The sequence below is a fragment of the Amblyraja radiata genome, chromosome 13, assembly GCF_010909765.2.
Source record: "Amblyraja radiata isolate CabotCenter1 chromosome 13, sAmbRad1.1.pri, whole genome shotgun sequence".
NCBI lineage: Eukaryota > Metazoa > Chordata > Chondrichthyes > Rajiformes > Rajidae > Amblyraja > Amblyraja radiata.
This window is the reverse complement of record NC_045968.1, coordinates 27,631,719-27,775,897: the sequence shown is the minus strand read 5'-3', so window position 1 is coordinate 27,775,897 and position 144,179 is coordinate 27,631,719. Positions and strand designations below refer to the sequence as shown.

The 144,179-nt window shown below is 43.4% G+C and overlaps 1 protein-coding gene and 1 long non-coding RNA gene across 4 annotated transcripts in view; both read right to left on the bottom strand.

The window, feature by feature from the left end:
- Positions 1–31,465, bottom strand: part of LOC116979760 (glypican-5-like) — a 463,239-nt gene extending 431,774 nt beyond the window's left edge. The window contains exon 1 of one of the 2 annotated variants that reach the window (XM_033031524.1): positions 30,943–31,465. In XM_033031524.1, the coding sequence (XP_032887415.1) occupies positions 30,943–31,099 (157 nt within the window). In that variant the 5' untranslated portion in view covers positions 31,100–31,465. The remainder of the gene's footprint in view (positions 1–30,942) is intronic. The other variant, XM_033031523.1, reaches the window with a different exon arrangement.
- Positions 31,466–80,371: 48,906 nt separating this feature from the next.
- LOC116979759 lies at positions 80,372–143,844 on the bottom strand. 2 transcript variants are annotated; one of them, XR_004413774.1, is made up of 6 exons: positions 143,680–143,844; positions 107,382–107,442; positions 100,456–100,547; positions 89,913–90,036; positions 84,560–84,696; positions 80,372–80,622 (listed from the first exon to the last, which is right to left on the bottom strand). It is a non-coding gene; the product is annotated as an uncharacterized LOC116979759 (long non-coding RNA). The 2 variants fall into 2 exon arrangements; XR_004413773.1 differs by lacking the exon at positions 143,680–143,844 and adding an exon at positions 111,597–112,830.
- Positions 143,845–144,179: the final 335 nt, after the last annotated feature.

Below are 144,179 nucleotides of genomic sequence, written 5' to 3'. Positions count from 1 at the left end.
AAGCACCAGTTTCAAATTTTACTTCGCAAGTTATTCAAACCATGCAATCAGAGCAGCAAATTTTCCTGCATCATAGCTGTTGGTTAACTCTCAGTAAAGAGAGACCAGCTTGTGAAAAGATACTGGGGAATTTTTCAAGGAATGGGTTGTCCTCAATTTGAAGTCTCCAAAAGGATAGAGCAAGCTATATGCAGCTGCAACTTATACAGCAGATTTTACAGTGTGCTTATTTATAGATGACATTTCTAAAGCTATTCAGAGTTTAGGATGAGACGAGGATTATGAACCATGCTCTTGGCAGTGGACAGGTAGGAAGTAGCAATGGTTCCGGAAATAGTGTACACTTGCACCAAAAACATAAAAACATAAATACATCTTAGGGAAACATTTTAAATGAAATCAGCAAGAGATGATAGCACATAAATTTGGACATATCCTTTAGGTGCCCTTATTGTTGGTCAAAGTTCGTCCTGACTTGCTGCGAGTGAAGAAATACATTCTCTTTGTCAGAATATTTGCATTTAACTATATGCCCATTTATTTATTTTTTAAACCAAAAGTTTGTATCAACTACACAATCGTATTTATTGCTTCCACATGGAATAGATCTGTCCAGTCAGAGTCACTCCCTTCAAATGATCCTGGTTTCATTTTAAAGCCGGATATTTCCACTAAGCTGTATTGTTAGTGTTCAATACAAATTAATTCATTGATTAGTGGAATCTGAAAACCATTAAGTTAACTTCCAGCAGACCATTTAATATTTAAACTTAAAACAGCTATTTTATCTTGTGTTTTTGTAACATGACAATCTACGCAAACCCATTTTCGTAAATCAACGTGCGGAGGCAATTTTAAAAGATAAAAGTTGAATTATGAGGGGTTAGAGTGACAAAATTATGTTACCACATGAGGGATGCCCAGACTATTTAGGCAGGGGCATGTTGAAATCCTACTTTGACATCTAGGAAATTTAAATTTGAGTAATTAATTGAATGTCAAATTAAAAAAACTAATATCAGAGATGGTGACCAGAAGCTACCAGAATGTCGTTAAAAACCCATTTGGTTCAGTGATCTTAACCTTCCACTAGGCTGGCACAGATCTATCTTGATTGTCCAGTAATCCACTCATTTTGAGGGCAAATTGGGAAAGTTAACACATGATAGACACTTCTGCGAATCCATGAACCATAAATGACTCGTTTCATATCAATGGAGAAGATACCAAGGAGAAGGATATTGAATTATGTGAGGTAAGGGAAACAAGTAGAGTAGCTATGGAAACTATGAGATTCAAAGAAGAGGAAGTACTGACACTTTTGAGAAATATAAAAGTGGATAGGTCTCCAGGTCCGGACAGGATATTCCCTAGGACATTGAGGGAAGTTAGTGTAGAAATAGCAGGGGCTATGACAGAAATATTTCAAATGTCATTATAAACGGGAATAGTGCCGGAGGATTGGCGTACTGCGCATGTTGTTCCATTGTTTAAAAAGGGGTCTAAGAGTAAACCTAGCAATTATAGACCTGTTAGTTTGATGTCAGTGGTGGGCAAATTAATGGAAAGGATACTTAGAGATAATATATATAAGCATCTGGATAAACAGGGTCTGATTAGGAACAGTCAACATGGATTTGTGCCTGGAAGGTCATGTTTGACCAATCTTCTTGAATTTTTTGAAGAGGTTACTCGGGAAATTGATGAGGGTAAAGCAGTGGATGTTGTATATATGGACTTCAGTAAGGCCTTTGACAAGGTTCCTCACGGAAGGTTGGTTAAGAAGGTTCAATTGTTGGGTATTAATGGTGGAGTAGCAAGATGGATTCAACAGTGGCTGAATGGGAGATGCCAGAGAGTAATGGTGGATGGTTGTTTGTCAGGTTGGAGGCCAGTGACTAGTGGGGTGCCACAGGGATCTGTGTTGGGTCCACTGTTGTTTGTCATGTACATCAATGATCTGGATGATGGTGTGGTAAATTGAATTAGTAAGTATGCAGATTTTTGATTTGATTTGATTTTGATTCAATTTATTGTCATTGCACTTTTCAGTGCAACTAAATGGTTTAGCCTGCAGTCATAACATAGAATAAATAACAAACACTCAACACAGTTTAAGTCCCAAAGTCATTGTCTCTTCCCTCCTTGCTCTCCCTCTGCGCTGAGGCAATCCAAGCCTCCGATGTTGTGACCCCGCCGGGTGATGGTAGGTAAGTCCCGCGGCTGAATCCGTGCTCCGCAAACGGGCCGGTTCAAACTCCGCGGCCCGGGGCGGTCGAAGCTGCCGAAGCTGCCGCCCTCCAGTCCAGCGGACGCAGCTGTAGTTGCGGGAGCTCCGGAAAACAGAACTCGAGCTCCCGATGATGTCGTCCACTGGCCTGCGGCCGAGCCTCCGAGGCTCCAAAGTCGGGTCGGAAGTTGGGTCGCCCCGCAACCACAGCCCCGAAGTTGGCCAGCCTCGCGTTGGTAAGTCCTGGCTGCCTCTGCAGCCTCGAGGTCGGTCCCAGTTGGAGGCCGCCAGCTCCGCGATAGGCCTCAGCGCAGACGGACACGGAGACGGGGGATACAGCAGGAAAGGTCGCATCCCCCCCGAAGGAAGAGTCATAAAACATGTTACACCCACCCCACACACATACACAACTAAATAAACCGAAATAAACTGTAAAAACGGGACAAGAGAAAACAAAAAACAGAAAAGACAAACGGACTGCAAGCGAGCCGCAGCTGCAAGGCAGCGCCGCCACTTCCGGAATGATACTAAGATGATACTAAGATAGGTGGGGTTGTGGATAATGAAGTAGATTTTCAAAGTCTACAGAGAGATTTATGCCAGTTGGAAGAGTGGGCTGAAAGATGGCAGATGGAGTTTAATGCTGATAAGTGTGAGGTGCTACATCTTGGCAGGACAAATCAAAATAGGACGTACATGGTAAATGGTAGGGAATTGAAGAATGCAGGTGAACAGAGGGATCTGGGAATAACTGTGCACAGTTCCCTGAAAGTGGAATCTCATGTAGATAGGGTGGTAAAGAAAGCTTTTGGTGTGCTGGCCTTTATAAATCAGAGCATTGAGTATAGAAGTTGGGATGTAATGTTAAAATTGTACAAGGCATTGGTGAGGCCAATTCTGGAGTATGGTGTACAATTTTGGTCGCCTAATTATAGGAAGGATGTCAACAAAATAGAGAGAGTACAGAGGAGATTTACTAGAATGTTGCCTGGGTTTCAGCAACTAGGTTACAGAGAAAGGTTGAACAAGTTAGGGCTTTATTCTTTGGAGCGCAGAAGGTTAAGGAGGGACTTGATAGAGGTTTTTAAAATGATGAGAGGGATAGACAGAGTTGACGTGGATAAGCTTTTCCCACTGAGAGTGGGGAAGATTCAAACAAGGGGACATGACTTGAGAATTAAGGGACAGAAGTTTAGGGGTAACATGAGGGGGAACTTCTTTACTCAGAGAGTGGTGGCTGTGTGGAATGAGCTTCCAGTGAAGGTGGTGGAGGCAGGTTCATTTTTATCATTTAAAAATAAATTGGATAGTTATATGGACGGGAAAGGAATGGAGGGTTATGGTCTGAATGCAGGTATATGGGACTAGGGGAGAATACGTGTTCGGCACGGACTAGAAGGGTCGAGATGGCCTGTTTCCGTGCTGTAATTGTTATATGGTTATTATATGGTTAATGAAGTCTTCCTTCAATATGCCCCAATCAAAACCCTGTAGAATACAAGATCAAAACTAAGATTGGTAAGATTGATTGTTATTAGGAAAGGATGAGGTAAGATTTTATTGAAGAATAAAATGATACAACCCACACTGGGCAAATTGGATAGACCCATTTCCCACAGCATAGAGGGATTAGCAAGAAGATGAAGAAGACATTTTTACTCAGGGTCTGGAACCTACTGCCTAAAAATAGCAGGAGAGGCAGAAACCTCTATCACATTCAAAAAGTACTCAGATGTGTTCTTTAAGAACTGTGACTGGCAAGGTCATGGATCGAGTGCTAAAAGATATGATGTGGCTGGATAGACCCTCTCAAAACTTTGGCTGAATGTCCTCCTCCTACGTTGCAAGTTTCCTTGCAACAGGTAGCCAGGGTTAACCAAACCAAACTAAATTAAAGAACAAATGTTAATGGCACAATGGTTACCCTTATGTTTATATTATTACCATATATTAAACGATGAGTCAGCAGGCCATGTGACTTGAAGATAGATCACATATGTTAACGAACATTACTACTCACTCCCTGAACATCCAAATGAGCATTTGCGTAGAATTGGCATCTTGTCTGAATATCCATCTGCCAAGATGCAGTTTTAAAATCCATCTGAAACCAACTTAAAAGAAAATGGATTTTGGAAACAAGATTGTTTTTAAAGTGTGTTATTCATATGACACCTAATTTTCTCTTCAGTTGATCCTTGCATGGTTTAACTGGCCCTTTTTCAGATCTTCAGTAAGGCACGAGGACATATTTAATATATGGAAACGGGAGAAATCAGCACAGTGGTGCAGCTGGTAGAGTTGGCCAGTGCCAAAACCAGTGCTGGTATCAATCCTGATCTCCAATGACTACATGGGTTTCCTCCAGGTGCTACAGTCTTCTCCCACAGCCCCAAAACGTCTAATTAGCAGGTTAAATTGCCCACTGTATATCGTCCTAGCTTCCAGATGAGTGGTTGAGTTGATGGGAATGTGGGAAGATGTAAAAAAAACATGGATTAATGTACATGGGTGGTGATGAAACGGGTAGGATGCAGTGGGCCAAAGAGCCAATTTCCATGCTGAATGTCTTCATAAAAGTTGTACAAGAGACGGTTGTACAAAATGTTGGTGAGGCTGCACTTAGAGTTTTGTGTTCAGGTTTGGTCACCCTGTTATAGGAAGGAGGGTATTAAACTGGGAAAAAACTGCAGAAAAGATTTATGAGGCTGTTGCTAGGACTCATTGAGCTGAGTTATAGGGAATGTTGGGGAGATTGGGACTTTATTCCTTGGAGCACATAAATAAATAAATCTCTTAAATAAAAAGGGCGACACAGTGGCACAGCTGATAGAGATGCAGCCTCAAAGGGCCACAAACCCAAATTCAACCCTGACATTGGGCGCTGTGTGAGTGGAGTTCATAAGTTGAACCATGTGGGTTAACTATCGTATCATCCTACATACCAAAGCTGTGCCAATTTGTAGGTTAATTGGTGTCGGTAAATTGCCCCTAGTGTGTAGAGGGGTGGATGAGGTGGTGGAATAACCTCGAACTAGTGTGGACAGATCAATGGTCAGCAAGGAATCATTGGGCAGAAGGGCTTGTTTCCATGCTGCATTGCTAAACAATACTAGAGTGTTTAAACTAATATACAAAATCATGAGGGGCAGTCATGAGTGGCAAACCCAAACCGGGTGAATGGACCCAGATTGTTTCCTCAGTTAGGGAATCAAGGGGACTAACATAGTTGTGGCATTTCCCTCGGCTTGGATGAATTGGGCCTGTTTTTATACAGTTTGACTACATTACTTTATCTACCGCTCAATTAAGTCATACATGGTGTTTATTTTTATTTCATCTTCTTACACTAACCCTCAACCATAAATCTATCCACTCCTATCTTGAATATTTCTATTTTTAGCAGTAGAGAATCCCAAATATTTGTGAACTTGTGAGCAAAGGAGTTGCTCCTTACCTCAGTGCTAATTTGATGACATCTTCTGTGATTCTTACATGTTCTCCTATCATCTATTCTGCTGAGTCCCTACATTTAACTGGGCGGCACAATGGCGCAGGCAATAGATCTGCTGCCTTGCAGCGCCAAAGACCCCAGTTCAATCCTGACTGCAGGCGCAGACGGAGTTTGTATGTTCTCCCCGTGACCCGTGTTGGTTTTCTCTGGGATCTCCAGTTTCCTCCCACACTCAAAAGACATACAGGTTTGTAGGTCAAATAGAATGGTGTAATTGTAAATTGTCCCTAGTGTGTGTAAGAAAGTATTAGTGTGTGGGGATCGCCAGTCGGCGTGGATTAGGTGCTGAAGGGTCTGTTTCCACGCTGTTTCCATGAACTAAACTATATTATAGTTTGATTTAATTGAATTGAATACTTTATTGTCACATGTGACAAGTCACAGTGAAATTCTTTGCTTGCATACCTTGCCAAGAAATATTTCAATGTTGTTCCTAAAGGCAGGGATCTGTGTTGAACCAGCCATTGTTTTCACAAGTCTACCCACACTCTAGGATACAAGTGTGACTAGAAGCTGACAATGTCATTACACAAATTTATTCAGGATTTGCTGCTTGGTTCCTTTGTCAAAACTGGATTTAAAAGCTGTTTCTAAGTGTATTAATTGTCACTGATATCTCACAGATAAGTGATTTGATTCAACTTCTGCCAGTTTTCTTTCATCCACGTGCCTTTGGTTTTCCACAGTCCAATTAAGAGCACCCCACATTCTCCACTACTGATGGATCTACAACTATTGCCTGTAGGACATAACATGACCAATACAAACTAACTTGATGGTTCTGAAAGTTGGAGGTTGCACCATGGCTAACCTTGCAGTTTGCACAATAATAAATGGGTTTTCTGGCAACAAGGACTGCTCTTTAAAATTAATGGTGTGTATAAAGTGTAGAGACATCCAAAAAAACTAAAGTTTCTACGTTTAAATGATAGTTCAATGTTTGATAGTAGTAGGATTCATTCTATAGACCCTATAGCCCCAAAATGCCATTTGCAGAATGAAATTTTATCTAGCTGAAATGAATCAATATAAACACTTTCTATCGTCTCCCCAAGGAGTCTGCCCAACTATTCACTAAAACATTGCTTCTCAGGATTAATTTGTATTTGTTTAAACAACCTCAATACTTCCAACTAAAGTTCCAAACCATCCCTTTTGAACTGCCAGCCCACACAGTTCTAAGAACAGCACCACCACAATTCAGCTAATAGCTTTCAGTGAGGGAAGATAATCTTAAACATAATTCAGGATGTATAATAGCTGTATAGGCTGTATTGGACGGAGCCTTGAATGAGACTGGACAACTGTCACCACATTATACTGCCTATTACAACAGCCAGCAACTAGCAGAAAGAGAGATCAAAATATCCTAACGCTCTTCACATGAATGTCGTCAAACAAATTTGACAGTGTGTGTAGGAAGGAACTGCAGATGCTGGTTTAAACCGAAGATAGACACAAAATGCTGGAGTAACTCAGCGGGCCAGAGAGCATCTCTGGAGAGAAGGAATGGGTGACGTTTCGGGTCGAGACCGGTCTATCCCACTGAGTTACTCCAGCATTTTGTGTCTAAAGTTTGACAGTGAATCTCATACAAGGATGCAAAACAAAAAGCTTGACCAAAGAGGTAGTTGTAAGGATTGTTTTGGAGGACGGGCAACTGAAGAGGTTTATAAACAAGGTTCCAGGGACTCAAGGGCCTGTCCCACGAGCATGCGACTCCATGCAGCAAGCGCGACCTAACGTGGTCGCTTGAGCCGTACGGCCTCGCGGAGCCAATCTCACTTCGATCGCTGGAGCCGTATGGAGTTGTGCGGAGCTGGTCCCGACATCGCGTGGGGCTCCGAAAAACTGACCGTGTTCAAAAATTCCGCGCGCCAACGGCCTGCCGGCCCACAGCCGCCTCGACACCGTGCGCACTGCCTCGACGCCGTACGCACCGCCTCGACGGGCGTGCGCAGCGTCTCAATGCCGTACGCAGCGTCTTGACACCGTACGTCACGCGCGAACTTCCCGCGGACTTCGCTCGAACTTCACGTCACTCAATCGACCTCCGCGCGGCCCCCACTTCCAGTTTGGTCGTGCTCGCCGCATGCAGCCGCATGCTGGTGGGACCGGCCCTGTACGGGGATCACTCGACCACCGCGCGACCTCCGCTTCAGGTTTGGTCGCGCTTGCCGCATGCAGGTCGCATGCTCGTGGGACAGGCCCTTAAGGCTTTGGCAGCTGAAGATACATTTGCCAATTGTGGAGCAATGGAATTTAGGAATGCACAAAGGGATGGGGCAAATTGAATGTAAGGGGATGATAAATGAAGGTAAATTTTAAAACTGAATCTCACTATCAAAAATAATACAAATTTATGAAGGGTGGAACATGGTGAAAGCTTTCAGCAGTGCCATGCTTTGGTGGGGCAGAGTCAGGCAGCATCAAAGAGGTAGCAGTAGTCCTAGAAACATGGAATGAGGTTAGTGATGATCACATTTTGTCGTTGAGGTGTGAGCACACATTCATGTTATTCACTTTAATATATATCTGTACATTATGAATGGCTCGATTGTAATGTGTAGGAATTAACTGCAGATGCTGGTTTAAACCAAAGATAGACACAAAAAGCTGGAGTAACTCATCAGGACAGGCAGCATCTCTGGAGAGAAAAAATGGATGACATTTCGGGTCGACCCGAAACATCACCCATTCCTTCTCTCCAGAGATGCTGACTGTCTGGCTCAATTGGAATCATGTATTGTCTTTCAGCTGACTGGTTAGCACACAACAAATGTTTTTCACTGTACCTCAGTACACGTGACAATAAATAAACTAAAGTACTTTACTGGTCCAAACCTACTCCAACCCTCTTCACCTGGTGACAAACACCATTTACACCAATCGTACATAACTCCCATTTCTTAATCTACCCACAATCTCACTAATTGCCCCCAGATTCTATCATTCATCTACACACTAGGTAAAATTTACAGATGCCAATTAACCTACCAACTTGCTTGTCTTCAGGATACGAGAGAAACATAGAAACATAGAAAATAGGTGCAGGAGTAGGCCATTCGAATCTTCGAACCAGCACTGCCATTTAATGTGATCTTGGTTGATCGTCCAGAATCAGTATCCCATTCCCGCCTTTTCCCCATATACCTTGATTCCATTAGCCCTAAGAGCTAAATCTCTCTTGAAAACATCCAGTGAATTGGCCTCCCCTGCCTTCTGTGGCCGAAAATTCCACGGATTCACAACTGTCTAGGTGAAAAGGTTTTTCCTCATCTCAGTCCTGGATGGCCTACCCCTGATTCCAGACATCTGGAGCACCCAGAGGAAACTAATGCAAGAACATGCAAACGCCACACAGACAGCACTGAGGGTCAGGATTGTACCCATGGATCTGGTATCAGTTCTATTGGTTGCAATGCTGTGCAGCCCATGATCACAATGAGCCTAGCAACAAAGCTGATGCTAAGGTACAACCTGTCAATCCAGGGAGCAACATTTTATGGCACGAACATGTCATAAATGCAGATTAAATGAGGTAGAACCAGCTCCGAACCACAAGCCCAAGCACACTGCCTGGTGTGAAACAAATGCTGAGCATTAACTTATTTTACCATTGTACAAGATGTTGTTGAGGCCGCATTTGGAGTACTGTGAGTTCAGTTTTGGATACCCTGCTTTAGGAAGGATGCCATTAAACTGCACAGAGTGGAAAGAAGATTTACGAGGATGTCACGAGGACTCGAGGACCAGGGCTTTCGGGAAAGGTTTCCAGGCTAGAACTTCACTCCTTAGATCACCCCTCCGGTGATCTGAAATAGGTTTATAAAATCATGAGATGAATAGATAAGAGTAAATGCACAGTCTTTTACCCAGGGGAAACAAGTATCAGAGGACAATGTTTAAGTTGAGAGGGCAAGATTTTATAGAAGCCTATGAGGAAACTTTGTCACAGAGGGTGGTGGGTATATGGAACAAACTATCAGAGGAGGTTGTTGAGGCAGATATTATAACAACATTTAAAAGACACTTGGGCAGGTATGTGGATAGGAAAGGTTTAGAGACATACGGTATGGTCCAAATGCGGACAAATGGGACTAGCTTAGATGGGGATTCTTTATCGGCATGGGCAAGTTCGGCTGAAGAGCCTATTTCCATAATGTATGACTCACATTTATATTCTTATTTTATTTTAAACAAAAGCCTGATTGAAAATGTTTTAAAGTACAAAATGTTGTAAAATTCAATAAGAATAGTTGAAGAGGCGAATTCCTATTAACTGTTCCTATTAAATGCCAGAGAATTTTATAGACCTAATGTGCAACTGCTCAAGGTCAGGCTTCAAAAAATTAACGAGGTGTTCTAAAGGAAACTTTCTAATTCATAATTGGGACTGCCTGCTTACTGCTTATGCAGCCATATACTGTAAGTACAGGGGGTGGTGATTCAGTCCATTTTCCTCCATTTATTGAATAACTAAGACCTGAGCACTGCACAATAGTAGAGCTAGTAGAACTGCAGCCTCAGAGTTTATTCCTGTTCTCCAGTGCTCTCAGTGCAGAGTTTGCATGCTCTCCCTGACACCATGTAGGTTTACTCCAGGTGATCCAGTTTCCTGCCAGATCCCAAAGCTGTACAGATCGGTAGGTTAACGGTAGGTTAATTGGCCACTGTTAATTGTCCTAAAGGGCCTGTCTCACTTGAGTGACCTAATCCGCGAGTTTGCCCTCGACTCATACTCGCAGCATGGTCGACACGAGGTCGTAGTAGGTCTTCGTAACTCTCCTTCATGCTCGAGAGTGGTCTCCGCGTACTCGAGGCCTCAGCTAGGTCGCGGCGTTTTTATCAATATGTTAAAAAAATGCCCACGAGTAAAAAAAGGTCGCCATGGAAAAAAATCGATACTTTTTCTACTCGTAGGTTTAGTCGTAGTAGGTCGTAGTAGGTCGGCATGTTAGTCGTAGGTAGTCGAAGGTAGTCGAAGGTTGTCGTAGATAGTCTTCATCAGTCGAAGGGAGGTCGAAGGAGGTCGAAGGAGGTCGTCTTCACTCTACACTATTCGGTGTCCAATTTTCCCGTAGCTAGTCGTAGCTAGTCGTAGCTTGTCTTCTACATAGTCGAAGGAGGTCTTTAACATGTCATTTTTTCAAACTCTTCTAAACTTGCCAATTAGGTCCCCAAGTGGGACAGCCCCTTTAGTGTAAAAGAGAGTGATAAAATCTAGTTGAACTGAGGGAATGTGGAGAGAAAAGAATGTTCCAGAAGGATTAGTGCAAAAATGGTTAATGGTTGGTGCAGAATCAGTGAGCCAAAGAGCCTATATTCCATACTGTAATGTCCAGGACTCTGCGTTCACAAGGCATAAAATCGCAGTCTAAATACCCAAAAGAAGAAGGGCCTGAAGAAGGGTCTCGACCACGAAACATCACCCATTCCTTCTCTCCATAGATGCTGCCTGGCCTGCTGAGTTACTCTAGCATTTTGTGTCCATCTTTGGTTTAAACCAGCATTGCAGTTCCTTCCTACACAGCAAAAGAAGTAGTGATTTATTTGCCTGGTATAGCACTTAATCTAAAAAAAATTTAGTCTTTAAACTCCCATCAAAAGCTAAAATATAAAGAGAAAATGCTGGAAACTCAGGAGGTCAGGCAGCATCTGTGAAGAGAGAAACAGAGCCCATGATTCATATTTACCGAACAATTGAGATGAAAGATCAACAACCTGAATCATTAACTCTCCTCGCCTCCCCGTAATAGCCAAATTAACAACAGTGAACCCTTTGTGATTCCGTCAAACACAAAGTCTATTATTTTCACCCATGACATTCAAGCCTCTTGTCTGGTGTATAACAAAGCATTGCTGTCAAACGGTTCTTGCACAACACCAGTGCTGTGTCCCTTCTAATCCCAGTGCAGACTTGTTACAATCTTTTTACATTCTAAGCTACATAATTATGAATATTTACATGTAATTACAGCAAGTGCAAAATAGTGTAGATACAAGGAAATGCAAATGCTGATTTTAATTAAAGAGACAAAGCGCTGGAATAACTCAGAGGGTCAAGCAGCATCTCTGGATACAGTAAGGTTTCTTAATGTTTAGTTTAGAGGTACAGTGCGGAAACAGGCCCTTCGGCCCACCGAGTCTGCACCAACCAGCGACCCCCGCACATTAACACTATCCTACACACACCAAGGACAATTTTATACTTATACCAAGCCGATTTGGAATGTGGGAGTAACCCGAAGATCTCGGAGAAAACCCACGCGGTTACGGCGAGAGCGTACAAACCCCGAACAGACAGCACCCATGGTCATGATCAAACCCGGGTCTCTGGTGCCGCAAGCGCTGTAAGGCAGCAACTCCACCGTTGTGACACCGTGCCACACAATGGTTGGGATACTCTGTCCGAAGACGTGGCTTGACCCTATCCATGTTCTCCATAGATACTGCGTGGCCCATTGAGTTACTCCAGCCCTATGCCTTTGAGTGCAAAATAATTGTTGTTTCAAGACATGGAAAAAGAGAGCTTCCCAGGGTGGAGATACCCTAAAGCTCTTTAGAGATGAGTATGTAAATTGTGTAGTTGCTTTTATAATGTGGGGAATGCAGAAAGATATAACCTCCAATATTGTCCTACAAACTAAACCTTTTTTGGCTGGCATGCCACAAATAAACAACCTGCTTTCTTTCCAAATGACAAGGGTCTCAATATAACATCTGGCATGATGACCTACTAAGTTCATCTTAGAGATGCAGCATTGTTACAGACCCTTCAGCCCATCAAATCTATGACAGCCATCAATCACCCATTCACACAAATTCTATGTTATCCCACTTTCACAACTACTCCCTATATACTAGAGGCGATTTACTGCAGCCAATTAACCTACAAAACTGTACATCTTTGGAATGTAGGAGAAAGTGTAGACTCTGCACAGAAAGCACCAGGATTGAACCCGGGTCTCTGGCGCTGAGGCAGCAACTCTAATTTCTGGTGCAGCCCTTCAGGGTATTAGATTCATACAGTCATACAGAACAGAAGCAGGCTCTTCGGCCCGCCGAGTACATGCTGACCATTGACTTTACCCCCATTTTATTCTCATGCTCACCAACTTCCACACCCGTCTCCAACATCGCACCACTCACCTACGCACATGGGGCAATTGACAAGGGCTAATTTATCTACCAAGCTGCCATGTTTTGAGACATGGGAGGAAACCAGATGCTGTTTAGTTTCATTTAGTTTGGTTTAGTTTAGTTTAGAGATACAGCGCACAAACAGGCCCTTTGGCCCACCGAGTCCATGCCAAACAGCAATCCCCGCACCCTAACACCATTGTACACACACTAGGGATGATTTACAATATTACCGAAGCCAATTAACTTACAAACCTGTATGTCTTTGGAGTGTGGAAGGAAACTGGAGCACCTGGAGAAAACCCATGCAGGTCACGGGGAGAACGTACAAACTCTATATAGTTCCATTCTGGTAATCAGAATTTTGCTGTACTGCGGTGAATGGCAATTACTTATGTAAAATAACGGAATTTACTTATGTAATGGAGTACTTGTTGGTTTTGTTATACCTCACACATGCAGTTGGGTGTGTTGGTCCTGCTTTTAATAGCTGTCCGAAAGCACCCAAAGGAAACTAATGAAGTCGCAAGGAGAATGTATAAATTCCACAAAGACAGCACCTGAGGTCAGGATTGAACCAGGGTCTCTGGCATTGTGAGGCAGCAGCTCTACTGGCTGTGCCACTGCGTGCTGCTCAAGTACCTGAACACATTTACTACCAACAGATGTGAGAGTACTGGCATTGAATCAGAGTTGGCACAGAATGGCATCTGTAATAGGATAGAGGGACTTTGGGTTCCTTTTGGAACATGGAACGTTGTAGTATAAGAACAGTCTCTTCAGCCCACTATGTTTGTGCTGAACATGATGTCACGTTAGGTTAATCTCTTCTGCCTGCATGTGATTCATATCTTCCATTTCCTACATATATATGTGCCGGTCCAAAAGTCTCTCAAGTGCTACTATTGTACCTGTTTCCACCACCACCCCTGGCAATGTGTCCCAGGCACCCACCACTGTGAGAACGCTTGCCCCACATATCTCCTTTAACTTTCCCGTTGACCTTAAAGCTATGCCCTCCAGTGTAAGAATAGAATGAAGAAGTGGTGACAGCCATAATGAAAGTTCAAGACGAAAATCAGGGCAAAATTCTCATCATATTGACAGCTATTAGATCTGACTGACAGATCTGACTGCATGTGTAAGGAATAACAAAACCACAAGTACTCCATTACTTCACATAAGTAAACCCACTGGTTGCCAATTTCCGCAGTACAGCAAAATTGTGAAAAGCAGCATCTGATTGTTTGGACATCCTGATGCTCTGGCCCCTAGCTCTCTCGTCAGTTTGGACTGCAAGCCTGAGTGCAAGCAGAGCTGGGTCTAGACAGTGCACTGACTGTGTGACCAGGGTCAGAGTCTGGAACACCAGGGATCAGGAGGTTGGGTGGATATGCAGCCTGAGCCAAGGTCTCACCAACTGCATGACAGACAACAATATTATTTAGGGATATTGGTAGATAGGAAATATTGACCAATACTTTCTTTCTACACAAAGGGCGGTAGGTGTTGAGAACGAACTGCTGGAAGAGAACACCACATTTAAGAAATATTTGGACAGGTACATGGATTGGATAGGTTTAGAGGGAAATGGGCCAAACGCAGACAGGTGGAACTAGTGGAGCATGTTGGACAGTATGAGCTAGTTGGGCTGAAGGTTCTGTTTTCATGCTATCTGACTCTATGATACCATGGAAATGCTCTTAAGACAAGAAAGTATGAGTAGCAGTAAGCCAATTGGCCCCTCAGCCTGCCCTGTGATTCAATATAATCATGGCCGATCAGTTTTTATGTCCTCTTCTGTGCCAGTTTCATATAACCCTCAATCCCCTGATCTTTCAAAAAACATCTACCTCCTCTGTAAATACCTCCAGATAAATAAAAGTGTGCCATGTGTCACAATACTCCGGGATAGTGAATTCCAGAGATTCATCACCTTCTGCAAGAAGTTCCTATGCTAAGGATATTGCAAGTGAGATCAGCTTTATGTTGACAAGTTTGGAAATTGGTTTCCACTGGCCCACCGCTGTGGCATGGGGTGTTCTCTCAGTTCTGTATCACCTTGGATTTAGACTTTAGATATACAGTGTGGAAATAGGCCCTTCGGTCCACTCTGTCCGTGCTAACCTGCAATCACCTCGTACACTAACCTACACACAGTAGGGACAATTTTACAACTTTCTGAGGCCAATTGACCTACAAACTTGTACATTTTTGAAGTGTGGGAGGAAACCGGAGCACCTGGAGAAAACCCACATGGTCACAGGGAGAAGGTACAAAACGGTGTACTGACTACACCCATAGTCAGGGTAACGAACCTGAGTCTCTGACATTGCAAGGCAACATCTCTACCGTTGTGCTACTGTGCCGCCCGAAAGAGGGCACCGGAGGTCAAGTTTGAACCTGGCTTCACTAGCATTGTGAGGCTGCTGCTCTATCTGCTGTGCTTCTGTGCGCTGCTCGAGCTGGCTTTGGGGATTCTATACTCAAAACCCTGGGGTGGGATTTGAAACCAGAACATAATGAATGAAATGCAAGTACACTACAGATGCAATATAATATAGGGGATTAAACAAGAAACAAAGACATGATGAAAGGCAAAACACAAGTTGGTAATGGGCAAACATATCTTATTACACTGTCTGAGATCCAACTAGATTGGAAATAAGTTAGTGAATCTTTATTCTTCATGCTGGCATTGTCTAAATCATCCTTTATGCAGATGGTGACTATCCAATTGCAGGAAAGGATGGAGGTAGGAAACCATCAGAGATGGCATTTGTCCATCATTGCCTCTCGTTAATATATAGTTCTTCCCAAGAAACTGATTATCTTCCCACTACTCTGCACCTGGCCCATTACAGAATTTCAATCAATTGGCAAACAATTACATCTGGAGATGGGTAAATAAAAATGCTGGAGAAACTCAGCGGGTGAGGCAGCATCTATGGAGCGAAGGAAATAGGCAATGTTTCGGGTCGAGACCCTTCTCCAGTCTGAAGGGTCTCGACCCAAAACATTGCCTATTTCCTTCGCTCTATAGATGCTGCCTCGCCCGCTGAGTTTCTCCAGAATTTTTATCTACCTTCGATTATCCAGCATCTGCAGTTCCCTATTAAACACATCTGGAGATGTGTTCCCTCTATTATTATTTTTCTGAAATGTATTAAGCTATCAGAGGAGTCCCAGCAACAGGTCACATTCAAAATGATGGGGGGGTTATCCACTTACTGCTTAGCGGAAGAGACTTTAACGAGGGGACATAGTTTCAAACCAAGGGGCCAGTCATTCAAAATATAAATACGTAGAAACTCCTCACAGAGAGTGATGAATGTGTGGAATTCCCCACACCAGAGAGTGTGGAAGATTATTCATTAGAAGTATTTAAGGTAGAGGTGGATAATTTTTGAAAGATCAGAGGATTAAGGGTTATGGGGATCTGCCATGGAGGAGGAGTTGAGGCTTGGGGCAGATCAGCCATGATCATATTGATTGCTAGAGCAGGCTTGAGAGCCCAGGAGATCTACCCCCGCTCCTATTTTCTTGTGTAACCCTCATCATGACTTCAGTGTTTGACATGGCATAGTGAGGCATAGCAATGTGGGTCGCTTTTCACCAAATTACAAATGTATTGCAACTTAGTAGACACCTTTAGCCTGCAATAAAGCTTATCTGTCTAGCTCAGTTTAACAAATCTATACTGCTGCAATGTCACCTTACAAGCATTCATGTTCTTCTGTAAACAGGCTCACTTTCTATACCGAGTTGGAAAGGATGTCAATTCCTATTCATTGATGAGCTGTTTAACTGTAAGATTGAACACAAACATTTCAGAAATACGGCATTGCACATGTATCTCAGTATTGATGAACAGATCTACAATCTGTTACTGTCAATGCATTTAATACTAATCTTAACAATACCACAGTTATAATGAACAATTATCTCTCTCCACATATGGATAAATATTTTAGTTGATTAGAGCAGTGTGTGAAAAATTTGCTATTAGTTGCTTTTCATGTTATTTCAATCCTCATCTTAAATGCCTTACAACAAAAATGTTATCGAAAATCTTTGTTACCTTTGTCGTCATGCATCAATACCAGCCACTGGCAGATAGATGTAAGATTAGCTGACAGGAAGTATCTAACTCCGATGCAGATTTGCAGAAAGGGAATTAAAATGGGGAGTGCTGATTAACCTCGCCCTAAGAATGGGCCAAGATCAGCACTGATGCAGCGGTACAAGGAAGCAAGCAGCACCTTTTGCAAGACAGCGAAGGATGGGCAATTAAATGCTGGCTCACCATATATCCCTTCAACGCATATCAAACTATTTACAAGCCAAAGGCTGCCTTTGCAAGATAACTGCAAGGGGAAAAAAATAGAGCAGTCCGCCAGAGCTTGCTGGTTAATCTCAGTATAGTTAAGGATGGCCGTGTTCTTCTGATTTGACCCAGTCTCCCATGTTTAAAATAGACTGACTTTTGAATCCAAGTCTTGATATAGTTGATAAAAGAAAACTACTGGGCTTCTATGGCCAAACATGGTCAATGGACAAAATGTTCTGCAAATTGCATGGTGCAGCTCAGTGTGATGTCCCATCTCTTACACAAAGTCACTCAGACCAGAACAGTGGGTAGGAAACCCGACTTTAAATTAACCATGGGAGCTCGGGAAAATGGACAGCACAGTGGTGCAATGGTAATGCCCCCTGCCTCAGAGCACCAGTGATCCGAGTTCAATCCTGACCTCAGGTGCTGTCTGCGTGGAGTTTCCATGTTCTCTTTTAACCACATGTGTTACCTTGGTTTCGTCCCATATCTGGGCTGATAGGTTAATTGGCCACTCTAAATTGTTCCTTGTGAGTGGTATAATCTGGGGGAAAATTGATGAGAATGTGGGGAGAATAATTAAAATGGGATTGACATGCAATCTGTTGTAAATGCGTGGTTGAGGGTCAACAGAGATTGATGCGCTGAAGCCCTGGCTTGTTTCTGTGCTACATTTATCAATGACTCTAAAATAATTGGCCAAATTAACAAACAACCTGAATGAAAGAGCTGCAATAAATCAGAATACAAAGTTAATCTGTGTATTACCTTTGCAAAGCTCTTTAATTTAACAAGACATATCATGGTGCTACTTTTGTCCAAAGACCATAGAGTGGAGCAAGATGGTCCATTCCTGCAAAATCCAATGGACTACCATGTAGTACGGAACGGGGCGGGACGTCCGCCATTTTAGCAAACCCGACCCGACTTCCATGGAATGTGTAATCAGCAAAGATCATAAAGCGGAGTCGGGTCGGGTTGGTTTCTTTATTTGAAAATAGAAATGAAGAAAACTATAAAGGGACTGATTTGGTATGGTAATTGAAAAGTTTCTGAAATACTAACTTGGAATGGAATAAGAGAATGCAACCATTGTCTTTTTTGAGGGGTACGGATGAGAGCTTTGGCTTACAGCTCAGGATGGAATTAATTTTAGCAAATGTTTGCTTGCTGTCAGAGCAATATTTCGATGGCCTGCATTATCTGCAATTCAAACATTAAAAATGGCATGAAGGAGAGGGCAATGCTTAGGAAGGAACTGCAGATGCTGGTTTAAACTGAAGATACACACAGAATGCTGGAGTAACTCAGCGGGACAGGCGACATCTCGGGAGAGAAGGAATGGGTGATGTTTCGGGTCGAAACCCTTCTTCAGATTGAAAGTCCCTTTCCCGTGACTTTCAGTCTGAAGAAGGGTCTCGACCCGAAACGTCACCCAATCCTTCTCGCCAAAGATCCTGCCTGTCCCGTTGAGTTACTCCAGCATTTTGTGTCTATCTTCGGTTTAAACCAGCATCTGCAGTTCCATCCTATACACACATCAGTCTGTCCAGTCGAGGGTACAATTGGCGATCGAAATACAACAGCGAGTGTTCAAGCAAAGATCATAGAGCGGAGCTGATATTTGTGTTCAAGGATGATTAATGCACCTGGCTCCAGTTTATGTACTTCATTCCGCATTGAAACCGATCCCGGAGCGTATTAATCACCAGTAAATACACGCTTCATTCCCCTCTTTTCATTACTTGTATGACAGTTTCTAAAATCGGTGCACACAATGCTTTGGGGAGCGTTTGAATGGGTGAAAAATACAGTGATTCCGAATCTCGCTGCACTTAGCCCAGTAGAGTTATTTTCTTGTTCAAAAGGGAACTGCAGATGCTGGAATATCGAAGGTACACAAAATTGCTGGGGAAACTCAGCGGGTGCAGTCTGAAGAAGGGTTTCGGCCCGAAACGTCGCCTATTTCCTTCGCTCCATAGATGCTGCTGCACCCGCTGAGTTTCCCCAGCAATTTTGTGTACCTTAGAGTTATTTTCTTTACTCGTTTCAATGCGCGTAAAAGCAAATGACAATACAACATGAAGATTCTTGCCACAAACAACCAAAAAAGCTTGTAATGATTAGCATTTTATTAACATTTCGCAATTTCATTTTGGATCGAATAAATAAAAGTGATAGACATTTACACGGAATTCGAAATATTTTTTTTATTATGGGTAACATTTTGGAGTTACATTGGAGATTTGTAGAGAAATGGAACACGTAATGTTGAGGCACCGTTACTGTACTCCGACGCTTAAAATGCCTGCATTTTAATATCTAAATATTTCTTTGCTGTAAAATAAATAGTTACACATGGTCATAGCTGGGACCCTATATTCTGCTAATTGGTATTCATATCTATTTTATAAAAAACGCGTAAATGATAAATTGCAGGAACAACGTGTTTTAAAAAAAGTTTACTTCAGTTGTGATTAGTTAACGATGTAAACCATTTGAAATAGAAACCAATTATATTTTCCCAAAACAAAAATCGAGGAAAAATGTCCTGAGTGCATAAATTCCTAATTCACAATCGAGAAACTGCATCAAGAAACATCGGATTATAATTTGATTTTAGACTCCCAATATGATCCATTAGGAACCGCGACAGTTCTGCGTGCGGCACGCACTTGGGCAAATTAAATGCATCTGTCTTAAGCGATTCAGAACTATGTTCTGCATTGCAACAATTTCATACATATTGAGCTAGAAGCTGAAGCTAGCGTCTGCAGTTTTAGAGCACGGCACAATTGTAGGTAATCAAAAGAAAAATCATTAACTTTATCTAACACCTGGGTGAGAAGGGTCTCGACCCGAAACGTCACCCATTCTTCTCTCCAGAGATGCAGCCTGGCCCGAACTGCTGAGTTACTCCAGCTTTTTGTGTCTATCTTCGGTATAAACCAAAGATCATACAGCGGAGCAAGATAGTCCACTCCAAAGATCATAGATTGGAGCGGAGACGGAAGTCAGTTACGGAAATGGCGCTGAGGATTACCCATGACCTACTACGGCTTTTTCGACGAGTGGACTATCTTGCTCCGCTCTCTGATCTTTGCTTTTGGCGTCATGAACACCATCAAACAAAAGGTGGCATTGAGCCTGAAGGGACATTAGAACAGGTGACCAAAACTGTTGTCAAGGAAGTCCGTTCTAAGGTTAAACCAAAAGAGAGGCTGTGGTGCAGAAAAAACTGCAGAACATGGGCACTAAAGGTGGGCCAAGGGAACTAGGAATCTGCATGACTGGACAGGAACATTCAGAGGATTATAGGGTGGAGCAGATAGCATAGGAGAGGGATAAGGCTTAGTGAGCATCTCAATGGCAATGAGCAAATGACCTCTTAAATAGCCTCTTAAAAAGCAGTAAAAGCTGAAAGCATGGGCTGAAAGCACAAGAAGCCAAAGTACCACTGTGCTAAGTTGCTGATTCAGTCTTAAGACCCCATTTATCTTATTCCTGTTAGCAGCAGGAATTCCTATTACTTGTAAAGGGGGTGTTTGGCAGTCAAACAATTTTGATTCATTTGTGGCAGACTGCCATGGTTTTTCCTGACATGAAGACCAGTAGCTCATAAGGCAAATAAGCAGGTTGTACAATAAAACTTCTCTCTTCCAAACAGAGAGGCTCCAGCACTAAGCTTTTACCCAAACTCCCAGTACCATCAAACCTCATAATCCCTATTATTTGTGGATGCTGGATACAAACCAGCAGAAATGTTTTATTATAAAAATTGGAAGATTAAAAGAATCCAAAAGCCATAGTTTACTCATGGGTGTGGTACATCATTTTTCAACAGCTGATAAGGCACCCAGTGTTGGTGCCAGTCTAGACATTGACATTCTACAACATTTTTTATCATTAAATGACCTGCTGGAGGGTATACTAGAAGCATTTCCATTGATTCTAATTTAGTTTTGGGGACACTGCGAGTTCAGATCACTCCTGGAGTAACAGGGTCCATCGAACAAAGCGATGGCCAGTTTAGAATGGGTGGGTTGGCAACTCACACTATGAAAGAGTACATTTGCATCGCTTTACTGCAATCACAGGTTGGTTCAATGAATGTGGTGCCCATTCGAAAAACTGGCCTTTCATTCTGAAGCTGGCATGTAGCCACCATTACTTTCTTGCCAACCTCTCACTCAGGAGTACAACTGCTGAATTGTCTTAGTGTGTATCTTTATACTCCAATCTCAACCCTTGTCAATTCAGCTCAATTTAGAGGGAACCGAGGGTTGCTGAGACATCAACAAAACGTTGAACGTCCTTTGTCTCAAAGTCTGTTCCCAACATTCACCACTTTCTACTAGGAAGGGAAATTGAAACATAAGGCTTTGAGGCAACTGAGCATTCAATCCACATTACTGTTGCCAATCACAGCAAACCAAAATCAATCTCAGTGCCAGACACCATCACCCTGTATTTATTTCAAATATATTTCTAAAGTAGGTAGGAAATAGGTTGTGATGAGGAAATATAGAAGTTCATTGAGCGGGCACTAATCTGGCAGATGCAGTTAATGAGACGGAAGCTGTTCAGAGAACATTTACTGACTGATACCTTGGCTGGACAGGTTTTGTGAGAAAAGGTTGTTCAGGCTGGGCTTGTATTCACTGGAGTTTATAAGAATGCAAAGAAATATGACTGAAATATGTAAGATCAAGGGAAGTTTGACAGAATAGATATGGAAAGGACATTTCATGGGAGAATCCAGAACAATTAAAAGATGGACAGTGGAAGTAGAGTGTTGCACATTATTAAGGCAGAAGTGGATAAGCATGGCAGTGGAATGTTGCATGGGGTGGGCAGAAATGCAGAACGTAAGTTGCTATCAGATCTGCTTAGTTTTAGTGATGTAGCATGGAAACAGGCCCTTTGGCCCACTGAGTCCACGCCAACCAACAATCACCTGGTACACTAATTCTATCCCACACTCCAGGGACAACTTACAGAAGTCAATTCATCTACAAACCCACACGTGTTTGGAATGTGGGAGGAAACGGGAGAGCAAGGGGAAAAGTCACGCGTCACAGGGAGAAACTGCTAACTTTATACAGACAACACCCATAGTCAGGATCAAATCCGGGTCTCTGGAGCTGTAAGGCAACAGCTCCACAGCTGTGCCACTGTGCCTCTCTAGAGCCATTAGTGATTAACTGAAGGAGCAGGATCAAGGAGCCAAATGGCCAACTCCTGTTCATACTCCATACATAAATGTATATGTCCATGCTCTAATAACAATCAAAGTAAGGAAATGTGACCTAACCCCACTCCTTACTGAGTTCCACATTTAAAAATCAATAAATAACTTTATTGCTAACCTCATACCGAGGACATATAGTTTTTACCCATTCATTCTGAAAATCCCTTCATAATCTTTAAAAGGTTAATTAAACTCAGCATTCAACATTTTAAATCCCTACTCAGCATTGTAATTAATTAAGTGTGAAATCGTTATTTTTAGTTTGTGTGGTACTCTCTGATTTTAACCACTATTTTTACAAAGAGAGGTTTCAAGGCACTGGGGTGTTCTGTGGCACAAGCTACATTGTGCACAAATGCATAATTTTAACTTTATTCCATCATCTTAAACATCTAAATGCTGAAATGTACATATATTCTTGGATTTCGAATGCAAAAATCGAAACCAGAATTCAGGTGCTCACCACAGCTGTTGAGAAATTTAATTTTTTGTTGATCAGGTAAATCTGGACTGAAAAGCTGGCATCAGTCATGGCGAGTTAAGTAATAAAATAGACAATAGACAATAGGTGCAGGAGTAGGCCATTCGGCCCTTCAAGCTAGCACCGCCATTCAATGTGATCATGACTGATCATCCCCAATCAGTACCCTGTTCCTGCCTTCTCCCCATATACCCTGACTCCGCTATTTTTAAGAGCCCTATCTAGCTCTCTATTGAAAGTATCCAGAGAACCGGCCTCCATCGCTCTCCGAGGCAGAGAATTCCACAGACTCACAACTCTCTGCGTGAAAAAGTGTTTCCTTGTCTCCGTTCTAAATGGCTTACCCCTTATTCTTAAACTGTGGCCCCTGGTTCTGGACCCCCCCCCCCAACATTGGGAACATGTTTCCTGCCTCTAGCATGTCCAAACCCTTAATAATCTTATATTTCAATAAGATCTCCTCTCATCCTTCTAAACTCCAGAGTATACAAGCCCAGCCGCTCCATTCTCTCAGCATATGACAGTCCCGCCATCCCGGGAATTAACCTTGTAAACCTACGCTGCACTCCCTCAATAGCAAGAATGTCCTTCCTCAAATTAGGAGACCAAAACTGCACACAATACTCCAGGTGTGGTCTCACTAGGGCCCTGTACAAGTGCAGGAGGACCTCTTTGATCCTATCCTCAACTCCTCTTGTTATGAAGGCCAACATGCCATTCGCTTTCTTCACTGCCTGCTGTACCTTAAAGTTAAACACATATATCATTGAGGGAACAAAATCTGTCAGCCTTATTCAGTCCGGCCTCAAAGTGACACTGCATCCACAGTTATGTGTTTGATTGCTGAAGCTCCTCTGAAATTACCTAATCAGTCAATTCAAGGGCAATTAGGGGTGGGTGATAAATGCTGGTCTTTCTGGTGAAGCAGACATCTCGAAAATAAATTAGGGAGAAGGTCTGCAGTTTTATCTCGCCTGTTCAGAGAGTTTTGTATTCGTACATTTTGATATCTCATTTTTTTTTAATGAAGGTAGCTTCGGTGCCTTTGCTCTGTCAGGTTATTTCTATGCCATTAATACACACTTCGCCAAACTAAGATGCACGAGCCTCATGTCTACTTATTCTCCTTTCTGGTTTTCATCCTCCCGAAGATCTTCATGCAGCTTCTTCTTTTTTTACTCAACTAAACCTGGCCCCGACATTCTCCTGTATTTGTTTCTTGTCCATGCTGTTACATTGATTTCAAGTTCAAGTGTGTTTATTGTCATGTGTCCCTGTATAGGACATTGAAATTCTTGCTTTGCTTCAGCACACAGAACATAGTAGGCATTTACTACAAAACAGATAAGTGTGTCCATATACCATAATATAAATATATACATATATTTACATATATACATGTGAACTTCCTGAACAGTCAGGGGTGGCATGGTGGCGCAGCATTAGAGTTGCTGCCTATTACAGCGCCAGAGACCCAGGTTCAATCCCGACTACGCGTGCTGTCTGAACAGATTTTATACGTTCTCACCGTTACCTGTGTGGGTGCATCTTTGTTCTCGGCAACCACTCCATGCCAGGTCCCTCATTGTTCTCTTGGCCCAACCTCCTCCCACCCACACCGCTGGGTCCTCTTTTGGATGGCTCCATGGCGCTCACCAGGAGTTTCTGATGGCCCTCCTTGCTCTGCGACTGCCCACCTCACTCCTTGAGGTAGATAAGGTGGTGAAGAATGCTTTTCAATGTGTGACCTGTCGAAACGTCTGAAGCATCTGCACATAATAGTTTATGGTGACTGGTTCACCAGGACACCTTATACTACCTTCTCATGGAATGAACTATCGATGCTCGTCTTGATGGTGACTTCCACAAATTCCACACAAACTGAGAAAGTCACAGAAATATTCTGTTGCAGAAGATTCATTTTCTTGCTGTGAACCTTCTGCCTGAAGCCATGATGCCAGCAAATTGAACTACACACAAAGAGTTCTCTACACCTCCAGCCTGCCGTGTCTAACCTTCGAGATCTACAATATTGGCCTGCAGTCCCACTGACAGCTCACACTACAATGAATCCAACTCAATAGGAATAAACATTAATTATAATTTTAAAAAGCCACTTGCAGGTAAATGTGCCTTCTTCAGATTCCTCTGGTCCCTGGTTAAACGCATGTCAACAAGCACTACCTGAATGTATCTTGCCATGACATTTCTCATTGTGTATTTCTATATATTCATACTTGTCTATAGCAAAAGGTGGATGGATTCACAAGCATATTCATAGTCTAATGAATACTCCAACAACAGCCATTGTTTCATCAATATCACGAGTCAGATGTGTTTATTGGTGTTATGTACTGAAACAGAACAATGAAATCCTTACTTGCAGCAGCACAATAGGTATGTGAACACGGTATACCCAATGGATAACATAAGTGCAATAATTTTTTTTTAAACACAATATAATGCAAAACAAAACAAAACCCAAAGTGCCAAGTACAATCAAGACAGACAGTTAGTGGTTTAGGTGGAGTTCGTAATGTTCAATAGCCTGATGGTTGTTGGGAAGATGCTATTCCTGAGCCTGGATGTCACAGTTTTCCGACTGCTTCCCGTGTGGGTCCTTTATGATGCTGGCTGCCTTTTTGAGGCAACCTCAATAGGAAGTTCCAAAAGTTATTTGGTAGCAATGGATGTCATTTCCACCCATCCTAATTCAGTGAACAGAAACAAAATAAATAATATTTCAACTCCAAATTCTGAAGTCAGAATACTGATGCTTATAATATTTTATGGAAAAAGTGTTCTGTAGCAGAAAGGATCAAAGTTGAAAGATTGTGAATTTGAAGAGCAGAGCACAAAATGGAACAGCATAAAACAAAAATGCACATTTATTTGAAATAATTTTAACAGTTCGGAGCTTAAACAGCAATTCCAAGCATCAAGGATGCGATTTCACTGGAGTGAGTGCAGAGGAGATTCACTGGGACGTTGGCTGGCATGAAGGACTTCAATTATGGGGAGAGATTTGATAGGTTGGGTTTGCTTTCTCTGGTGCAAAAGAGGCTAAGAGGTGATCCAATATAGATATATAAAACTAAAAGAGGCACAGATAAGTAGGTTTTCATAATATTTTTCTGATGAGGGCATAGGTTTATGAGAGGAAAGAGTTTTTAAAGGCCATCTGGCAGGAAGGCTTTTCTTTTACACGCTTGATATTTGTAACACCCAGCCAGAGAAGATGGTGCAATCAGATACAAACACCATGTTTATGAGACATTCAGATAGGCACTTGAATAGGCAAGTCATATAAAGATGTGGAGCTATTTCTGGCAGATGGGATTTATGCAGATAGGCAAAAAAATGTTGGTAGGGGTGAGGTGGCCCAAAGAGCCTGTTTCTATGCAGGACAACTATGAAGTGTTGAGAACTTTTTATTTTATCACCAGGATGGTAGCAATCTGAAACACAATTCCCCAAAAATCTATAATTGCAAGGATTGAGTAGATGCCACTTCTGCTTGGATTAAGGTGACCTCTGATTTGGATCTAGGACAGGTAAGTTAGAGTGAGGCACAAAGTGGTCAGGATCCAACAGAAGACTGGAACAGATGATGGACAGCCCATTCTTTTTCCAAGATCCTGGAGTTCATTCTTTTCTTTGAATGCCAACAGGTGTGTATAGATTTTTTCAGCATCTTAATCACAGACTCAAAAAACAAAGCAATCTTTCTGCATTATTCTTCTTAATGAAGAAGAGTCTGCGTATCCTGAGTGCTGACGAGTGATCTCTATGCAGTTTCTAAGGATGTTCAGCTACCCTTCTTCTCATCCCATATACTCTCGATTCCATCCCATCACCACCCACACTAACACATGCCATGAACCTCTTTTATTCCTAAATCACTCTCTCAGCAAACATAAAGTTCCATGGCTGGCAGCAATTTTCAATGCCTCACCTTTCGTCAGGTGGGTGATCTTAATTCATTGAACATTGCTGAGCTCTTCAGCAACCATAGGCATCACATTTCAGTCCAATTCTACATTTACAATTGTACATTAATATCCTTTTACTGAAAGGATGGAAAGATCAATGCACTTCGGTCTACCGCTGGACACCAATCACCAGGTGCAAAACATCTGGAGGAATTCAGCAGGTCATGCAGCATCTAGCCCTTCTACTCCAGTCTTGAAGAAGGGTCCTAACCTGAAATGTTGTCTGTCCACTTCCCTCCACAGATGCTGCCTGACCCACTGAGTTATTCCAGCAGTTTGATTTTGCTCAAAATTCCAACATCTGTAGTGTTTTGTGTCCCCACTGCCGGCTGAAGGCTGATGAACAAACCATAAGCATCCAAGGGAGGGGTGAATGTAATGCGGGAGGAGAAGAGTCTGTCATGGAGGGCTTCGTTCCACTTGCAGTTTGGTGAACTGAAAAGCAAGGAGGTTTTTGCTGATTGTTAATTTGGGACAATACAGGAACCAGCCTACGATTCTCGGCCAGAGGAAATATTTTACAATGTAAGTACACCTGATAAACTGGAAACTTCTCTTCACCAGTACATATTTCCCTTTGGTTAATATTACTGGATGTAAAAATACAAACATCACAAACTAAACCAAACTAATTTCTACAGATTGGGTCATAACAGAAAGGGTCTTCTCAGAATTCCTGAGGATATAAATCTTCCAGTTAACAAGCCTTCAAATACAGTCACCTAATTTATGTATGGTACCAGGTTTTAAAATGTCACATTTTTATTGATTCTATGTTCATCAGTCTGCTTGAGGGACTGGTTTTAGAAAGGATCAACACTGTTATATGTACGGCCATTAAATCAAGACTCGCTATCGTTAGGTGTTAAACTTGTCCATTTTCCTTTCGAATGTGAAAAAACACCATGGCTCGATATTTCAGGCCAGTAATTATTTCCACATCTAATGTTGGTAGAATAGATTATCTACTCTTTATTACTTTACTGTTTGTGCTATCTTGTAGTCACCAATCTGGTTGCTGGGTCTCTTTCAACAATTACTATTTTTCAGGGATTTTAAAGTGATCAGGAAGGATGCTGAAACTGTGTTTACAAAAGTTCCGGATTCAATGTAACTAAAGCTTTGTATTCTGTACACTCACAAATAGTGCAGATATAGTACACAAATAATCTTTTCTCCTCATCTGCTGAAGTCACCAAGTTCTTTCAGTTTTATAGATCCTGCACCTTTCCCCAGCACCTCTTCCTCAGGATATTAAAACATTTCTATTTGCTGATTTCTTACATTCACTCCATTATATGCTCAACAATTCCTTATGTACTTAACTAACAATCCTCAAACTAAGGACATAAAGTGCAGGAGTAACTCATTGGGTCAGGCAGCATCTTTGGAGAACGGATAGATTTTGTTTTCTGTCAGGACCCTTCTTCAAACCACAGTCCGAAGAAGGGTCCCGACCCGAAAGATCACCTATCCATGTTCTCCAGAGATGCGGCCTGTCCCAGTGACTCCAGCACTTTGGGTCCTTATTTGTGAACCAGCACAGCCACCTACAGTTCCTTGTTTCTACAAACCACCAACTAATCTGGCAATGAGACCTTGGAATGTTCCCCCTCATCGTCTACAGATGATATGCCAAAGAATGTCAAATAACAATCTTCAGAGTGAATAAGCATTAAAGAACTGTAGCAGGAACACTTCTATCTTCAGTTCCACTTCAACACTCCATAGAGCAGTGGGTGCCACAGTGGTGCAGCAGGTCGAGCCTCTGCCACAGCTCCAGTGACTCAGGTCCAGTCCTGACCTCTGGTGCTACCTGTGTGCAGTTTGCATGTTATCCCTGTAACCAAACGTGTTACCTCCGGGTACTCTAGTTTCCTCTCACATTGCAAGAATGTGTTGGTTTGGAGAAGTTAGTTTGTTACTGTAAATTGACCCTTGTGGTAGAGTCTGGGAGAACTGATGGGAATGTGGGGAGAACATAATAGGTTGGTGTGCAAATGGGTGCTTGATAGCCAGTGTGGCCACAATGGGCCAAAGGGCCTGTTGCCATGTAGTCCTGTCATGTTTCATAATAAGTCCAGGTTTATACATGCTGAAAAGCTAGGTCTGGAAAGCCAGTAGTAATAAATAGCCCTACTTTTGCTACTTTTGAACAGAATAACCCCATAATCTTCATTCAAATACAGAATTAATCTTGGATAGAGTAAATAAGGGGAGGTTGTTTCCATTGGCAGGATGATTGGTTAGCAAAGGAAACACTTACAGTAATTGTCAAAATAGCAGCAATAATTTGCATTGGCCATAAGTACGGGGTATTGTGAATATCAAGCTAATTCTCTCAAAGTACTGGTATTGGCACAGTTTTCATGTCTAGCTCTAGAAGCCATTGAAACAAACGGGGACAATATAACTCACTCTTGGTGTTTGAAAAAGGTTCATTTTAAATGGTTTGGTGAGAGAAACCTTCTTTAAAGCTTTGAGGAAAAGTCAAGCCCAGACAAGTTTCCTACTGCATGGGTCAGCTTTGTGCAGTGGGCATTATGCTGAACAAAAATGTCACCAGTTACATAATGGGCAGGATGTGAGTTTGCAGCAAGACCAGAATGAAACTTGTTTATCTCTCCACAGAGATACCAGAATGCTACAAAAATACTTGTTCAAGATTGACATCCATAAAAAACCTTGGGATTCCTGCCTAGAGTTAATGCAGTCTGAAACTATTGTGGGTGAAACTCATTCATACACAGCAGAGGGACCTCAGATTCCAGCTTCAGTCTGTGCTGGGATACCCGGTTCCAGCGACTATAATTGAAATTGCTCCCAAGGTTGGGGAAGGGAGAGCATATGGGATACAAGATAAGGGGAAGATTTAGGCAATGGGTCAATGATTTTGACTTTCACGATTGATTTTCACTGTCCCCCCTGTTGGGGCATGTGTAAACATCAATAAGTGCTGCATCCCGTTCATCCGAGAGGCACCCAGCGGCCGAATTGCGTAAAGAATAACCACATATTGGGCAAGTTGCTACAGCCACAATATCGCACCGCGTAACGGGAGGAAACAGCATGGAGAGAATCACTCTATTGCTCACATACAGCCGATTCACAGCATGCAAACGACACACGCTCTTTTTTTTAATTATTCCCTCAGTCATCAAAGTCCAAGCCTTCCCCTTTAATTCCCACACTCCCAATTATACCTGGGAGACTGGAGCAACAGCATCCACGTTTGGTCATGCAAAGTTGCACCGATAGGAAATGTAGAAAATATCCAACCATCTTAATCAATCAATACAACGATGAATTAATCGATAATACAGACAATCGTCAGGAGCATTTAAGTTGATGGCTGTAAATAAACGGATTTTGAGTGCATATAAGGAGGTATGCAGCATTGTTATACGCTGGCAACAGTCGGTGAACTTGCGACACACGCTGCATTTTACACCATTCAAAATTAAAGCATGCAGAACAATAACTGGCGATCGCAGATCATTCAATCACCTCTATCTACTTCTCTCTCCCTCCCTGAAACTTTATTCAGTCCCTTCATTACCACTCTTCCCTCCTCACCTCCTCTCCTCCGAGAGGCCACGATGCGTGGCTTACAGGGTCACTCATAAATGACATGCAGGACACCTTAGGGCAAATTGAAGTGCCGGGTCTCGCCTAGATCGTTTATTTAAGCAGCTGTGACGATTAGCACCAACCACCTGAGCGCTCGCCTGCCGGAGTCACACTTTGTCCAGTTTAACCCCAAAATGCCCCGACGGTCACACAAATCACCCCCAGAAAAAAAAAGAACAAATAAAAAACACTTCAAGATTAGCCCCAACTATAACAAATCCACAACAGCGACAGGTATAACGCTGGCATTGAAAGAAGTGCAATTGGAGATATTACAAATAGAATTTGCAAACAAACAAACAAACAAATGCAAAATGCGAGATAGGCTGCAATTGTTTTGGAGACGTTTTTTTTCTTCACAAACTGACCTCTCCCGGGGGTGTCGGGCACCAACATGAGTGGTCCTATGTGCCGGAGCTGGAATGCAGTTCGCACTTCGTGGCAACTTGGGCTCTTCAGGTGCACTCCGCTAAACCAGCCGCAGAATAGGACCAGGGGTACGGCGCACTTGAAGCTCCCTTCCATCTCGCAGGTACACCGGGAGCAACCCCCTCCCCTCGCACACCAAGCTTGCCCACTCTCGCCTCCTCTCCCAGACAGCGGCAAGCGGGCTCCGCTCCCGCCCTCCTCCCCACTCTTTGCAGAACTTTTCTGAAAGTTTAGCGCCTCATCCTTGGCAAGGGGTGGGGGGTGGGATCTCTCGGGGCTGTGTTGGCTCTTTTCCTCCAAAATCGTGCTGGTCCTCCTCGGGGGAGGGGGAGGGGGGGGAGAGGAAAGGGGACGAATCGTGCCGGCCAGTCGCGACTGGTGTTCAGATCCAGTCGGCTGTGCCGTGTCCTCGGAGTGCGGTGATCGGGACGTCTGCAGCGGTTAGCCCATTGGCCCGCTATTCTTAGTCCTGACACACTGGTGAAGCTTCCTTTAAAGCACCACAACAAACGCCCCATTGTTCAGCAGCCCTGCACTTGTCCCTTCAAACCCGCCGCCGTCCGTCCGTCCCGTCCCTCACCCTTTGATATTTCCGACAGAACTGTTTATCTTTGTTTAATGGTCTGTGCAGTGATGATGGTGAGAACGCATCGAGCTAACGGTACTGGCGAGTTATAGTGGACAAGATACCTGCATCACCACCCTGAGTCTATCCATCCGGCGTGCCACAGGGCTGTGTGCTCAGCCCTCTCCTCTACTCCCTCTTCACCCATGACTGCATCCCTAAGAATGGATCCAACGCCATCATTAAATTTGCCGACGACACCACGGTGGTAGGACTGATCAGTGACACCGACGAGTCAGCCTACAGGGAGGAGGTCCAGCACCTGGCAACCTGGTGTGCCAACAATAACCTCGTCCTCAACTCCAAGAAGACGAAGGAAATTATTGTCGACTTCAGGGAGATCAGAGGGGGCAGACATACCCCCATCCATATAAACGGGACTGAGGTGGAGCGCGTCTCCAACTACAAATTCCTCGGGGTACACATCTCGGAGGATCTGTCCTGGTCCCTCAACACCTCCAAGCTGATCAAAAAGGAGCAGCAGCGCCTTTACTTCCTGAGGAGGCTCAAGAAAGCTCATCTGTCCCCCCAGATCCTGACCAACTTTTACCGCTGTACCATCGAGAGCATCCTGACCACCTGCTTCACGGTATGGTACAGCAGTTGCACCGTAGCAGACAGGAAGGCACTACAACGGGTGGTGAAAACCGCGCAGTACATCATCGGTGCCCCGCTCCCTGCCATGGATGCCCTCCACCGAAAACGGTGTCTGAGACGGACCGGGAAGATCATTAAAGACCCCTCCCACCCCAACCATGGACTGTTTGCCCTCCTCCCATCAGGGAGGCGGTACAGGAGCCTCAGGTCTCGTACCAGCAGGATGAGGAACAGCTTCTACAATAATACCATCACATTGCTGAACTCGGAGTCCCGCCGATAGATTTCTCCAGTCTCTCCATCCACATTGTTTGATTATTCTGTACTTTTATTTCTATATTGCACTATTACTACGGACTGACGCTAAACTGCATTTCGTTGTACCCATACTTGTATTTGTGCAATGACATTAAAGTTGAATTGAATTGAATTGAATTGATCTATCCATCCATTGGACAGGGCAGTCCATTCCCCTTTTAGTCACCTGCCCGGCTATTTTTTGTGTCCCCAGGGATCTTTAACTGTCTAACCTTAAAGCTGTGCAGTAGGGAGTTCAGGCAATTAAAAAAGTAAATCCAGCACTGGGGTTCATATCAGAAACTTAGAACTTGTAATAGAAATAGAATTAGTCATAGTCATTCCACATAGAAACAGACCCATGAGTCCACTATTTCCATGCTGACATCAAGCACCCACACATTTAACAGCACTTGGTGGATGGATGCTATGCTTGACGGTTTAAGTGCTCCTTCAATGCTTCTTAAGTGATATGGGAAACCACCTTCTCAGGTGTAGGTAAGTCTCTCAAATCACTTAACAAGCATTGACGGAGTGCAGGTGGTGTTCCAGATTGGCACTACTCAGTTCCCCTCTGCACCACCTTAAACCTACACCCTCTGAACCTAGTGCCTGTACAATGGGGAATTGTTTCTCACTGCTACTCCTCACATGAAACCTATGCCCTCTGGACCCAGTGCCTCTGCCATGAGGAATTGTTGCTCACTATCACCTCTATCGAAGCCTCTTGTAATTTTGTACATCGATCCTAGGTCATCCCTCAGCAGCCTATCCATAACTGAAACACTCCATCCCAGGCAACATCCTGGTGAATCTCCACTTTGCACCCACGCCAGTAAAAAAAACACACCTTCCTGTAGTGTGGTGACCAGAACTGCACACAATACATTTGATAATCATGTGTGTTCAATTTTGTATGAAATGTTGATTTAGAATACATTTGAAAAATTCTGATCCTCACATTATAAAAACAATGTGCTGAGTACAAAATAAGAACGATATCAGAACTGAGAGTTGCACCCATCATGGAAAATCTGGGGATCTTTCCTCTCACAAAGAGGTTGGCAGAAAACCAAATACAAAGTCTCTTTGATGATGAGAGCATTGGATAGGGTAGATGGAGGAAATCTTTCCATATGTGGGAATTCCAAGGCTGGAAGCTATAAACATAAGATGGTTACTAATATATCCAGAGAAGAATGTAGGAGAAACATTTATCCAGCGGGTGGTGAAAATATAGAATTCACAATGACAAGGGGTAGATGAGAAGACCAGTATAGATGCATTGAAGGAAAATCATTTATCTGAGGCAGCGTGGAATAGAAAGGTTTTCTGATAGAGTGTGAGGTGAATGTAACCAGGATAATGAGGATGTAACCAGGATAATGGACAAGGGAGAGCCAGTGGATGTAGTGTAGCTGGACTTTCAGAAAGCATTTGATAAGGTCCCACATAGGAGATTAGTGGACAAAATTAGAGCACATGGTATTGGGGGTAGGGTGCTGACATGGATAGAAAATTGGTTGGCAGATAGGAAACAAAGGGTAGGAATTAACGGGTCCCTTTCAGAATGGCAGGCAGTGACTAATTGGGGTACCACAAACCTCGGTGCTGGGGCCGCAGCTATTTACAACATATATTAATGATTGGGATGAAGGGATTCAAAGTAACATTAGCAAATTTGCAGATTACACAAAGCTGGGTGGCAGTGTGAACTGTGAGGAGGATGCTGTGAGGATGCAGGGTGACTTGGACAAGTTGGGTGAGTGGGCAGATGCATGGCAGATGCAGTTTAATGTGGATAAATGTGAGTATTCACTTTGGTGGCAAAAACAGGAAGGCAGATTATTATCTAATTGGTGTCAAATTGGGAAAAGGGGAAATACAACGGGATCTGGGGGGTTCATCAATCACTGTAAGTAAGCATGCAGGTACAGCAGGCAGTGAAGAAAGCGAATGGCATGTTGGCCTTCATAATAAGAGGAGTTGAGTATAGGAGCAAAGAGGTCCTCCTGCAGTTGTACAGGGCCCTAGTGAGACCACACCCAGGGTATTGTGTGCCGTTTTGTCTCCAAACTTGAGGAAGGACATCTTTGCTATTGAGGGAGTGCAGCGTAGGTTCACAAGGTTAATTCCCAGGATGGCGGGACTGTCATGTGTTGATAGATTGGAGTGGCTGGGCTTGTATACGCTGGCATTTAGAAGGATGAGAGGATATCTTATTGAAACATGGAAGATAATTAAGGGTTTGGACACGCTAGAGGCAGGAAACATGTTCCGATGTTGGGGGAGTCCAGACCCAGAGGCCATAGTTTAAGAATAGGTGGTAAGCCATTTACAACGGAGATGAGGAAAAACTTTTTCACAAAGAGAGTAGTGAGTGTGTGGAATTCTCTGCCTCAGAGGGCAGTTGAGACTGGTTCTCTGGATGCTTTCAAGAGAGAGTTAGATAGAGCTCTTATAGATATGGAGAGAAGGCAGGAACGGGGTACTGATTGTGGATGATCAGCTATGATCACATTGAATGGCGGTGCTGGCTCGAAGGGCCGAATGGCCTACTCCTGCACCAATTGTCTATTGTCTATTGAATGTATAGCATAAACATTGGCACCAACTAGTTGAACCTTGCGAATCAAATTGTTTCTGTCTGGTAGATTTAATGTAACTTTATGTAATTCTCCTGTTCCTTCTGGCCATTTTTCTATCTAATTATCTAGTTATTGTTTACATTTCCTACTTCTATTCGTGCCTTCAACTGCCTGTCTCTCTGTCTCAATGTGTAAGCGTGCGCTTATGCAAAAATGTCAAAACATGTAATATTTATATCTACAAATCTCTTTAGCTTTCTATCTCATGTGATTTAGCTGGCATGTAATGTTTATCAAGGACATTATATTTGCGTTTATACAGAGTCCTGGGACTTTCATTCTGGGTTGTAGTTGGAAAATATGTAAAATGAAGTCGCCGTGCTGTTGTTGTCTGTTGCAACGAATGAGGCCTATCTGTCACCAATCTTCCTTTGACCACTCGGGGGCTAAGTTTAAGCAATAGTACCTGTATCCTGGTGGGTGATGAGTGCTGGCATTTCCTTTCCTGAGTGAAGAGAAGGCAGAGAGAAACAATCTGCTTCAGATATTTGTGGAGGCTGGAACTCCAACCATATGTCCTTGGCAACTTCAGGTCATTGGGTTTTGGTGCAGGTGGAACCCCAACCTCCATCTAAGACGATGGCTTGTGGGAGTCCATAAGACCATGGATGACTAACTGATACATCAGCTGCCTCGCCTTGTACGGAGACCTCCCATGGGGGACTGTAGGAATATGAATTAGTATTTTACTCGCCAAGGAAAGAATATAAAGATTCAACACCAACTCAAAACACAGCTGTAATTGAAGCTGCATCCAGTTTTATGCATCACTGCGACAATCTCAACATCAGTTTAAACTAGGACTCCGGTGCCGATCATCAAATTACAGGGCATGGTCCAAGAGGAGAGGTCGCTTAATGTACACTAGCTCATATTGGCAGCACAGATAATGTGAAGTATCAGTCAATACTCATGGATTAGCTGAGTGTCCTGGGGTTCAAATCTTTTGCAGCTCAAAGTTTGACAGCTACAGCTTCCTTAAAATAAAACACAGACTGTTCGTAGGAATTTAAGGTAAAGCTAGAGAAATAAATTGGACAGAAGGAAATGGAACAATAACCCTTAACCTTGGTGCAGCATATACTGTAGAACACGTCGATAGGGCTGAATGGTCTTTCTCTATGACAGAAATAAAGCTAGAGGAAAGGCTGTAGGCTCTGACCTCCATGGCAGGGTTGGAAGAAGATTCCGTTTTTATGGACTGTCGATATAGTGAACCTAATGAGGTGGCGCATGATAAAGTCGAGTTGTCATACAGCTCATCACCAATGGTACAGTGATTCAAATGCCACAATGTCATTTTTTGTTATTGTGTCAGATGATTTAACATTACTTGGATTTGTACTGTTATCCTAGTGCAGGGGTGAGGTTGGGTTGGGTCAGCAGATTTTATTGCTGTTGTGCCATGAACACATACAACCCTCAAAAACCAGACCCCTCTGCAGATGGTACCCCATGCGGACTCCAGACCTGTTGTGGCCTCCTGCCCCCTTCACCCTGAAAACCAACTGGAAGGATTGCAAAACTTATTTGAAAGGAATTGAGTCCGATTTTTTTTATTAAAGCCTGATTTATTTGTACTGGACTCCTGGAATGATGAACAGATGTGAAATGTGTTTGATTCCCAAAAGTTGCAAGCCTTAAAACCCTGACCTCAATATAAACACAAACCACCTGGAGGCCATATTATTCCTGAGGATTCTCCATTGTGGAACATCTTTACATCCTTTAGGTTGTTTTTTCCTGTTATTTTTAGGCTCTTTCAAATCTGAACCATTATCATTGCACTAATCAAAGCAACGTTTAGTCTTTAACCCAGGGTATTCTTGTTATGAAGTTGGATTTATTGCCACATGCACAAGTATGATGAGGTACAGGTACAAGTACAAATCTTGCTTGTAGCAGCATCACAGACACATAGGCTCAGACAGCACACAAATACAAGTTGTATATAAATTATGTATAAATTACTGGGGGTAAACAATCACAACGTTCATTGTGTTCATGAACCAATAATATGATAGGCTCTGTTTGTGTATCTTGAAACTGGACAAGATTGAACATTATCATCTGACCACTGGGTACGGATCCAGTCGGCAAAGTTCACATTCATGGTGGATCTGCTTTTAGCATCAAATTGATCGTCAAGCCTCCGTTACGTTAGACCAGGAATCTGCAGCAAGTCTGTCCAGGCAAAGTTCACTTTCCTCTGCCCGTTCCTTTTATGGATGCTAACCACCCCAAAGAAAGTAAATCTCCAAGGTTTCTAGTCCAAAGAAGCTAGGGCTGAGAATTGATTCATGGTGGATCTGCTGGGTAGCATCAAATTGAACTACAAGCCTTCTTTACATTACACAGGGAATCTGCAGCAACTCTCCAGGAAACTCTCCAGGAAACATACCCACATAGTCTATCCAGATCTAAGCCATTGCTTCACTAGCAGTTTTCCATTACGTCCAGCAGGAAGGAGGTAAGCAATTTGGAGCAAGTGAGGACAGATTGGATAAATGAGAGAGATGGAATTGCCCCATACTGTACATTATAGTATACACACCATTAATCTCTTCTTGGGTGTGGGTATCATTAGTAAAGCCACCAAGGATCGCCTATCTCTATGATGTGACAAAGGACTTTGGTTTTCAGAATATATTGTTAATCATTAGATGCAACAATTTTCCACACTGCCTTGCATTCAGTATTAAACATCATTTGGTCAGTCTTAAGTTTTCAGTTCTGTCCCTGAGCTGGTTGGCAGAATGCTGATTGGAAACTTGAGTAGAATTTAGTTCACTAGTGGGTGCGGTTGGGAAGAGTGGGAATGGGAGCAAGAATGGGTTCAGTACAGGATAAAGTTGAAGGTTCGATCAATTCTAATAATGGCGAGTTAAGAGCTTGAATGGGTTTTGCATTGGAAATTTGGATAGAGAAATGGCCGATGGAGTTTAAACCAGACAGGTAGAAGTTGTTGAATTTTGGAAGATCAAAGTAAGAGAGAAATAAACAGTACATTTCAGGATCCTTCGGAGCATTGATGTACAGAGGGATCAGGGTGCAAGTTGATAGCTCACTGAAAATTGGTACTCAGTGGATAAGGGTGTAAAGAAGGCTTATAACATAATTGCCCTCAACAATTGGGGCAATGAGTATAAAAATCATTATTTTGCATAACATTTTAGTTGGACCACATTTGGAGTAATGTGTGCAGTTCTGGTCAATACAGTCCAGGAAGGATGAGGAGAGAGTGCAGAACATGTTCACCAGGATGTTGCCTAGATTGGAGAGTATCAGCGAAAATAAGTGGTTGGACAAACTTGGATTATTTACTCCGGAGGACTAGAGGCTGAGGAGAGACATGATAGAAACAGGTACAATCATGGGATGCATAGATAAGGTAGATTGTCAGTCTTTTTTCCAAAATGGAAATGTCAAATACTAGAGGGTATAGTTTAAGATGAGAGGGGAAAAGTTTGAAGGAGATTTCTGAAGTAAATTGTTTACAGTGGTAGGTGCCTTGAGCATGCTACCAAGAAGGTGGTACAATGGCAACATTTAAGAGGCATTTAGATAGACATATGGACAGGCAGAAAATGAAGGTACATAGATAGGCAGGTGAAGGTACATGCAGAGGCAGATAGGATTAATAAATTCTGCAGTTGTACATGGCCCTAGTGAGACCACGCCTGGAGTATTGTGTGCAGTTTTGGTCTCCAAATTTGAGGAAGGACATTCTTGCTATTGAGGGAGTGCAGCGTAGGTTCACAAGGTTAATTCCCGAGATGGCGGGACTGTCATATGCTGAGAAAATGGAGCGGCTGGGCTTGTACACTCTGGAATTTAGAAGGATGAGAAGGGATCTTATTGAAACATATAAGTTTTTCAAGGGTTTGGACACACTAGAGGCAGGAAACATGTTCCTGATGTTGGGGGAGTCCAGAACCAGGGCCAGTTTATGAATAAGAGGTAAGCTGTTTAGAACGGAGATGAGGAAACACTTTTTCACCTAGAGAGTTGTGAGTCTGTGGTATTCTCTGCCTCAGAGGGCAGTGGAGGCCGGTTTTCTGGAAACTTTCAAGAGAGAGCCAGATAGAGCTCTTGAAGATAGCAGAGCCAGGGGATATGGGGAGAAGGCAGGAACGTGGTACTGATTGTGGATAATCAGCCAGGATCACATTGAATGGCGTTGCTGGCTTGAAGGGCCGTATGGCCTACTCCTGCACCTACTGTCTATTGTCTTAAAATTTGTATCATTTCAGGTATAGAGCCTGGCCCTTGTGCTGTACTGTTGTGTGTTCTATAATCAGTAATGGCCAAAATACTGGTCTGGAAGGTGATGGGAAGAGGTATGTTAGTTTGAGGTGGTGTTGTTTGAATGCATTTCAGAATTGTGAATTACGTAAATTGGTTCAATATTCTGCTCTGCATGAGACTCAGTAATGGCTGCAATATATTAAATGGGGCCTTTATATATGGAAATGGGTAGTTTGGATTCAATTGAATCTTAGTCACAGGTAGAGTTGTAGTTTGTTGGGTCTCGGTATTAGATGGAATTTGTGCAGAGCTTAGTGGATTAGCTTCAACAGCAGGCAGAATTCTGTTTAATTCAGTTCAGTATTAAGCAGAGTGCTGTGTTGGCCTGAGCTCTGGAAATGAAATCTGATTGGGTCCAATCAGGAGCAATGTAGGTTAGAGTGAGTCAGCGCCGGGTAATGTGGGTTGGATTAGACTCTATAAAAGGTGCTGTAGTTTAGGGTGAATTGATAGGATTTGGCTTAGATTTGATTCAGTAACAGGGGAAGTTTGAATTGGATTGTGTTCAGTATTAGGTGGGCAGATGATAAAATATCTCTGAAATACGTCCAACCGTCGCTAATCTCATATTATTTGAAGTTCAGCTCAACACAGATTAACCCATTTTCCCTGTCAAAGATCATATTTATCCGAACATTCACTTTTTTGGCAAAAGGGTATAAGTGTGGGCAAGAGTTCCCATTAAACAGCTATGGGTGGGTATGCATGCAAGTCCTGAATGTTATTGGGTTAACCTTCGCTGGTGGCAAAACAATATGCCCCAGATAGGCCTGGATAGTGGATGCCGAGAGGATGTTTCAACTAGTGGGAGAGTCTAGGACCAGAGGCCATAGCCTCAGAATAAAAGGACGGATGTTTAGGAAGGAGATGAGGAATTTCTTTAGTCAGAGTGTGGTGAATCTGTGGAATTCATTCCCACAGAAGGCTGTGGAGGCCAAGTCAATTGATATTTTTATGGCAGAGATTGATAGATTCTTAATTAGTTCGTGTGTCAGGCATTATGGGGAGAAGGCAGGATTGAGAGGGAAAGATAGATCAACCTTGATTGAATGGAGGAGTACACTTGATGGGCCAAATGGCCTAATTCTGTTCCCAACACTTATGAACACATGAAGACTCTGATAGTGGGTGTCTAGCAGTGGGCACTGGAATAAATCAATACCCACAGCTCGGCATCCAACAGCTACTCTGGGACACGTTGTTTGTGTATCGTGCGGAGGCAATGGGCCTTTTGGTAAAGGTGTCCATAGAAAAGCAAAAGGTTGCAATGTGTTTTCTTAAAATCAAACACTCAAAGCTCCACACCATTTTGTTAGTGTTGCTAATCCATCACCTGTCACTTTGCTTTTACACTTTATATCCCTGTTTATAAACCCCAATTGATTTTCTTTTGGCAAAACATGGATTTTCAGCACATTCAGCATGTGACCCATTTGGTCTTTTTTACATACACATATCCTGTAAGACTTTTGAAGAATCAATAAACCTATGACTCCCTCCATTAAATCCAATCTGCCATCAGAGCATTTGTTCCACAAACTGAAATGATTTATGGTTACAAACCTTCTGTTTGTATGTTGACACCTTCCTGGTGCACATATTCGGATCACATGGATTCAGGCTAACTATGAATCCCACTCTGGGACAAGGGTCGGTCTGAAGAAGGGTCTCGACCCGAAAGGTCACACATTCCTTCTCTCCAGAGATGCTGCCGTCCTGCTTAGTTACTCCAACATTTTGTGTCAATCTTTGGTTTAAACCATCATCTGCAGTTCCTTCCGACACATTTCCCCTACATTCTCAGTGATGAGCAGAGGTGTGAACTGTGGACAATGGTGTTTGATTCAATGAACTATCTGACACAGGGATAGGGGATCGACACAAAACCAACAGCACTCCACTCCACCCCCTTTACTGAGACAGAATAATCCATGTCAGAATTCACAGAAGAGCAAAAATGTTTGCAGGTGTCCGGTCCAATACATGTCCTCAACTAATATCACCTGTGCTGTGCTTGACCTGGAAGTATTTATTAACGTAATATATGCTCCACATTAATCTGGCAGGATAGCGCAACCTTAAATCCTCCTCTAACCTTGGGTGGCACAGTGGCGCAGTGGTAGCGTTGCTGCCTAACAGCACCAAAGACCTAGATTTGATCCTGACTACGGGTGCTGTCTGTACGTTCTTCCTGTGACTGCGTGGGTTTTCTCTGGGTGCTCCGGCTTCCTCCCACACTCCAAAGACATACAGGTTTGTAGTTTAATTGGCTTTGATAAAGTTGTAAATTGTCACTAGTGTTTAGGATGGTACTAGTGTAAGGGGTGATCGCTGGTCGGCGCGGACTCGGTGGGCCAACGGGCCTGTTTACACACTATGCTGTATCTCTCAAATTTAAAGTAAAAGTCTAAACCTATGATTATATATATATAAGTTGCTCCCCAAGCCACAAACCATCATGACTTGGAAGTATATCGTCATTTCACAATACTAAGCCAAAATCTTGGAACTCCCTCCTAACAATATTGTGAGTACACCCACAACCTCAAGGACTGCAGTGGTTCAAGAAAATAGCTCACTTCATTAAATGCTGGCTTACTCTGTGAAACCCACATTCCTTGAATTAATATTAAAAATATATATTATCTGGGAGTATTTAATGGGATGGTGTAGAGCAAGGGTAGATTTCGCATACCTAGTGGGTAGATTTGGTGATTCTGTATTTGTACATATTTTTTCTCATTGACTGTGTGTTTGGTTCTGGTGTACCGGTATCTGTTCATCATTAGTTGTTCATAAATAAGTGAAATAACATTGTTATGTACTATTAAAGTTGCCAGGGTTAAACAGGACGAAAAAGGTTAGGAACCCCTGGTGTAGAGGAAGGTTCATAATATGTGGAGGATTGAGTATTTGAGAGGAGCCCTCATGATTTTCCGAAGGTGCATGGGTTAGTTGATCAATTAGCTGCTGTAAATTGTCCTCAGTGTGTACTTGAGTGGAGAATCTTGGGGAGGAGGTGTGAAGATAAAATGGGATAAATTTAGGATTAGCGGAGAGTTTATATAAATCCCATTTCATCTCCATTCCCCTTCCCCAAACTGGAGGTTAACAGGACCCCAATGGGCCAAGGGCATGTTTCTCTGCTGAATGACTCCACGAGCGATGTGCAGGCTCACTTAGATCAACAGTTCGGTATCGCACAGTGCATCTGGGCTACTGTGGTTCATTTTGTGTACTCTTATGCCACCTGGTGTTTATACCAGTTATTGCTGTTAAAGGTAAATGGCATGGTAGTGAAAACTAAAATTGGTACCTTGAATACAATTTCACCAGTTTTAACTTCTGTTTCTGATCATTCTTTAAACATTTAAAATACCAGATTGCCATTGACATTTAAAGGTGGATCTCAAAACATAACTATACTGAAATACATTGCTGTGAAGGAACTGCAGATGCTGGTTTAAACCAAAAATAGACACAAAATGCTGGAGTATCTCAGCGGGATGCAGCATCTCTGGATAGAAGGAATGGGTGACGTTTTGGGTTGAGACCCTTCTCCGATATGTCTCCATGTGTATTTTTATATATGAATATATCTGCATTTCTCTGTATGTGTATGTGGCTCTATGGGCATCTGCGTGACTTTTTGTGAATATATGTGTGTGTATTTGTATATGTGGCTATAAGTGTGTATACATTGACACCCCAACATACAAACAAGCTCCCATATCATTAAACACAAAAGCCTGACCTATGTACATATATTTATTGTTACAAATGGTAGAACTAGTTTATTTTCTCTCTCCATTTTTAGTAATCGTTCCTACTTATCAATCTTATGTGCCTTATATGCCATTCATTACACTGTAGAGATATGGTCACCATATCAAGTGATTTGTATGCATTTTATGACGTACAAAATTGACTTATGAATGCCTGTGAAACTGGAACCTATTTGTGACCCAAGGACAGCTTATATTAGCATTGTAGAGCCCCATGCTCTACTCCCTCTTCACACAGACTGTGTTCCTGCATTCGACACCAACGCCATCGTCAAGTTCGCAGACGACACAACGGTGATCGGGCTGATCACCAACAGTGATGAAACAAACTACAGAGCGGAGGTGCAGAACCTGGCGAACTGGTGCTCACGTAACAACTTGTCCCTAAACACCTCCAAGACCAAGGAGCTGATTATCGACATCAGGAGGACACAAAATGGGGAACACGCCCCAATCTTCATCTACGGGGACAGTGTGGAGAGAGTGTCCAGCTTTAGGTTTCTGGGCACTCACATTTCGGAGGACCTCACATGGTCCACCAACACCACTGCGCTGGTCCAGAAGGCACAGCAACGACTGTTCTTCCGGAGAACATTAAAAAAGACTGGTCTGCCTCAACAGCTGCTGACAACCTTCTACCGCAGCACCAGAGAGCATACTAACACATGGCATCTCTGTGTGGTATCTCAGCTGCACGGAGGCGCAGAGGAGAGCTCTTCAGCGCCTCGTCCACAGGGTGCAGATTATTAGGACACAGCTACTAGGCTTGGAGGGCATCTACTACACACGGTGCCTCAGGAAGGCCGTCAACATCCACAAAAACTCCTCACACCCTTGTAATAGTCTGTTCGAACTCCTACCTTCCAGCAGACGTTACAAGGCCTTCTACGCCCGCACCTCCAGACTCAGGAACAGTTTCATCCCCCGAGCTATCGCTGCTCTGAACCGGTCCTGCTGAGTGCCCACCCCCATGAACTGTATTCACGCACATCGACCCGGCACAGACATATTTGGACTGCAGGCTGTTTTACTGTTCTTTTTTAAAATATAAATCATGTTTCTCGGGATATCTAAATTGTATTAGTTGTTTAAGCTATGACTATCAGATGGAAGCTGCATACCAAATCTCGTTGCACCTATCTGCAATGACAATAAAAGATTTTATTATTATTATTATTATTATTATTATTATTATTATTATTATTATTATTATTATTATTATTATTATTATTATTATTATTATTATTATTATTATTATTATTATTATTATTATGTTTCCAGGCACTGTCCAACACAGGGTGGTTCTGCCATCTTCCACCTATGGGGAGGATTAATAATAATAATAAACTTTATTTCGGACTCAAGGTCCAGACAAGGGGCAACATTGCATAAAAATGCATTGCATATTAAAAAATATCATAAAGTGCATATAAAATCTTAGTATATCACATAAAAGTATGTGACAGAGGGAGGAGCGACCTTCGTGTGGTGAGTTAAAAAACTCATCGCGGGGCTTGTCTCAACAGAGTCCCGGGAGCCGTGACAGAGGGAGGAGCGACCTTCGTGTGGTGAGTTAAAAAACGCATCGCGGGGCTTGTCTCAACAGAGGCCCAGGAGCCGTTGCAGAGGGAGGAGCGACCTTCGTGTGGTGAGTTAAAAAACCCATCGCGGGGCTTGTCTCAACAGAGGCCCAGGAGCCGTTACAGAGGGAGGAGCGACCTTCGTGTGGTGAGTTAAAAAACCCATCGTGGGGCTTGTCTCAACAGAGTCCCGGGAGCCGTGACAGAGGGAGGAGCGACCTTCGTGTGGTGAGTTAAAAAACCCATCGCGGGGCTTGTCTCAACAGAGGCCCAGGAGCCGTTACAGAGGGAGGAACCGAAATCTGCAACGTTCCATTCGCAGATCACACTTCAAATTAAGGGGGCTGGTGGAAGCCTCTGATTGGTCAAACGGACTAGAGGAAGCAGCTGATTGGCTTGTATCCCGGGTAAGGCTTTATTGTATTCGGTTAAGGGGGAGAATGAGGGCCAGGGCAGTTTACTGTTCTGGATGTCAGATGTGGGAGGTCATGGAGTCTGAGTGCCCTCCAGACGTCCACATCTGCGCCAGGTGCGTCGAGATGGGGCTCCTAAGGGACCGTGTTAGGAACCTGGAACAGCAACTTGATGACCTCTGTCTGCTCAGGGAGAGCGAGGAGGTCATAGATAGGAGTTACAGGGAGGTGGTCACTCCAAGACCACGGGAGACAGAAAACTGGGTCACAGTTAGGAAGGGCAATGGGCAGAGGCAGGGACATTGTGAGTACCCCGGTGGCTGTACACCTTGAAAATAAGTACTCATGTTTGAGTAAAGGTGGGGGAGACAGCCTACCTGGGGGCAGCGACAGCGGCCGGGCCTCTGGCATAAAGACCGGTCTTGTTGCTCAGAAGGGTAAGGAAAAGAAGAGGAGGGCAATTGTAATAGGGGACTCTATAGTCAGGGGGTCGGATAGGTGATTCGGTGGACGCAGACAGGAGACCCGGATGGTAGTTTGCCTCCCTGGTGCCAGGGTCAGGGATGTGTCTGAACGTGTCCAAGAAATCCTGAAATGGGAGGGAGAGGAGCCTGAGGTTGTGGTACATATAGGTACCAACGACATAGGTTAAAAAAAAAGAGAAGAGGTCCTGAAAGAAGAATTTAGGGAGTTAGGTAGAGAGTTAAGGAGAAGGACTGCAAAGGTAACAATCTCAGGATTACTGCCTGTGCCATGCGACAGTGAGAGTAGGAATGGAGCGAGGTGGAGGATAAATGAGTGGATGAGGGACTGGTGCAGTGGGCATGGATTCAAGTTTCTGGATCATTGGGACCTCTTTTGGGGAAGGTATGACCTGTACAGAAAGGACGGGTTGCACTTGAACTCGAGGGGGACCAATATCCTGGCGGGGAGATTTGCAAAGGCTACTGGGGAGACTTTAAACTAGTATGGTTGGGGGGAGGGACTCAAATTGGGAAAGCTAGCAGTCAGTGTGTGAGGCAGGAGGCAGAGAATGGTAGCACTCTGACCCAAAATGTAGGGGAGAGAGAAGAAAAAGACAATAAACAGAGAATAAGAGAGGGTGGGTTTCTTAAATGTGTATATTTTAATGCTAGAAGCATTGTAAGAAAGGTGGATGAACTCAGAGCCTGGATTGACACCTGGAAGTATGATGTTGTGGCGATCAGTGAAACATGGTTGCAGGAGGGCTGTGATTGGAAACTAAATATTCCAGGATTTCGTTGCTTCAGGTGTGATAGAATTGGAGGGGCAAGAGGTGGAGGTGTTGCATTGCTTATCAGGGAAGATATTACAGCAGTGCTTTGGCAGGATAGATTAGAGGGCTCGTCTAGGGAGGCTATTTGGGTGGAACTGAGAAATGGGAAAGGGGTAGCAACACTTATAGGGGTGTATTATAGACCGCCAAATGGGGAGCGAGAATTGGAAGAGCAAATATGTACGGAGATTGCAGATATTAGTAGTAAGCACAAGGTAGTGATTGTGGGAGATTTTAATTTTCCACACATAGACTGGGAAACACATTCTGTAAATGGGCTGGATGGGTTGGAGTTTGTAAAATGTGTGCAGGATAGTTTTTTGCAGCAATACAGAGAAGTACCTACTAGAGAAGGGGCGGTGCTGGACCTCCTGTTAGGAAATGAGACGGGTCAGGTGGCAGAGGTATGCGTTGGGGAACAGTTCGGGACCAGTGATCACAATACCATTAGTTTCAATATAATTATGGAGAGGGTCAGAACCGGACCTAGGGTTGTGATTTTTGATTGGAGAAAGGCTAACTTTGAGGAGATGCGAAAGAATTTAAAAGGAGTAAATTGGGACATTTTGTTTTATGGGAAAGATGTGGAAGAGAAATGGAGTACATTTAAAGGGGAAATTTTAAGAGTACAGAATCTTTATGTCCCTGTTCGGTTGAAAGGAAATAGTAAAAATTGGAAAGAGCCATGGTTTTCAAGGGAAATTGGACACTTGGTTCGGAAAAAGAGGGAGATCTACAATAATTATAGGCAGCATGGAGTAAATGAAGTGCTTGAGGAGTATAAAGAATGTAAAAAGAATCTTAAGAAAGAAATTAGAAAAGCTAAAAGAAGATACGAGGTTGCTTTGGCAAGTAAGGTGAAAGTAAATCCAAAGGGGTTCTACAGCTATATTAATAGCAAAAGGATAACGAGGGATAAAATTGGTCCATTAGAGAGTCAAAGTGGACAGCTATCTGCAGAGCCAAAAGAGATGGGGGAGATATTGAACAATTTATTTTCTTCGGTATTCACCAAGGAGAAGGATATTGAATTATGTGAGGTAAGGGAAACAAATAGAGTAGCTATGGAAACTATGAGATTCAAAGAAGAGGAAGTACTGACACTTTTGAGAAATATAAAAGTGGATAAGTCTCCAGGTCCGGACAGGATATTCCCTAGGACATTGAGGGAAGTTAGTGTAGAAATAGCAGGGGCTATGACAGAAATATTTCAAATGTCATTATAAACGGGAATAGTACCGGAGGATTGGCGTACTGCGCATGTTGTTCCATTATTTAAAAAGGGGTCTAAGAGTAAACCTAGCAATTATAGACCTGTTAGTTTGACGTCAGTGGTGGGCAAATTAATGGAAAGGATACTTAGAGATAATATATATAAACATCTGGATAAACAGGGTCTGATTAGGAACAGTCAACATGGATTTGTGCCTGGAAGGTCATGTCTGACTAATCTTCTTGAATTTTTTGAAGAGGTTACTCGGGAAATTGATGAGGGTAAAGCAGTGGATGTTGTATATATGGACTTCAGTAAGGCCTTTGACAAGGTTCCTCATGGAAGGTTGGTTAAGAAGGTTCAATGGTTGGGTATTAATGGTGGAGTAGCAAGATGGATTCAACAGTGGCTGAATGGGAGATGCCAGAGAGTAATGGTGGATGGTTGTTTGTCAGGTTGGACGCCAGTGACTAGTGGGGTGCCACAGGGATCTGTGTTGGGTCCACTGTTGTTTGTCATGTACATCAATGATCTGGATGATGGTGTGGTAAATTGGATTAGTAAGTATGCAGATGATACTAAGATAGGTGGGGTTGTGGATAATGAAGTAGATTTTCAAAGTCTACAGAGAGATTTATGCCAGTTGGAAGAGTGGACTGAAAGATGGCAGATGGAGTTTAATGCTAATAAGTGTGAGGTGCTACATCTTGGCAGGACAAATCAAAATAGGACGTACATGGTAAATGGTAGGGAATTGAAGAATGCAGGTGAACAGAGGGATCTGGGAATAACTGTGCACAGTTCCCTGAAAGTGGAATCTCATGTAGATAGGGTGGCAAAGAAAGCTTTTGGTGTGCTGGCCTTTATAAATCAGAGCATTGAGTATAGAAGTTGGGATGTAATGTTAAAATTGTACAAGGCATTGGTGAGGCCAATTCTGGAGTATGGGGTACAATTTTGGTCGCCTAATTATATGAAGGATGTCAACAAAATAGAGAGAGTACAGAGGAGATTTACTAGAATGTTGCCTGGGTTTCAGCAACTAAGTTACAGAGAAAGGTTGAACAAGTTAGGGCTTTATTCTTTGGCACGCAGAAGGTTAAGGGGGGACTTGATAGAGGTCTTTAAAATGATGAGAGGGATAGACAGAGTTGACGTGGATAAGCTTTTCCCACTGAGAGTGGGGAAGATTCAAACAAGGGGACATGACTTGAGAATTAAGGGACAGAAGTTTAGGGGTAACATGAGGGGGAACTTCTTTACTCAGAGAGTGGTGGCTGTGTGGAATGAGCTTCCAGGGAAGGTGGTGGAGGCAGGTTCGTTTTTATCATTTAAAAATAAATTGGATAGTTATATGGACGGGAAAGGAATGGAGGGTTATGGTCTGAGCGCAGGTATATGGGACTAGGGAAGAATACGTGTTCGGCACGGACTAGAAGGGTCGAGATGGCCTGTTTCCGTGCTGAAATTGTTATATGGTTATAAATTATATATTAAAAAAAAACACAATACATGAATTAAAATTCAGAATAAAAGAATGATCAGCGTCCTACAACGAGACAACGATACCAGTGTCTCCACAGCTGGGATTCGTAGCGTGTAGTGCTAAACCTTATGTTTGACAAGGCCACAATAATTACATTTTTAGTCATTTATCCTGCAAATGAATTTATACATATGATTTCTTAGGATAGCTTCTACAGTACTGACTCCTGCAGCCACAAACATGTTACTAGCACTACACCATCTAGGTTTCCTTAGCAGTGTTCTCATGGCATCATTATATGAGACCTTTAGTCTCTGCAAACTTGTCTTTCCATAGTTCGACCACAGGTGCGCAGTATAGAGTGGTGTGCAGTATGCTCTAAATAGCGACAACTTCACCACATCTGCACATGCACCAAACTTACGCAAGAGAACATTACAGAGATTACAGAACGCTACTGGTTAAAACCAGTAGGATCATCCGTTTCTTATCTATCTTCAACTGGAGATGAAACATGGAGTTGAGGAAGTGTGAGGAGAAGGGGTGGAGAGGAATACCTAAGGAATGAACGAGAAATAATATAGTAATGCAAACATTGATTCACCCAAGCACAATTCACCCAAAGAGTGGTTGCAACCTGGAATGCTCCACCCGAGGTGGTGGAGGCTGAGATTCACAGCTTTTAAAAGGTATCCAGATCAGCACTTAGGCTTAGAAGGTAAGTGACCAAGAGCTGAAGAATGGAATTGGTGGAGACAAGTACTTGAAGGTCAGCATGGACGTGGCGGGCTGAAGGGCCTGTTTCTGTGCTATTTGATTCTGTACAGCGGTATCAATAATAATGCACACCAGCAAGTGCACAATGACTGAACCAAATAGAAGCGTCCATTGTTTAGAGGGGGTTGTGAAGAAGCAGCCGTTGATATCCAAGAGTGATGTAGCATAAGATCATATTAGATCATAAGTGATAGGAGCAGAATTAGACCATTTGGCCCATCAAGTCTACTCCGCCATTCAATCATCGCTGATCTATCTCTCCCGCCTAACCCCATTCTTCTGCCTTCTCCCCATAACCTCTAACACCCGTATTTGGCAAGGCAATAATAGAAACATGACAACATTAGAAATCCCAGCGATGCGCTGGTGAATAGACTGCTGAATACTCTCTGAATGGCCCATAGGACTATTGTTGCAGTGCCCTCTCCAACAGACTGGAAGGCTGTGGTGAGAGCTCAGAACTCAGTCACCAGACTCTGCACGCAAGCAAGTTCATTAGAGTGCCGATGGAGTTGATCACTGCACCCTGCGCCAAAGGATAACTCCACCTTCTGTGTGGAAACCATATCTGATCCCAAATGGCTGAATGGGATGGGAGGGATGAAGGATCAGTCACCCCAATGTCAGAAATGCCTCATTCATTGACACTGTCCCTCCACCCCAAGAGGTTAACCACCCAGACAAGCTTGTCACCCATTTATGGAACTACCTTCCGTTCTTCACCTCCAGCTCCTACACAAAGAAGGGAAGTGTGTGTCCTCCCACACTCCAGGTGATGTGTTGGCATCACTGCCAGTGGGTGCAAGCTGAATGTACGTGGGTTCCACTTGCAGCAGTGTCGGTGTGTGAGGGGCAGATGGATGGCAGGGTTGAGTTCAATCTGATGGAGAACTGTTGGTGGCGATGTGATATAGGAACTAGTGACCTGAGGCAGCCGGTGGAGTAGAGAGAACTGGCATTTAAAGTTGATTCCACTGACTTTAACAAATTCACAGGGCGGCGCAGTGGTGGAGTTGCTGCCTCACAGTGCCAGAGACACAGGTTCGATCCTGACTCCGAGTACTGTCTGTACGGAGTTTGTACGTTCTTCTGTGACTGCGTGGATTTTTTCCAGATGCTCCAGCTTCCTCCCACTCCAAAGACGTACAGGTTTGTAGGTTAATTGGCTTCGGTAAAATTAAAAATTGTCCCGAGTATATAGAATAGTGTTTATGTATGGGGGTGATCGCTGGTCAGCGAGGACTTGGTGGGCCAAAGGGCCTGTTTCCACGCTGTATCTCTAAAGTTTAAATCACATATTGTCATTAATTTCCCTTCCACACAACTTGAATGGAGCTAGTCTCCTGGCACTGACATCTATCTACCCACTCCCGCCACCTTTCAGATGCAACTGAAGAGACAGGGAATTCCTCCTGTTCCATACTTCCCACCAAGTTACTTCATTGTGGAAGCTAAAGTTTTAAAATATTCACTTTTTGAAAAGGGAGCATTAACTCGCTGTCTCAGGCCCATGCTTCATTAAACATGGCCTCGTGGCAAGGCTTCAGCATCTTTAAACTCCAGCTCAGCATCTGTCCTTCACGCCAATAAACGACATCTCTATGGTATCAGGAGCAAGCGACAAAGCCACCTTAGGCAGGTTAAGAGCAGCCCAGTAAGCACATCTTTGCAACTGTAGGCATCATTGAAAAAGAACAAGGTAACCTATGCCATTGGGATTACAGCAGAATTCAGAGTGACACACATTGTGAACAATCGACTTGGTGGGAAAGAAAGCTAGTGGCTTTTAAAAGCTAGAAAGAACCGAAGAGGAGCGAAACTCCATCAGTTCTGTGTTTTAAAGGTCCTGGGAGAAATGTTTATAATAAACAGCAGCGTCATTGAGAATTTAAATGACCCGATGAGAATATTAAAATTTTATGTTTGGCCTTGTTTAATGTTAATCAATAAATACAATTTAATTTCACAGCCCGTAATACAAAATGCATCAATGCCATTCACCTCATGGTATCATCTTTTAAAGACTCTTTGAGTAGAAATAGTTACAGAGTCTCAGTGTCTTTATTACCATGTGGAGAGCCAAATTACATCAATGAATTAGGAGGACATTCTGGCAAGATGTCTTTTCATTTCACTTCAAACCTTTTCAAAGCAGCTGTGTAGGACATGGTGGGGACAGCATCGGAGCCTCTATGTGATGGGCAAGCGGAAAGGCTTGAGCTCCCTTGACGGTTCCGCTGGCATTCTACACACCACCCACTCTGTACCAAGGTGCAGTTGGGGCAAATGGTAACAGAGTTATTGAAGCCAGAATTATATCACCCAGATCCTTTACTTGTATCACTATTCAGCAATTATTAATGAAATATTAATAATATGGAATAACCTTGGTTAATTCACCAAATTTGAATAGCCCATCGTCACTTGAGACTGATAAATGAAGAGGGAACTTCACTTTTAGTCTTTAGGGATACATCATGGAAATTGGTCCTTTGGTCCACCGAGCCTGCGCCCACCAGCAATCACCCCGTTCACTGGCACTATCCGACACCCAAGGGAAAATTTACAACATATAGAAGCCAATTAACCTACAAACTAGTATGTCTGGAATGTGGGAGAAAACCGGAGCAGCCAGACCTACAGTCACAGGGAGAACGTACAAACTCCGTACAGCTAGCACCCATAGTTAGGATCGAACCTAGGTCTCTTGTGTAGATAGATGGCAACACTACCGCTGTGCCACTCATTTGGGAAAATTTAAACTCCCAAGGCCTGGGATTTGACAAGGAGCTGTTCACACAGGTGGATCACGATGTGCAGAGGGGTATGATTCCTCTATACTGGTCTCAATGGCAAAGTCTAATGTGATCGCGAATACTTGGAGGTGTCTAGTAGTCTCTTCATTTCTATTTCTGTGCTGGAAACGGATACCTTTCACTTTATCTTTTTCCCCACAACCATCCACCTTCCCAACCAGCAGTATACATATTTAAAACAAGCAGGCAGGAAATTATGTATCCAATGATGTTTAAAGTGCAACTGTCAACTCAATCATCCTTCTGTAGCATTTTGAAAAATATTTCCACATGGGGCCTAAAATAAAATTCACCAATGACATGCCTGATTTTCAGGAGACAGCTAGTGTCCTAGCAGAACCAGTGTACAATAACTCCCATAGGCCAGGGAGGATGGGATCAAACGCCCATTGATCAGATTGTTCGACGGTTCATCATTCACCCCATCAGCCGTTGATTCCTTCACTCTCTCCAATGCACCAGTGCACCTTTTGCCTGAAACTCACTGGAAATGGTATTATTATATTGCAAACATCTAATAAAGAAGCGAGTTGAGGATTTGAGTGTAAAGTGTAAAAACATCCAATCGTCCAGAAAATCCACTATTGGCATGCATCATTGGCATGGACCAGTTTATTGAAATATTACTGAAACTGGGTTTTGTTAGCCTGGAGAGGTGATAAATGCAACCTTGCCTACTCCCCTATTTTAAAGAAAAGCTGGTAATTCTTCTGTGAACCACAGGCAGGAATAGGCACCGTTACTCGTAGCACCATTCTCCAAGATCACAGTTGATCTTTTACCTCAGCACCACATGCTTGCACGAACCCCGTCAGGCACTACCAGCATGGGCCAGTTTATGGAAATGTCACTGTAACAGGGTTTTGTTCATGGTCCACTCTCTTGGCCGTCGACCACAGGGCACAGGGCTGGCATCTCTACCCATTGCTGCTCAGGTGACCAGTTGACTGAAGAGTCCTGACACTGCAAAGAGCTCGTGTTCAAAAGGGAGTCAAGGTGAAGGATCTCATCCTGAAGCGTCAACTGGCCATTCCATTGGTGCCGATTGATCCGCTGAGCTCCTCCACCAGCCCTCCCTTTTGTTGCTCAAACTCGAGGCCGCTCTTTACCCCAACACCTAAAATAATGAAATTAAACAGAAGGTCCCCGTCCAAACTAAACCGAGCTGCTGTCTCCAGCTCAACATCTCTTTGGTGGGTGGTGAATATGTTGAACATACAGATTGGATCAGGTGGAACATCAGGTTTAGTGGCCTTCCAAAGAGAATTGGGAGATGCTGCAGCATGAAACTGCCACACGGCAAGTTAGAGATGTTCTCCAATTGTTAGGATAGCCTTCACAGAGAAGATCCCAGTGCTACACCTCTTGGGACCACGCCTTCCCCTCCGAGCACATTCCATCTCTCCAACAGACTTTGATCCCTATCTCAGGTGCTGCCTGTGTGGTTTGCACGTTCTCCCTGAGTGCGTGAATTTGTCCGGAGTGCTCCGGTTTTCTCCAGCATTTCAAGAATCTGCTGTTTGGCAGGTTAACTGATGGTATACATTATTCCTTGTGTGGGTGAGTGGCAGGAACAGCGGTGGAGTTGATGGGCATGTGAGTGAGAACAAGTTATGTGGAAATCTGTGGGGGAATGGGAATGGTCTGAGAGCTGCCGTAGACTGGAAGGGATGAACGGCATTATCAATTGAGAGAAATATCTACATAACCATACTCTGCCATCCCATCAATGGTTGTTGTCCATTCACCTTCTCAACCACCAGCTGCAAAGTTTCCTCTCCTAGCTTTATTCATTTCTCTTTATTCATCGGGGCATTATTTGTTGGAGTGCAGGAGGATGAGGGGATCTTCTCCAAGTGTATAAAATTATGAGATGAATAGATTGGATTTTACCCAGAGTAGGGGAATCAAGAACCAGAGGACATAGGCAGGCTGAAGGGATTATGATAGATTTGTCATGTTGGTCTGCGTGAGCAATTGGACCAAAGGGCCTGTTTCCATGCTGTACTATATGACTTTAAGCCTTTCTGACTCACAATCCTTTGATGCACAAGCTATTTAGAAGCCTGCCTCTTTGGATAGGCTTGTGTTCACCCTTCCCAAGTTTGTTTTCTTGGAGTCAGTGCCAATGCCCGCCTAATTTCTGCCCAGCCTATCTCCAAATCACTTTATAAATACGTGTTGAGCTGGTGACTGTGAGCTCACAGGCTGCAGAGTTAATCCTCAAACTGTGATACTTGGCAACAAATGGACATCCCAATAATCCAATAAATGTCCGGCATTTTAAGTGAACAAGAGTGCATCAGTTTCGGGTTAGAACTTCGCTGCTTAAGAATATAAAGCACAACCAGTCCATAACAAGTAGACGACTTGGCAAGATTTATTTATGCTGTAGTGAACCATTTTACACAATTGAGAAGCGGGAAATAGGCAGTGCAGAGGAAACTATATTTATATCAACTGACTGAACTGATGTGCAGATCGAACATACTGCAACAGTCTTACCTTCCATTACCTGCAACCTCTGGCAACCACCTTCAACTAGCATCGCAACCGGCTTCGACTAAAAAAATTACCGATTTCTAAAACGGCAACATATTTTTAGTCGCGGCTGGTTTTGAATTTTTTGAAATAATCACCAGAACATAGAAGCGGAAACCACTTTCGACCATTAGGGAGACTGACAAAAACCTCCGGGAACCGCACGGAAACCTTGGGTGGGGCGCAAAGTCTCCAGAGGTTTCCCTTCAGGTTTCCTAAGTGGGACAGGGACATTAGATTACCTTCTGAACCATGGTCAGCAAATTAGTGACTATCCGGTCCAAAACCTTGAGATGTCATAAAGACTGTCACTATATGCTCCTGCCCGGTGCCTCAGGTCAGCTGATCAGCTGCTCCTTGAGGTACCAAGGTCTAAGCGGAAGCTCAGAGGGGATAGAGCCTTTTCTGTTGCTGCTCCGGCACTCTGGAACACCTTGCTGCTGCACATCAGACAGGCCCCCTCACTGTCCATCTTCAAATCCTCCCTAAAAACACATTTTTATTCTTTGACTTTCGACACTGGCTGAGGCATTGCTCAGCATTGTTTTTAGTGCTTTTAATGTCTTTTAATTTTTAGTGTGTTTTTTATAGTCCTTCGTTTTACGGTTTTTAATGGTTTTTAATTGTTTGTAATAGCTTTTTGTTCATGAGTTCTCATGTACAGCACTTTGTGGCAACTGTAGTTGTTTAAAGTGCTTTATAAATAAAGTTATTATTATTATTATTATTATTATATTAGAGTCGAAAACCTTACTACCAGGAGGTAGAAGATTGGGCTGGATCTCTGTGTGAGATGAACTGGTTCCGTAGAAGTGGAACTGAAGAACTGGTTCAGTAGAAGAGGAACTGAAGAGGCTAAACCTCTGCCAGAGATTATAGCTTGATCCGGTTTAGAGCATACCCGCCGGTACGTTAATCGACACATCCATTCGACTTATCTGAAGATTGAAAACCACTGATCGAGTAATCGTGAGTTAACAAACAGCTATTGTACTATGCTGCAAATTTGAAAGCTGGAAGGCTTTAATTCGAACAGCTTCTTAACAAGATGCTGTGAAAAGTTCGACTGATTTGTCGCATTTCAAAGTGACTAAAAAGCTCAAACGAAAAGTCTGAGATATACTAGGTTTAAGTTCCGCAAAAGTTTAGGAAAGCAACCAAGAAGCTCGCTTGCTAGCCAGCCTGGGTAAAGTCAGGTGCTTGGCCTTGAGATGTTTTGGAGTTGAGATGTATTCACGTTCTTTCAAAATAAGTCAGCTCTGCACTTCGAAAATAATTAGACTGTTTTGAGTATCTGCCAATTTGTTTTTGAGAAGACCTTTGAAAATAATTGGATGTTTACATTAAGAATCAGCTAGAAGACTGAAGCAGATTGAAAACCTTCCTGCTTGTCCTGCTAGCAGATTTGGCAGACTACCAAAAACCTGTTTAATTCATGGAGAAAGGAGGAGCAGGTAAGCCAGGCAAGGGAGCACCACCAGAGGGAGCCATGGAGCCAAGATGTGAGAAGAGAGACGTCAAGCTCAGCCAAGGAGATGCAGCCATGGAATCTTCGACAGGCAAGCCAGGTAGAGAAGAACCACAGGAGGGTGACATAGAGCCGAGCCAGAGAAGATGTAGCAAGCGAACCATCAAACTGTGAAAAGGCCCAAGCTGTACTTTTGGAAATATGCCAGAAGGAAAGACAAAAGTTATGGATGCAGATTAATAAGTTAATCGAGAACCAAGAGGAACTCATGTATTTTGAAGAGAATACAAATGAAGTAAAATCTCATCAGGTTCGATTAGTCAACCTTCGCCTTCAGGTTGGACAAAACCACGGCTTAATACTGGGTTTACCACAGTCAAAGGAGGAAAGCCAAAGACAAAATCAGTGGTTTCAAGAGAAGATGGAATCTTTCGATGGTTTCATGGAAAATGTAGAAAAATTGTTATTTGAAATTGAACAGAAAACCGCTTGCTCTACAGTCGGAGAAGCTATGCGACAAGGTACCCAAATTGAAGAATAAGTAACACAAGATAGTGTCTCAAACACTCTACACGAAGATCAAGACACAAATCTGGAGAAACTCAGCGGGTGCAGCAGCATCTATGGAGCAAAGGAAATAGGCAATGTTTCGGGCCGAAACCCTTCTTCAGACTGAAGGGTTTCAGCCCGAAACGTTGCCCATTTCCTTTGCTCCATAGATGCTGCTGCACCCGCTGAGTTTCTCCAGCATTTTTGTGTACCTTCGATTTTCCAGCATCTGCAGTTCCTTCTTAAACAAAAAGACACAAGTCTGGTTGTGTAGCCAGTTCAATCTCAAAAATCTCTGCTCAAATGCAAGCTGAAACTGACAAAACTGCTCTTTCGTTAAAGCGATGGAGAAAATGATGAGATTGAGGAACAAAAAATGCGGCTAAACAGAGAGGCTGAAGAACGTGAAAGGCAGTTGAATAGACAAAAAGAACAGCTGGTACTAGTCACAAAATTGGCGATTGCCAAGAGTACAGCAGAGATACTGGAAAATCGAGGTTCAAGATGCATATTAGTAATATTAGGGCTATCATTCTGAGGCAGCCCTATAGTAAAAGGTGGAGGGATAAAGCAAGTATGATAATTGAAGGTAGACAAAAATGCTGGAGAAACTCAGCAGGTAAGGCAGCATCTATGGAGCGAAGGAAATAGGCAACATTTCGGGTGAAGATCCTTCTTCAGACTGATGTGAGGGTGGGCGTGCGGGAAGAAGAAAGGAAGAGGCGAAGACAGTGGGCTGAGGGAGAGCTGAGAAGGGGAGGAGAAAGCAGGGACTACCTGAAATTAGAGAAGTCAATGTTCACACCGCTGGGGTGCAAACTGCCCAAGCGAAATATGAGATGCTGCTCCTCCAATTTACGGTGGTCCTCACTCTGACCATGGAGGAGGCCCAGGACAGAAAGGTCGGATTCGGAATGGGAGGGGGAGTTGAAGTGCTGAGCCACCGGGAGATCAGGTAGATTAATGCGAACCGAGCGGAGGTGTTGGGCGAATCAATGTCCAAGCATATGTTGGTCTCACTGATGTAGAGCAGCTGACATCTAGAGCAGTGGATGCAATAGATGAGGTTGGAGGTGCAGGTGAACCTCTGCCGCACCTGGAAAGACTGCTTGGGTCCTTGAATGGAGTCAAATGGTAAAACATCTGACTTATTTTAGTAATAAGGGAGGATTTGTGCTATCCAAGTGGATCAGCAACAGCCGTGTTGTATTGGAAACCATTCCACCCGATAACAGAGCCAAGGAGACCAAGGAATTTGATTTGGACAAAGACAATCTACGAATGGAAAGAGCACTGGGACTGCACTGGTGTATTGAAACAGATGTGTTCAAGTTCAGAATCTCGATTCAAGTCGGGGCATCCAATCCATAGTTGGTTCTGTTTATGATCCTTTGGGATTTCTTGCACCATTCACAATATACTGCCTGCCAGGTTGATTTTGCAGGAGCTCTGTAAAGAGAAGCTTGGATGGGATGAGAGTATCAAACACATTTTTTAATCTACGATGGACAGAGTGGTTAGCAGATCTCAACGTCTCAGAATTCAAAATGGACCAGTGTATGAAGCCTACAAACTTTGGTAAGATCAGAAGTGTACAGTTGCATCATTTCTCAGATGCCAGTGAAAGTGGCTATGCTATTGTTTCATATCTAAGACTGGAAAATGATGACGACAAAGTACATGTTGCATTCTTAACGGGAAAGGCCAGAGTGGCACCATTGAAACAAATGACAATTCCCAGAATGGAACTACCTGCCGCAGTCTTAGCTGTTAAAGGTGACATAATGCTGCAAACGGAACTGCAGCTTTAACTGGAAGAATCTATCTTCTGGATTGATAATACTACAGTGCTTAAGTACTTCAAAAACAAAGGTTTTCTAACATTTGTAGCAAACAGAACCTCTTATGTAGGGGCACTATTAATGTGTCACAATGGAAATATGTTAACACAAAGGAAAATCCTGCAGATGAAGTTTCTAGAGGATTAACAGCAGACCGCTTCTTAAGCAATAGATTAATGGACCAGAGTTTCTCTGTAAACCAGACAGAGAATGGCCATAGCTTGAGCTGGGATTTGAAATCTCTGCTAATGATCCGGAAATTAAACAAAGCATCATAGTGAACGTTATGGCTAAAGGTTCATCAAACAACAAATGACTTAATTACCCACTTTTCATCACGGAAGAAGTTGAAGACTGTGGTAGCTTGGTTTCATTAACTAAGAATAATGCTTTTGCTGTTGGCTTGAAAAAGAAAGGAGATTGCTGAAGGTATCTTTGAAGGATCCTGAAAAACTAAAGGTAAAGGTTTGAAAGAAGTTGCATCGTATTGTGGACGGGGTTTACGTCTTGAGGAACTTCTCAGAGCAGAAAACATGATTATTTCTTTCTGTCAAAGACAAAAATACAAAGAGGAAATATCGACATTGAAAGCTGTAGTACATGGTGTCAAAAGAGAGTCAATTGTACAAGCTTGATCCGGTATTGGAAGAAGGGCTTCTGAGAGTTGGAGGATGACTGAATAGATTGCCTATGCCTGAAGAGGCTAAGCATCCTATTATTCTCTCAAAGGACCTTCATATTTCAACATTACTGTTATGACATATCCCTGAACTGATCGGACATGGAGGAAGAAATCACATGCTGTCGCAACTTCGTAAGAAATATTGGATTGTTAAAGCTAACTCCTCTGCAAGAAAGATAATTTAAAAAACTGTACTGGGTGTAGGTGACAGTGTGGAAGAGTTGGAAAACAGAAAATGGCAGACTTGCCACTGGAGAGGATTCTTCCTGATAAGCCTCCATTTACAGTTGTGGGGGAAGGTTATTTTGGTCCTATTGAGGTTAAGAGAGGACGAAGCCTTGTAAAAAGGTATGGGGTACTCTTACACTTGCAAGGGAAGCAGGGCAATACAACTTGAATCGGATAATGGTACGAATTTTGTTAGAGTGGAAAGAGAATTAAAAGTAGCACTTAAAGGCTTAAATCAGATTAAGATCCAGAATGATATGCTTCAACAAGGGATAAAATGGAATTTTAATTCTCCAGCGGGTTCTCATCATGGCGGTTTGGGAACGGTTGATCACATGGCTAGCAAAGTGCTATGCTCTGTTCTTAAACAACAAGTTCTGGATGACGAAGGATTGCAAATTTTATTCAGTGAAGTTGAAGCAATTTTAAATGATCGACCCATTACTAAGAGTTCTGATGATGCGATTGACCTGGAAGTACTTACACCAAATCACATTCTTCTGTTGAAGACCAATCCAATATTACCAACTGGGCTCTTTGTGAAAGAAGATTTGTATATGAGACGCAGATGGAAACAAGTAAAAAATATGGCAGATCTTTTTTGGAAAAGGTGGACACAAGACTATTTGCCGCTAATCCCAAGAACGACAACGATGGTCGAGGGTTAGAAGAAATTTTGTTCCAGGTGATATTGTTTTGGTAGTTGATTCTACTGCACCACGAGGTTCTTGGTTGATGGAAAAGATACTGGAGATCATGCCTGCCGTTAAGGGCTTGGTGCGTACAGCACGATTTCAGACTAAGAATAATGTTTTAATAAGACCAATAACCAAGTTATGCTCGCTTCTAGAAGGCGAAGATGGAAGAATCGCTACAAAAGTCTGAATGTTGATATATAATGCATGTTACTTTTGTTTTTTGATATATGTTAAGCTTTTATAGCTCCTTTTTAAATGTCTATTAGTAATTGCCTCGTTATATACTCAGAACAATTAGGGGCCGGTATGAAATAGCCATTTAGCTTAACTCAGTATAGTATAATTATATCCAGTTACCTTTAATTTTATCTGCCTGTAATTATGTGGGTGGGATTTATATGTAGTCTGCGGCGTGTTCATGGCTAGGTTTCTGGCGCAGACTGCCAGATAGTTTTTAGTTTAGTTCGGTGAAGATTATGGGGAAGGTATACTTTTCGACCATGATCACGAGTATGATTGAAATGTATATATGCTGGAAGACGATGTACTTATACAAGTTTTCAGAGTGATTTTACTGTTTTGGACTACTACAATAAAAAAACTATTAATCAAGAGTTTCTGGAATATTCATCTTTCGACGGCTTTGAATGTCTCGTGGAGAGCTCGTGGAATGCGTAAGATTACCTTCTGAACCATGGTCAGCAAATTAGTGACTATCGGGGGCTAAAACCTAGAGACGTCGTAAAGATTGTCACTACTGGTAGCTTGTTCCATACACCCACCATCCTTTATGTGAAAAAGTTACCCCTCATATTCCTATTAAATCTTTCCCCCTTCACCTTAAACCAATGTCCTCTGGTTCTCGATTCCTTCTCTGGGCAAGAAACTGTGCAATAACCCAATCTATTCCACAGGCAGGATTATGTGTCTTTACTTGTAACCAGTAATCACTAAGATCACAGCTGATCTTTTACCTCAGTGCCACACACTTACACTAACCCCGTATCGCTTAATTACAGTAAACCATCGTTTTAATGGACCTATTTATAATGGATTTTGGATATCGTGGATGGAAGGCTGCTGACCCCCAGCTCAACCCCACAGCCGCTTACAGTCCCTGCTGCTCACACCACCCGTGGTTCCGACCAGCCCCCACAGCTTCTTACAAACCCAGCTGCCTACACCGAGCTCGTGCTGCATAGAAGCTAGACCTTCTGCTGCCACCACTGGAGTACACAGCTTCCTCGGCTGATTCCAGACCAAGCCTGCCGTCACCACCGCCGACCTTTACCTGCACTCCCGTCGCCCGTGGGCCTCGACCATTGACTCTGCTGATCCTCACCTCTCCCCTGTCCTTCAGCAGGCCAGGACCGACTCACCTGGATTCCAGGCCCAATTCCAGACTGAGAGTCTGAAGATGTGTCTTGACCTGAAACATCACCTATCCATGTTCTCTATCCACGCTACCAACACAGTGGTAGAGTCGCTGCCTCACCTTACTAATGTCCATGTACACAACATCTACAGCTCTGCCTTCATCAACCTCTTTGCTCACGTCTTCAAAAAAATCAGATTTGTGACACACGACCTCCCATATACAAAACCATGCCGAATGTCCCTAATCAGCCCTTGCCCATCCAAATGCCTGTATATCCTATCCCTCAGAATACTCTCCAGCAATTTACCAACTATAGATGTCAAGCTCACCGGCCTATAGTTCCTAGCATTTTCCCTGCAACCCTTCTTGAAAAGAGGCACAACATTTGCCACCCTCCAATCCTCAGGCACAACGACTCATAAATTTCAACCAAGGCTCCCGCAATTTCATCTCTAATTTCCCGCAATGTCCTCTGATATATCTGATCAGCCCCGGAGATTTGTCTACCTTCATACACGACGGTACCTTCAGTACTTCCTCGACGGTAACCCTGACTGCTCTCATGACACTTCCAGTGACAGCTCCAATTTCCTCCGTCCTATTGTCTTTCTCCTCGGTAAATAGAGGAGAAATACTCATTGAGGATCTTTCCCATCTCCTGTGGCTCCACATAGAGGTGACCGCTTTGATTCCTGAGGTCCCACTCTCTCTCTAATTACCCTTTTCCCCCTGATGTATTTTGGGATTGTCTTTTATGCTACCTGCCAGAGCTATCTCCAGGCTCCTTTTTGCCCTTCTAATCTCCTTTTTTTGTTTGTTCCTTAGTTCCCAAAACTCCTCCAGGGATGCACGATCCCAGCTGCTTATACCTGTCCTATGTATCCTTCTTGTTTTTGACGAACGATTTAATTTCCCTCGTCAGCCAAGCTTCCTTACGTTTTCCTGCTTTGCCTTTCACTCTAACGGGGACGTACACATCCTGAGCTTTCTTCAGTACATTTTAAAAAACCTCCCACTTGGCCGATGTTCCTTTCCCCTGAAATAACCTGCTCCAGTCAACTTGAGCGAGACCTTCTCTCATACCATCAAAGTTGGCCCAGTTGAGCATTTTAACGCATGGACCCTCTCCATAACTATCTTAAACCTAATCAAACTGTGGTCACTTGTCCCAAAAGGCTCCTCCACACACACTTCATTAACTTGCCCATCTCAATTTCCCAATACTAGATCCAGCGTTGCCCTCTCACGTGTGGGGGCCTCCACATACTGTTTAAGAAAACTCTCCTGAACACTTTTGAGGAATTGCACTGCATCTAAACCCTTCACGCTATGATTTTCCCAGTCTATATTGGGGAAAGTTGAAATCCCCTACTACACCAACCTTATTTGACCTGCAGCCATCTGCAATCCCCCAGCACATTTGCTCTTCTAATTCCCGTTGACTGTTCGGGGGTCTGTAGGACACCCCTAACAAGGTGATCATCGCTTTCCTGTTCCTCAGCTCCACCCATATAGCCTCACTAAACGAACTGTCCGTAATGTTGGCTCTGAACACAGCCGCGACATCCTCCTTAATCAACAGTGCAACTCCCACTCCTCCTTTTTCCTCGCCCGTCTCTCCTGAAGCTCATGTACCCCGGCACATTGAGCTGCCAGTCCTGCCCCTCCTTTAACCAGGTTTCAGTCATGGCTAAAACGTCCCAGTCGCTCGTACCTATCCATGCCCTAAGCTCATCTGCCTTACCCGTCAAGCACCTTACATTATAATACGTGCAGTTTAAACCAACCCTCCTTCCTTGCTCACCTGCTTTTTGCCGATTCTGTCCATTAACCTTTCCCACACCTCCCTCCATACCACCTAGCCTCTCATGTGCCTCTGTCCTGCACAAGATTCCATCCCTCCGCCAATCTAGTTTAAACCCTCCCGTGTAGCATTAGCAAGATTCCCTGCTACAATTATACCATACTCGGTTATATCGAACAATCGGCAATAACGGACACCTTTCTTCCTCCCCCCACCCCCCCACCCCCCTCTGGTTCATGATAAGGAGGGTTTACCATACTCTCCGCCTTGCATAAACTGTCTGGTGAAGGCTCAACAGCCATCTTGCATAGAGAATTCCAAAGATTCCTTAACTGGCAGATGAAGTTCTTCTCTTCCCTCTTTTGGCTAATCCAGTGCTTCTTAAACTATTTCAGTGTCATTCACCCGTGAGTCTTTATCACAAAATTTCATTCACCCTCGACTAAATTCTCTTATGGTTTTTGGTAATTTTCATCTTATTCTCCCTTGTGTATAATCTATATTACTAAAAGTCTGATCTTGACCACTTCCTGTTGTTCTGTATATTGATTTTAGAAAAAACACTGCCACTTACGGCTGTGATTTTTGGCCATATTACTCAGAGTCCCCCTCCACTTCGCAGGACAAGAAGATTTTTCCCATCGATGGAAAATAAAAGTTATTAGTGTTTTAAATATGTTGAGATTCTCTCTCCTGTCAATCACTCCATGAAGGCCACACCCCTTCTGTTGGGAGGGGAGGGCAATAAAACCCAGAAGTGTAGGCGTGGCTCAGTCTCTGCAAGATGGAGGAGGGAGAGGTCATGAATCGCTGTCTTTAGTGGCCTTGCACCCTGCTTGAAATGGTACGAAACTGCACTTGAATTTGGCGGCCTTGCACCCTGCTTGAAATGGAATTTCAAGGAATAGCCACGAGTCAACTGCCAGCCCACCAGCCGTGAGTGAGCTGCCAGCACAAGTCTTGAGTGAGCCGCCAGCCCAAGAATCCATTCGACCCACAATGTCCATACTAGCCCTCTGGAAACCAGTCCCTTCAGCCCACAACACCCATACTAGCGCTCCAGAACCACCCCCCCCCTCCCACTGGCCACCAATATTGGAAATGGTGGAGAGGTGGAATTTTGCGTTGGGGGACCAGCCCTCCCGTGTGATGCTGGGTCCCAACGGGTCCCACTTAGTCTAGTAACTTTCTATAACTCCCCGACGAAAGCTCACAATACCACCAAATATCAACTTTGGTAGCTAAGTTGCTACACAAAGTAAAGTTACAGTTCAACAGTTGCCTACGGCGATCCTCCAGTGTTGCCATTTATAAATTTATGATCTAGGTATGTTACAATACTTACCTTCAGCGGCGCTGCAGTTCTGCCACTGGCCGTGTGCGCGACTTTGGCGCCTTTGAGAGGGGGGGGGCGAGATTAAAATGCCGTTTTCTCCTGCCTGTCCGAGATATATTTTCTTGGGCTGCCAGCTGATGCTGAAAAATTGTTCCGACTTGCGTTCTCGGAAGATTTCTTTTTAAATCGCGGGACAATTTAATCGCTGGAGTAAAATAAAAAGGCGACTTCTAACGCCATCATCGCCGAAAACGGGACGGATCTCACGTAGGGGACAAAACACAAGGTGAGTCATTTATTTTACATATAAACTTGCTTCTTAGGATGACTAATCAAAATTTCATTGGCGAAAATGTGGTTATGTGAAAATCTGATACGAACCGGCAGTGTTTTTCCTGCCGATATGGGGTTCAAATTCACTGTAACCGCAACGTTCCAATCGATCGCGTTCCACAATAACCCACTCGCAAGATGATTTAAATGGCCATTAATTTACGGGAATTAAACATCAAATTCCTTCCATTTGGCCTATAAATTCATGACGAGATTTAAAAATCATGTTATATTGTGAATTCTTGTGTGAATGTTATTTGGACACTTAGGCTATTTAAAAATGTTAATCTTTTCTTAAGAAATGGATAGATATTTAGATCTAATAATTGAATTTTGTAATTAGCTACAATTAGGTAACTAACTAATTATATGCTTTAATTTCAGGTCATCCAAGTAAGATTGTTTCATATTTGTTTCAGAATGCTTCAATCTATAACTGAAAATTTATTTCAGTTCTCTTAATTTTGACTGCCCTCGATCACAGCTTTTGTGTTAAGTCAATGGTAAGATGCTAATTTCCGAGTATGAAAATGGCCATAACTTTTCTAATACTGAAGATATGAAAGTGAATTAGGTGTCAAATTAAACTTCTTTTTATGCTTTATCTGATGGGATAAATTGCAGACTTGATTTTTTAAATCTCAAAATTTTGTAACATTGCTACATGATCCGACTAGCTTGTCTGGTCTTCCCTAAAAGGTTATATTATAGTACATTTGGGAAATATCCTGCTACTTTGAAATTAGACCATAGGCAAGAGAGAAAAAAATCAAATTTCCAGCTCCACTGCCATTAAAACCAATAACAGATTATTAACCACTTTAATGGCAATGTCTTTTATAAGTATAGAAAAAATTCACCAGTTTAAGAAGCACTGGACTAATCTGTACATGGAAACATAGAAATTAGGTGCAGGAGTAGGCCATTCGGCCCTTCGAGCCTGCACCGCCATTCAATATGATCATGGCTGATCATCCAACTCAGTATCCCGTACCTGCCTTCTCTCCATACCCTCTGATCCCTTTCGCCACAAGGGCCACATCTAACTCCCTCTTAAATATAGCCAATGAACTGGCTTCAACTACCCTCTGTGGCAGAGAGTTCCAGAGATTCACCACTCTGTGTGAAAAAAGTTTTTCTCATCTCGGTTTTAAAGGATTTCCCCCTTATCCTTAAGCTGTGACCCCTTGTCCTGGACTTCCCCAACATCGGGAACAATCTTCCTGCATCTAGCCTGTCCAACCCCTTAAGAATTTTGTAAGTTTCTATAATATCCCCTCTCAATCTCCTAAATTCTAGAGAGTATAAACCAAGTCTATCCAGTCTTTCTTCATAAGACAGTTCTGACATCCCAGGAATCAGTCTGGTGAACCTTCTCTGCACTCCCTCTATGGCAATAATGTCCTTCCTCAGATTTGGAGACCAAAACTGTACGCAATACTCCAGGTGTGGTCTCACCAAGACCCTGTACAACTGCAGTAGAACCACCCTGCTCCTATACACAAATCCTTTTGCTATGATAGCTAACATACCATTCGCTTTCTTCACTGCCTGCTGCACCTGCATGCCTACTTTCAATGACTGGTGTACCATGACACCCAGGTCTCGCTGCATCTCCCCTTTTCCTAGTCGGCCACCATTTAGATAATAGTCTGCTTTCCTGTTTTTGCCACCAAAATGGATAACCTCACATTTATCCACATTATACTGCATCTGCCAAACATTTGCCCACTCACCCAGCATATCCAAGTCACCTTGCAGTCTCCTAGCATCCTCCTCACAGCTAACACTGCCCCCCAGCTTAGTGTCATCCGCAAATTTGGAGATATTGCCTTCAATTCTCTCATCCAGATCATTAATATATATTGTAAATAGCTGGGGTCCCAGCACTGAGCCTTGCGGTACCCCACTAGTCACTGCCCGCCATTGTGAAAAGGACCCGTTTACTCCTACTCTTTGCTTCCTGTTTGCCAGCCAGTTCTCTATCCACATCAATACTGAACCCCCAATGCCGTGTGCTTTAAGTTTGTATACTAATCTCTTATGTGGGACCTTGTCGAAAGCCTTCTGGAAGTCCAGATACACCACATCCACTGGTTCTCCCCTATCCACGCTACTAGTTACATCCTCGAAAAATTCGATAAGATTCGTCAGACATGATTTACCTTTCGTAACTCCATACAGACCTCATTCTTTTAAATTTCTTTATCGGGGGGGGGGTTAAGTTTAAAAATCCTCTGCTCAGGGTATAAGTCTGCGTTTGTTTGCTTGTTTGTTCGTTCCAGTTAAGGCACTGTGCACACGGTAGCCAACCAACAGTCGCTTGCTTTTTTTTCACTTTTAATTTCAATTTTACTTTCAAGTTTTCGTGTATCTCTTTGTGTGTTGTGACTGTTGGCAGACCAATTTCCCTCCGGGGATGAATAAAGTTCTATAGTATTATATGTTTCCTTTCAGCCTTATCTATTCCAAGAACAATCCCAGCTTACCTGTCACATCCCTGGAACCACTTCTATAAATCTCTCTCAGAACATAATTTTCTTTGCATGATTCACATACAGTGACAATTGAAAGCAATATCCATTTAGCCCAAATGTTTATTTTACAAAGCTAAATGGCAATCTCCTTTTATATTCCACATCTTTAAGTGTCCCCTTTATTTCCTATTACCGTTCCTACAAAAATATTTCAGTTGTAAACTTCCTCAACCAATTCCATCAGTCAAAGTCTTCCTGCAGTCTATTACTAACATCCTCACTATTTGTTTCCAAGATGTGTGACATATGCAAACTGCCCCATATAAAAAAACTCTAATTCCTTAATATATATCAAGAAAATGGTCCCATCCACACTATCTTCTTTAAGCTAGCACACATTTTATTGCACCAAGCCAATGTCCAATCCATGCTACCACTACCGTGGGTTTCAGTCTTCTGGACAAGTCTATAATGTCCACTTTTATTAAACACCTTCTGGAAGTTACCAATTCACCAATTGCAGAGATATGTGTATGCAGCCCAGACCATCACACGAACCAACTCCCCTTCCATTTACTTTATTTACACCTCCTGCTGCTACAGCAAGGCCACCAGCATAATCAAGGATGAGTCGCACCACGGCTTCTCCCTTTTCTCCCCTCTCCCATCAGGCAAGAAGAGGTATAGAGTGTGAAAATGCACACCGCCAGGTTCAGGGACAGTTTCCTCCCAACTGTAATCGGTTAACTGAACCATCCAACAAACAACTAGAGAGCAGAGAGCAGTCGTAAGCTACTTTCGACTTCTTTGGAAACTCTCGGACTATCTTTGGTCAGATTTTACTGGACTTTATCTTGCACTAAACATTGTTCATGCTATTCCCTTTATCACGCATCCGTACACTGTGGATAGCTCAATTGTAATCATGTATTGTCTTTCCACGGACTGGTTAGCACGCAGTAAAAGATTTTCACTGTGCCTTGGTAAACTTGTCAATAAACTAAACTCAAACACAAGAAATGTAAACGTTTCATCAAAAGGACAATGACAGTTTGAACACACTGATGATGAGCAACCACCCAACCTTTAAAACAGACCGACGAGCATCTGATGTGCATAATGCAGAGCGCTGAAAAATAGGATGTCACAGCCAGTATGGATACGATTGGCCGAATGGTCTCCTTTACATTGAAACCTATTGGATAATGAATGGCCCAGATAGAGTGGATGTGGAAAGGATGTTTCCAGTAATGGGAGTCTAGAATCAGAATAAAAAGGACATATCTTTAGAAAGGAAAATGAAGAACTTCTTTAGCTGGCGGTTGGTGAACCAGTGATTGCCACAGATGGCTGTTGAGGCCAAGACATGTATATTTTTAAAGCAGAGATTGATAGGTTCTTGATTAGGAAGATCAACTGTTACAGAGAGAAAGCAGGAGAATGGAGTTGAGGGAAACATATATCCATAATTGGGCAATACAAGTGATGGGCCAAATAGCCTAATTTTACTCCCATGTCTTATGGAGTAAATCTCTGGATTTCTGACTACAGCAAGCACTGTTAGAACTGAAAAGACTCAACAACCATCATCCAGGTCAACTAAAAATCAGCGAGTAAGGTGACTTTCCTCACGGTCAAATCTGGCAAAAATGATGGAAAGATTGGAGCCAAGTCTCTGGTTTCTGTTGGCCCATCAACAAATTGAGTATGAATATAATCTGAACATCAATGTACTGCATTAGAACATTTACATCAGTGTCAAGGACTTGGAGGGAGTCCAGCAGAGATCTAATTATATGAAGACCCACATCGTTATGTTAGCTCACCTTGGAATACATCGGAATAGAGCTGTTGGGAAAAAAAAACCTTTTACCTTGGAGGGAGTTTAAAAAGGAATATGAAAATGAGAATGTTATTTGAGTGAATTATGATCCAGAATGCATTGTCTGAAAGTGATGGAAGCAAATTATTCAATTTTCAACAAAGAATTGGCTAAATATCTGAAAAATCAATAGACAATAGGTGCAGGAGTAGGCCATTTGGCCCTTCGAGCCAGCACCGCCATACAATGTGATCATGGCTGATCATCCCCAATCAGTGCCCCGTTCCTGCCTTCTCCCCATATCCCCTGACTCCGCTATTTTTAAGAGTCCTATCTAGCTCTCTCTTGAAAGCATCCAGAGAACCTGCCTCCACGGCCCTCTGAGGCAGAGAATTCCAGACTCACCACTCTCTCCGTGAGAAAAAGTTGTTTCTTCGTCTCCGTTCTAAATGGCTTACTCCTTATTCTTAAACTGTGGCCCCTGGTTCTGGACTCCCCCAACATCGGGAACAGGTTTCCTGCCTCTAGTGTGTCCAAGCCCTTAACAATTTTATGTTTCAATGAGATACCCTCTCATCCTTCTAAACTCTAGTTGGTACAAGCTCAGCTGCTCCATTCTCTCAGCATATGACAGTCCCGCCATCCCGGGAATTAACCTTGTAAACCTACGCTGCACTCTCAATAGCAAGAATGTCCTTCCTCAAATTAGGGGACCAAAGCTGCACACAATACTCCAGGTGTGGTCTCACTAGGGCTCTGTATAACTGCAGGAGGACCTCTTTGCTCCTATATTCGATTCCTCTTGTTATAAAGACCAACATGCCATTCGCTTTCTTCACTGCCTACTGTACCTGCATGCTTACTTTCATAGACTGATGTACGACCCCCAGATCCCGTTGTACTTCCCCTTTTCTCAATTTAGATAGTAATCTGCCTTCCTGTTTTTGCTACCAAAGTGAATAACCTCACATTTATCCGCTTTAAACTGCATCTACCATGCATCTGCCCACTCCTCCAACCTGTCGAAGTCACCCTGCATTCTCATAGCATCCTCCTCACAGTTCACACTGCCACCCAGCTTTGTGTCATCAGCAAAATTGCTAATGTTACTTTGAATCCCTTCATCCAAATCATTGATGTGTATTGTAAATAGCTGCGGTCCCAGCACCGAGCCTTGCGGTAGGTTCCCCACTAGTCACTGCCTGCCATTCTGAAAGGGACCCGTTAATCCCTACTGTTTGTAAATCAAATGATAATAAATTGCACAGGACACAACAAGAGGGTGGGGCTGTGGGGGGGGTGTTGGCAATAATTTTATAGGAAGATTTCACAAATGATGACTAAATAGCTTCCTGTGATGTGGCTCTATTGGAAAAAAAATCCTAAATTTAATCATAAATTCTGAACACAGCATATTGTAAAAACTGTACTGACAAAAAATAGATAGCAGTTTGTTTGCTGTCCTGTTACAAAATAGCTAGCAAAGTACAAGTGGTGGAAGGACTCCCTGTAATTCACATGTTGAACATGCAAACTCATCACGACACTGTATTATCGCAGATCACAACGAGTGCAATATCAGTGTTGCTCCCTGCAACAGTAGTCATCGTACTTTGTTGAGTCTCCTCTATCCACTTCTGCAAAGGACTCCCAGGTACCAACCAACAGCATCTCAATGCCCAGTCCAGACATCTATTTGTACTCTTGAGTCTTGACACTGGCCAGCAGCAAGTTATACAATCAATAAAGCTCAAAGGAGCATCATGCCAATTTCAGGAATCTCCCATTTATACAGGATTCCGATTGCATTCTGTGTCCCAAGCTGTGTTGCATTGTTAATATGACAAAATATTGTACGGTTGCACTCACTTATCTTGAAATATGATTATCAAGCATGTAAAGACAAAAACGGTAATCATGTATTTTTACAGAGGTGGCGGCCCGGCACCAACACATCCTGACTCTCCTGCAGCTCTGGGACTTCACACACACACACACCCACTCCAGACCGGTCCCTCCACCGACACCCCTCGACTCGACCGCCCGCAGGCCCAGACAACCTCCACGATGTAGACAGCTCGTGGTCTGGCTCTAATGGGTCCTAGTGCTTCTCCCTGTAGTGATGGGTCTTCCCCTTCCCCCTCTTTTAATCAGGTTACCCCGACCACAAACCCATTAAAAACTCGTTAAAATTCCGTTTTTGTTTTTTAAGAGGTGCCTGAGGCAGAGCGGTGCTCTGGTGAGCTCCGGCAGCACTGCACCCCTGGTCCCAAGTTTCATTCCCAGTTCCCTAGTTTCTTCCCAATTACATCTATAACCACTTCTGATGTATTTCATCACTTAGTTTACAGGTCCCAGCCAGCTAAACATTACCATATGACCTAAACTTTACATACCCTCTACACCTCCATCTCACACAAGGACCATGACTCTATAAACGCAGGCTGGTTAGACTAGTTTAGATGGGATACCTTGGTCAGCATAGACAAGTTGGGCTGAAGGGCCAATTTTCATGCTGTATGACGACTGCCTGTTGGCCTTCCCTATTGAACAGTGCCCCTACAGATTTGTAGGTTAAAATTGGCTTTGGCAACACTGCAAAAATCGACCCCAGTGTGTAGGATAGGGCTAGCGTATGGAGCGATCACTGGTTGGCAGACTGGTGGGCGGACGAGCCTGTTTTCGCGCTGCATCTCTAAACATTTGACGTTGCATGACTTGCCACGATCTGCAACTCACCATGTGCCCATTCAACTCACTAGGGCTCAGGTTCTCTACTTCCTTCCGACGTGCTGGGAGCCCGATTCCCAAGTTCAATAGTCTAGGAGATCTGCCACTCAAGTCCCGAGCCTGCTCGATTATTGAGTTTTACTGATATGTCCATAGGAGCCTCAACTCAAGGCTACACAACCTCATATTTTACATGGGGATAACTTACAATCCAATGGTATAAACACTGAACTCTCCAACTTCAAGTAATCCACACAACACCCCCTTTTTCTTTCTTGTGCCCCCCCCCCACTGCTAAGTCCATTGGTCTTCACATAGGTATTCACCAAGAGGAAAGACATGAATGATTTTGAGATTAGATAGGGGCATTTTAAGATGCCAGGGCATATTAATATTATGGACAAGTGTGAAGTGTATAGGAACTGCAGATGCTGGTATACACCGAAGATGCTGGACTAGGTCAGTGGGTCAGGCAGCATCACCGGAGAAAAGGAATAGATGATGTTTCGGGTCGAGACCCTTTCTTCAGACTGTTGAGGACTTCAGGAGTAATGTTGGGTGTCTTGGCAAACATCATGGTGAATAAATCCCCAATACCTGATGGGATCTATCTCAGGATACTGAGTAAAGCAAAGGATGAGATTGCTGTGGCCATTACAGTAATCTTTGCCTCCTCTTTAATTACAGAAAACGTGGCGGAAGACAGGGGAATAGCCAAAGTTCCTTCATTAAAGAAAGGCAACAGGGACAAACTAGGAAATTATAGGCCAGTAAACAGTGATAGGAAAACTAAGAAGATTCTTAGGGACAAGGTTTACTTGCATTTGGTAAAAGCTTGGGCTTATTAGGGATAGTCAGGAAAGCTTTGTACAAGGAAGATCCTATCTCACAAAAGATTGACAAAATGCTGGAGTAACTCAGCTGGACAGAATGCTGAGACATTTGACAGATATTTGTGTCTATCTTCAGTTTAAATGAGCATCTGCAACACAACCTATCTTACAAATTTGATTTGAGGTTTTTTGAGGAGGTAACAAAGATGATTGATCAAAGTAGGGCAGAGGATGTTGTTGAAATGGTCTCTAATAAAGCATTTGACAAGATACCTCACAATATGCTCCTCCAGCCGACTAAGTTGCATATGAACCATGGCAAATTGGATCCAAAATTTAGCATTGTCATAGAAGGCAGAATGTAGTGCTGGAGGGGTGTTATTCAGACTGGAGGTTTGAGACCAATAGTGTCTCACAAGCACGAGTGCTGGGGAATATGTAGCAACAATTTGGATGAAAATGCTGATGGTTTGATTAGGACGTTTAATGAGGTGTTTTGTGAGGAAAGGTGTCAAAGAATGTAGCTGGATATAAATACATTGGAAATACGGGCAGATAAATTTCAGATTGAATTTAATTTGGAAAACTGTGGCGATGCATTTTTTGAAAGTGCAAATATAGTAAATAGCAATATGTCATTGAGGGGCGATCCTGCAATGCAAGTCTATAGCTTCTTGAAAAAGGCAACACGTTAAAATAAAAAGGGCATACATGATTGGGATAGGCATTGAGTATAAAAGTTGGCAAAGCAATGTTGCAGCTGGTCAGAACTTTGGTTATGCCATATTGCACGCTTTGGAGATAGTGCAGGAGTGTATAATGAGAGGCTGGACAAACTTTGCAGTTGGTTTTGCAGAAGCATCAGATTCAGAGGAGAGATCGGATAGAAGTGTACAAAAACGATAGTGTAGTCATTCTCAGAGAGGAAATGGCACATTCTAGAGGGCATAGGTTTAAAGTAAGAAGGGGATAATTATAAAATAAATTTATAATACATTTTATTTTACACAGAGGCACCTGTAAAACACTACGAGGGGAGGTAGAAGCTGCAGATATGATAACAATGTTTAAGAGACATTCAGACAGACACATGAACAGACAAGGAATAGAGGGATATGGATCATGATCAGGCAGATAGGAGTGATATAATTTGACATAGTAGTCAGCACAGACATGTTGGGCTGAAGGGCCCGTTCCTGTGCTAGACTTTTTCTATCTTCCAACACCCGGGTCTGACAAGTTTTAAGAAAACACAGTGTTAGATACCTGGAACACTCTGCCAGGGGAAGTGGTGGAAGCATATATGAGAGCAATGTTTAAGAGGCTTTTGGACAGGCACACAAATAGACAGGGAAGAGTGACATAAACAGGGTTAATTTAGATTGCATTTTAGTGAATGCATCATGGTGGAATTAAGAGCCAGTTTCCATCTTATGTGCTAATATCCCTGGAATACAAGTCCAGTAGCAGAAATACTGCCTGAAAATGTATACTCCAGGTCATAGTATGGTTTATCCAGATGACACAATGGTCTGCAGAATTTGGTTCATATTCGTCTGCCTCTCCCCAGTGGCCTGTTCTTATTGCTTTGCATTTAATTTCATAGCGAGAACAAAAATCAGTGGACATTTATCGTGATTGCTTGATATGTTTTACAAGGATCGATTCAGTGATTCTTTTCACACACTATTCATCTAGTAATTAAATATTTAACCATCATCTTTCAAAGATACACAGGTTTCAGCAGCCAATCTGCATAAGTTGTAAAAGAAGAGCAAGAGTCTTTTAAGGTTTTGATAAATCAACATTTATTAAGTATGCCCTGATCTTCTACTCATTAAATCACAACACAAACCAGTAGTGGAGCAGCTTGGCACAATCTCTGATCTTACCCTGTAGCTGACAAAGCAGAGTTCCAGTCCAGAATACAAAACAATGGGCTTTTAGGAATTGGACCATAATTATGGCAACTTGGATCTCCCGCTCCCCATCTTTTCCATGAGACAGCGATAGTCAGTTCCAAGAAGATACACACCCCATTTTATCAGGTTACTTGCAAGGCCTGTACAGTAAGTTGCTCATCTATACCTGGGACAATACCCAAGAGTCACGGTCACGGACACTCCAAAGACGTACAGGTTTGTAGGTTAATTGACTTGGTAAATGTAAAAAAAATAAAAAATTGTTCCTAGTGGGTGTAGAAAAAATTGTCCCTAGTGGGTGTAGGAGTGGTACTGTGCGGGAATCGCTGGCCAGCATGGACCCGGTGGGCCGAAAGGCCTGTTTCCGCACTGTATCTCTAAACTAAACTAAGTGTGGAGACACTGAAGGTAGGAGAGGGTAAGTTGTAAGCCAGTATCGGAGGGGGAAAAAAAACTTGCTTATATCAATGCATCTTCAAACATGTATACCAATTCAACTCATGCCCAAATATTTCCTTTTACCAGAAAGGCACCACATGGGCAGCTGGGGACAGAGCACAACGTGAGTTTAGCAGTGGTGCAGCTAGAAAAGCCGCTGACTCACAGCTCCAGACACCTGGGTTCATTCCTAACCTCAGAGCTGTCTGGGTGGAGTCTGCACGTTCTCCCTGGGACTGTGTGATTTTCACATGGGTGCTCTGGTTTCCTCCCACATTCCAAAGTTGTGCAGGTTCGGTACGTTATTTGACCGCTGTACCGCGTGTAGAATTTGGAGCGAGTTGATGGGAATGTTAAGAGAAGTAAAAAACTGGGGTTGGGTAGGGTTAGTTTAAAGAATGACACTCAATAGCCAGTGCGTTAAAGGGACCAGTTTCATGCTATTTCTCTTTATGCAGCTCTCCATCCCATCAGAAACAGCTCACCTGCTACACTGCAACCCTGATCCACTCCAGATCAGTTGGGCAATGTAGACCACTCATCTAAGCTGCCTCTGGAAGCCAGTGGGTAAGATAGTGGTAAGAAAGGGATAGAACTGGCCAAGCAGGAGCCCTGAGACGTGGTGTTGTACCAGCACTGTCGGACCGAGACAAGTGCAATGCTTCATGGGAAACCCAGCAATTGCTCCAGTCTCCGCCTCTCAACACTGGATAGTCTTAATAAAAGGCACAGCAGAAAATAAGAGGGAACAAACAAAGAAAAGCAAGGAGGAAGACCAGAATGCAGAATGCACAAGAGGAAAACAGTGAGGGGCCGGTGGGACAGTTAAACTTCGGGATGTTGAAATCCGATTCAAAAGTCAATTAAGTACTTCTGATGCATCATGTTGGAGCATGGTAGGGATTCAGGTGGAGAGGAGCAAGTGTATGGGAGGAGGGAATCAACGGTGGGGCCAGTTGGTGGATGAATTGCTATCTCTAGAACCGAGGGAGAAAGCAAACCGAGACCTCTTGGCTCACCTCTAACCAGCTCATTGATAGCTCCTCACAAACACGGCATGGCGACTACTTCCTCTTGATCTGTTTAGGCCGGGACAAGTGCAATATCAAAGCAGCCGCAAATACTGCTGCCCATCCCAACCTACACAAAACAGGGGCAAGGTCCTCAGCTCCTCGTACGCCCTCCATGGTTACAGCACAATATAGCAGGTTGTAGCAGGGTATACCCTCAGCAGTGCTACGGGTCTGGCGTAGAGGAATACAGCACAGAAACCGGTCCTTCTGCCCAATGTCCATGATGATCAAGATGTCCGATTTAAGCTGGTCTCATTTCCATTTTTCTGGCCCACATCCATCTATTTCCCCAATTCATATCCCTGTCCAAATGTCTTTTATGTAGCAGAATGTAACAGAGGCAGCTCCAAACTGTTTACAGGGTGGCAGGAGCTGGAGATTCACCCATTGAAAACATCTAGGATCTAGGAAGTTCATATAAAACTTCAAAACAGGACAACAAATTCAGTCCTAATGCCAAACGGCAACTGGGCGGCATAGTGACGCAGCTGGTAGAGCTGCTGTGTCATGGCGCAAGATGCATATGTACTATCCTGACCTTGGGTGCTGTCTGTCTACTGTCTCCCTGTGACCATGCGAGATTCCTCCGGGTATTGCTGCTTCCTCCCACATCTCAAAGACATTCAGGTTTACAAGGTAATTGGCCTCTGTAAATTGCCTCTACTGTGTATGGCGTTGACGACAATGTGCGATAACATCACTAGTGTGACCGGGTGACGGTTGGTCAGTATGGAGTTGAGATGAGATCCATTTTCTATGCTTTTGTACCTTTTAATTCAATTAAAATAACCCAGAATTAATCCTAAAGTATGGACAATTTTTGGAGTCACCACAAAAGGAGTAGATACATTTTTGTGAGATAGGGAGCAGAGAGCTATGCTGAACTTGCACAGAAAAGATGAGGCCCAGGATAGATTAGCTGGGATCATTAAATGGCAACGCAGACTTACCCCTTCTCCTACTTTAAAAAAAAAATGTTTGGGTTATTTTGTTTAAAATTGCTTCCAGCGCAAGGCAGCATCAAACATTGTCAACAATTCAATTGTAATCCATTGTTCCGATCACATTGCTTCCTCCCATCCATGATGCCCTTCTGATCCAACCCGCGTAAAGACTTCAATGAAGATTTCAAAGGACACGGTGCTTGGATGCTGCCTGTCCAAGAACCGGTTAGCAGCCTCCCTCCAGGGCGAGCAGGTCCACCATTGCCGATGCGGTCAGTTTTGCGTGGATTTGCACAGCAATAAGAATCGACAACTGTCTGCAAAGCCAGCAAAACTAACCGCCCGTCGGCAGCACAAGAGGCCAGCTCCGACTCCACAGCGCCACCATCCTTGGAGAATCAAACATTGTCCCAATGTCTTTGCATGGAGCACCCGGTACTTTAATTCAACAGTTGATAAGAATCCTTACTGTACCCCGCCCAAAACTGTACAATTATTAGGAACACAGCCACACCTACATGCCATTCATCCCATCAAGTGGTTCGCTCTTTCAATTAATAATAATAATAATAATGGATGGGATTTATATAGCGCCTTTCTAATACTCAAGGCGCTTTACATCGCATTATTCATTCACTCCTCAGTCACACTCGGTGGTGGTAAGCTACTTCTGTAGCCACAGCTGCCCTGGGGCAGACTGACGGAAGCGTGGCTGCCAATCTGCGCCTACGGCCCCTCCGACCACCACCAATCACTCACACACATTCACACACAGGCAAAGGTGGGTGAAGTGTCTTGCCCAAGGACACAACGACAGTATGCACTCCAAGCGGGATTCGAACCGGCTATCTTCCGGTTGCCAGCCGAACACTTAGCCCATTGTGCCATCTGTCGTCCCGAATTAGATTGTGGCCTTAACTTCACGAGACTGCTTTGTGTCTGAGAAAAATGTATCAGCTGATTTCCCAGCCCCAACTCATAGTAGAGTGCCACCCAAATCATAGTGAGAACAGGGCAGAGTACAGTTGGCCTGGGTATGGACGGGTTGCCTGGCATGGGATGTTGAGTGGCTGAGGTAATGTCAGATTACAAACCTACCCGGTCAGTCCTTCACCAAGACATTGAGTTGACCACAGTCCAAGGCAGTCCCGGTCGGTGTGTGAGTTCAAGCAGCACTGAAAGTGATTGTTCTGCAGTAGATTTTAATGTGACTACCTGCACTACAAGCACTTTTGGGCTGCATGAACATGGCATCCATCCACTTCAACCGGAGAGATGGACACAGCAACGGGTAACATGATATTGAAACGGTTGCCTATTCATCAGGCATGCAAGAATGTTCCCTCTTCCCTTTCCCCCACCCACTGTATATCTGACAACATTTAAGGTGGAGGTTGAAGCAAACACCGGCTGTGGGAAGTGATCAGTACCTGCTGGGTTTCTTGTCCCCTCGTCTTCATGGGACTCTGCACGACATCCACAGGAAACACGAAGAGAAAAGCGGTCAGACTTCAGACCGACCACTGCTTCTATGAGCTTTTATTTGGCTGCAGAAGATGAATAAATTCAAAAACATTAGAGTGCCCAACAGTGACACAGGCAGTCAGAGGACAGGTGAAACCACCAGAACTCAGGGTTGTGCTATCCTACAAGTACAGATCCAGTTTGAAAGGACAACCACAATGGATGCTGAAGGGTTTTTCTGTGCAATACGAGGATTGTCAGTCTGCTCAGGAGACCACACTTTCCAATTCAGTCATCACGGTACTGAATACTCTTCGAACCTCATCTACTGCACTCGGTGGTTCCGATGTGGCCTCCTTTACATTGGCGAGATCAGGCTTAGGCCCGGCCACTGTTTTGCTGAACACTTGGACCCCACCCATACCTCCTCTGCCCCGCCTGGACACACATCCAAAAAACCCTCACTTGTATCCACATATAATTTGCCAGGCTTTGTCCTGCACCTCCTCTTTTTCAGCTTCATTCCACCCCCAATCAGTCGGAAAAAGGGTTCCGACCTGAAACATCACCTACCCACGTTCTCCAGAGATGCTGCCTGAGCCTCTGAGTTACTCTATTACTTTATGTCTTAAGTCTCTCCCAAAAAGCTTTCTGCCCCAAATAGTGCAGCATTGTCTCTTTAATACAGTCACCATGTGTGATCCTGCTGTGCATCAGCAAGCTCCTAAGCTCAACATAGCAAAGAAGGGCATCACGCAAAAGATCTGACCTCTACCATCCTCAAGGACAAAAATTCATTACCCTCAGGGAGGCAATCCTAATACACAGTGGTGCAGCGGTAGAGTTGCAGTCTTACAGCGCCAGAGACCTGGCTTCAATTCTGACTATGGGTGCTGACTGTACAGAGTTTGTACGTTCTCTCTGTAACCACGTGTGTTTTCTTCGGGTGCTCCAGTTCCCTCCCATGTTCCAAAGATGTGCAGGTTTGTAGGTTAATTGGTGCCTGTAATTTGTCCCCAGTGTGTAGGATAGAACAAGTTTACGTGTGATGGTTGGTCGCTGCGGACTAGGCGGGCCAAGGCCCTGTATCTCTAAACTAAACAAATCAAAACTCCGATAATTCACTGGTCGACTCTTCAGAAATCCCAATGCTTCAGCGACAGGTTCACCGGGTGCTGTTTGCTGCACTCTTTCGACTCACTCCTGTTCTGGTTCACTGCAAAAAAATTAATACAAATGCATCCTCTCACCAAAAAATGTGAATTCGTAGTTTTAGGAGCATAGGTAGAAATTATATGAAAAAATCTGCCAGACCTGCATCAAAGACATCAGCTTTATGTTAACCGAGTTTCATTGTGTAAACACTGGGACTCAGTGCATGCATCATAAATCAAAAGACTTCCTCTTGGATGGTTAATGCTTCTCAAGCTAAAGCCAACAGGACAAGCCAAACACGCTGCTGGGCAGCCGGTTTGTAGAAAATCAATGTAGTTTATCAGCCAATGTAGACTTGGAAGGGCTCCTGTTGTCCCTGGTCACAACTTTACAGAAATGAAGAGAGCATCCAGATATGCCAGCCGTGAGGACTATATTCACGACAAAAGCCTGGTCAGGTGTCACTACCTTTCATTCCCCACCAGTAATTGGATACAACAGTGCTTGAAGTGTAAATAGTGTAGCTAGGATTCAACACTACCTACCACTATTTGCACTTTGGCACTGCAGACCCAGAATAAGCCTCCGTCCCGCCTTCTACCACTCCCCTGAAGACACAAATCCCATTTCCGAGCTTTCCAACGTGCCCCAGTCTGCACATCCGCTGAGCAGGCTGCCAACTTGGAAAACAGCCACAACGGGATGGAGCAGGCAGAAATCCAGAGGGAGCTGGGGAAAAAGGGGTTGACTTCATTCAAACTGTAAGTTTGTGTTAAAATTAAATGATCAAGAACAGTAATCACAGGAACAAATAGTGGATAGGACCCTTCAAACAAAATTAAAATAATTATAATACACACACAGCTTCAAGTAATTGGCCAAAATATATAGCTAACAAACTGGAAACAGCTCTTATTGTTGAGTGTCTATTTTATTTAATTCACGTTGTCAGCAAATCCAAGAGATTGTATTTCAAGAACAGCCTCATTGAAACAGTGGCCTACACCATTAGGCTCCATCACTCTCCAGCATGTGCATCTATTCACTCCCTCTCAATCCTATGCACTCCAGCTGCCTTCTGCTGATTATCAAAACTGCTCTTTCCAAACTCCAGATTTAATGCAAATCTTTCTTCTTTTTTTTTTTAAATAACTGCATCCTCCATCATTTCTCATTTTTGATCCTTTGAACAAATGGAGCTCCATTGATGTGCAGTCACCTTCTGGAACCTCAGGTTAAAAAAAAAAAAACAGCCCTTCCCCAAAATTAATCAGGTTGCATTTGGTTTGACAAGTTCTTTTATCCAAATTCTGGCCACCATTAAATATTGATAAAAATTATCTAGAGAAACTTCCCTTTTCAACTGTTGCAGTGTTTCATATTTAAACCATCTCCCCGACAGTCAGGAAGACTGCAGTGGAGGGGTCTCCAGAGAGTAGAGGGAGGAGGAGAGGGTGCAGCTGGAAGAGGAGGAAGAGCAATGCAAAGTGAAAACAGGAAAGGCCAATCCTTCACAAATAAAAGCTCCCCTCCCTGCATTCAGAATTGTACTTCCTGCCCGTTGGCTTCAGATAATCCGTCATCTGCAGTTCCCGTTTTCTATATTTATCCCATCTTTTCGCTTGGCTGCAAGTTTCCATTCCCAACCAAAACTTTGCAAATCTCTCACATTCCCCCCCGCGTCAATCACATATTTCTTGCGATGCGGTGACCAAATCTGTACACAGTGCTCCCAGAACAGAAGAAACAGTTTCTTGGTCCTCCAAAATATTCCAAATGGAATTTAAACTGGAGGTGGTGAAGGGAGGGCTTAAGCCAGAAGGGGTTATTGGGAAGAAAGAGCTACTTTAAATTTAGTTGCATCTGGTTGGGTAACTATAGTTGGGTGGAGATTATTCCATGCTTTAATTGTGCGGGGGAAGAACGAATTGCTGTATACATCTGTCTTTGTAGCTGGGATCACAAAGTTGTGGACCTCTTATGCCTGTTCCGCCACTGGATCATGGCTGACGTTCTACCGTGATGCCAATGTTCTGAAATGATTCGACTCAATCTCCTAACCTTCGGAAATAATCGATCGTTATTTTGAGTACACTCGGTGGCGAAACCTCTACAACCTTTTTGTGTTAAGAATTTCCATGGGTTACCACCCACCCATCTCTCTTTATTCCTGTCCTAAATGACCAACTCCTTGCCTTGAGTCAATTTCCTTTAGTTAGGGGTTGCCCAGCCGTGGGAAGCATCAATCTAAAAAATGTCATATTTGAAATGAGATCACCTCTCATTCTCCTAAACCCCAGAGTATGGCCCAGACTATCAATAGCTTATTTTACAACAATCATGTCATCCCAGGAATCAACTTGGTTAACCTTCTAATGGATGCAAATGCTTGCAATGGGAATATCATCAGACCACTGCATAATTGCAGCAAAGCATTTTTACACGCACTTAAATCCTCCTGCAATAAAGGCGAATGTTCTTAATTGCAGAGAATTGTGGACGCAGCCCAGACCATTACACAAACCAACCTCCTTTCCATTGACTCAATTTACACCTCACACTGCCTTGGCAACGGCAGCAGCATAATCAAGGACTAGTTGCACCCAGGTCACTCCGTCTCTCATAAGGCAAGAGGTACAGAAGTGTGAAAACACACACCTCCAGATTCAGAGGCAGTTTCTTCCCAGTTGATCAGGCAACTGAACCATTCTACCAACAACTAGAGAGCAGTCCTGAGCTACTATCTACCTCATTCGAGACCCTCTGACTATCTTCAATCAGATTTTACCTTGCACTAAACGTTATTCCCTATATCAGTATATTTGTACACTATGGATGATTTGATAGTAATTATACATTGACCATCCACAAGCTGGTTAGCATGCAATTAAAGCTTTTCCCTGTACCTCGGTACATGTGGCAATAAACTAAACTAATTGCTCATTGTAACTACACATTGCTTTCTAGTGCAAGAACACCCAGGCCCACCTTTCAAACCCTTACCCCTTAAAAAGTAATCAGTTTTTCTATTGTTTCTACTAAAACTGGGCAACCTCAATGTATATTTTCCCTGCCACGTCCTCAAGCATTTACTTAACCAGTCTCTATCCCTCCTAAAAAACAAAACCACCTCACAGCTTACACAAGACGGGAGTTACCTAAAAGTTTCATTCCACACAGGATATTGAAGGTTGTTCTGGGATTAGAATCATGATCTGACTGCTCCACAGTATTTATCACATTTTTCTGTACACAATACAATTTTAACTCTCCTCACTCTTACTTGGCAGGTGTCTGAAATACAAGTTCAAGAAAAGAGCCACGACATTACTGGACGCTGAGCTTCTGGGGGAGTTGTAGAATAAAATCAGCATGCTTGCTTATGGCGGCAGACACGGTGAAGCCTGAACAATTAGCGATGGGACAGCGAGAGTACAGGACATTCTACATACACAGTCGTTGATGCACAATCGACACAGGTTCTTTGGCAGATCTTGGGGGAAGATGGTATGTTCGAGGAGCACGTTAAGTGCTTACACTGCAGTAGAAGGCCTCATCACTACCTGCACTGTCAGCACTTTGGCACTACTCGGACAGATGGCCATATACTGGTTTCCATGGCAACGCTTTCCTCCAGGGTCCTGGTGAATCTTCCAGTAAATCACCAGCCTTTCAGTGCATACGCATCAAATCACCATAAAGGGGATCGGAAGTAACCGGTCTTGGAGAGGAAGGCATGTTAAATGTTAAAAAATAAAAACACTATTACATCATGCCTCCAAAACATGCTATATAAACTCCAGACATAGACTAAATTATCCGCAGTCCAGTAACCCCTACCATATTCTTAACTTATTTTCCTAATGTCCGATCAGCAAGAATACAGATCCAACTTCCGCGCAATAACAGTTATGAGAGGAGATAACATTGATGAGATTCTCTAAAACGATTAGAATGACCGATCCATTCCGCGCCCAACTACCACACACGTTACTAACCAGACAATGGGAGTGGGAACTATAGCCAATATCATCAAAGATTCACTGCCATCATCAGTTAGGAAATCGATGCTCTGCCTGAAGTAGAGGTTGGCTCAGCACACGCTGGGTTATGAACCAATCCACCATGGCGTAACCTGTGAATGACAATTCACACACCTGTTTAAGGACTTCTTATACACTGACTTTTTATACACATTGCATGCGTTTGCTGCCATAAACTCCACAAAATGCCACAGCAAGGAAAAGCAGTGACTGGGGTTGCATCAGCAAAGAGGGACTTGCATTGCTACAGAGGGGCATTTTACAGCCAATGACAGTAAACTCAGCTATCTGATATTTACACGTTCAGAATTTTCATGCAACTGGCAAAAGTTTCTAAAAATATTAAGAAATTTGTTTTTAATTAAAATAAGCTCGATCTGTGATTTTTATTACAAACTATGCAAACCAGGTGTGATATACTCAGCAATATTTACATTTACACATAAGGGCAGAGCAGCTGTAGGTTGAGTAGCAGTAACATCCTATGAAGATTTGACATTTTGTGAGATGACGAGCATAATCATTCATTCGATTTAAATTTGTTGTATTTCACATTAATACTGTTTAGTCTTAAAATATAAAATTGCTGTGTAAAACACTGATATTTAAAGGTCTGAAGACGCGACTTAAAACTCCAAAATTTATTTAAAGGTTTATGCAGAGGATCATTCATGACGTACAGCAAATGTTTATTTTAAGACCTTCTCATACAACTGGCCCTTCCCATTCTCCATGTATGCGAGAGACGAGTATATTGTAGCAAGCATTTGCACATTTGTTGAAATCTCCTTATCCCACAGTTCAAAAATTAGTGTGCTAATATCACCAGGGTGACACGGTGGAGCAGCGATAGAGCTGTTGCCTTACAGCGCCAGAGACCCTGGTTCGATCCCAACTTCATGTGCTCTCTGTACGGAGTTTGCACATTCTCCCTGTGACCACGTGGGCTTTCTCCAGGTGCTCCGGATTCCTTCCACTTCCCAAAGTGTACTGCCTTGTTGGCTATATTGGCTTTGGTAAAATTGTAAATTGTCCCTAGTCTGCAGGATAGTGCTAGTGTAAGCAAATCGGTTGGCACGGTCTCAGTGGGCCAAAGGTACTAACTCCACGCTGTATCACTAAACTAAACTGAACAACCTGCAGACACGCAGGAATCTTGCCTGTTGGCTAATATCGAAGGGATGGCTCATCACTATTGGAATTAACTGCAGTACTCCAGTCTGAAGAATAAAGACAGCTGTGGCATCCATCAACTTCAGACTTGGAGGCAAATTCCACATAGACTCCCAGGACATACAGCAATGGAAATCCCCATGGAGTGGTGAGTGGTAGGAGGTGCCATTTCTGCGGTGGGAATAATGAATCTGGTCCCAGTGTCTCAAGTGACCATACAGGACCTTGACAGCACCATTTCTAAGAGCCTTGGTGTCTCCCTAACAGTTTAATCAGCCTTTTTCCAATAATATCAGATTATCAGATTACCCGTTCATCATCATTGTGCTTTTTGGGGATCTAATGTCATAAAAACACACTTCATAAAGTACCACATTAGTCGTCAAATCTTTGCTGGATCTCCAAGCCACGACCTTTATTTGAAGTATATCAAAAAGAAGCCATTCTCAGAAGACATTTTCAATTCAATTTTAGCATTCACGTTTGCAGAAAACCTACTGACGGAGAGGGGAAGGGTGGCCGACTGCAGCTAAGAATTTACACCCCAAATTTTGTGCACTTACCAAGGGAAAAAAAAAAAATTCATAAGAGCAGCATAATTTGGCCTGCAAGCTGTTAAAAGATACTTCTGTTCACTGAGCCAAAATACCCATCTGTCCCTCTAAGAAAACATCTGCAGGGGAGTATGGATGCCCTTCCCCCACTACCATCCCCTCTCCTCACAAGAGGTCACAACCCTTCTCAGGATACATTGATCCCAAGTCCGTCCAGTGAATCCATTTCTCATCGAAGTGCACGGGCAGATAGCCGATTAAAAAGGAGTAGACAGGTCTCTGTTCAGCGTTAAGCTTAGCCGCAGTTCTCACGCTTGGTAGGGGAAGGAGAGAGGCAGGTTCAAATGATCCCATTCTCCATTGTGAATCTGACCCCCCCCCCCCCTCTCCCGGCCCCTCAGTAACCTCTCCACCCTGACCCTAACAAAGGCTACTCCGGAGGCATCAATCACCATTGTCATGCGGACTAATGTGGCGTGCATTCCAGGGCCAGCCAGAATTCAATGGAGCCTTCAGGGTCACTGCCCCCTCCCTGTGGGCAGAGGGGCTTGTGTGTGTGCACAGCTCTGTAGCAAGGCCTTACAGATGGCCGGTAAAAGCAAGAACTTAACAATGGGCTGTCAAGAGTTCGGCAAGAGAAAGAAACTCCAGCCTCTCCTACCAACTCTTCCATTCTGCCCCACCCCCCACCAGTACCACAAAGCAGCTACCAGCTATTCTCAAAGCAAACAATGCAAGGGGCTCAGACAATGGTGCAGCTTCGAGGACGTACTGCAGTGTGACATGCGAGCAGTAATTTTATACATTGGTGCCAAGAACTCTGCATTTTTATGACCTGTTCTGAGCTTGGGGTTAAGATTTAAAAAAACAGAAGGGTTGTTGTATACCATCTGTAACCCCTCAACACCAAAATGCTTTCCCTCACACACCAGAGGCCCAGGTTCAATCCTGACCTTGGATGTTGCAAGGAATTTGCACGCTCTCCCTGTGACTGTGTGGCTCCAGTTTACTCCCACATCAGTCTTTGTGGGAACATTCTTTTAAGAAGGAGACGAGGAGCAATGTCTTTAGTCAGAGGGTAGTGAATCTGTGGAATTCTTTGCCACAGTAGGCTGTAGAGGCCAAGTCAATTATTATTTTTAAGGCAGAGATAGATAAATTCTTGATCAGTACAGGTGTCAAAGGTTATGCAAGAGAATCGGGTTAGGAGGGAGAGATAGATCAGCCATGATTGAATGACGGAGTAGACTTGATAGGCCGAATACGCCTAGTCTTTATTGCCTTATGACATCTCAAAGATGTGCGGATTGGTACGCAGATTGGCTGCTATAAATTACTGCTGGAGTGTAGGTGAGTGGTAGAATCTGAGGGAGGTTAATGGGCAGAGAGTCTAAGTTACAGAGAAATAACGGGGGAGATGGGAGGAAAAAGAGGACTGATGGGTTTCTTCCATGTGCCAGTACAGACCCAATAACCTAAATGGCCTCTTTGCTGCGTCATTAGAAAATGTGAGAAATGCATGGTATTTCCAAGCCAGTGGTAAAGATATTCTACCTCTGGGCTTCAATAATGCTGACAGTCTTTGGGTGTTGGGCATTAGTGGGCCTGAGGGTGCACATTCAGTGGAAGACTAACACCACCAAACAGAAGAGATGCCATATTATACTTATGTAGAAGAAGCCGTGTGTTCACCCACCTCGTTCAGACAGACTGCCAGGAGCAATGGTCTCACCAAGTGATGACACAAGGGTCTGCAGACGTCAGAATTTTGAGGGGAAAAAAAACAAACAACTCAAGGAACTCATCAGGTCAGACAGCGTCAGTGGAGAGAAATGAACAGACGATGTTTCCAGTTAGGAAATTCATGACGAATTGTTGTTCGACCTTGAACACTTACAGAAGTAGTGTGTTGGGACAAAGAGGTCAACTTATAGCTTAGACTGATCGGACTGCACACTGTGCTAGGGAACTTCGTGGAAAATCAGTCTGTAGATTATCACATCTCATGTCCTCCCAATAGCCATCATCTGGAACCCCAATCGATTCTCGCAAGACCTCATAAAAATAGATGTGGAAACCCCCTCCCTAACTTGGAAATCCCAGCCTTTTCTCACCTGTGTTTTGCCCAGTGACAACCATTGGATTTGAGAAACTAGGAGTAAATATGTGGGAGAAAAGGAAAGTTTCCTGGAGAACAAGATAGGATATAACTTCAACAACAAGATCCTTTAATGTAATGCCAAAATGCGACCAAATATCTCAAGGAATTCAAAATTTGACAATAGAGATAGAACTACAGCTGACCATCAACTTGGTTAAGGAAGGAATGTCTTAAAGAAGCCAAGCTCAGAACATAATTCCTGAGTTTAGTTCTTAGCAGCTGAAGAAAGCATGGCCAACACTGGAACTCAAATCCAGGAATCAAATATTATGAAAAATAACAGAGATAATAAGGCTCAAGGAAATTAGAAAGGTATGGAGGAGACTTAGAAACAAAACTGATAGTTGAAAACTAGAAAACTGGGACCCATCATGTCAGTGAGCACAGGACTGATGGGCAAGATTAGCAGGTCATGATGACCCCAGGTTTAGTATGGAATAACATATTGGGATACATGAGATTCTGACCAACAAACAGATGAGGGTTTTGGGAGCAGAGAGTCAAGTGCTAAGCTCTAGAGGTGGGAAAGACAGAGGCGCTGAAATGTGAATCTTATCTTGGGGTCAAATGTACGCAGGTTGTAAATGATCACTTTTTTTTAATTTGATGCTGTGCATCTGGGAAATAGAACAGAAAACGCTGAATATACTCAGTAGGTCAAACAGGATATGTGGAAAGAGAAATAGTCAACATTTTGGATTAGAGACCCTTTGCCAGAATGGTGCTGATGTCGGGTCACAAACCTTTAACGTAGACCGTTTCTCATTCAACAGAAGCAGTCTGACCCGAGTGTTTTCAGCATTTTCTTCTAAATTGCAAACAGTCAGATTCAGTATTCGATGTTGTCCAGAGAAGGAAGCATTTGTTGGCAAAAATCTTGTTAATTGGAGGACATTTTTGTTCACATAATGTTTCACATAATGAAACAAAGAATGCCTCCATTTTATTGCTCCACTGCAAAAAGAAAGGTCTCAATCCGAAAAGCCGCCTATCCAGCACATTGTGTCCTTCTGGTGATATAATTTTGGATGAGCCCTCTGACAATTTGGAGACAGTGGTGGTGCCAGGAGAGGAGGTGGAAAGATGGATATGGGTATTATCTTAGAGACATCCAGCCAACTGCTGTGATTTTGGATGCCAACCAGTGCATGGAGACAAAACAGGGATGGACAGAGGGCCCTTAAATGTCTAAAGTGTTTAAGAAGGAACTGCAGATGCTGGAAAATCTGAAGAAGGGTTTCGGCCCAAAACGTTGCCTATTTCCTTCACTCCATAGATGCTGCTGCACCCGCTGAGTTTCTCCAGCATTTTTTGTGTGCCCTTAAATGTCGTTGTTATGGGATACCATAGGAAATGTGGGATGGGGAAAATATCCAGCAGGAGATAGTGATGATGAAGGTAGTTACTCATCTATACCTACCTTTGACAGCAAGTTAAATGTTACCTGTGTCATTCACAGCTTTGGTGGTTTAAACAAATCACCATTCAAAGATGTTTCTTTGCACGATATTGGATCTGGTGACCAAGAGCTCCTGTTCCATGCACTGTGAACAAAATATGCAAAATATTAAACATGAATAGAGGGACTGCTACAATTCAATATTTATAGTTAATTTCCCCATGGGTCCAACACTGGTGAAGTCAGTCATCAGGGAACACAAATATCTACAAGGAATGTGTACGCAATTTCCATTAAATAATTCCCAGGCCATGCTCCACTGGGAAAGCAGGCTTTTGTTTACCAAAAGAGGACTCCACTCCACACTACGGCTCACTTCGCATACTGCAAGCTTCTTAATGCATTGTGCACGTCACAAAACAGACAGCGGGAACTCGCAGCCCAATCACTCCAGGAAGGCATTGCCGTGTCAGCGTGAGTCGCAGAGCCACAGAAGGGGTCCTCAAGATCAAGCCATTAAGGCCCTCAGCTCCAACACCCCCCCCCTCCCCACCCCCCCCCCTTATTTTAGCACACTTCAACGGCAAGTGCATGATACGACCACACTGCAGCCCTATTGAACTCTTTACTCTGCAGTGCCCAAATATCAGCCCTCTGTGCCTGTGTGACAAAGGGGTGCAATAACTGCTGAGAACAGAGACAGGAGCAGAAGGCTCAGTCACCGATGAACAAAGTGGGCCTGACTCTCGCAGACAGGTGCGGCACACCAGCAACTATTTAGTGCACTTTCAGATTCAGTCTCAGCAAGATGCACATTAAGTCCAGACAATACACCAGATGTACTCAGCAGTCCCATTAGCACACCTCAAAGCCAGAAGCATCCAACGTACAAAACAGCAAGACACAAGATCTACGTGCTTCAGCCGTCAGCCTCTTGGACTGTGAGCTGTGTACTAATTTACCCAATACTTCTCGAAGGCAGTAGTGGTTTCATTACAATTGGTTCATTACAATTCATTACAGCCTGGAGGTTTGGATGATCTGAGAGCAATCCTGACTTTGAGTACTGAGTGTATGGAGTTTACCAGTTCTCCCTGTGACCATTTGGGTTCCTCCCATATCCAAAGCCATCCAATTGGTGGCTTAATTGTCCACGGAAAGTTGGCCTTTGTGTAGGTGAGGAGGAGAATGTGGGGGTGCGGGGCAGTCCACAAAAATGTGAAGAGGATAGGATCAGTATTAAGGGGTTCACAATGTCCACCACAGACTAAAGATAACCAAGCACCCGAAATATCACGATTTAAATTTCACCGAACTTTAAATGTTTAGTGATCTAAACCATCTGAAAAGACTGGCGCAATAGATTGGGGGAACGAGGAGAATGAAGTGGCCATGGCCCAACCTCACCCTTCCTTCCGCCACAACCAGCTTGATGTAGCACAAATTTCCTTGGCCATGGCGTCTAACCACAAGGAGGTACCAAGGGGGAGCTGTATTGCTCGAGCTTTCTTTAAAAACAAGAGTTTTACAGGATTTACCTTAGAGAGTTTAGACTTCAAAGATACAGTGCAAAATCAGGTTGATCAGCCCGATTCCATGCTGACCCAGAAATCACCCTGCACAGTAACACTATCCAATAACATTAGGGATAATTTGACAACTTACCGAAGCCAATTAACCTACAAACCTGTCGGTCCTTGGAGTGAGGGAGGAAACTGGAGTATCTGGAAAAAACCCACGAGGTCACAGGGAGAATGTACATGCTCAATACAGACAGCACCCGTAATCGGAATCGAACCCAGGCCTCTGCCGCTGGATCTTTGACCTCTTTCTGATTAATCACAAGGAGTTTCTGTAGAAGTATGGTCAGTACGATGAGGCTATCTCACAACAAACACTATCAAGACAGACTAACTAATGTGGTGAGCCATTCAACCAAAACTGAGTGTTAATATTCATTGCAAGTTAATTTTAATCATTGCAAAATTCTAATCCACTAGTCATAAACGGGGAGCAAGACTGCGAGGACCCGAGGCTGATGGACGGAATGTAACAGCAGGCTTCAGGGCCCGTGATGAACACCACAGTCATTACCCTGGCAACACAATGGCCACTGTTTGTGGCCAGGAATTGCAAAGCGAACCCAAATCTCCTCACCAGGCACCTGACATACAAGCTCCTGTATCGACACGTAACTGAAAGGAAATGAATCCTCCCCAAAAATAAACATTACCACACTCTATCTCAGGAATGAACTGCAATTAATTCTATAGCCTTACTGTAAACCTAGGAAGTCATAGTTGTGTGCAGAGGAAGAAAATCAAAATCACGTTTGACAAATCTAATAGCTATTTAAGGAGATAACGAACAGCGTAAAGTGGGTGGAGCTAAGGAGAGATTGGAAATGAATCGGATTTATCTCAATTTTGAAATAGCATTTCAGAAATACCACAAAATAAAGGGTTCCAGTTCTTATTTTAAATAGATTGTGGCAATATTAGCAATTATCTGTGGTTAAAAGGGACCAAATGTGAAACAGTAAATATTATGTTCAGGGAGTAACACGTTACGTATGTTAAAAAAAAATAATCAGATTGCGACACCTCAACCGTTTCCAATTTCTATGAAGCAACTATGAATGATGACAAAGGAGACGGCAGATGCTAGAATCTTGAGCAAAAAACAAAACCAGTCGATAGACAATAGGTGCAGGAGTAGGCCATTCAATGTGATCATGCCAGCACCGCCATTCAATGTGATCATGGCTGGTCATCCACAATCAGTACCCCGTTCCTGCCTTCGCCCCACATCCCCTGACTTCGCTATCTTCAATAGCCCTATCTAGCTCTTTCTTGAAAGTATCCAGAGAACCGGCCTCCACCGCCCTTCGAGGCAGAGAATTCCAGACTCACAACTCTGTGTGAAAGTGTTTCCTCATCTCCTTTCTAAATGGCTTACCCCTTATTCTTAAACAAGGGTGTCAGGGTAATGACTGTGGTGTTCATCACAGACCCTTATTCTTAAACAGTCAGGCAGGATCTGTGGAGGGAAATGGTCAGAAGATGTTTCGGGTCAGGATCTTTCTTCCAGTACTTTGTTTTTCGCTCAAGCAACTTGGAATCATCAGTGAACTTGGGGATGTGGGATTCACAGAAAAACGCAGGGTGCCACATCAGTTAAGCGAGTAGGAAAGACGGCCAATGCAATATGGATGCGGGAAAACACGGAGTAAAATCTAATGAAAGATTCATAAAAAGTGAGAAACTAGGTAACTTCAAGGTGCACCTTTATGTCTGAACAAGGTTCGACCCGAAACGTCACCCATTCCTTCTCTCCAGAGATGCTGCCTGTCCCGCTGTTACTCCAGCATTTTCAACATAAAGGTACACTGTGGTATGTGTTTCCAGGGGAAGGCCAAATATTGATTTTGAGATATAGCAGGAAATAGTGATGGGAAATGGTATAACTGGGTATAAAAGATTTGTCACACTTCAAATGTACAAGGATTTGGTGTAGACATTTGTTTTCCAAATGAAGGCTTTATTGCCCTGGAGACAGTGAATGCAGAATTACTTTGGGTTCCTGAGGTGAGGGAATTTTCCCATTTGTGGCCAAGTAGAATGGAAAATGGTCTTGAGTATGGAAAAATGAGGGGGTCACGTCAATGCTGTGCAGGGTTCCAAATTGGAGGAAGAGGGTGTAGGCCAAGAGATAATTTCTTCATAATGGACCGTCCAAAAATAGAATTATGGATTTATGTAGAAGAAAAATGGGGCATTGATGCCAGATTCTACACCCTGCACCAAAGGCCCATCTGAGGACATCAAAAGAAGTATTCACTGGCCAATTTGGACCAAGATGGAGAAAAATGGCTTCAAACTTTGCAATTTTCTCCTTCAGAAGACAATGGACATCCACTTTTTCCAAGATCAAGATTCGTGGACTTTTGCACACTACCCCAGGGACGTGGATCAGCTCAGCAAGCGAAGGCAAGGGACAGCCTGGCCTCACTGACTACTGGACCAAGCTCGTGGAGCTTTGAAGCTTGTTCCTCTTACCAAAGTTCTCACAGGTGATTGTGTGATTTTACTGCGCACAGACTAACTGCCATGCCTGCTGACAGTAATTATGATGACGAGAAATACATTTTAATAATTTGATGGGTGAAACTTTGAAGTGCCCACATCACTTCGACGACACTTCACAGAAAAATAAACTTTCTCCAGGATCACAGATATTGCACACTCCAAAATCGGATGAGCATCAACCCTCCCCATTCTGACAGAATTCCCATTCGGCCAAATTAATAGGCGAAGTGCAAGAGAGGAGAACTGGAGCCCTTAAATCCAGGGCACCAGAACTCTCGGCATTTTACTAGCTCTTCAACTTCTGTACACACCATTCTAACAAGTGAAACTTGACGTCCCCATCGGAATAATGATACTACAAAGGATCTTCTGAACTTGATTCCATCTCGTACAGCCGCCTTCTCAATACATTTTCTTCACCTTTATCATTGCACATTGCTCCTGCAACGTGTCCGAAGGAAGGTTCCTGGGTCCCAGAAGGGATAAACTGCACACAGCGAGGGAGCTGTCCCAGATATCTTGTTGGGCCTCCAAAATGTTACTGGTCGGACACAAGAGCCAAAAGGTTTATGTGCCAAGATTTTAGAAAAGGGGATAAGCAGAGTGATTGCTTATCCCCAATGAAGAAAGTTAACAAATGCACACACGTCACAGAACTTCTCTTGAGCTGGGCAAACAGGTGGGGGCTGGAGGGGGGTGTGGGTAGAGATGGTTTGAGGCAAGGAAAGCAGGAGAAAAAGGCACTATCTGCAAAACAGCCCTGAGCATGGCCCTGAACAGAAAGAACCAAGTGTACCATGCTAGAAACGCAGATAGAGGAGATAAACAGATGCTGACCACAAGGTCAGTCAGTCTCCGATTAAACCAGCTCAATAGCTCTCAGCAGCCGTACCCCTCCTTACTGGTATATACTGGAAACCACAGTGCTGCGTTTAGATACCATTAAATCGCTCTCATCTCTACCCTGTTCCGCAGAGATGAGAGCAAGATGGGAAGAGCGGCAAAGGGAATGGAAGGGAACAGCTAAATAAACGACCAATGTCCCATTCCAGGCTGCAGGAGTATGTGCGGAGGGATGTACTGAAACTCTGCTGCAAAGATAGAGTGGGGAACGACCACAGTCTATGGTCCCAACATCACTGGACACCGAGGGGCTGGACCCTGTGTAACTGCCTCTCAAATACTTCACTGGTTAAACATGAATGGCACTGACGATTTGTTGGTGTAATAACACACTTAAGGTAAAGAAAGACAAGACGCAATTATTTTGCGCTTCTATACATTTTGCTGAATAAAAGTTATTTATCAAATTTAAAAAAAAATCAAGAACGTTCATCATTGTAGTTCATCGCTACTGCAAGCAGCAAGTGACCCGGCATATGGAGCAGAGGGTAATATTTCCACACACTTCAGGAGGAATCCTATGTGTCCACGTCACCATCCCAAGGGAAGGATGGCAATGCTATGGATAGTTAATTGTAGCTGGAAACATCAGACTTCGGTCAGAAGGTCTTGAGCTCAACTGTCACACTCCAGAGGCCAGAGCACAAAATCCCAGGCAAGCATTTTAAGGGATCACTACAATGTCAGAGGTTCTGCTTTTCAGAGATAATAAAACCAGTCTCCTTCACTGGGTTCAGCAGTGTTTCCTTGCTTTGATTCTATCAATGGAGTAAATCATAAAGGGTGATGGATGCTGATGTGCAGAGCAGGGTGCTTCTCCACAGTATCCCGAGCAATTTTCATCAAATCCTTTCTTGTGTCATTCGCACTTTGAAGTTGTTCCGCCGCCCAGTATCTGAACCTTTTATTCATGGTCATGCAATTGGGGGTGGGGTAGTGTTTATGAGAAATGCCTCTACATCTTGTCTGACGAGCACTGTAACACATACCTGGCTTGCTACGCGAAACAATGTATTCAAACCCATATTGTCACCAGAGCAAAGTAAAAAACTATAGGAATCCCTAGATCGCCCTGACCAGACAGGATCATGAAGTGATTCACACTATGACTGGTATGGGATAGCCGGCTTCCAGGAGCAGATAATAAGCGCGACTTGGGTTACCCCAGCAACAGTTACAGAGGTCGCCAGAATTCTCCTCACCGGACAACCTTCAACTGCTGGCGCCATGGCACCAGAAGGCTGGAAGACAGATTGTCAGGGGATGTGGAAGGTTCACAAAGCTCAATTCCACTCAGTCAACCCCATCGGTTCCCTTTTGTCATCTTCCTCCACTTTAAAACATCTTTATTTTTGGTACTCACATCAAGTGCATGCAGCACCACATAGCTAAGCTTGTCAACTTGACAATAGATGACGTTTCATCTATAGCAATCTTACCTCCTCTAACATTAGTGTAATGAGCTTCCCCACCAACTCCCTCACCCACCCCAACCAAGCACTGCAGGTCGTAACAAGTTCCAGACAACCACATTTGCAACAATCACACCCGGAAACTTCTCTGCGTTGTCTTTTTTCACTGCATGTAAAATGCCTAACTACTAATTCGCAGGTGCCAATTAGTCTTTATGCTGTTAAACACTCCCACGGGGCACCGTGTGCAACTGGTTGCTGCCTCAGCTTCAGCAGCCTGGGTTCAATCCTGACCTCCATTGCTACCTCTGTGGAGTTTGCATGTTCTTACTGCGACCATGCAGGCTTTCTCCAGTGCTCCTGTTTCCTCCTATGTCCCAAACGTGTGCAGTCGTAAGTTAAATGACCGCTACAATTTGCCTAGAGTGTGTGGGTGAATGATTGAGACTGCGAGGAGTCGATGGGAAAGGGGAGATAATAAAATGGGATTCATGCAGAATTAGTGTAAATGGGTGCTTAATATACAGAAGATAGACACAAAATGCTGGAGTAACTCAGGACAGGCAGCATCTCTGAATAGAAGGAATGGGTGACGTTTCAGGTCGAGACCTTTCTTCCTACACACTTAATATGCAGCATGGACTTGGTGGACTGAAAGACCTGTGACTGTGTTGTTTGACTCAAGGCTACATTGTGGAACATCACCGACTAGTACCATAATTCCCCATCTTGGACAAATGTAACAAAACCCATAACAACGCACCAGGTTATGTACCCACAACTCCACCCCGTCATCTATATTCAAGTGCCAATAAATAGTCAACTTTGGAAGTGGCGGCGCTGTTGAACGGCTGCGGCTCACCTGCAGTCCGTCTGTTTTTACTTTTTGTTGTTGTTTTTTTTGTCTTGTTTAGTTACATTTTTAGTTATTAGGCTGTGTTATGTGTGGGATGGGGGGGGGGGGGGGGGCTGAAACAGAGCTTTCTGTCTCTCCCTTCGGGGGAATGCGACTTTTTCTTGTCGTATCCCCCTTCTCTGCCTCCGTCTGCGCTGAGGCCTAATGGTGGAGCTGGCGGCCTCCAACCTGCGACCGACATCGAGTCTCCGGAGGCAGAGCCAGCCAGGACTCACCAACGCGAGGCTGGCCGTCTTCGAGCTGTGGTGGTGTTCAGGCGCTCCAGTGGCAGCGGCACGACGCGGCGCTCCGGTGAGGGCGGCCCGGCGCAGGGTTGGGACGGTGCTGGCTGAGACACTCCGGTGGCAGCGGCACGACTCGGGGCTGGGACGGTGCTGGCTGAGACACTCCGGTGGCAGCGGCGCAACTCGGCGCTCCGGTGAGGGCGGCCATGTGCGGGGCTGGGACGGTGCTGGCTGAGACGCTCCGGTGGCAGCGGCACGACTCGGCGCTGGGACGGCGCTCCCATGAGGGGGGCCCGGCGCGGGGCTGAGACAGTGCTCTGGTGGCTGAGGCGACGTTCTGGCGGCAGCGACCTGAATCCGGGGCTCGGCCGTGGGCCAGTGGACTACATCGTCGGGAGCTCGCTGGGCACAGGCTAGTGCCTGTATTCCGGAGCTCCCGCGGCTACAGCTGCGTCCGCTTGACTGGAGGGCGGCAGCTTCGACCACCCCGGGCTGCGAAGCTTGAACCAGCCCGTTCGCGGAGCTCGGTGAGCCGTGGGACTGTCAACCATCGCCCGGTGTGGTATCGCCTCAGCGCAGAGGGAGAAGAGGAGGGAAGAGACAGTAACCCTACGATTTTTGCCTCCATCACAGTGAGGAGGTGCCTGGTGAACTCACTGTGGTGGATGTTAATTTGTGTTTATTGTGTGTTTTGTTGTTTATTATTACATGTATGGCTGCAGGCAACGACATTTCGTTCAGACCGAAAGGTCTGAATGACAAATAAAGGATCTAAATCTAAGTCACACTAGTAACAGGTCACACATCAGGTTCTTCCCTCTTCCTTGCAGGCAGTGAGCACACCTGTAAACAGCTCAACTCATTGGCTGCTGGCACTCTGCCAACAGGCAGCCTTGAATTGCTCTATAACAGAAATATTTATACAACAAACACCACTCAGACCTGTCTTGTGTAACTCAGCACTCCTTATAAGTGTCCTTAAGCTCTAAAGCTGCCAACTGGGAGCTGGACAATAACACGGATTGCAGATTTTGCTGCTGGAAGCAAGTGGAGTGGATTTACTCGACTTTAAAACATGCTGTTAATGAAAACAATAATGGGATTGAAGGCCAAGTAATTAAGCAGCAGTTAGTCCCAGTGATCCAGATTCAACCCCAACCTCAGATGTTGCATGTGGAATTTTCACATTCTCTCCATCATCAGCCGGTGCTTTGGATTCTTTCCACATCCATCCCTCCCCACCATCGAAAGCACCTATGTGAGACGCTGCCTCAGAAAGGCAGCATCTACCATCTATTCCTCCTATCCAGGCGGTCTCCTCTTCTTGCTGCTACCATTGAGCAGGAGTAATAGAAGCCTAAAATCAGACATCGTCAGGTTCAAGAATAGCTACTTTGTGACAACTTGCAGGTTCTTGAACCAGCTCACACCACCCGAATCCTATCTCCACGCAGAACTCTACAAACCACCTCCTGCACCACCATGGACTTGTTTCTTCTAATTATGTTTTGCACTATCCTGGTTTTTTTGTGCTATTTTTTTATATCCTTTTACTATCTTGCAGTTTCTAGGTGTAATTTACGTATGATTTATGTTTTTGTAGACGTGTCACAGTCTGTGTGTCTGTGACACGGCTGCACGCGAGATTTTTATTGTACCTATACCTCATCACATGTGTGCATGCATCAGAAAAGTCAAGTTAACATATGGGTTGGTAGGTTTATTGATGCTGCAAATTGCCCCAGTGGCATTGAGTCAGAGAAAAGTTAATGCTTACATGGGAGCGAACAGATTAGGACACAGTGCAGATGGGAATGCGCTGGCTGCAAGCATGTACGCAATGGGCTGAATGGTCTCCCTCTAGCGTACGAGATATATGAAATAAAGGAAGAGAGTGGGGTGCTCAAATTACAGAAAAATACAAATTACAAAAAGAGGAGCCAAGATTTATAGAGAAATAGCAAAGGTCCCAAAGTAAACCCAAGCATATTCCAGATTTCTACAGGCAGCTACTCCAGGGATGAACACGAGCAATAAACAAATGAGACACAATGCAACCTCAAGCTAAACACGTGGCAAAAGCAACCTCAATCAGAACCCCTTTGGTCATCTTACAAACAATGAGGACAATATAATTAGACACAAATTCGAAGAAAAGATCAAACTCAGCTCCCAGTGAGAATGGCTTGTACTCCAGTCACAACTAGGGTTGCACATCTAAATGGGCAAACTGGTGCATTGCCCAAACTTAGTGTCCTTACAGAACATGCAGCAGTGCATAGCGAGGCTTCATTGGTAGGAGTGCAGAATAAAACCAAAATTCATTTTCCTATTAATACAAAATCATCAACACTGAATACCTCTCAGTGTCCTGACCGAGATTTATAATAAGGCCAAAAGGACTAAGATTATTTCTTTTCAAATCCCCCAAGCACTCTAAATTTACCAAAAGCCAAATGCACAAATGAGAAATTTGGGACAGCTTCCTCCATCAGCTACAGCGACATTCATAACTGATTTCTGGAAAGTCTTTGGGACTCAAAACAGCAACTGAAAGGAATGGTTTAGGTTGCTTGTAAAATCTCCAAAAAGCACTCCTTGTTAACACCTTTCATGAGTAGGAAGAAAGTGCAGATGGTGGTTTAAACTGAAGATAAGACACAAAAGACTGGAGTAACTCAGCGGGACAGGCAGCATCTCTGGCGAGAAGGAATGGGTGACGTTTTGGGTCGAGACACTTCTCCAGACTGCCTGTCCCGCTGAGTTACACCAGCTTTTTGAGTCTATCTTCGGTGAACACTTTTCATGATCCTTGCTTCCTCCGCTCCCCACAACTACAACCAAACATCCATCTTGTTCTTCAATGGGATGCTGAGGGCATATGGAGACCATCAGTGCAGTGGGAATATTGGTTTGAACGAAATACAGCGTCTGAGGTGCAAGAGGACGTTGCCAAACTTCAGAGCAGGAGCGGGTCCACGGTGTTGCCCACCAGGGAGACAAAAGCAAAATGACACTCACCACCTCCAATCTACTTCAGACATGTCATTCACTGGACTTCTCCTCCTTGGCGATGTTCGGCTTGCGAAGAGATCACAAATTCTTGGAGGCATCTGAAATGAGAAAACCAGTGTAATGCTCCGACAACATTCACTTGTAACTTTTCATTCCGGTGTCGTCACTTTCAATAGCGGGAGCAGCAAATAGGCCTCAACAATGAGAATCGGTAAGAAATTGTAGGCCATGTCTCAGGGAGTTAAACACTGAATCTGCGCCATATTTGTCCTAGTGCTAAAGGACTGTTGTGAAGATAATCAGGGTTGCGCCTGCTCTCTCACCAGGTCACAGATCCAGCCATTGTCCATTTCTCAATCAGCAAGACAACACACTTCTGTCCGAGAAACAAGTCGGTTGCCGCATTACAATCAGCGACCACAATTCAAAATAAAGCTGTTTACTTAAAAGCTTTTTGGGGCATCCCAGTTCTGCAAAAGGCACAGATATTAAAACGTATATGCCTTTCATGCAAGGTGGTGTCTGGCAGAACCAAATATCCCTGCAAATTAGCCAGGACTAGATGAGGATCAGTCACCTCGGTCCTGCCCACTGAACAACCAGCGACAATGTTTAGTTTAGTTTAGAGATACTGTGTGGAAACAGGCCCTTCGGCCCACCGATTCCACGCCGATCAGCGATCACCCCATACACTAACACTATTCAACACGTTAGGGACAATTTATAATTTTAACTGAAGCCATTTAACCTACAAACCTGTATGTCTTTGGATCGCGGGAGGAAACCCGAGCACTAGGGGAAAACTCACATGGTCATAGAGAGAACAATACAAACTCCCTGCAGACAGCACCCGTAGTCAGGATAGAACCCGGGTCTCAGGCGCTGCAAGGCAGCAACTCTACTACTGTGCCACTGCGCTGCCCTGCTTGTGTGTGGTTCACAGGCCTGTGGGCCAGAGCATCAACAGACACATCCCCATGGAATCAAAGCCCTGGAGTCAACATCTGTGAGAAAGAACAGAAACACCAGTAGTCCAGAAGCAACAGCTGCAACTCTCGATCACACATAAATCCATCATTTCTGCCCAGGCACTGAGTTTCAAATGGATCAAACAAGGAGTGGAGATGTCCAGATTTAAACACTAGTTGACATGAAAGACTTCAGCTATTAGTATTGACAAAATATCATCTGACAATTCGAGTCTAATAGGATAACTATAGTAAGTGGCTAAAGGTTTGCATTCTAACCTTTGTACTCATTTGCCATACTTAGAGCATTTGTTCTGCTGCGAGGTAGAGAGGAAGTGAAGTCAATGCAGCGGCCAGCCAAGGCACAGATAACCGTGAACAAGACCTACATTCTACTGTACGAGTCACAGCTCAACCAGAATACTTGATGTTCTGAGCATTCTTTGCCCAAGTTAGTGCACAATCAGGCAACCAATGACAAGCTGGTCTGGAACACTTACTTTACATATATTCAAATTTATTCCTTAACATTTAATATTTTGGTTTAGAGAAATTTAGTTCAAAGGGTTACTGAGAAGCAATACAAGGGGGCTGGATTAAAGTCAATGAGGATACAGATCAAATAGAGGGTACATGGAAGTGACAACACTGACAACAAGGGGAATTGGATTATCTTATAAGGACCAACACGTGAAAATGGCCAGTAACATCAGAAATTCAACTGCCGATTCATAAGAGATAGATGTCAGAACTATTGGGTATCTCCAACTCTTAGTCTGAAGAAGGGTTTCGGCCCGAAACGTTGCCTATTTCCTTTGCTCCATAGATGCTGCTGCACCCGCTGAGTTTCTCCAGCTTTTTTGTGTACCTTCGATTTTCCAGCATCTGCAGTTCCTTCTTAAACTCCAACTCTTAGTGCTTGGATATAGTGATACTTGTACTGAACTGTATACAAAATGAATTTCATTGTACCTCAGTACATGTGTCAATAAAGTCCGTTCGAACCACTGTGGAGGCTGGAAAATAACTGAGAAATGAGGCAGTCCCCTTCTCCTGTCATACTGCCCTGAAGCAGCTGCAGCTACACAAACGTTACTGACATCTATTTCTTATCTGGATCTACCAGTGTTAATCCTTCTTCTAAGATTTTTGCATAGGCAGAAAGCAATGCTTCACATTTAAACACTATGCAAAGTCTACTTTGTGGACAGCCACTGGAGAAACATCCAAATGGCTATCGACGTCCATAAGGAGGACAGTTCCTTCAGGGACAGTGCGAGTTTGAGCAAGTAAAGATACAGATACTTATTCCAAATGTTCCAGATCCCATTTGTGGGATGGGTATGATTCAAGGACCACAGAGATACTGCTACTTCTGCAAGTGGTCCTGTTTACTTTCACTCAAGGGGACAGGAGAGGAAAATACCTTATATGTTGCAGAATACAGCCAACATTCTAGACAGTCAAGTAATGGATCAAAAGGAGAACACAAACCAAGATTTCTTTAGTGCTACAACAACAAACCTCAGAAACCAGCATAGATAGCAACAGTCCAAATCTATACATGACAGAGTAGTCAAAAAATAGTAACAGAATGAAAATCCAATTCTAACTGCTACATTAACTTATTTGATCTCACCCTTTTCACCATTTCCATGCTACTGAAAACAAACTTCCTTTCTCTCTAATGATGGAGAATCCAGAACTGTTTATTTCCACCTGCAGCAGTTGCTACTTGGGTGTTTCCAACGTGTTGTGCATTTATTGAAGATAAATACCATTGGTCAAGATGTCTGGAGTGGGAACCAATTCATGATGCCCACATTTAACCGTACGATTACCATCCAAGCCATGGAGTTTAATGCCAAAAGCATAATTCCTTGACGAGGAACAGGGATTAGCGTCAATGATGCCATGGAAAATCCAGACTTTTACACAAAGGAATTGACAGAGAACGATGCTTGGAATAACCTGTGCTAGATTTTACAGAAGGCCAGTTTATGGCACAAACTCAACACAGGAGATAGGATGAAGGGCAGATGGAACCTGGTGGTGGAGGGGGAAGAAAACTAGAGGACAGGTGCACGTGTGGGGGAAAACGGCAGGACTTTGAATTGCCCAAAATTTGAAATTTCAATGTAGCATGGGTTTTATGCTATTCACATGGAATACAAGGATGACCCATTCCTTCTCTCCAGTGATGCTGCCTGTCCCGCTGAGTTACCCCTGCAATTTGTGTCTATCTTTGGTTTAAACTAGCATCTGCAGTTCCTTCCTACACATGTCATTCCTCAGTTATTGGCCTCCCTACTTCAATAGAAGGAGGAGGACAGACATGTTGGTGTGGGAGCGGAAAGGTACATTAAATGTCCTGCAATGAGAAGCTGGGGATGCCTTTGTGGGTGTGCACAGGTCGCTTTGTCCACAAATAGTTTTTCCAATATAAAGGAGACTACATTGTAAGCATCTAATAGTGTAGTAGTAATTTCTCAGGCTTAAATCAGATCTTCCTTTCCTGCATCAGCAGTAACTGCAATTCAAAACAGCACCATGGATATTCCTGTATCTCCACGATATCTCAAAGACAGCACGACCATTTATTTTACTGAAATCCATATCACATTTGAAAAAATACGACCTTTGACCCTAGCTGGACAATAAGAGCGCCAACATTAATAGCTGTGATCTAGGAAGGAATTACAATAGAATACGCTCCCATTCATAGTTCCTGGAAGGAGACACTTTATGATAGACCAACTCTAAAAGCTGAACGATTTAACTACACTCTGTGATTAAACTGTTAGCGAGTCTAGCATGCATACCAGATAGAGATAAGAGCACAAAAATTAAAGCAACACAAAGACAAGAGGTGCATAACACTACTCTAACTATGATGTTAACTTCCTTGGCTTCACCCCATGTTCTATCCAGTCCTTCCCCACATTATCAGCTACTGAAAACTAACTAGAGGTTGAAGGATGAGGATTAGTTTGTCAGTTTGCAAGTGGTGGAATAGTCACACCTCATGTTCATTGTGCTAACTGCTGGGGATTCAATCTCACCATGATATGATTACCTAGTCCAAATCCAGCCTTTATTAGCCTCCATATTTTCTCATTGTCTTAGCCTTCGTCCTAACTGGGATTTATTCTTGATTTATTTCAAGCCTTCAAGCCGTGTTTCGTGAAGAACAAAGGCATTAGCATTGTTTATTTTACTTTCCAAAGAAGGTTTTTAATTATAATGTAGGGCTACACCTGGTTGTATTCCCTGTTTTTAAAGAAATTTTAGTTGGCTCCTGTCACAGAGAAGGTAAAGTTTAATATACTGTGGCCCTTGCATAAAGTTGTATTAGGATTACAGATGGGGGAGGCATTTGGTTTAGGATCGCCAAATGCCAAGCTTAAATGATGCGAGTAATAAGCAGGAACCTCCAGTTGTCAAAATATTAAATTTACATTTCATACTCCGATACAAATTGATCAGATTAGGATAGACACTGATAGCAGGAGTAACTCAGCGGGACATGCAGCATCTCTGGACGATCTCTGGATTGGGTGACGTTTCGGGTCGAGACCCTTCGCATTTGGATCCAGACAACTGACACTATATAACCATATAACAATTACAGCACGGAAACAGGCCATCTCGACCCTTCTAGTCCGTGCCGAACACATAATCTCCCCTAGTCCCATATACCTGCGCTCAACCATAACCCTCCATTCCTTTCCCATCCATATAACTATCCAATTTATTTTTAAATGATAAAAACGAACCTGCCTCCACCACCTTCACTGGAAGCTCATTCCAAACAGCTACCACTCTCTGAGTAAAGAAGTTCCCCCTCATGTTACCCCTAAACTTCAGTCCCTTAATTCTCAAGTCATGTCCCCTTGTTTGAATCTTCCCTACTCTCAGTGGGAAAAGCTTTTCCACGTCAACTCTGTCTATCCCTCTCATCATTTTAAAAACCTCTATCAAGTCCCCCCTTAACCTTCTGCGCTCCAAAGAATAAAGCCCTAACTTGTTCAACCTTTCTCTGTAACTTAGTTGCTGAAACCCAGGCAACATTCTAGTAAATCTCCTCTGTACTCTCTCTATTTTGTTGACCCTACCCACCAAACTTTGATCTTTCCTTCCTCCAACTCATTTTTTTTTTAATGTTGATGTCTGCAAATATACAAACACTTTTAGGTTTAGGTTTATTATTGTTACGTGTATCGAAGTAGAGTGCAACGATTTGTTTTGCATGTTATCCAATCAAATCAGAAAATACCATATCAATATGGTAATACCATACATGCAATCAAGTCAAGCTCAAGTGCAATAGGTACAATAAAGGGGGAAATGAGAGTACAGAGTATTGTGTGCTTGGGCCTCCCAATCTTTCTCAAACTAAAATCAGAGCAAGTAATCCGCTGCGCATCAACACTCTCCTCCCTATTATCTACAAAGACAGAGATGCATTTTGGCCCAATTTCTGCTGCTAATCTATTACAAAGGAAAATGGAGGTGAAAGGGACAGTAGATACTGGAATCTGGAGCATTAAAAAAAAAACATTGAAGGAACTCCAGGTCAGGCAGCATCTGTTGAGGAAGGGTCACAACCCGAAATGTTATCAATCTATTTGCCCCCATACATGCTGCCTTGCCCACCAAGTTCCTCCATAGTTTGTTTTTTTTGCACCTTTAAACAGAAAAGAACAGTTAGAAGGGTTGGGAGAAGGATAGGTGGGTGGCAATGTTGATATGTTTAATGGGTACAAAACATCCTATCAAGGAGGTGGGGGGGGGGGGGGGGAAAGAATATCACTGTCCTACGCCAAGTTCTCTCAGCAAAGGACTGTTGAATGCCACTAGAAAATGGTGTCATTACTTTCTACAAAGAAGGGGGTAGAGTGGGAGAGAAAAATGAATGGAGCACAAAGATTAGGGAACAAAAGAAGAAAGGAGTTGGAAAAAGTACAAGTCACACTTCCAACTCAGGTCAGGCACAGCCAACTCTGCAAGTCTAAATTCTGCATACAAAAAGCAGAGTTCCTTTCTTGCTTGGAGAAATCCCAAACGCTCTAAACTCCTGCCACTTTCCCAAATATCATTCTCTTTCTTCACTCTCCTAATGGGCCTGTCCCACTTAGGCGACTGCAGGAGACTATGCAGTCGCCACATGTTCGTGGGTGGTTGCTGGGGAGTCGCCTTCATGGTCGTGAGGAGTTCCCATTTTCTGGGAACTAGTCGTGGCCTCATTATGGTCACCGCAAATTTTTCAACATGTTGAAAAATTACCGGCGACTAGAATGAAGCCGCCATGGAGAGTAGTGAGAATTCTCGTGCCGCCAGGAGGTCCTAGTGGGTTGCCAGGATGTCCAAGGTTCTCGTAGGTTGTAGCTGGTGCTGACCGGTGAATTTCATTAGCTCATTGGGAAAAATAAACGTAAGCAGTAGTTTTCAGAACCAAGGATAACCGACCGGTAATGTTAATGTCTGCCGAGCTTCACAGAGGTGCATCTCTGGCTTCTTAAAAGTTGTCTCCACTCCTTCTACCCCCCCCTCTCTTAAAGGACTTACCGTACACTGTGCTTTAGCCGTCTTAATTACAGCGCCAACCTTCCTGTTCATCGCGGTGCCAACTTGGCTTCGCACCGTGTGAATTTCACTCGACAGCACTCCCCCCGCTTGCCCTGGCTACGTGTGTGTGCGTGTGCGACAGTCGCCATTCCAGTTTTTCAATCGCCCAAGTAGGACAGACCCAATAGATAGCTGGAATGAAAGCTTCTGCGCAATGAGAAGAACTACTGATCTTTCACTCGTTGACAGCCAGCTAGAACTTATCACATAGACCCAGCCTACACCTTTCATTCTCAAACTATTGACAAATTCAATATTTTGTCCAACATCCAATAAAGAAACAAACCCAAAAATGCCAGCACTCAAGCTCGTGACTGATATCTGTGCCCAATTCACCTGTAGTTTGGAGAGCAGCCACACTGGATTGAGCTCCCAAGCACAGAAGATCTCTGAAAACCTGTAAACAATAAAAATCTTAGATGTAAACAAAGAACTTGTGCTTGTTTTCCTTTAACAAATTTTTCACAATTCTCAACTTCCAAATCCTATTTTTAGCTATCATAACGGAAGAAACATGGCAAGATCTTGCAAATAGAACGTGATAAAGGACGGTTAATCTAATCAAAATTAATGATGTTGGTTGAGAGATTAAAATTATCTTGGGCATGAAAGTTGATCAAACTCATTCGCAGATGAGGCAACCAAAACTCTAGATTCTGCTACCTGGTGCTGGCTCCATGGTGGGTCTCACCCAGGCACAGTCAGTAGAGCAATGCGTCACAACACCAGCAGTCCAGGATCAATCCCGATCTCGGCTGTTGTCTGTGTCGAGTTTGCAAGTACTCCCTGCGACTGCCTGGATTTCTGTTTCCAAAATAAGCTGGTTAATCAGTCAAATCACCCCTCGCGTGTGGGTAAGTGGAGGAATCTGGGAGAGTTGATGGGAATCTGGGGGGGAATAAAAATGGGTTGAGGTCAAAAGGGTGTGAAAAGGGGTGGTAGGGGTAGATTTAATCAGGCCAAGGGACTTGTTTCCGTGCTGTGTGACTCTATGACAGTATGTTTTACAGGATGGATATATGACTCTTGATTCTGTTGAGAGTCATTCTGCAAAGTGTACCCGCTGGCACATCATCCCAAACCCAACCTGGATAGATTAATGCACAAAGCCATGACCCAAACCCTAACCCAAAAGCACAACGTGGCCAACAGTGGTACCTGATCATTCCAAAGAAGGGTCCCGGAACATCACCTGGGTGGCCCATCTTTTTTCTCCGGAGATGCTGTCTGACCCGCTGAGTTACTCCAGCACTTTGTTTTGCTCATGATTCCAGCATTGCAGTTCCTTGCTACTCCATGGTTGAAGATTTAATGCTTGTTTATTCAAATCACATGGTTGCACCTGATATAAAGATTCCAGTTACCCAAAACTGGAATAATTACACTGCAAACACTCCAGTCGCATTCTATACCCACAATCACAACACACCATTTCTCAACCTTGTGAGTGTACAGTTCTTTCGTCCGAGGGTGGCGAATCTGAGGAATTCTTTGCCACAGAAGGCTGGATCAATGGATATCTATACGGCAGAGATAGAAAGATTCTTGGTTAGTACGGGTGTCAGGGGTTATGGGGAGAATGGAGTTAGGAGGGAGAGATAGATCAGCCATGATTGAATGCCGGAGGAGACTTAATGGGCCGAATGGCCTAGTTCAGCTCCTAACACTTATGACCAATCTATGTCCGGCACCCTGAGAAAGACCTGCCCTCCCCAGCTAATCAAAAATAGAGTCCCCAAATCTGGAGCTGATCAAAGTGACAACACAGAGCTGGGTGGTACAAGCGTTATAACTGTAAACGTCCATCATGTTGTTACCCATCAAAGTGGTACAAGAACTCACATTGGCCGAGGCTCTGTAAAAGGAACATACTGCAAGATCATGGAGGGTTTTGGCCTGAGGACACCGATGTGCACTCCAGCCAGGAGGTTCAGGGCTTGAATCCTTACCTAGGTGGACAATGCACTGCACCTTTGGGAGAGCATTACACATCAACCGTGTTTACAAGAACGCTAAAGATCTGCCATCACAACATAAGGTTCCATCAAGCAGCCACCATAAAAAGCACATTGGCAACTTATGCTTGAGAATCCAAGCTGTTATATAGCTGTCATATTTATTTGGTCGAAGCTGCAGACAAACATAACCTCCAACATGTTCAGAAAAGACAATTAGGCCGATACGGATGCATATTCCAGCCAACCCTAGCAGAGGGAGTAAATGCTCGAGGCAAATGTGGTCTGGCCCTCCTGGTTCTGACGGTGAATAAAGAGTCATCTTACCACCTATTTGAAGGCAAAAGGATTGACCTGCTCCAATCTATTTATTAGATGCATGTCATGTGCCAAAGCTCAAAAGATGTGGAAAAACGTAGAAACAAAGAACTGCAGTTGCTGGGTTATACCAAAGATAGAGACAAAGTGCTGGCTTAACTCAGCAGGTCAGACAGCATCACCAGAGAAAAATGATGGGCCACCCATCCTTTACCAGAGGTGCTGCCAAACCCCGAGTTACGAGTTACGCTCAAAGGATATGGACTTAATTCTCAAACAAGCTACAAGTGTTCAGAAGCACCTTCTAACAGCACATGGATGTGAAATGCTTTAGTTCCAACATCACCACCACCAATGTCTCTTAAATCAACATCAAAATTATTTCACGACAGCCCCCTCTCTAATTCACCTAAATGTTATCCACATCACACAACTCCTGATCGGTTGATCCTCCAGGCATGTGTACTACCCTTTGACGGAGCAATTCATCTTCAACAATCCCACTGATGCTTTGCTCACCCAACAATCTCCACCACACCCCATGTAGCTCCCATCCCACCACTAGATATAGCCAGACTCCAGTACAAACCCACAACAAACTCCTCCCCAAAGACATCAGCCCCTCCTCTTTTCTGAAAGGTTACGCTTCCATCACCCAGCTTTTATTTCAACACTGCTCGGCTGGACACCCACAAGTGTTTTTCCTACTTAAATAAACAGCAGTTTACATCCATTGAGACAAACAGCAAAATCAGACCCATTTTTTACACTCATCCTCCTCACAGCTCCCCGATTCCACCACCCACCTACACACTCAGGGCAATTTACCCACCAACCCACACGGTCACAGGGAGGACAGGCAAATCCACACGGACAGCACCCATGGTCAGGATTGAACCCAGGTCTATGGGGCTGTGATTCAGCAGCTCTACCAGCTACAGTACTGTGCTGATCACACAGCATCAATCAACACACACGTGTGGAGTGATTGTGTCATCTTGGGTTAAAATGTGTTGACCATAAGATCACAAGGAATAGGAGCAGAATTAGTCCATTCGGACCACTGATTCAGCAACAGCAGCACTCTGGGCTCTGCTCCTTGGATCCAAGCATAGTTAACCCTCAGTGCCTCATCAAATTGGCAGAAAGAGGTGGTGCTGCAAAGATCAGCCAGGGTGCTTCTTCTCTGCAAAGCGCCCACCTAAGCATTGGGAGAGTGAAAAATGAGAACCAAGCCAGCGGTAGACCTGTGGAATTCTTCTATGCCTGAGCCAGTGGAACATGAGCAATGGAGGAAAGCAAATCACAGGGGCAGTGCTGAAGGAGGGTCTTGCTCACTGATTAACTTCAGCCAGTTACATACAGGCGGCCTGGTCCTCAACGAAGCAAGCAAAACGTTCCAGGGAAATCCAGCACAGATTTCCAGAAAATAAATACACAGCAACGTAATCTGCTGGAAAAGGCGAAAATTGCCCTTCCACAGTAAAAAAAAAAAAAAAACACAAACTGGTGGGATCCGTCTCTCTCCCACGCGCACTTAAATTCTCCCAAAATTAAAATATGGCAGCAACAGAAAGAGTCCCGATTCCAAAATTATAGCTCAACAACATGAAAACACGAAGAAAGAAACGCTTCGCAGTGAACTTTGCGCCCAGTTCATGTGCGTTTAAGGAGGGAACTGTACAGAAAGGCGCGCGTCTGTTGTGATTTGAACCGTACGGTTAGTTCTGGAGGAGGGGTTCGTATTTTACAACTAAAAATCGGAGATTTCCCCTACACCTCCCCCAAATGTTGTTGGCTTAATTTCCTCTTTCGGTTTCAGGTTCTTTCCCCCATCCACCCATTCCCCTATCCCGAAGTCTCGGCGCTGCATTTGCTGGCGTCTTTGTTCCTCTCTTCGGGAGAGAGGGGGGGACGGAGGTGGAAAGACAGATAGTCGAGCACGGAAAGGCCACAAGCCGGAAGAAAGGCCTGCTGCAACTCAACTTAACAAAAGTGGCGCACTTCAGCCCAGCGTGCATAATCTCTCAATGTGCCCCGGAGGGTGGGGGGTGGCGAAGAGAGATTTTGTTTTAACTGGCAGAGGAAAAGCAAACAACGGGTTCTTGCAAATCGAGAGTAAAACGCACCCGTCGTCACATACGCGCGAAATAAAAAATAAAAGTCGAAAACCCACCCACGGCGCGAAGGATCGAAGGCAACAATTCTATGGGGAGAGAGAAGCGACGATCCACGTGTTTGCGCCATCAGCCCGAAACTTACAAGCCGCGAAACTTACAATGTCCGAACGTTCTACAATGTAGCGCTGGGCGGTAACAATGTAGCGAGTGCGGCAACTTCGAGCACCGCTGCCTTTCCATCCCCTTCGCCCGGAATCACTCCTTTCACAACCAAAAAGGACAAGTAAAAAGGAGAGGGGGTGGGGTGGTGTTCATACTGTCCTCGCCGTTAATACTCCGACGTCCCTTTATTTGCAAAAAAAAAAACAAAAACCTCTTGTTTTAAGACTTCCTTCTGCCCTTCTCCAGTTTTGTTTTGTTGTTTGCACGAATAAAGTATGTTACATTAACCACCAAAAAAAACAGGGAGGGGGGGGGGCGACTGAAGATACATGGAAATAGACAGAGATTCTGGCTGCAAACAGTAAAGAGAGGGAGGAGGGGTATAACGCAGTGATGTCATGGGCTTGCCAATCAGTATGCAAAAATCCAATCGGATCCCATTTAATTTCACGGTTCAGGATACAAGGTTCCCGACCTCCAGCCACGGCACTGGAAGCATTCTGAAGTAACTATTGCTCTTAAAATACAATCCAAGCAAAGACTGAAACTTCTAACTTCGTTTAAGTTATGTTAAAATTAGTTACCGCCTAATCCATGTATGTACACAGAAAAAGCCAAAGTTGGTTTGTAGTTCTAGTGGAAAATTCACCCAGCATCTCGATCTCCCTTGAAAATGGATGGTTCAATTCAGAATAACTTGCCCGAATTCGTTTCTCAAAATAAAAAAACATAAATAAAGAAGTTGCTGCGATAAATGTGTGAGGGTGTTTATTTCACGTAAACGAAAATTATTCAAGCCCGTTTAAAGTCATCCAGCGTTAGGGAAAAGTGCGAAACGCTTTTTTTGCGATTTGTGAACTCTACATACGCGGATTTAAACGGAAAACATCTCATCCGCGCTGTACCTCATTCTGGACGCTGCATGGGAGGCAAGGGAGCACTGGTTAACAAATCTCGCTGACATCTTGAGGCACCTCCACCCACCCTCGTTAAATGATTTTTAATTCTTGTTTTGTTGCAGAACTGTTCTCTAAAACACACCGAGCCAAGGTGCACGACCAGCCTCGGACGGTGTTCTACTGAAAACCAGAGAAACGCTACCGTGTTGAGCTACTAAATACTTAAAAGCAATGTTTACAGTTCCCCCCAGATTATAAACAAACGTGTTTACAAGATAAAGCGCCAAACTGAAATACTCAATTCTTCTTTTTAAAAGTACGGGATACAACTATATATATTAGGGTTATATATATATTTGAAAATAAGTATAACATTAAGAGTAGAAGCAACTTTCTGTATTAAAGTGTCATTTTAAAACACAATATTTGAAATCGCTTTACAGTTTGCAAATAAGCATAATACAAGGGACTATTTCACCTAATCATGTCATGTGAACGAAAAGATATTGCAATTTATTATTCTTTAAATGAATTAAGAAAATTAGAATAATTTCAATGCTACCAAAAAAAAGTTAAGTATTTGCAAATAAACACAACTGCTGGTGAGCTGGGAGTTTTCCCAACCAAATGGAATCAGGGGACAGAACACTCAATTCTGCCTGCCATGACAAATATAAGATATAACACCTTTAGAAACATAGAAAATAGGTGCAGGAGTAGGCCATTCGGCCCTTCGAGCCTGCACCGCCATTCGATATGATCATGGCTGACTTCAGACCAGGTTAAAGGAGTTAAATTACAAAATTATTTTGTTCCAACATTAAGACTGAACGATGATCCGATAGAAGTGTGTAGAATAATAAAAGAATTCTAGAGAAATGAACTGAAAACATTTCATCTGGACTGGGACTTTAAAAAAAATTAATGTTCTTATAAATCTGGAAGGAATTTATTTGCAGCACAGTAACTTTGTGTGTAAATCTAGAACCCTCTTTCTCCTACAAGGTTGTGTACAGTGGATAACAGATCCAGGTGGGCAAATGGCTAAACTATAGGTCAGTTACAATCCAACAGGCTTGGAACATTGAATGGAATCACAAGAAACATCAGATTCTGGAATCTTGTGTGAAAAACCACTGGAAGAACTAAACGGATCAGGCAGCATCTGTGGAGAGAAAAATGTAAAGACAACATTTAAGGTCTGAACCTTTCTTTAGTCCATACCGTCTACAGATGCTGCCTGACCCACTGAGTTCCTTCAGCAGTCAGCCTTGTTCTCATGATTATAGCACCAGCAGTTTCGTGTCTCCATTTTACTTATCCATTGCAAAATCTTCTCAAAGTATGCCCACTCTGAAGAAGCTCTCCTTCAGTCTGAGTTCCTCCAGCAGTTTGTATTTTGCTTCAAAAGTTGAATATCTGACTCACATTTGCACACATTCTGAAAGAATAGCATTCCATAATAGGAATACAACTTAATGAGCAAAATCAATACAGGCAGCAGAAACATTTTTTATTAATTGCCAGGATTACATAAACGTCCACCAAAATAATCACCTGCCCCTATCCACCACCACCCTACAAACAAAATGTGGGATGGGTCAGAAGGCATGACATGTGATTAGAGGGTGCATTTGGAACCAATGGAACTGGCTTCCATTCCAGAGAAAAGCAGTCCCCAATATAAACAAGCACAGAAGTAGTGCTGTAGCCACAGCTCCCCAAATGAATGGGGAAGATTTTAACACCAGGGCAATAGAACACTGGCATTTCAGGTCTGATTAAAATTCATTTTCTCTGCCCCAATTTCACCTCCTACCTTGCCAGCAGCATTCACACAATGAATCACAATGTTTCCAGAATTCTAATATAAACAAAGCAAGAATCCCAAACCAGGTCTCCATCGGTGGAATTCCTAATGAAGGGAATTTGTTTTCCCCACACTCTGTTCACTGGGAACTGGTTTGAGACGGCCATGTGCTTATTTGACATGGAATAAACTTGTTCCATCCCTCTGGACTATTTTACCATCTATCTATTAGATAAGGTGGACAAAAATCTAATGTCTTTACATTTGAATAGGTTATTCTGCTTTGAGGAGGGAAGCCTGAACAGAGTTTAGTTGTGAAGCACAGTCCCTCACAATCAATTAACCTGCCAATATTTAGCTCACCTGTTACACTGCCAAAGCCATGTTTGGAGGCTGCCATTTTCTCATACAGCCAAAACAACAAATTATCTCAGCATACAAACTGGCATTCCAGACAGTAGTGTTCACTGCAGACTGTAACTATGCACCACACTATAGATATTTTTGGTGTGATCAGAGTGTGTTATATTAAAGCTAAGATTTACATTTCAAGCACCCTGTCCAACCAAAAGAACAAGATGGAAGCATTGGTCATAGCCCTTTGAACTTGGGTGGAAGATAACCATTCCATCAAGATCATAGATGATCTTGTACCCATGTGACATTTTCCTGCCCTACCCCTTATCCCTTAAGATCTTTAAAAATACTGAGATTGTGATCCCCCTAGTTCAACTCTTTGGCCAACAGGATATCTTTCACCCCGTCCAGCTTGTCAAGCCCTCAAGAATTTTGTGGCTGTCAATGAAATCACCTCTCATTCTCCTAAACTCTTGAAAATACAGGCCTAATCTGCATAATCTCTTTCATTCAGGAAACCTGATGTCCCTGGAAATAGACCAGTAATTTTTTGTGCATTCCCTCTCTGGCAACTACATAATCATTTTGTACGTAATGAGACTAAAACTATACGTAATATTCCAGGTGCATTCTCACCAAGGCCCTGGACCGTTGCAGCAAAACATCTTTATTTCTGCACTCAAATATTCTCACAATAAAAGCCAACATACCATTTGCCTTCCTTATCACTTGCTACACCTGCATGTTCAATTCAGTGTACAAGGATGCTGTGTACAAGGATCACACGATGATCCCTTGAACGTCAACATTTCCCAACCTCTGAACATTTAACAAATTCTCTGCTCCGTGCACTAACAAGGATGATGATGCTTCCCCGCATCATATCCCACCTGCTATGTTCTTGCTCACTCACTGAGCTTGTCCCTTGAAGCCTTGTTATATCCTGTGCTCTACACAGAATTCACCCAGTTTCGTATCTCAGCAGACTTAAAAATATGACATTTAGTCCCCTCAACCAAATTGTTAATAAAGTTTGGGCAGCTGGAGGCCAAGCATGGATCCCTGCACTAACCTACCAGTCATAGTCTGCTCACAGAAAAATCCACTTATTCTCACATTGCAGTCAGAGTGATAACCAATTCTCAATCCACTTCAGTGTATTAGTCCCCACGCATTCTAATTTAGTTGGAAACCGTATCAAAATCTTTCTGAAAATCTAAATACACCAACCTCAGATTTCCCCTTTATCCTTTCTGCTATTTAAATCCTAAAGGGAACTCCAGTTAATTATAATCAAAAATGCGTTTCCTTTCATAAATACATGCCAACTTCGCTCAATTCTATAATTATTTTCAAAGCATTATTATTACACTGGGAACTTCCAGGCAAGATTAAGCCTCATACATTATCCCAAGAATATGTCTCAACACCTACTGGATCAGTGATTATTGTCCCCATTTCCTGTCTCAGACATTTTGTGATCCACATTGTGGCCACTTTGTGATAAATTCCGGGCATTTTTTTCTGTAGCTCTGTTCTCTGAATTGACAATAAAATGCTTCATGCATTACCAATTAATGACAAGTGTAATCTATAATGTAGATCAAGCTGCATACAAGGAAAATAATCTGGTCCTAACTTGGTGACACTTTGTTCTAAATTTCCAGCTATATCATTGGGAATTTCCAAGAAATCCTTAGGAACTGTGGAGGAGATTGAAAAGTCATTTTCCATTCTCTGCGTTGTTCCCCAAGGCTGTCAAATGCAGAACTCAAGTTACTTGATGTAGCAGTTGTAGCAACAGTGAAGCTATCATATCGTCCCAGTTACACCACAAAACTGACAGTAATCAATATTTCCTAGCACGTGCAATGTAATGCAAAATCCCGTGAGTTACCAGTGACTCCACCCTTGTCCACAAGCAATGCCCCTTCCCACTGTTCTCCAAGGCAAGCAGGGAATTCACAAAACGTACATATTTCATACATGTTTTGCTTTGTTACACACGATTTAGGCATGTTTTGAAATAGCATAATCAGTCAAATGTACTGCTTACAAAACCCTTGGCCCCCAAAATACTGATTCTATGGAGGGGCAAATGTAATTTCAATTTAAATTAGGTTTTGTAATTTATATGTCAGCTTCTACTATAATCTTGTATGTTTTAGTCCTTTTCAGCATAGTTAAAGAGTTCTAATATATCAGCCAAGAAAATTTCCCTGCCAAGTTTATGTGACTCTTTTCATGTGACTGACTGTTTAACTGATAGCAAATTAACTGGTGGCTGTCAGGGACTGTTTCTCTTCAAATGGACAACAACCAATGTAAGGAAAAGCAAAGTCCTCGCTACGGATCAATGCAACTAGCATTCAAAAATCAGCGCCAAGCATCATCACTTACATCTCACGCTGTCTCGGCAACGCCACCAGCATAGTCAAGGACCAATCGCACCCTGGCCACACCATGTTTCCCCTCTCCCATCGGGCAAACATACATCTCCGGATTCAGGAACTGTTTCTTCCCAGCTATTATTGAGCAGTCCTGAACTACTATCTACCTTATTGGAGACCCTCAGACTATCCATGATCGGACATTACCTTGCACTAAACATAATTCACGTTATTCCCTTTGGCATGTATCTGTACACTGTGGATGGCTTGATTGTAATCATATAGTCTTTCTGCTGACTGGTGAGCAGGCAACTGTGGCTTGGTACACATAACAATAAACTAAACTACTGATCTCTAAAACCCAAGCCAGCATCATAATAGTACATCACCAAATGAAATATCACCAAATTGTTATAGAACTAGTGTTTTGGTGGCATCAGGTCTGTATATCAGTTTTTGGTACTTATGTGTTAAAGTATCTGTTTCACTGAGCTCACACAGAGCATGCAAACAGAAGCCCCAATATCATTCTTTCCAGCAGAGGATCAGTTGACAAAGGGCCAGACGGCCAGTACCAATTTCATTTTCTTGAAATTACAGATTGGGAATGAAGAAACTACACAGATAGACAAGCTTTATCAGATACAAGTACTGTAGGTGGTTCTCAAAGTTTCTACCCATCAGATTGCTGGACAACACAAGTGCTGCTTGCCTCCCGAGATACTATAGTCAGCAGCACCACGATGCAAAATGACCTGACTATCCCAACAAGTTATTCTTAATTGGCAAACCTATACACTGCAGTTCACATATCCATCAAGTAACACTTGTAGATCTATCCCAATGCACTTTATCAACTGGCCACCACATTTGCTTACAGTTCACAGCCAACAATTTTCCAGAATCTATGAGCAAACAGCACCAATGTATTTTAGCTCAGAGGTACATTAATCAGGGCATTTTCTCTCTAAAGTTTTTAAGAAGGAACTGAAGATGGAAAATCGAAGGTACACAAAAATGCTGGAGAAACTCAGCGGGTGCAGCAGCATCTATGGAGCGAAGGAAATAGGCAACGTTTCGGTCCGAGACCCTTCTTCAGACTGATGGGGGGTGGCGAGGAGAAGAAAGGAAAAAGGAGGAGGAGCCCGAGGGCTGAGGGATGGGAGGAGACAGCCTGAGGGCTGGGGAAGGGGAGGAGACAGCAAGGGCTAACAAAATTGGGAGAATTGAATGTTCATGCCCGCAGGATGCAGACTCCCCAAGCGGAATATGAGGTGCTGTTCCTCCAATTTCCGGTGTTGCTCGCTCTGGCCATGGAGGAGACCCAGGACAGAGAGGTCGGATGGGGAATGGGACGGGGAGTTGAAGTGCTGAGCCACCGGGAGGTCAGCTTGGTTATTGCGGACCGAGCGGAGGTGTTCGGCGAAGCGATCGCCCAGCCTCCGCTTGGTCTCATCGATGTAGATCAGCTGACATCTAGAGCAGCGGATGCAATAGATGAGGTTGGAGGAGATGCAGGCGAACCTCTGTCGCACCTGGAACGACTGCTTGGGTCCTTGAATGGAGTCGAGGGGGGAGGTAAAGGGACAAGTATTGCATCTCTTGCAGTTGCAACGGAAAGTGTCCGGGGAGGGGGTGGTGCGGGAGGGAAGGGAAGAATTGACAAGGGAGTTACGGAGGGAGCGGTCTTTGCGGAAGGCAGACCTTCTCTCTAAAGTTGTTGGCCATAGTACTTCAAGTGTGCCCCTTAAACAATGTCCTTATAAAAACTTAATCATCAGACTTAAAACAATCAACATTTTTTTAGATCCTTAGTACATAAATAGTCTTGCATTCCCATAGTTCCCATTTTAGTGCTGCAACACCTCCCCCACATCCCATTCATTGTGTCAGTATAGAACCCATAACCCCCAATTTAACACAAATAATCCCAGGATTAAACAGCAGACCACTGTACTTGAAGATTTCTTGCCAAAGTATACAATTCCTACTTTCTCCTTCCTGGTCTGCAAGCATAGCAGTTAAATCTGCAATCAGCTTATTTGGAAGGGATGTGGTGGCCAGCGCCGTATCACAGCGCCGGTAGTGGCGGCGCTGTGATACGGCTGCGGCTCGCCTGCAGTCTGTCTGTTTTTACTTTTTTGTGTTGTTTTTTTGGTCTAGTTTAGTAATTTTTTTGGTTATTAGGTGGTGTTATGTGTGTGGGGGGGGGGGGGGTGAAACAGGGCTTTCTGTCTCTCCCTTCGGGGGAATGCGACTTTTTTGTCGTATCCCCCTTCTCTTCCCCCGTCTGCGCTGAGGCCTAATGGCAGAGCTGGCGGCCTCCAACCTGCGACCGACCTCGAGGGTCCGGAGGTAGAGCCAGCCAGGACTCACCAACGCGAGGCTGGCCGTCTTCGAGCTGTGGCGACGTCCGGGCAGCGGCACGACTCGGCGCTCCGGTGAGGGCGGATGGCGCGGGGCTGAGACACTCCCGTGCGGGCGGCACGGCTACCGGCTGGAAGGCGCTCCCGTGTGAGCGGCCTGGGTCCCGGCTGGAAGGCGCTCCCGTGGGGGCAGCCCGGTGCAGGGCTGAGACGCTGCCGTGTGGGTGGCCTGGCTACTGGCTAGAAGGCGCTCCGGTGAGGGCGGACCAGCTCCCGGCAGGAAGGCGCTCCTGTGGGGGCAGCCCGGTGTGGGGCTGAGACGCTGCCGTGTGGGCGGCCCGGTGCGGGGCGGAGACGGTGCTCCGACGGCTGAGGCGGCGACCTGGATCCGGGGCTCGGCCGCGGGCCAGTGGATGACAATGTCGGGAGCTCGCAGGTCACAGGCTGGTGCCTGTTTTCCGGAGCTCCCGTTGCAACAGCTGCGTCCGCTGGACTGGAGGGCGGCAGCTTCGACCACCCCCGGGCCGCGGAGCTTGAACCGCGGGACTGATACCATCGCCCGGTGGGGTATCACCTCGGCGCAGAGGGAGAAGAGGAGGGAAGAGACAGTAACTCTAAGACTTTTGCCTCCATCACAGTGAGGAGGTGTTTGGTGAACTCACTGTGGTGGATGTTAATTTGTGTTTATTGTGTGTTGTTATTATTACATGTATGGCTGCAGGCAACAGCATTTTGTTCAGACCGAAAGGTCTGAATGACAATAAAGGAAATCTAATCTAATCTAATCTAATCTCCTCGTGTCACAGAATGCTGCGGTAAAATTCTGATACCCAGGTCTGTGGGTACAGCAACACATTTGGAAAGATCAGCAATCACATGTCCATTTTGGTTTTAGCTTTCTAAACCAAAGTTTCTTCTAAACACAAACCAGTCTAACCATAAATATACACCAAATGCAAGGAAAGAAACTGGGAGGAGGATTTGACCAGAGCGCTTCCCAGAGAAGGATCCTCTATCACCCAATAAAATTGCTCTATTCTTTAAAATTTATTTTATCGCTGTAAATCCATAACTAATGCACTACAATGTTGAGAACTACATACTGAACTCTGTATCTTCCTTTTTGGTCCATCTACTGTACTCGGGTTTGACTAGATTGTACCTATGTATAGTATTATCTGACTTGATTGGAAAGCATGCAATACAAAGCATTCCACTGTACACATGACAACAATTTACCTAAACGTCCATTTTGCCTTAAGGTGGCAACAATACAGCACAAGAACATCTAATTACTAAAAGTCTGATCTTGACCACTTCCTGTTGTTCTGTATATTGATTTTAGAAAAAAACGCTGCAACTTACGGCTGTGATTTTTGGCCATCTTACTCAGAGTCCCCCTCCGCTTCGCAGGACAAGAGGATTTTTCCCATCGATTAAAAATAAAAGAGTTATTAGTGTTTAAAAAATGTTGAGATTTTCTCTCTCCTGAAAGCCACGCCCCTTCGGGAGGGACTATAAAACCCGGAAGTGTTGAGTGCCTCAGTCTCTGCAAGATGGGGGAGCGAGAGGGTCACGTCTCTCAGTCTGAGCTGTGAATAGCATGTCTACTAAACTGTGAATGATTTTACTGACCTGTCAGTGCCCTTAATGTGGTTTGAAAATATAGTTTGGAAATGCTAAAGCTGTGTTGCCTTTGGTTTGGAAATGCTAAAGCTGTGTTGCCTTATTAAAGTTGCCTTGCCTAATTAAAGTTGCCTTGCCTTCTATATAATTAAAAGTCTAATCTTGACCACCCTGTTTGTGCTTTATATTGATTTTAGAAAAAACGCTACAGCCTACGACTATGATTTTTGGCCATCTTACTCACAGTCCCCCTCCGCTCATCAGGTGCCAAGGATTTTTCTTATCGATGAAATATAAAAGAGTTATTAGTGTTTAAAAAATATTGAGATTCTCTCTCCTGTCAATTAGGCCATGAAGGGGGGAAGGGGGAGGGACTATAAAACCCAGAAGTGTGGGCGTGGCTCAGTCTCCACAAGATGGAGGAGGGAGAGGTCACGACTCTGTTTTTAGTGGCCTTGCACCCTGCTTGAAATGGTATGAAAATGCACTTGAATTTGGTGGCTTTGCACCTTGCTTGAAATGGAATTTCAAGGAATAGCCAAGAGTCAACTGACAGCCCACCAGCCGTGAATGAGTGAGCTGCCAGCACAACAGGCTTGAGTGACTGAGCCGCCAGCCCAAGAATCCATTCGGCCCACAATGTCCATACTAGCCCTCTGGAAACCAGTCCCTTCAGCCCATAACACCCATACTAGCGCTCCAGAAAGTCCCCCCCGGGCCACCAATATTGGAATTGGTGGAGAGGTGGAATATTGCGTTGGGGGACCAGCCCTTCCGTGTGATGCTGGGACCCAACGGGTCACACTTAGTCTAGTTTTTTTTAATGGTCGAGGCCATTCAACAGTTAGTTGTTTCTGCTCTGCCATTCATCATGGCAGATCTATTAAATCAATGCTTTTGCCACCACTATCCCCATCCCACGATTTCCTTAATATCTGAGGATTTACCCTTATCAACCTCAGCAACAAAGCTCCATATCCTTCTTTGGAAGAGATTTCCAAAAATTCACTACTTTCTGGATGAAAAAATTTCTTCCCAGCTCCCTACATAATGGCCAACCTTTAATTTTCTACACAATCCAGTCAGGGGAATGCACCAGCTCCAGAGCTACAGCTTAAAACATTTGAGCATTTCAAAACATAACTGGAGACAGCCAAAAGACTGTTTAATTTCTGACTGTGTGAAGTTGCTCCATGGGTCCTTTTACTACACAAAGGCAACACAAAGTCTGGTTGAAGTTTGGAGCTATTGCTCACTTTAACCAGTACTGCACTTGCAAGATCATAACCATCTCAATTCATCCTAATTCCATGCCAAACAATCTCAGAAAGAGATACACATGGCAATCATACTGAAGGTACATCAATGCACTTCTCAAATGACTGAGCACATTCTACAGACACACTGTCAAAATCAGCCTATCTAGATGCGTCACAGCTTGGTTTGGCAATAGTTCTGTCCAAGACTATAGAATTGTGGATGTAGCCCAGTCTATCGCAAAAATCAGTTTCCCTCCCAATCCATTCCACCTACACTTGAGGCTACTCCACTAAAGGAGCCAACATAATCAAGGACCATCTACTCAATCCCTCTTCTCCTCTCCCATTGGGCAGAAGGCACAAAAGCTTCAAAGTATATTTTACCAGATTCAGGAACAGCTTCTTTCGTGCTGTTATCAGTCTACTGAACGCTCCTCTCATTAGTTACGGGTGTAGTCCGATCTCCCAACTTATCTCATTGCGCCCCTTACACGGTTGTTTTATCTACACTCTCTCTGCAACTGTAATGGTGTAACGCTATTTTCTGCACGCCTATATTTCTCTTTGCACTACCTATTGTACTTGTGTATGGCTTGATTGTACTTGTGTAGTATGATTTGACGAGATAGCATTGCAAAGATTTTCATCATATCTTGATGTACACAACAATAATAAACAAACAACAATGGCAATCAGGATCTCCAGCTGATTGATGTCAAAGCACTCTGTAAACCAACGGCATATTGGGCCAGTCCCATTTGCCTGCATTTTGTCCATATTTCTCCAAACCCTTCCCATCCATATACATGTCCAAATGCTTCTTTAAAAGTCATAATTGCAACTGTTTCTTCTGGCAGCTCATTTCCGAAACGGACTACACACTTCATGAAGTCTCTCCCTTCACACTATACCCTCTAGTTTTAGTAACTACTACCCTGGCGGAAAAAAAAATCCACGCCCTTTACGATTTAATACAGGTACACTTTAATAAGGCACCCATCATGATGTCCCATCTTTTATACCCAATACCCTTCCCAGCCAAGTTTTGTCCATCTGGCAATGGATTTGGTGCTCTGACATTTTTTAGCTCACCACAGAACACTACTTTCCGTACACACACAAAAAAAAACCCATTTGGTTCATACGGCATTACTGCAGAAAACATAGCCTTTCCTTTGTTTCCATACCTCTACCTCCTGAAGGACCTTTTCCTTTAGCAGGGAAATGAAATTGGAAATTCGTTAAACCCTTTGCCCTCCTTACAAGTGCTGCAAGGCACAACTTGGAAACAATGTCCTTCGTAGGAACACTGACAATACACTCCTCATGTATATGGCACTGTGGTGAAAAAATGTACCAAAATGCTACTCAGCTGCAGAATTAAACACAAAAGCATTCAAACAGCTAAGGAGATATTAATGCTTTGAAAGTGGTCTCAGAAAACAGAGGAAGTTCCTAAATGTCAAGTCTGCATAGCTGCAAACATTGGAGCTCATACTCCTTCGTGTAAATAATCCTAGGCCTGGTTAAATGGCTCAGATCAAAGAGGAACTTTAGAGTACAAATGTTCCACTGATGCTCTCCAGAGGTCTCACATATGGGAATGGGATATCAAGGCCTAAACAGGTGACAAAGTAGCTGTATAATTTCCACAAGGCACCAATGATTAAAGATTTCAGTTGTATGAAGCCTAAAGAAACTGTTCTTTCAACCGAAAACTTTACAGGGGAGGCGAGGCAGGGCAGGGACCTTTAACAGAAATGTTCAAAATCATGTAGGTTATTGTAAACATGAAGAAACTTTGTGGCAGAACAGTTGTTAACCAGGAGATGGAGAATTAAGGTGCAAGTTGTTCCTAGTGCATATTCGAATGGTAGAATCATGAGAGTTGGTGGGACCGTAAGGAGAAAAATAATGGGGCATTAGACAGAAATAACGTAAATGGATGATTGATGGTTCGAACAGGGGCAACAATCAGTGGGTTTTCTCCAAGCCCCCCCCCCCACAAGAAAGGTGATGATTAGATGATGGTTCTGTTCAGTGATTGTTATGGAACATCTGATGTACTGAAGAAGGCTTGGTGGGCGGAGGTGCAAAAAGTAAAACTGAAAAAGGGAATCCTGTTTAACTCTAAATGGCAAATGCACTGGACAAACACAGACTTTCTAAAGGTTTTGCAACTCAGATGATGAACTGGAAAAGGAGCAAAAGGGGAGAGTTAAGTAAATGAATTAGAAATTATTCATGTAACAATGTACATCACCTATCAATTTGATTTAATGATTGGAAAATCGCAGAGCTTATTTCAGAGCAGTTGACTACCCTAGCAGCTAAAAGGCATATCTTTATCCATCCAAACTATCTAGTTTAGAGTCAGCATTTCCCCTGGTCTCTCCCTATTCTCAATGGATTTTCTCCTGGCTAAGCCTTTCAATTCACTGACCAGAACTGAGGAGGAACTTATTTAGTCAGAGGGTAGTGAATCTATGGAATTATTTGCCACAGAAGGCTGTAGAGGCCAAGTCAGTGGATATATTTAAGACAGAGATAGATAGATTCTTGATTTGTACGGGTGTTAGAGGTTATGGGGAGAAGACAGGAGAATGGGCTTAGGAGGGAGAGATAGATCAGCCATGATTGAATGGCTATGAAGAATTGATAGGCCGAATGGCCTAATTGTGCTCTTATCACTTATGATCTTATGAGAACCAGAAATAAATTAAGAGGAAAAACACCTCAGGTCTTCAAGAGACTTTATCACCACCAAATTAGTTAGGTCCAGCTGCTGCAGTGATCAATGCACACACAGCAAGATCCCACAGACAATTAAATTACAAATCTCTCCTTTGCCCCTTTTTCCAGAGATAAATGGTCTGATGGTGGCCATTTCTTTGTACCCCGCACTTTGTACCAGAGAATCTTTTGAAGGGGTAAAACAGGACCTCAATTTAACATCCAAAAACAGAGCACCAGATTGTTCGGCCTCAGTATTACACTGATTGGCTGAGTTTAAGTCCTGCAGGAGTGCACAAATCCACAATCCCCTTCCTCCAATGCACGACAGATACCCCTCCAGCTAAGACAGATACGTGCCCCAGATTTGCAAGGTCAGTTTTCATTCATCATCAATTGCCCTCCAGGCACGAGGATAAACAATAATCTATGAGATCAGGGAAAAATGGTGTTAGACAACTTAAGTGATGCACCTGAAGCCTGCTTTCTATTGTGGTAAGTCCTAGTCACACATGCAGACTGAAGAGTAATCAGCAGCAAAATAATGACATTAATTAATTGACTGTATAATTGCACTGACTAATGACCTAATTCACTAACTGCAGCATAGTGGTGTGGCTAGTAGTGTTACTTCCGAGTGTTCCCATTTCCTCCCACATCCCGAAAGATGGCAAGTTAATAGTCAACAGTAAACTGTTGCGAGTGCGTGGGTAAGTGGTAAAATCCAGGGCTAGTTGATAGAAATATAGGGAAAATAAATGAGCATGTGCAGCATTACTGTAAATGCATGCTTCATGCTTGGCATAGACTCAGTGGGCTGAAAGGCCAATTTCTGTGCTCTATCTGACCATGACTGTGGTTCCAGGCACCTTGTCAAAATACTTCTAAACTTAACTGAGAACGAGTCGCAACTATGGGTAAAGCTGAAAGCAGAGCGAAAAAAAGCAGCAGAGAGCGGCACGGTGGCAGAGTTGCTGCCTTACAGCACCGGAGACCAGGGTTCGACCCTCACTACAAGCACTGTCTGTATGGAGTTTGTACATTCTCACGGTTTGCTCCAGTTTCCACCTACATCCCAAAGACATGCAGGTTTGTAGATTAATTGGCTTTGGTTAAAATGGTAAATTGTCCCTTGTGCTAGTATACGGTGATCGCTGGTTGGCGCGGACACGGTGTTTCCGTGCTGTATCTCTAAACTAAACTAAAGCATGTGCCCTGCAATTACTGCAGACTTCCCAATTTTTTTTGGAAGTGCATATGAATCTGTGGTTGGGAATACCTGAAGCGGGAAATCTACTCGCAGCCCAGACTGAAAGCTCACCGACATATCAAACGCACCACAAGCACTTCGGTAAGAATCAGAAAGGACAAGACAGTCAGACATCAGCACAGCTGGATCAACTGTGACAGCCGTAAATGTGCCTTTACACGATGGAGTCTCCCAACCCACTGCTCCAGGTTACTCGGTGCTGGCCCAGTCATCACAACATTTTCCAGTGCCTCTACAATTTACTTTTGACACACGACCTTTAGCCTCAAGTTAGCTTAAGAGCAAAAAGGTCATGGGAACACCGCCAGCTCCCAGTCACCCAACTCCCCTCTGAACAGATCACCCACAGTTCTGACACAAAATCCTGCAATTTCCCTTCTCACAGCAATCCACCAAGACTGCACCAACTAAAACTGACCCCCTAACAACTCCTCTGGGGGTGAAATAAATGTGACTCTTGGCAATGAAGCCTACAACCCAGTTTTCTTTTTCACATAATGTTTTTTTTTAAATGCTTTCTGAAGCATCCCAATATTGGAAATAAATAAATCTGTATGACCTTGCTTTGTCACAGTTCAATGCAGTGTGAAAGCTTCGTACACCTATAGTCAAGAGAGCCTGGGGACAACACTGAATTACATCAAAAGATGAAAGCCAAGCCATCTCAGTTCCCTTGTCTTGCCTTTTGTAAATTTGAGACACGGTACTTTGAACCTCAGATTTTTTTTTTGAGTAGGGGGTGGGGGGGTGAAACAGTCATTCAATGGTCTCCCTCTATACCTTCTGCTTTTTGTCCTCCGAGACAAGGGTCTCCAGAGAGACGCAGGGGAAAGCAGAGTCCCACCTCTCAGACAAAGGGAGGTCACATCACTGATGATCTCCAGCAAGACATCAAAATGCAATGTTATTTCTCCATTAGCTGCCTTTGTGTCATTATTTTTCCTGATTTGCCAGAAAGAAAAAAACCTGGAAACGGCATCTGCACAACCCCATGCAGAGGAAACCAGATCTCCGGCTTTCAAAAGCAGCAAAGCCTCCAAAGGTTGACGCCCTCTCGGGAGCTGAACTCTTTTGTAAATCGATCTTTGATTTTTGTCATCAGTGGGAAATGGAGACAAGGGAAGATTTTCACCCCCAATACAGGCGGTGTCAGATCGCTAACTCGTTGAAATTAAACATCAGATGTGGCTTAAAATGACCCACCCTTGCCCAATTTCTACCACAGTCCCTTTCAGTGCATTTCACCACTTCCAATTTTCTTTCCACATGTTTATTCTCTTTTGGTGTGTTTTCAATGGGACCATCGACACACACCATCCATCCATCTGTTCTTCAGCAGTTTCCAAGTTTTGTCTATAGCTCGATCATGGTACAAGTCAAAGAATCATAGGTTTAAATCTTCACACAGATGACAATGCTGCACCCGAGCAGAATACCGAGGGAGCACAGCAACAGAGTTGCCAAAAAAGATCCCGTAGAGTCCTTACTAACACCCTGACATCCGTCCGGTCTGATGAAGAGTCTCGACCCAAAACGTCATCTATTCCTTTTCTCCTGGGTCTGAAGAAGGGTCTCAACCCAAAACATCACCTATTCCTTTTCTCCTGGGTCTGAAGAAGGGTCTCAACCTGAAACATCACCTATTCCTTTTCTCCTGAGATGCTGACTGACCTGCTGAGTTGCTCCAGCTTTGTGTCCGCCTATACATTTTACTTCATTGCTCTTTCATGGAGTTGAATACACATAATCTGACCACTGAACAATAAGTCATATTTCCTTAGACAACTTTGGAACAGTAATAATATTTCCTGAAGTCTGGGACATTGAAGGATCATAAGAGATGATATAGAAATTAAACATTCTTTCTTTTACCTAACATATGGAACATTTAGATCCAAACCGAGATGAGCCAGTGGATTTCTAAGAGTACCAAATGAAAGGCAAATCGTGCCATCAGCTGCAGCTGATGTTTAAGAATGAAACGGAGTGGATGATCATGAAAATCTTCAAATGTATTCATTTTGCCCAGTGCAATTAACAAGCAACCACTGCCATCCCCAAGAAAAACCAAGCCAGCCCAAGGATTAAACTTGGATTCTTCTGACACACCCCAGGTGGTGTGGTTATTGACCAGAAAGCCATTGTTGGAGACATTTTAAAAATGATTAAATATTTAAATCCCAGCTTACAGAGCCCAACAAATTTCTCCTTCTTGAACAATTAACAACCCCAGTACTATTCCATTGTGTACGTGCCTGCACTGGCACAAATGGAAGAAATCTGACGAGATTTATTTTTATTTTTCAAAAGGTTGAGGGCATCTGAAAGGGCAACTTCACTCCAATTAGAATTGCAGATAAAACCTGAAGGGTCACTAGGCTTTCTGGGTCGAGCCTTTGTTGGGGTCGAATTCATTTGCAGCTGCTTTTGTTAGGGGCTGAATACAGCCCGGCCACATTTCTTAAAGGTCGGGAGCAGGTGTGGGGGGTGGTCACAACTCCAAGCTGCCCGAAACACTAGGCACGGCAAAAGAAGGTTTCACAAACCAACTAAAACCCCTTTCCTCCACTATTCAACCTCATATATGACACAAAACACATGTATTGCACCTTACACAACTTCAGAACACAAGCACTCTGTAGCCTCCGAAAGCAGTTACTGATGTAACACAGAAAGGCTGCATATAAACGACAATACCGTAGTTACCAGTTAAGATGATTAGAAAATTTCCCTCATCAATCTAGCCTCTGACCATCAGTGAACGCAATAGATTTTATTATAGGAAAATGTAGTTGCCAATCGTGTGTGCCAAGTTCCCACATACAACACTGAGCTAGGGTTTGGATTCAATTATGGTGATATTGGTTCAATGCCAGTCAGCATCATGGAGTAACTACCTTATTTTTCTTTAAGTAATTGCACATTGTCTTAGGTGGCCTCTCAAAGGGGAAATTATAGGGAACATCTCAAAAGGACAGTTCTTCAAACAGTGCAGATCTTCATCACAACAGCCTGGTCTCCATGCTTAAGTTTCTGTTGTGTAACATGAACTCATGACCTTTGACTCAAGAGCAGGAAAGCTTACCAACATATCAGTCTATCAACCAGAGTGAAGAACAGGAGATACATTAAGTTCTTGACAACCAACCTCTTTGGTTCCTTCATTGTTTTTTATTTATACAACACGCCAGACCATCTCCCTCATATTCCCCCAGACGAGTACAGTGCCTTGAATATTTTCTACATTAAAAAGCACTATTTAAATGCAAGCTGCTGCAAAAATTAAACAAAACCTAATAAATCCATTAGAATGTAATATATTGATCCCAAAAGTTGTCAGGTTAAAGGATTAGACACGAAACTGATTAACTTTAACAGAAGTGATTCCCTGATAGTTATTTATCAAAAAAACTACCAAAATCCCTAGAATCCTATATCATTAATTAGAAAATGAATGGCACCTGAATGAGTTAGCCAATTTAAATGGATGGAATAATGGCAGGCTGCCACAAAATGTGTGCAGTAAAGCCAGATCACAAGAAATCGAAACATTGGTCATACATCCCTTTTCTCCTACTCTTCCAAATAATGACAGAACACAACCTATCACTTGAATCCTTTTAATATTTATAAATCCACATAATCTTTTGTATTGAACCCAAAATTGGGCATACACTCATGTCATGGCGTTCAGAGAAAGGGAATAATCTTCCTTGTAAATTGAATGTAGGAATTAATGAAAACAGAAGAGCATGCATCAGCAAGTGTTTATAATTTGACTGTACCCCCTCCAGAAGTGAGGCTCAGCAATGCATTTTCCCTCTCTGCTGACTGTCAGTCTGGAGAAGGGATGCTGCCTGACCCACTGAGTTACTCCAGCATTTTGTGTCTACCTCATGTAAGATATTGCTTTCTGTGGCTTTTACAAAATGGTAGGGGTTGTTTTCAACATACAACTCTCTCAGATATTTTAAAAATCCACATTACTTTGTTTATTAAATAACATTCTTCAATTGGACACATTGATTCTGTTACTTTGGACTTAAAAGGAAGTTGCTCCTTACCCCTGACGTAATGTTCCAATGTACAGCAGGCACACACAACACTTGGTGTGGGAATAGGAATTGGCTGCAGACTACTACTGGAGCAAGGGAGTGCCTTCAAGGGAAGTGCCCCTTCAGTGCAGTCATCTACACTATTGCAGCTGCTACACTGCTAGTGATTTAGACACCTGATTATGGCTCACTATTACAGGAAACAAGTTTCACAAATCTCCCATAGAACACAGTTAGCAGGTTCACGGAGACTGAGATATCGTTTTAAACAACACTCCATTCACCATAGACATTTTCACCTGGTGTGGTGGAGTCATTAACACAAGTTCACACCAGTGTGCTCACATAGTTGCAAAAGTTGCTGCAGCATTAATTAACATGCTCGTCTCAATGTGGAGGCCAAATTTATCCTTCAACTGGTTGAACACTGGTTAATTTTTTTCACTGTGTCAAGATGCACACGACTAAATTAACGGAACAGTAGCAAAACCAATACTATTATTTTGGCTCAGTTTTTCTCTTTTCCCATTAGTGTATTTTGGCATGTCCCACTTTACCATTTACAACCAGACAAAGCACTATTTGATTAATACTGCCACATCAACTAATTTGGTCTCATCCTACCTTTGCTGCACCCATTTCCCCACATCCTCTCTCTACTATCTAAATTGTCTTGTTCAAGAAGGAACTGCAGATGCTGGAAAATCGAAGGTACACAAAAAAGCTGGAGAAACTCAGCGTGTGCAGCAGCATCTATGGAGCGAAGGAAATAGGCAACGTTTCGGGCCGAAACCCTTCTTCAGACTAATCTTCTACATTATCTTGTTTCCCTTTCCCAGTTTTGAAGGGTTGACCTGAAATTTTCACTCTCTCTTTCTGCAGATGCTATTTGACTAGTTGAGTATTTTCAACTTTTGTTTTCATTTCATAATTCATGCACCTGAAATTTTAGGAATTTCTGTTCCAAAACTTCAAGATTGCTGTTGGATCCACTTCCAATAAAAGTTTCACGTGAAAATGATAATTTCCATAATTACAATTCATACACAAGACATCTAAACATTAAAATTTGAAGTCAATTTCACTCAAATTGTAAATGCACATTTAAATGGAGGAGAGTTGGATTAAATATTGTCCAACACTACAATAGTGAGTGTAAAATAAAACAGATTTTATTACCCATACCATGATTTTGCAATAGGTAACATGGAAATACAAATATCTCTAACAAAGCAAGGACCTTCTCCAAAACAGTGTCATTTCACAATGAAATCGAAGTTCAAAACCTGCAGAGACAAACTGGTGAAAGTCTCCTCTCTTTAGCCACTGCAAATGTCTCTGATTAAATGAGTTAGGATCACAGGAGGGGAAGGAATGGACTATAATGACCTTTGGCTCAAAGGGGAACATTCTGCTTAGGTTGGGCCTACATCACACAGCTATGCTGCCATCAGGAAGCTTTAAATGAAACTGGGATGCTTTGAAATTCACAGGAAATACTAAACTGAACCCAATATGCCAGCAATAGACCACAAAGACAGAATACACACGCCCCAGCTTTTGGAAAAGAGAAAATGTTTGGCCATATTTTACATTATTTTATTGCAATGCATTTCTATTCAGATTGCAGTTATATAAACAGATAGAATGTGACTGCAGGTTTTGGAATTATTTGCCCTCCTGCACTTAAATACACTTGCCAATGACCAACTGTTGTAAATGATTGCATAGACTTAAACCTCAGTGGCTAGTTTCCATTTTAAACAGAATGATTTCCCCTAATTCTGGGACAGCGAAATAGCCCAACACTCACCAATGTGAGGACAATGCCCCGTTAAATACAAGCATCACAGGTCAATGGAAGAAATGAAAAGTATTGCATTGAAAGAGCTTTGATGCTGCTTTCCCAGGACATCATTTAAGCCTAGGTTAACCTTTAACCCCAGGGGTTGTGCACCAACCTTTTGTGGAGACTGCAATCTCAGCAAGTCTCCGAAGATAGAAAGCTCTGTTTACCTTGATCTCCAACACAATATGCTCCTGATTTTAAATGTGCCACCTTTGTGTTAGACTTGGCCGAGTAGGCTCACCACAGAGTCACAGATTCATAGGTTCAAGTCCCATTCAAGGGACTCGAGCCCCAAATATTCTTCCTACACTCTGTAGTCGACGGACAAGATGTTAAACTGGGCCCCTTTGATAGTAGAATGCAGAGTACTATTCAAAGGAGATTTATTGATGCAACACCCAAAGCACATCATCCAAGTCATTACCACGCTTCTGTTTGTGGGATCAGGCGACTGAATTTCCTGCATGGCATCAATAAATCTATCTCAAAATGGGAATAATTTACCATGGCACGTTTTGCAGTACTGATCAACCACGACATTGGGGGGCAGGGTGTGGTGGAGATGCCCCTCAAACAAGGGAAGGAATATCACCCCAGGGGAATGGGGGCACATGACTGGCAAGGGTGGCAAGAGAGAGTACAGAGGAGATTTACTAGAATGTTGCCTGGGTTTCAGCAACTAAGTTACAGAGAAAGGTTGAACAAGTTTGGGCTTTATTCTTTGGAGCGCAGAAGGTTAGGGGGGGGACTTGATAGAGGTCTTTAAAATGATGAGAGGGATAGACAGAGTTGACGTGGATAAGCTTTTCCCACTGAGAGTAGGGAAGATTCAAACAAGGGGACATGACTTGAGAATTAAGGGACAGAAGTTTAGGGGTAACATGAGGGGGAACTTCTTTACTCAGAGAGTGGTGGCTGTGTGGAATGAGCTTCCAGTGAAGGTGGTGGAGGCAGGTTCGTTTTTATCATTTAAAAATAAATTGGATAGTTATATGGACGGGAAAGGAATGGAGGGTTATGATCTGAGCGCAGGTATATGGGACTAGGGGAGAATACGTGTTCGGCACGGATTAGAAGGGTCGAGATGGCCTGTTTCCGTGCTGTAATTGTTATATGGTTATATGGTGCTTGGTATAATTATGGTTTTGGGGAACACTACCAAATATACCACTGTAATGTATGTGTAACCGCAGAAAATGTTGGATGAATTTTGCAGTTTTTCTTTTGTACAGATTTTTTATTCTGAATAAAGTTTATTTTGATTTAAACAAAACATAATAGCTTCCTAACCCCCAACATCAGCAAATGGAATTTTTAGATTCAGAACGAGGCATTCTTCAAAAGCCCATGAATTTGGAGCTTTTAAGAGAGTGAGAATAATGGAATTTTTATATTGGTGGGTGGGGGAGTTGATGACGGCTATGATAGAATAAAGTAGATGAATGGGGCTATGATGCATTATCTGGTGGAATAGCCCGACGAGGAAGTTCCTGTTTCTGTCACTGCTACATCTAGTTATTTTGGCACATCCCAGATTACTGCCTTTTTAATCCTGTAGTGTCTTATTTCTTATTGCCACTATGCACTTAATTCATTCGAATACAACAATCCAACCTTTCAAATCACTGCTGGAGGATTCAGGATCTGCTATCCTATAATCAAGAAGATGAAAAGGAATTAGGTTCTTAAAGTTCGAGCTTAACCTGCATGTCAGACTATGAACACTTCCACGCACTTTCACTTCAGTTATCTATGAAAAACAACAACCACATTTGGAGCTAACACAGAAACAGTGCACAAAAAGCTCCACAAGTGTATAATCAGGCAAGAAAAGTCCAAGACAAAGAGAGTCACAGGGATCACCGAATACTTGGCCAGTGTGGCTGTTAAAGAAGTGACTCCCTTTTACATAGAGAGCCTTTAATGCAGGAAAACATCTCAAGATGGTACACAAGACCACCAACGTTCAAAGCATTTCATAGAGGGACGCAACACAGAATCAGGCCTTTTGGCCCACCAAGTCCATATCAAACATCCATTTGCACTAATCCTACATTAATCTAATTTTCTAATTCAATCCAACATTTTCATCAATTCTCTGTAGATTCTACCAATTACCTACATACTAAAGCCAATAAATAGTGGACAATTAACCTACCAACCAGTATGTCTTTAACATGCAGGAGGAAATCAGAGCAACCGGTAGGAAACCCACATGGTCATAACTTGCAAACTTCACAGACAGCACCCGAGGTCAGGATTAAATCCAGGTCCCTGGAGCTGAGAGGCTACAAGGTAGACAAAGGAAACAGGAGAAACAAACAGCGTCTCATATTCTACTTGGGTGGCTTATAACCAAACAATATGAACTAGAAGAAGGGTCTCGACACGAATCGTTACCAAGTCTTTCTCTCTATAGATGCTGCCTCTAACTGCACAATTTGCAACTCTTCAATCCTTTTGTATCACACCAACTCTCCTTTCATCTCTGGCCATTATCAACCCATCTGCCTATCAACGTCCCCCCCCCCCCCTCCCCCCCATCACCTGTATCCACCTATTACATGACAGGTTTTGTCCTGCTCCTCCACTCTTCCAACTTTCTTCCTGCCCCGCCATAATCAGTCTGAAGGGTCCGGAGCAGAAACGGCATCTGTTCATGTTCTCCAGAGATGCTGCCTGACACAAAGAGCTACTCCAGCACTTTGCATAATTTATTAGATAAAAGACAACACCAATCCATAAGGGTGTTGCCTTTAATCCACCGGGTGGCGCTTCGATGGCAGCCTCGCCTAGAGCCTGTGTCTTTTCTTTGTTATTTTTGGTGTGTTTTATAAGTTTGTGTGAATGTTCTCTGGTTTGTTTTATGTGGGTGGTGGGGGAAACTTTTTAATCTCTTACCTTGCTGGAGGTGCGATTGTTTTCCAGATCGCATCTCCGGTCACTCTGTGGCCTAATATCGTGGAGCTGGAGGCCTTGGTTGGAACCGGCTTTGAGCCTCACCGCGGGTCATGGACTTACCATCAGAGCCGATTCCTTGCCTGGGATCGACACTCCAACCGCGGCCTGCGGATTTTAACTTCAAGGAGCTCGCAGTCTCGGGTTGAGACCGGTGTCGGAAAGCTCCAAAAGCCGCACGACGTTCGACTAGCCCCGACCCGGGGTAGATCGCCCGCTCGGGGGAGCTGAGATTCCCCCCTCCCCCGATGCAGGAGCTTGATCGCCGCGACGAGAAGGCCCGCCGCCAGCTACGGGAGTAAGATCGAGTAAATGGCTAAAGGGCTTGCATTCATTAATCTCTTAGAGGATGGGGAGATTTGATGCAAGAAATTCTAAAAACTAACAACAACAGCCAAAAGTCTCATCTCCAACAGTGGAAACTGATTGGATAATAGGCTGGTGTTTAAGAAGGAACTGCAGATGCTGGAAAATCGAAGGTGGACGGACAAAAGTGCTGGAGGAACTCAGCAGATGAGGCAGCATCAATGGAGCGAAGGAAATAGGCAACGTTTCGGGCCGAAACCCTTCTTCAGACTGGTGTGAGGGTGGGGTGGGCGGCGGGAAGTAGAAAGGAAGAGGTGGAGCCAGTGGAGCAGTATCAATGACAGAGAGGTGTGGGACTGGAGAGTTGCGGAGCGATTTTGATTTTTAGATGAAAGCTTTTAAATGAGAAACATTGGCTGCTAACACAAAGCTTGCAATTTATGTTTCCTCTTTCAGAGGTAAGTGATGAACCACCCTCAGGTCACTAAACTGCTCCCCATTCCGCTTCATTTTTATCCACAATTGGCACCGAGTAACATTCCTTAAAAAATGGACTGTTTTACCCAAAGATTCATTGTTTATTTACACGACCCCAAGCGCCTTTAAATACCCTTCCCCCTGCAACTTGATTCCTCATCCCCGTTTTAACCCGTGACAACCGTGTCCCTCAACCCGCCCCAGAGTCCCACCTGTTACTCAGAAAGCCGATGGTTAAAAAATCTTGCGGCATCGCTGAACGCTGTTTAAGATGACATCAGATGAAGGATTTCACCCAGCCAGAGCACCCAATGATACTCAAATGTCCTTCTCCTTTCAGTCACCCCGACAGACTACAAAGCGAGATAGATTATGAATGAAAGGCTTATTTCTTTGGCCTTTGCCCTTCCCGAGCACTTTACAGATGAGGAAGCACTTTGAATGTGGTTATTTGGGATGCAACAGAAAATCCCACTGCCAACTGGTGCACACCCACCTCCCAACAACATTAAGTAGGAATCAAAAATACCGCCAATCTGAAATATAAACAGAAAATGCTGAAAACTTGCAGTCGGTCAGGCAGCATCCATGGAGAATGGAAAAAAAAACTATTAACCTTTCAGTTCTGCCACCGTTGATCAGAATGTTCTTAGTTCATAGAATCAAACCAGTTTCTCTTACGACAGTTGATGTCTGACCCGCTGCTTTTTTCAAGCAATTTGTTTCAATCGTACAAGCAACATTTTGATAACGATCAGATAATCTGTCTTGCAGCAATGCTGATTGAGGGATAATTCTTAACATGAATACATTCCTTTCTTTCTTAAAACCTGGGATGTTTAACATCCACCTTGAGGCATTATTTCAACCAAAAGGCTTATTCCCTCAGTTTTGCACTAGGGTGTCAGCTTGTGCTTTTGAGAGTTGAACTCCAGGCTTTGGATTGAAGTGGCAAGAGTGCTACCGGCTGAGCCATGGTACTCACCAACAATCACTCGACAGGGACATTAAATCTTTCATTGAGTCCGTTCCACAGCAGGTTGCTGCACAGATCCAACTGCAACGTACACATTCAGCCTCCGTGAACAAAGGATGTCATGTACTATGAAGCTGGGATTGCTGGGAGCACAGGACATAGGCTTCACTGTCATGTCCCAAGCACAGATCATGGGCAAAGCAGATCCAATGTGTAGGAAGAAACTGCAGATGCTGGTTTAAACCGAACATAGACACAAAAAGCTGACGTCTCAGCGGGACAGGCGGCATCTTTGGAGACAAGGAATGGGTGACGTTTCGTGTCAAGAAGAAGTCTCGACCCTTTTTGTGGCAAAAGCAGATCCAAAGTGCTTTTTGTGTCTAAAGCAGGGCCAATATTGCCTCAAAGAAAGTCTTCTCCCCTCCCCCCTGCATTCCTTCCATCGGCTAAACAATTTGCAACTTTTCCACTGTCAAGTTTCACAATTGGCAACTCTTTATCCTTTTGGGCTCACACCTGTCTTTTCCTCCCTGGCTTATATCAAACAGTCAGCCCATCAAAATACCCCCCTTGACTGCGTTCACCTATACCTGCCATGCTCTGTCCTGCCCCATCTCTTTTGAAGCATTTTTCCCGCCCCTCCACCCACCTCCCCGGCAATCAGTCTGAAGAAGGGTCCCAACCCGAAACATTGCCTATCCCTATTCTCCAGAGAAGCTGCCTGACCTGTTGAGTTATTCCAACTTGAGACTTTCTTTGGTATAAACCAGCATCTACAGTTCCTTGTTATTAGAATGTTGCCCTGCTGTACCTAACAAACCAGATCAAACAATCACAAAGCAGAGCTCAAGAAATGGAAAGATAGTACAATAAAGCACAGAAAGATCAGCTACGGAGAGGCAGCGGTAGAGTTGTTGCCTTAATAGCGCTTGCAGCGTCGGAGACCCTGGTTCGATCCCGACTACAGATGCCGTCTACGGAGTTTGTACGTTTTCCCCGTGACCGCGTATGTGGGTTTTACTCTGAGAACTTCGGTTTCCTCCCAAGAGCTTCAAATTCCTGGGCGTGCACATCTCTGAAGATCTTTCCTGGTCCGAGAACACTAATGCAATCATCAAAAAAGCACATCAGCGCCTCTACTTCCTGAGAAGATTACGGAGAGTCGGATTGTCAAGGAAGACTCTCTCTAACTTCTACAGGTGCACAGTCGAGAGCATGCTGACCGGTTGCATCGTGGCTTGGTTCGGCAATTTGAGCACCCTGGAAAGGAAAAGACTACAAAAAGTAGTAAACACTGCCCAGTCCATCATCGGCTCTGACCTTCCTTCCATCGAGGGGATTTATCGCAGTCGCTGCCTCAAAAAGGCTGGCAGTATCATCAAAGACCCACACCATCCTGGCCACACACTCATCTCCCTGCTACCTTCAGGTAGAAGGTACAGGAGCCTGAAGACTGCAACAACCAGGTTCAGGAATAGTTACTTCCCCTCAGCCATCAGGCTATTAAACCTGGCTCGGACAAAACTCTGATTATTACCAACCACTTTCTGTTATTTGCACTATCAGTTTATTTATTCATGTGTGTATATATTTATATCATGGTATATGGACACATTTATCTGTTTTGTAGTAAATGCCTACTATTTTCTGTGTGCTTAAGCAAAGCAAGAATTTCATTGTCCTATACAGGGACACATGACAATAAACTAACTTGAACTTGAACACTCCAAAGACGTACAGGTATGTAGGTAAATTGGATTGGTGTATGTGTAAATTGTCCATAGTGTGTGTAGTATAGTGTTAATGTGCAGGGATCACTGGTCGCTGCGGACCTGGTGGACCGATGGGCCTGTTTCTGCGCTGTATCTCTAAACTAAACTAATGAAACGGAAGTGAGACAGACGACTGTCCTGCAGAACAGCCTCCTTGTCCCAGTGTCCAATCACACTCACTACAACAGATCACTGACTCCAAGTAACAATACCTTTGGTTACTATATTCCAACCCCATGGAACAGTGATGGATATCCATATCCAAAGAGCACTTCAGAAATAAATTACAAATAAGGGTCGTCCCAGGGGAAGTGGTCAACCATCTTGTATGCAAGGTAGACAATAAATTTCAGAGTTGTAAAAGTTTGGAATTGTCTGTACCATATAGTTAGAGTGCTTCTCATTGCGTAAGTTCAATACAAAGATCACAGATTTGTTCATTAAGTGATATGTGAATTGGGTTAGAAAATGGATGAGGTGGAAGATTAGCGCTGAGACTGACCCGGGAAACAGCTCGATAGCCTGGTCCTGCGGGTTTAGTTTAGTTTATTTTGTTTAGAGATGTAGCGTGGAAACAGGCCCTGCGGCCACCGAATCCGCGCAGACCAGCGATCCCCATACACCAGCCCTATCCCACACACTTGGGACAACTTAAAACCAAAGCCAATTAACCTAAAAACCTGTAAGTCTTTGGAGTGCGGGAGGAAACCGGAGCATCCAGAGAAAACTTACGCGGTCACGGGGAGAACATACAACATCCATACAGGCAGCACCCGTAGTCAAGATCGAACCCGGGTCTCTGACGCTGTACGCCAGCACTCTACCACTGCGCGATGGTGTCATGTGTGCATGACAACACCCTTAAATTTGAGTATTTTTAGGTGCTTTTATATGAAAGCACTTAGAAGGAAGGCAGCACCGCACACATCATCGGGACTTCAAGCTATCCACTCTAGATTCAAATAATTATATTGACTACAATTCAAAAGGATGAGGACAAATTTGGCAGCTTACTTGTGGGACATTGTGATTCACAAACATGAAATGCTGAGACGATCAATTAATCTGTTTGATCATGTGAAAGAAAGCCCACCTGGGAGATCAATGAAGATCCACCTGGAAAAGCAGATATGCCCTAATACGAGGCACAAACATCAAGGTAAAGCCAGTTTTCCCATGTGAACCAAGACTAGAAGCTGACTGTACCACTTAAACAGTGTCAGAGTTCAAGCATCCTACAGTACAACGGTTCCTATCAATTGTTTATATGCACCAACAAACCTTTCAGTGGCATAATGCAGTGCAGGCTTAAATTGAAACTGGCCGCTAAATATATTTTGGAACACTACAGCCCATTCATTCTTTTTATTTGCAGATCCCAAAGGCACACGAGGTGATCAAACCCAACAGTCTCACACATGCTGTCCCTATCAGGGTCGAATGTGAATGGCGGTAAGAAATCATAGAACAATTTCGCTATTTATTACTGCCTGTTAACATGAGAGAAAAAACATCTCTCAACACTTTGCAGGTGCATAGACAAACAAAACAAATGCATACCCAAAACCAGGGAAGACAGCCAGAATTAAATCCCACACAGAGGAGACATAACTAGAATATTTCCGATCCAACAGAAACTTAAAAAAACTAGAGGGCATAGATCTTGGATGGGGTGTAGAGGTTTAAAGGGGGATCCAATGAAGAACGTATGTGGAGCTCACTGCCCTAGTGGGTGGTTTAAGTAGTATCTGGACAAGTATTTAAGGCATAGAAAGCAACGGATGCTGGTAAATGAGTACTTCATGGTTAGCATAAACATACTTTTATATTCAACTTTAATAAACAAATTGGGGTTTTTTTTTTTTTAAAAGGTAATCTCCGCTACAATTGAAATTACTGAACAGTTGTAAATAGGGATCTGCTTCAGCAAAGGAAATCTACCATCCTCACCAGCCTGGCCTACATCCTCAGTTCTGGGTCGTAGAGATGAACAATAAATGTTGGTATTGTCAGCGATGTCCACAATCCATGAATAAATAAAATCTATACACATTAAATAAAAATATTAACACACTCCTTGATCTTCTCTGACGTTATTGTGCACTGGAAACTACAGAGTGGGCGAGGCTGTTTAAATGATACGATGGAATAAATCAATACCAGCAGCTCACCAATCAATTTCCACCCACACAACACATGGGAATTATCAACTGGGAATGATTTTATCACAGAGATGATCAGTCGCAGTGGATGCCTTTGTGCGGACAAGCATTCATAACTGGAATTCGAGCAAGGTTGGGAGATGGAAATGTGGGGAAGGAAGGGTGACAAGTCACAAATATACACAAGGTCTCCAAAGAATGGCATTAGGTGATGAAAAATACTACCATCCTGACCTGCTTCTTGGACAAATTTAATCCGAAGTAGGTCAATGCAATAACTGGCAGTTTAGGATGGAGATTTTTTTTTTTAATCTATTGTAACATGACAATATTTTTTGTGGAATAATGCATGCAGCAGTAAATTTCTTTCACTGAAAATCTTTCACTGACTGTAAAACACTTATATGGTGGTCTCGAGCCATGAGATTCCACATGAAAGCAAGTCCTCTTTTAAAGGAAGTGATAAATCAAAATGCTCAAAGCCCCTCAATTACAATGACACCATCTTATGGTATTTGAATAGCTGCAAAGAATTTTCTCTCTCAAAAACTACCTGGTCAAAATCATCCTACCATTCATGTCACTGTTCACTGCCAGGCTTTTGTTTGGCTAGACCCCAGGTTCCAAGACTTTCTTTACAACCCTTTATTTTTTCAGTCCCTTCCGAAATGAAACCACACCACCAAGCTTTATCCCTCTGAACATCTCCATCTGTGGATTCTAGCCCATTTTTGGCTGAGCCATACTCTTGTGGAGCATGTCAGACAATGTTCCTATTTTGTAAAAAGGTGTCCATCACATGCAAATACAAATGGTTGTTCACAAATATAAAATGTTCTTGTATACAAAATTGATTTGTGACTTAATTAAATAAGTGCCATACCTGCCCTGGCAAAAGATTAATCAAGTCCCTCTAAAAGTGCAGAATTAAACAATCCTTATTATCTCTTCTCATGGATCACCCACTTTGCCCTAACAGTAGACTTGCACCACCCCTTCAATAAGGTTTAAATTCCACACCTGCTCCACGTGACAATGGCCAAAAAATCCTATTGTCATTATTTCCATTGAAAGCCGATCACTAAATAAAAAAAATCAGCAGCTAATCCCAGTGAGAAAATCCTTCAACGAACAAAATTGTGCAATGTTAAGAATGGCAGGCTTCAATCAATAGATAAAACAAAGACATGCAGGTCGGCAAAAACATAGTACCTTGGGGAAAGTAATAGAAAGTTTAACTTCTATGATATAAAAGTTGATCATCCATAAAGTTGCTGAACAAAAACCTACAACCAAGTTGTTTTTTTAATCTTTTCAGATGCTTGAAAAGCCTTTTCAGGATTTCCAACATCTATCTTAGTTCAAGCATTGCCTGAGTAGTTGGGAGAAACACTATGTTAACTTTCAAAAAGAAAATCATTAAGAACTGGGACTGTTCTCCTGGGAGAGCAGAAAACCAAGAGTGAATTTAACATTAATATTGGAAATTATGTTTTGTTGGGAGTATATCGTTGGGAAAATATTTCTAACAGCAGCAAGATTTAACAAGCAAAAAGATAGAAGGGGTGGGGATATGGAGAAGTGTTTTTAAAATAAATGCAGTGAACTATTACAGCCCCAAGTTGTGAAGAAAGCAGATTTAATGGATGTTGGAAATAGATGTGAAATTGAAGTATCTCACAGGGGAGATTAACTCGTGGTTAGTCTAAACAAGGAAACAGATACAACGGATTACAAGTACTAAAACGTGCTCTGTGGCGACGAGTTGTACGGGGAATCTCTCCTTAATTCCAGATCTCCCGCTTCCAGGATTTGGAAACCACTATTCAAAAAAAAAAAAAAAAAAAAAAAAAAAAAAATGTGGGCAGCGAAAGTTTTGATTCAAAAAGTTGCCGGGTTCAACCAACTGCCAAAGTCACACAGGGAGTGAGAGCGTGCGTGCGTCGCCCTTATCTCACTCAACCTTGCATATACACCAACGAAGCCTGCCTGCCTGCCAAACACAGCCGAGGGAAACCGGGTAAATCTCCACCATTTTAAAGAAGATTTCTAAACTCTGGCAAGCAGAGTGTGTACAGAGTATTCCCCAAACGGGAAACATAGTGGATGTGGAGGGGGGGCAGAAGCAACACAGCGGCTTCTCTGATGGTGACGGTAACAAAAGGAGCTCTTTTAACTAAAGATGCTGAATCTGCAGCTTCTAGTCCCCCTACAACCCAGGCAACCAAACAATTTTGATCACAAAACAAACACACTCGGGCAAGTTTCCAGTAGTTTATCACCGACCCGTTTTATATAGCATTTCCCATGCATTTCGTTCCACCTCCAGTTTAAATTCCATTTGGAATATTTTGGAGGACCAAGAACCAAGTTCAGCATGTTCAAGAATATTTTGCGTATCCAACACATCATGCAAAATTATTTTTAAAGTTGTTTTTATTAGGGGGAAAAACACTTTAGAGTTGCCACTAACCTGACTGCTAATTGATTATGGGTTTTCTTTTTCAAATTTAGAGACTTAAGCGTTTCATTGCAAAAATAATTAATCTCCCAAACTCATTTTTAATTAAACAAAACAAACCCCATTCTTGGGAGTGGCGGGAACCGTTTTCTCCAAAAATGTACCACGAATTAAATTAGAACCTGAAAGTATTTTAAAGTTAACACAACCAACTCACCCTAATCCCTCCAAACACGGTGCGAAACAAGTTGGAAATATTTCCACAAGCTTTTACTACTGCAGGAGTCTGGGTTGCAATCCCCGCGCTGACAACACAATGACACTCGGAAAGTTTCCGCAAAACATTTACTTACTCTTGTAGATTTCAGTCACTGGCTGCGGGCCAACTTGTCTATTTCTTTAATCCGGATCTCCTTCATTTGGCCGGCAGAAACCAGGCATTGCCTGATTGAGACCCCCTCCTCCTCCTCTCAGACACAAGCACACGAAGGACAGAGAGGGGAAGACTCCAACTTTTCATTCACCACGTGTTTGGACAGGACAAAGGAAAGAATCCCTTCCCACTTTAGGGCTCGTCTCCAAAATGCGCGCTTGGGTTTCAGGCGTGTGAACAGGCAGGGTAGTTTAAGGGCTGGTGAAGATGAAAGTACAGTCCTGAACTAGACTGTAAGTGCAAAAGAAAGGGGGTAAATATATTTATATTAGGATAAGACTAACTTCAGAAAATCTGAAAATAACTGCATTTGTTGGAAATCTGAAATTAAAACAGAAAATGCTGGAAATAGCGAGTGAGGCAGCATCTGCGGAGAGAGAACGTTTCTGGTCCATCACTTTCTACAGATGCTGCCTGACT